General features: G+C 41.6%; 1 protein-coding gene across 2 annotated transcripts; it reads left to right on the top strand.

The window, feature by feature from the left end:
- The first annotated feature begins 17,390 nt into the window (after positions 1-17,390).
- Positions 17,391-78,416, top strand: SMAD4 (SMAD family member 4). 2 transcript variants are annotated; one of them, XR_007721245.1, is made up of 13 exons: positions 17,391-17,522; positions 34,769-35,144; positions 36,536-36,710; positions 37,143-37,172; positions 42,332-42,544; positions 45,519-45,638; positions 45,735-45,851; positions 47,275-47,325; positions 57,181-57,364; positions 58,757-58,925; positions 70,090-70,228; positions 70,759-70,871; positions 71,710-71,803. XR_007721245.1 is itself a non-coding variant. In XM_050767758.1 (12 exons), the coding sequence occupies exons 2-12, from the start codon at positions 34,896-34,898 to the stop codon at positions 71,919-71,921; spliced, it is 1,659 nt and encodes a 552-aa protein (XP_050623715.1). In that variant the 5' UTR covers positions 17,391-17,522; positions 34,769-34,895; the 3' UTR covers positions 71,922-78,416. The 2 variants fall into 2 exon arrangements, 1 of the variants encoding a protein (XP_050623715.1); XM_050767758.1 differs by lacking the exon at positions 70,759-70,871 and having other exon boundaries at positions 71,710-78,416.
- The last annotated feature ends 59,961 nt before the right edge of the window (positions 78,417-138,377 follow it).

Genomic DNA, 138,377 nt, shown 5'->3' with positions numbered 1-138,377 from the left:
TTTTAAGTAGTGATGAGGTCTTGCTATGTTGCCCGGGCTGGTCTTGAAATCCTGGGCTCAAGCTATCCTCCCACCTCAGCCTCCCAAAATGCTGGGATTATAGACATGAGTGAGTCACTGTGCCTGGCCCTATCTGTGGCTTTCTAAAGGAGCAGCTTAGCATATGGTTGGGAGTGTGAGCTTTGGAATCCCAATTGTGTCACTAGCCAGGTGATCTTGGGCAAAGTCACTATCTCTGTGAGACTCAGTATGTTCCTGTAGACTGGATAATGTAACTATTTATTTTACAGGGTTGTTAGGAAGATTAAATGGGTCCATTTGAGTAAAGCAGTTAGAATAGTGCCTGATACATAGTAAATCCTCAATAAATGTTAGCTAACAACACTATGGCTAAACCATATAAATTATAAATTCCTCAAAAGAAGGAGCCTTACATTATTTGTAGCTGTGCTAACATGTACAGACCACTCAAGATTTTTCTAGTTGCTTGGCTCAGCAGTATTAATATATTAGCAGATGTAGCATTGTCTTGCTTGCTGGTTTTTCCATCTGCTCTAAATTTAGTACTAAATAAAGCCAGTTGTAGGGGTGGAGGAGGTTTTAAAGATCTCTGGTCCAAATCCATTAGGTTTTTTGTTTTCTTTGAAAGCTGTCATCCAGAGAGAGTTTGGAAGCATATGCTAAAGACCATTTTTAGGCATGTTTTGCAGAAATTTATAGCATCTATTTACATTATTATGTGTTTCCATACTTTGAACTGTCAACCCTTTGCATATAGTAGTATCCTAACTGATGTTCCAAATTTGCTACTATGCTATACGTGGGCTTGCATAATTCCTAACTCATAACATATGGATATTAAATAAATTAGGTTATGAGAAGCAATTCACTTTTTTCCATCTTGGTAAGCAGAATAGTCACAATCCAATAAAGATAAATAAAGATGTCTAGGACTAAGGCATCATAATTACACCTTGTATTTGTATAGTGCATAATAATACCTTACATTTGTATACCTTATTTAATTCTTACAACCACTCAGTGAGGTAAGCAGGCATGGAAGTATCATGAATTCCATTTTACAGATGAAGATATTAGAACTTAGAGGTTTTAACTGACTTGCCTAAGTTTACTACATGGTAACAAATGGCAGAGCCAAGATCAACTTGGGTTTGTTGACTGGTAGCCCAATGCCCTTTTTACTTTACTGGTAGAGGAAAGTGTTAGGAATTCTCATTTTCTTCCACTGATATTTACAGCCTGACTCTACAAAGAACCTTGCCAATAGTGGTCTGTTGTGAGCCTTCGGCAAGGTATGGGTCTCGGATGCTTAATCCCAATTTGTAAATGTTATAGAACCATCCCCCTGGCAAGGAGGATTTATATCAGACAAATGTTGCAGATAACAGTATTTAGCTGCATGTGCTAGAGCTGACAAACTTTGGAATCAAAAGAAGAATCATCAGTGAAGTAACTCAAATAATGGGAGAGAATCTTCCAGTCAACACTCAATCTCCTTGGTCCTTAAATTTCAAGCTAAAGATGCCTATAAAACTCCATATAATATAATCACAGAAGATATTTTGTAGGTAGTACTTTGCACAAAAGCAATCATAGGAGTTTTACAGTTTGTTTTTATTGGAAGAGAGCCACCACTCCAGAATTTCTTGTCATTGAATAGATGGGAGGGAGCGGGAGTTAGAAGCAGAAAAGAGAATCAGCCTGAACGTACAGATGCTGGGGACTATGTGGTTGGGGCAGAAAATGTTTATGCTGTGAGGAATTGGTATGAGTGGTAGAGACAGAGTGACTAAAATTTCTACACAATTACTATATAAATTCTTTTTTTTAGTATGTAAATTCTGATCAGACTAGTGTAAACTGGCACAGACAAATATGAAGCAGTTGATGTTGGACATAGAAATGGCAGAAAAGAAAGCCAGACAATGTAAAAAATTCATTCCCCTCCCACTCCAGATAACACCCCATTGTGAGAGTTAGGAGCCCATATATTTCGAGAGACTGAAAACCAATTCAATGAGCTTGAAAAATAATAAGATGTATTGATTCTCATAGGTCAAAAAACAGGGATGGTACCAGCATCAAATGCAATTGTCTCAAAGGATCATAGGGTTTTCCCTCTCTCTCCTTCTGGCTTTCTACTCTGCTTTCTTGTTTATTATTTTCTTTCCTACTGCAAATGAGCTTCCTCGATGTAGTCAGAGAAGCTGGCTGCCAGCAGTGGCAGGCCGATACTCCATGCTAGGGTACCACTGTTAAACGAAATCCCAGCACAAAGAAAGAACACTTTTCTCTGATGGCTTCCATGTATAATGTCTTAGCGAAAGATTGTGATTGGTCAGTGTGGACCACATGTCTGCCTGTGAACCAGTCTCAAGCTCTTGAGCAATGGAGTGCTAGGACTGGCCAATCCTTGGTTATGTCTTCACACTTGTAGCCAAAGCAGATGGAGTCCATCACCAGAAAAGTGGTAAAGAATTCAGCTGAGCTATCCCACTTAACTACAGCAACAGTTCCCAAATTGACCTGAAGATAAACATCCCCTGGACCCTTGTTAAAAAACAGATTCTTTGGTTCCCAGCGTAGACCTCCATAATCAGAATTTATATAGGAGAAGGATGGTAATTTGTATATTTAGCAAGTACCCCAGGTGTATTAGTTTCCTATTGCCACTGTAACAAATTAACACAAATTTAGTGGCTTAAAACACCATGGATTTATTATCGTCTGGAGGTCAGAAACCCAAAATCGGTTTCACTGGGCTAAAGTTCAAGGTGTTGACAGGTTTCTTCTGGAGGCTCTGAGGGGAGAATCCATGTCTTTGCCTTTTTCAGCTTCTGGTGGCTGCCTGTGTGTCCCGTTCCACCATCTTGGAAGAGCATCACTCCAGTTACTGCTTCTATAATCACATCACCTTCTCCTCAAACTCTGACTCCTTCTGTGCCCCTTTTACAAGGACCATTGGACATGGGTCCACTTGGATAATCCAGCATAATCTCCAAGTTCAAGATCCTAACTCAGTCACATCTGCAAACTCCCTTTTGCCATATGCTATATGGTTTGGAAGTGTCCCTCAAATTTTGTGTGTTGAAAACTAAATCCCCAAATTCATATCTTGATGCTATTTGGAGGCAGAGATTTGGGGAGATAATTAGTATTAGATGAGGTCATCAGGATGGGGCTCCTATGATGGGACTGGTGGCTTTATAAGAAGAGGAAGAGAGACTTGAGCTTGCATGTCTGTGGTCGTTTGCCATATGATGCCCTTCACCATGAAAACCCTCACCAGAAGTTGAGTAGATGCTGGTGCCATGCTCTTGGACTTTCCAGACTCCAGAAGTGTGAGAAATAAATTTCTTTTATTTATAAATTACCCAGCCTTAGGTATTCTGTTATAGCAACAGAAAACAGTCAAAAACACTATTCATGAAAACCCTCACCAGAAGTTGAGCAGATGCTGGTGCCATGCTCTTGGACTTTCCAGACTCCAGAAGTGTGAGAAATAAATTTCTTTTATTTATCAATTACACAGCCTTAGATACTCTGTTATAGCAACAGAAAACAGTCAAAAACACTATTCAAGGTAACATTCACATGTTCCAAGGTTTAGGACATGGACATAGTGAGCCACTATTCAGCCTACCGCACCAGGTAATTATTATCAGGTAAATCTGAGAAATACTGATAAAGGAGTTAAAAAGAAATTACTTACGCAGGTTGTGAAGGTAAGGACGTCCTTGGTAAGGTTCTCCTTTTAATGAAAAGCAGCCCCCAAATCATTTTCTTTTCTAACAAAGAGCAGCCTGTAAAATCAAGCTGCAGGCATAGACAAGCAAGCTGGAAGCTTGCACGGGTGAATGCCGGCAGTTGTGCCCATAGGAAAAGGCTACCTGGGACTAGGCATGATTAAAATGGCAGCTCCATGTTTCCTTCTCTTTGCTAGCCATGTGTACAGTAAGGAGCAGACAAGACGGCACTGGCCAAGTGGAAACCATTTGCATAATAAGATTAGGGTGGGGCAACCAGCCATCTCCGTGTGCTATGTAAACATCACACCTGGTCAAACCAATCTGTGGGCCCTTCGTAAATCAGACACCACCTCCTTAAGCCTGCCGATAAAATCTGCTGCAGTTTGCAGGCCAGCTTTTCCCTTCAGACAATCTCTCTCTCTCTCTCTCTCTCTCTCTCTCTCTCTCTCTCTCTCTCATAAAAGAGAGCTGCTCTCCTTTCTCTTTCTTTTGCCTATTAAACCTTTGCTTCCAAACTCACTACTTGTGTGTCGGTGTCCTTAATCTTCTTAGCACGAGACAATGAACCCCAGGTGTTTACCCCAGACAATGATACCGCTTCAGCACCATAGGAATGGTTAACACCACAAGTGCAACATAAATATTCCAAACATAAAAATTCCCAATATTATATAAGCCTAACTAATCACTTAACTGTATATAATATATAGATGCCCCAATTGGGTGGCCCAACCACCATGTTTTTGAATGTGCCAGTAACTCATTTCATTTTTATTGTTTAGTGTTCCATTGCTATGGTTTTGAACATCCCCCCAAAACTCATGTTGAAATTTAATTGTCATTGTGATAGCATTAAGAGGTAAGGTTATGATGAAGCACAAAGGCCCTCACCAGATGCTGCTGCTATACTCTTAGTCTCCCCAGCATGCAGAACCATGAACCAAATAAATTTCTATTGTTTATAAAGTGCCCAGTCTCAGGTATTCTGTTTTAGCAACAAGATAGAGCCAGGATTTGAATGCTTGTCCATTTAACTTCAAAGCCCATCCATTATCTTAGCCTCTATGCTACTGTCTCATAATGAAGTGGAATGTATACACACAAGACTACAAAATCAAGTGCCAGTGGACTGGCTTGAGGTTGTTTGGATGAGATCAGCAGGGGAGATGGAGTCATCAGTAGGAGGGGAGTTGGCCTCATGCATGAGTGAGATTTGTAAAGATGGAGGCAGGAGGGAGGGCAAACCTTGGGCCTGGACCTGCGATTGTCCACCGTGGCTTTGTCCTTGGCTGAAGAAGCCAGTTCCCACCTTCTCCTGGGAGAGCAGTGAGGATGGAGGGCCAGCTGTAGAGTCAGGACTGTGTAAGCCACATTCCTGGGCCTTTGTGTCATACCTACCAACAAAGGACACTTTCTGAAGAGCTTTTGTGGACTGTGGTTAGGCCTGCAGTCAGGACCCGCATTCTAACTAAAAAGTATAGCCTCCGGCAAGTTCAGAGCCACTTTGCAGCTCCCTGACAATGGGGATGATCTGTGTACTGGGGAAGGCAGCTGGGCCCAGAGGGGCTTTTGAACCACAGCATTTTTCTTAAACATGAGGGATGTTATTTTTGAACCAGGTAGGGGGTGACCCGGGAACCAGCCTCCCTGAAGAGGAGGGAGGGAAACACCTATGGCCAGGGTTATGTGGTGCTCTTATTTCCTTCCTGATTAAAGATGTAGATGCGTTGGTACTTGAGCCCTGGAGGAGGCTCCTTCAACATGAGAAAGCACTGTGCCCCAGCTCATCCTGGGAGCTGGCACAGAGGGAAGGAAGGGGGTGGCAGTTCAAGGGCAGCAGCTGGGAGAAGCATGTCAGAAGTGCTGGGGAAGCGAAAGTTGCCTAGGGAAAGGAAAGGGGAAGAAGGAAAAGCAGAGAGGCAGCAGCAGCTCTGGGAGAAAGGGACAACAGACCCTTAAGAAGGGCAAGTGTTCTGGGAGCCTCAGAGCAGTGATGGATTTTCTATCTTGGAATCCCCTCCCTTCTCTGCCCCTTACACACAGCTTGTCCTGAGGAGCAGACATGTGGTCTGTGCTCACCCAGGAACTCACAGTCTCCTTCTCTCTTCAATACCCATTTGCTGGGCCTAATTCTTACCTCAAAAAGGTAACTCTTGATTATTCTTAAAAGTTTTAAAAAAAATAATAACTGTGATTTTGGTCTAAGCTAAAGTTAATCATTTTTCCTCAAGGTTGTCTCCCAAGAAAAATGCTTAAAGAGGCCGGGCGCAGTGGCTCATGCCTGTAATCCCAGCACTTTGGGAGGCCGAGGTGGGCGGATCACCTGAGGTCAGGAGTTCAAGACCAGCCTGGCCAACATGGTGAAACCCCCATCTCTACTAAAAAATACAAAAATTATCTGGGTGTGGTAGTGAGTACCTGTAATCCCAGGTACTCAAGAGGCTGAGGCAGGAGAACTGTTTGAACCTGGGAGGCGGAGGTTGCAGTGAGCCAAGATCGTGCCATTGCACTCCAGCCTGAGTGACAGTGAGACTCGCTCTCAAAAATAAATGAATAAATAAATAAATAAATAAGAAAAATGTTTAAAGAATATGAAAATAATTTGGTGGTGTTTAGGTAGATTGTTTTCCTCCTCAGAGTTGAAAGCTAAAAAAAGTAACACAGATATTCACTAGATTTTATCACTGGAATGACACCATAGCACTGTTGCCCAGGCTAGAGTGCAGTGGTGCAATCTCAGCTCAGTGCAACCTCTGCCTCCCTGGCGCAAGTGATTCTCCTGCCTCTGCCTTCTGAGCAGCTGGGATTATCGGCACATACCACCATGCCTGGCTAATTTTTGTATTTTAGCAGAGATGGGGTTTTGCCATGTTGACCAGGCTAGTCTCAAACTCTTGACTTCAAATGGTCTGCCTTGGCCTCCCAAAGTGCTAGGATTACAGGCGTGAGCCACTGTGCTTGGCAGGTTTTTTGTTTTTGATGAACTTGTCATTTCCAGCACTCCCTGCTTGCGATGTTCTCTCTTGTACCTGTGACACTGAGGGAAACTGTTAGATGCCAAATTCACCTGAGGGACTAAAATCTGTCTAGATGTAAGTCTGATCTGGCGTCTACTGGGGGAAGGGAAAGACTGAGTAAACTCTGTTTTAGTTCATATCCATTGCCATTCAATTCTGAATTCTAAGATATGGCACCCAGTAGGGTCACTCCACATGTTTATTCAATGGAAATGATGTCTGAAAATTCAACTTTTATCAAAAAGCATTTTAGGTGGGTAGAATCATGACTGTGAACTGTCTCCTAAATAATTTAGTGTTCCATTATTCCCCTTCCCAATACATTTTGGATTTTAGGCCCTACATAGGTCTAGACCCTGGAGTCTAGGACTCTGCCTCTGGAACCAGCAGTATTGGCCTCACTTGAGAGCTTATTAAAAATGGAACCCTCAGATCCAAGGAATCAGGATGGACTTTTTAACATGCTCCCCAAGTGATCTGTGTGCATGTTAAAGTAGGAGAAACGCTGCTCTGAGCATCTGATCAGGAGGCCCTCCCAGCCCTGGCTTCAGGGTAGAGCTATCTGGGTTGCAGGGTGGCACCATGCCACCCATTGTGGGCAGAGAGTTCAAATTCCAGCTCTGCTGTGAACTTCATCACAGGGACAAGTGACCTAAAATTAAAAAAAAAAAAAAAAAAATTCAAACTCACAGAAAAGTCGCAATAATAGTACAAAGAACTTCTGTAAATACTTTACCTAGATTCACCAACTATTAACATTTTGCAATGTACACTTTATCTTTTTTTTCTTTCTACCTATGTATGATGATTATTCCTGAATTATTAGAGAGTTAATTGTATATACTGGCATGTCTTTACCCTCAAGACTTCAGTGTGTAGCTCCGATAACAAGGACATTTCCCTACACGACAACACCAGGGCTAGAACTAGAGGGAGGCTAACAAGGCCTGAGCCTGGGTGGCCCTTCAAGAAGGCTTCCTTCAACTTTGTACCCTAGGAACCTCTGTTGTCTCGCCCTAGTTCTGGCCTGCATGCTACAGGTATCAAAATCAGGAAACCTAACGCTGACTCAATACTATTATCTAATCTACAGTCTATTATATTTAATCTATAATCTATTATATATCTATAGTCTAATCTTTAAGCTATTTTCCAATCATGTCTATTGTCCCAATAAGGTCCTTTGTAGCAAAAATTTTCCCCAGATTCAATTCAGGATCATGTATGACATTTAATTATCCTGTGTATTTAGTCTCCTTTAATCTGGAACAGTTCCTCAGGCTTTGTCTTTTATGATATTGATATTTTTGAAAATTATAGACTAGTTATGTTACAGAATGTCCCTCAATATGGGAAGAAGTTACTTTTTAATCTCTTAATGGTTCAGTTTCATCACTATTAAATTGGGAATAGTCCCTCCTTGTTGTTGAATCAAATAGATGAAGACACGTAATGGGCTTGACACATGGCAGGTGCAGGTGGATTAAACAAGAAGCTGCCACTGATCGGGCACTTGTCAGCGCCATGCCAAGTGCTTCACACGCATTGTCTCATTTTGTTTTTACTGCAGCTCTGTGAGATGGGCTGTATTTTTACCCCTACTTCACAGAAGAAGAATCTGAGACTTAGAATCATTTGTCCAAGGTCTCATAGCTAGTAAGGAGTGACATGGGGACTTGAATCAAGTCAGTGAGACTGCAAAGATTATTCACTTGTAACATGCTTGTGGTGCTTGCTAAAATCTAGCTTTTAAGCATAAAATTTTCCTAACGTTCACCATTTTAACCATTTCAAAGTGTATAATTCAGTGTCTCTCAGTATATTTAAAAGGTTGTACAACTCTCAGCACTATCCAATTCCAGAACATTTCCATCGCCTCATGAAGAAACCCTATACTTCCCAATTCCCCTGATAACCACTAATCTGTTAATCTACCTCTGTTTCTGTGGATTTGCAGATACATAAAATGAAATACTACTAAGCAATAAAAAGGAACTAACTACTGATACACAGTAACATTCTGGATCTCAAAAACACACTGAGTGAATGAACCCAAATACAAAAGACTGCATATGGAAATATTCCATTTATGTGAAATTCTAGAAAAAACAAAGCCTTAGGAACAGACAGCATGGCAGTGGTTGCCTGGGGACAGGAACATATGGTTGGGAGGTGGCACTGACTGCAAAGGGGCATAAGGGAACTTTTTGGAGGGACAGAGGTGTTCTAATATTTGATTGGTAGTGGTGGTTGCACATTGGATATATTTGCCCAAATGCATCAAATTGTCCACTGTGTCAAGTTTATAATATGTAAATTATACCTCAATAAGATTATAAAAAAAGAAGAAAAAAATCTAAGCATATCTGATCCTGAATGGAGTTCAATTCATCAGCACAGCTTCCTTTGTTGCCTGGGCCCAGATCCATCTTCCCAGCCTCATCTCTCACTTCTCTGACATTTGCCATGGGCAAGCCCAGTGTTGGGCACTCAGAGAATGTGGGGGAAGGAGAACCTCTATCTTCAGGGAACTCACAGCCTAGTCTGGGAGCAGAAAGAAAGGGCAGCCAACTCTGACATAGCAGGGTACCCTTCCTAGAGGACCACTGAATCCTAAGGACAGGAACAAAGATATTCCAGACACAGCCTGGATTCCAGTCATTTTGAATCTCAAGTTTGAATCAAGTTTCAACCTAATATTTTGAATAGGTAATACATTTCTATGGCTGTATACTTTAAGCCAAAGAGATGACAGAGTTTAGTTTAGTGCTTTTAGGAATGTGGGAATCACTTGTAATGTTTAGGTTAATCGATGTTAAGTAATTTTCGGGAGTAACTGGAATTATTTTAAAAATCACTGGGTTAAACTGGGTGCAGTGGTGCGTGCCTGTAGTCCCCAGCTACTCAGGAGGCTGAGGCAGGAGGATCACTTGAACATAGGAGTTTGAGTCCAGCCAAGGCAACACAGCAAGACCCCATCTCTATAAAACAAAACAAAACCAAACCCAAAACATTGGGTTGACACTAAAATATCATGATGCTAACCTGTGCCAGGAGGTCCTTTGCTTGAGGGAGGAGCACTGTCTCCATCCCTAGGATGAAAAGATTAAACTTCTATATTCTCTTCACCCTTAGAAAGCTCCTATTCATAAGAGGTGAAACCATTAAATAAAACAAAAGGAATATAAACCTTTCAAGCCTTTGCCTGCCCCATCAGAGATCTATGTGGAACTGGCAGTAGCTTGGCTCCCTTTGAGTGCTTTGGAACTATGGTCTTCAAGATTTCTTGCTTGCTTTTTTCCTATAAGAAATTTGAAAAACTGTGTTTTGTTCTTTCTTCCTTCTTTTCTTTCCTTTTTCTTTCTCTCTCCTTCCTTCCTTTTTTTTTTTTTAAATAAGAGATAGGGTCTCATTCTGTCACTTATGCTGGAGTGTAGTGGCATGATCACAGCCCACTGCAGCCTCAAACTCCTGGGCTCAAGCAATCCTCTCGCCTCAGCCTCCTGAGTAGCTGGGATTACAGGCATGAGCCATCATGCTTGGCTAAAACTGTTTCTTCTTGTACTTTTAAAGGTCATATCTAAAATGTTTCATCACAAGTTTAAATTATTATTTAATTTAAATTATAAATTATTATTTAACAAACCTATTATTTAATAAGGTTTGTTATTTCTGGCTTAAGTATTGGCATTTTAAAATAAGATTGCTACATCATTCTTTAAATGTATCCAAGGAAATTTAAAGATCATAATGCATCTATCATCCATTTAAAAAATACATGAACAAGCTTTTCTTTAAAGTAAATTTTACATCAGTCTTTATTTTTCTTATCTTGTACTTCCATTCCACTTACCTCTGAACATTTTAATATAATATTTTAAGCTGGAGAGTCTTTTATTGATCAACCTACCGCATTTCCCTACAATTTTTTTTTTTAAAGAAAATTCTTGACTGACTCTGATAAGCTTAAAAAGCTCATTTTGATTGCATAATTTTAATACCTAATTGATCTAAATGACACAAAGTATTACATATTTTGGTATCTATTAAAATTAAAGGATATTTTTGCTGAATGAAATAGAATTGGGTCAAACCTAGTCCTAGTTTTCACTTCTATGGATAGAAACACAAAATACCTTGTTCATTCATTCAACAAATATTTATTGAGCATCTCCTACGTGTCAATAGCTACTTTAGGCACTTGTGATACACTGGTAAATACTACAGATAAATCCTTGCCCTCATGGAGCTTACATTCTAGTCGGGGGTAATAGGCAATAAACAATAAACACAACACATGAGTAAATCATACAGTATGTCAGAAGTGCTATAGCAAAAGAGAAAGCAGGGTAAAGGGGCTTTAGGTGTACTGTGAAAGTTAAGAATGGGTTGTGATTTTTAAAAGGTCAGGGTAGGCTTCAATGAGGTAACTTTCGACCAAAGGAGGTGAGAGAGTTGGCAATGCAGATATCAGGGGGAAACATGTACAAGGCAGAGGGCACAGCCAGTGCAGAGGCCCTAACTTGGGAGCATGGCTGACATCTTCTAGGGACTAGAAAAGACATCGGGAAGGCTAGAACATATTGGAGAATGACTGATAGGAGATGAGATTAGAGAAGTAATGCTCAGGGGTGGAGTGGTGGTACTGATCTTATAGAACCCTTTAGACTATTGTAAGGATGTAGATTTTTACTCTAAATGAAATGAGGATCATTTAATGTAGGGATTTAAGCAGAGAGAAGATATCTGACTTATTTATTTTTTTGAGATGGAGTCTCGCTCTGTCGCCCAGGCTGGAGTGCAGTGGCGCAATCTCCACTCACTGCAAGCTCCACCTCCCAGGTTCACGCCATTCTCCTGCCTCAGCCTCCCGAGTAGCTGGGACTACAGGCGCCCACCACCACACCCGGCTAATTTTTTTGTATTTTTTAGTAGACCCAGGTTTCACCGTGTTAGCCAGGATGGTCTCGATCTCCTGACCTCGTGATCCACCCGCCTCGGCCTCCCAAAGTGCTGGGATTACAGGCATGAGGCACCGTGCCCAGCCCTGACTTACGTTTTAAAACGATCACTCTAGCTATTATATTGGGAAGAGGCAAGCATGAGAACAGGGAGAGCTTTTAGAAGACGAATCCAAAGATGAGATGATGGTGGCTCAGACCAGGGAGTAGCAGTGGAGGTGGTTAGGGATGCTCTGTGGATTAGACATGCGTGTGAGAAAACGAGGGGAATCCAGAATTGCTGGACGGCACTAAGGATTTACTTGAGGTTCATGGTGATGAAATTAAAGTGAAACTACTCAGGGTTTTTGGTCTGAACAACTTGCACAATAGAGTTATCAAAAGAGATCGGAAAGCTAGTAGGCTCAACAGGTTTGAGGGAGAATATTGTTCAGTTTGTGACGTGTTTGAGGATATCAGAATCTGGAGTTCAGGTAAGAGGTCTGAGCTGGAGATATAAATTTAGGAGTTGTCATCATATATGATGATATCATATATCTTAGATAGTACTGAAAGTCAGGAGACTGGATGAGATCAAGGAAATGTATATAGATTAAAAAGAGTTCAAGGGGCCAGGCACAGTGGCTCACTAGGAGCTGACGCAGGCAGATCACCTGAGGTCAGGAGTTCAAGACCAGCCTGGCCAACAAGGCCAAACCCTGTCTCTACTAAAAATACAAAAATTAGCCGGGTGTGGTGGCGGGTGCCTGTGATCCCAATTACTTGGGAGGCTGAAGCAGGGAGAATTGCTTGAATCTGGGAGACAGAGGTTGCAGTGAGCTGCGATCATGCCACTGCACTACAGCCTGGGTGACAGAGAGAGACTCTGTTTCAAAAAAAAAAAAAAAAAAAAGAAAAAGAGTTCAAGGAATGAGCCCCAGTTAAGGGGTTTGAGAGAAGAGATGGAATCCAGCAAAGATGACAGGGAAGGAGGAACCATGAATGAAGGAGAAAAACCAAGAGGATGTGGTTAAAAAAAATAAGAGAATCAAGTGATTAGCTGTGTCAGCTGTTACAGATAAGTCAATCAAGATGAGAACTGAGACTAGATCATTGGGTTTAGCCAGCGTGAAGTTCTTTGTTGGCCTTCACAAGAGTAGTTTTGATAGTGTGGTAAGGATGAAAGCATGAATGGAGTTTAAGAGAGGATGGGAGACCTAACACTCAGCTGATGACCTAAAATACACCACATGTGTACCTCACATGTAATGATTCTACTACGTATGTATGGAGTCTTAACATACATATCATGCTTGACATGTTTTTGAACTTTATATAAATGGTATTGTATGGGATGTATTCTGCTGTTGTAGAATGGGAGAAGAACTGCAGATAAAGTATAGAAAACTCTTTTAGAAGTTTTCTTGTAAAGGGAGTAGAGAAATGGGTGATAGCTGACAGTAGAAATAGGTCCAAGAGAAAAATCTGTAGGATTGGAAAAATCACAGCTGCTGGTAAACTTACCAGAATGACACAGTAGAGAAATATTGATAATACAGAATAGGGGGATAATTGCTGGAGTGACAGTGAGGATACTGATTAGGCAAGATAGGACTGGAATCTATGTGTTGGTGACAATGCTCCTTTAGCTAGGAGCATGGCAATTCAACCATGTGAGGGTGGGGAAGGCAAAGTAGAGGCTGGCATGTGGGTGTGGGTGATGCTGAGATTCTGTGGAATTTTTTCTCTTATTGCTTCAATTTTCTCAAACAAGGCTGTTAATTGAGAATGACGGAGGGGAGGATGTGCAACTTAAGAGGACAGAGAAAGTACAAACTCCAGAAGAATGGAGGAGGGAAGGAGAATTGCTGGACAGCACTAAGGGGTCTGCCTGAGGTTCCTGGTGATGAAATTAAAGTGAAAGTAGTCAGTGTGATTGCGTTCTTCTCTCGCCACATTCAGGGCGCTAGCTTGAATCAGGGTTGTGGCTTTGCCAGGCAAGCACAACAAAGGGAGAGAAAGGCAAGGGGGCTGAGGGCATGTGTAAGAGTGATTGTGATTGGCCAGGGGTTGAGGCTGGGTTAGAGCAGATATGAGGGGTTAAAGAATTGTCGCATTTAAGAGTACTACAGGGAGTGACCTGGAAAACCGAGGTGGTGATCAGGGTATGAGATGTTTGAAACTGAGATAATGAAGAAGTTGGAGTTCGATAAGGCTACTGTGATTATGACCATGGGAGGAAGTGGCTTAGTTAGGGTATGTGCAAGTTAGAAGTTAGAGAAGGTACAAAATCCAGAATGATCAAGGGGAGGATGTGTAAGTTAGAGGACAGAGAAGGTACAAAATCCAGAAGAGTGGAGCAGAGAAGTGTAAGAGAATTGCTGGACAGCACTAACGGTCTACCTGAAGTTAATGGTGAACAGTGGGGGTCTCCAGCCAACAGCCAGCAAGGGACTGAGGCCATCAGTCCTGAGGCCTGCAAGGAACTGAATGCTGCCAACAACCACATGAGCTTGGAAGCAGATCCTCGTCCCAGCCTCACGTTGTAGAGGACCCAGCCAAGTGATGCCTGGACTCTTGACCCAGAGAAACTGTAAGATCATAAAATTGAAGCAATGAGAGAAAATCCTTGAAGAATAAAAGGAACTGAGAGGCCAGAGTACTGGGAAGATCTTATAACCACCTAGCACTAGGACAGAAGTGGCACTGGAGTGACTGACAGGAGCAAATTGTGCAGAGATGAAGTGGGGTAAGGTCAGCGATAGAGGTATTGGATAGCAAGATTTAAAGTTGCTGGTTTAGAGGAGGAGGGGGACGGCCTGGAAGCAATGTTGAGAAGCAAGAAGGAAACCTACCTCACCTCTAGGCACTAAGAGGCTGAAGGTCGAAAACACCGTTGCCACTACTTGATAGGTGGAAGAAAGAGCAGTGTCCCAGGGCAAAGTTGGGTTTCCCTTAAGTAAAAAGGTGAAGGGAACCTGCAGGGAAATTCTGAGAAGAGGTTGAGCTTATAGGGAATATCATTTGCATAAATAAATAGATGGTGTGGTAGATTCTAAACAGGCCCCAAATGATCCCCGCCTCCTAGTGTTCAAGCTTTTGTGTTTCCTTCCCCTTCAGTGTAGGTGGCGCCTGTGATTTGCTTCTGGCCAGCAATGTATGGCAAAGGTGACAGAGTATGAGTGACACTGTGTATGTGATGATGTTACATAAGATTGAAACCAGTGTCGGCCGGGCGCGGTGGCTCAAGCCTGTAATCCCAGCACTTTGGGAGGCCGAGACGGGCAGATCACGAGGTCAGGAGATCAAGACCATCCTGGCTAACACTGTGAAACCCCGTCTCTACTAAAAAAAAATACAAAAAACTAGCCGGGCGAGGTGGCGGGCGCCTGTAGTCCCAGCTACTCGGGAGGCTGAGGCAGGAGAATGGCGTAAACCCGGGAGGCGGAGCTTGCAGTGAGCTGAGATCCGGCCACTATGCTCCAGCATGGGGGAGAGAGCGAGACTCCGTCTCAAAAAAAAAAAAAAAAAAAAAAAAAAAAAAAAGAAAAAAAGAAACCAGTGTCTTGCTGAGACTCTCCCCGTTGCTGGCTTTGAAGAAGCAAGGTGCCATATTGTTAGCTTCCCTATGGAGAGGACCACATGGCAAGGAACAGAGGGGGTCTCCAGCCAACAGCCTGCAAGGGACCGAGGCCCTCAGTCCTGCAGCATGCAAGGAACTGAATGGTGCCAACAACCACATGAGCTTGGAAGCAGATCCTTTGTTCCAGCCTCACTTTGTAGAGGACCCAGCCGAGCCATGCCTGGACTCCTGACCCAGAGAAACTGTAATATCATAAATGTTTGTTGTTTCAAGCTTCTATATTTGTGGTGATATTGTTATACAGCAATAGGTAACTAATACAGACGGAATGGAAGAAGTTTAGTTATAACTGTGTCAATTTTTAAAAAACTTCTTCTGAGGTATATTACCTAAGAATCACATATTGATCTATTACCAAATCATGTTTTGTAATCTATCAGCTGACAGATCTTCCTTCAGTTTCGTTGACAGAAAAGATCTGAAAACTATCTGACTTGAAAAATAATTTAATATCCATTCACTAAAGTCATTTACTTTCTCAGCATAGATACCGATTTTTGAATTGTCCCTTTTGGATTGCTGGGGAAGTACTGCATTGATCCAATGCACATTAGTAATGGGTGAGAATTTTGACTTTCTTTTGTAAGGTGGGAGGACAGTTTTGAAAGGGGATGCTGTGTCCTCAGCTCCTTTCTTAAGCTGGGCAATTTTCGAAAATAGAACATACAGCAGTGGAAGATGTGGAAATGAATTCCCTTAAAACTGGTCTTCATAAATCCCAGGAGTAAGAGAACACCAGTTTGGAGGTTAAGGAGCTTTCTGGTAAAAGAGGGAATGGCCCAGGCAGTGATGTGGAGGATAGAATGAAGCACTGAGTATGAGTGATGAAGGCGTGCGGTGGGTGTAGAGAGTTTCTGGGCGACGTGACTTAAGAAATGACTTTAGAACTGGCTAATCATGAGTTTTGGAGGGACTAAAAGTAGTTCCAAAGTAGTTCCTGGTTGGTGAAAATAAATCATTAATGTGTTTTAAATGAAAAAGAAATGCATACGTCTTGTAAAAAATATGAAATAAAAGAAGCATAAAGTCAAAAGCAGAGCCTGTGCCTTCCCCCACCAAACAGGTAACCTAGTTAACTGGTGTGTCGTAGGATTCGAAGTTCCCCTCCAGCAGAGAGTGCGCCTACATCGCTTCCAACAAAATCCACTCACACTTGCAATGCCTGGCAAGGCTCTTCAATATGTGATTCCTTGACTGTTCTGTGCGTCTCTCGAGTTCAAACACCTCTGGGGCTCGTGATTTGGGGCTGCCAGACAGGGAAGGAAGGTGCGGCCAGCGTCTGTTTCTTCCCTAAGTGAACTCCTACAACCTAGCCACCTTCTCCCTAGAGCTGTCGACCGGTGGTTGAAGGCCAATTTTTGTGCCTACGCAGGTCCTCCACACAGAACAAAACAAATACACAACAAAAGCCGGGCTAATAGCTATTTATAAACACTTACTGGACGCCCACTCTACGCCGAGCTCTCCCGCGCTCCTTGGGAACTTTTTTGCCAAGAGATGCCAATTTTCCCGGCGACCACTCCCTCAAGCAGGCCTTCGCCTCTGCCCGCGCGGAGGCCCAGGCCCAGGCCCAGGCCGGGATTCAGAGCCGCCCCTCGGCTGGCGCTGCCCTGCAGGCGCCTGCGCAGAGCGACTCTCGCCGTCACTTGGGGCGGGAGGCGGCGACAGCCGGGAGAAAGGAAAGCTGCGGGGAAAAAGGGCCAAACCCTGAAATTACCCGGATGTGGTCCCCGCGCGCGCATGCTCAGTGTGTTCTCGACAAGTTGGCAGCAACAACACGGCCCTGGTCGTCGTCGCTGCTGCGGTAACGGAGCGGCTCGGGTGGCGGAGCCTGCGTTCGCGCCCTCCTGCTCTCCTCGGGAGGCCCTTCCCGCCCTCCCCTCGGCTCCGCGGCCGCCCAGGGGGTGGGAGCGGGTGAGGGGAGCCAGGCGCCCAGCGAGAGAGGCCCCCCGCCGCGGGGCGGCCCGGGAGCTCGAGGCGGTCCGGCCCGCGCGGGCAGCGGCGCGGCACTGAGGAGGGGCGGCCTGGCCGGGACGCCTCGGGGCGGGGGCCGAGGAGCTCTCCGGGCCGCCGGGGAAAGCGACGGGCCCGGCGCGTCCGCGGACCAGCAGCGGCGGGAGAGCGGACTCCCCTCGCCACCGCCCGATCCCAGGTAACCGCGCCATGTCCCCTCCCCTTCCCCCGGCCGGGCCCGCGCACCCCGCCCGCGGCTTCCCCGCCCCGGGGCGGGCTCCCGACTGCTGCGGCGGCGGCGGGGAGCGCGCGGAATCCGCTGGGAGGGCGACCGCGGCCGCCTGACGAGCCGGGCCGGGCGGCGGTGCCTGGCCTCCGTCCGGCCCCCAGCTTCGTTTGCAGCTCGTGGGAGAATCAAGTTAAAGTCAGACGGGACTCCTGCCGCGGCCGCCGCTCCTCTTTGTTGTTCTCGAGTAGTTTCACGGTCGCCCCGGCTGAGCGCGTTGGGTCGGTTGGAATGTGTTGCCTTAGGGTCTAAATGAAAGTTGTAAATTGTCTTAATTTATTTTCTCCAGCCAATTTCGGTTTTCTCTTTGTCCCCTACTTTCTCTTCCTAGTCTTGTCATGCCAGTTTACGCTTCTGGCTTTGATATGTTTACTTTTTGAGTATTGAGAGTGACGGCGGTATGCAGGACACATTCTTAGCACCTAACTGAACCCCTCCTTGCCCCCAATAAAACATGCTTCCTATTAAAAGACATAGTTGATCTTACTGTTAGCACTACATGTACTGAGAGTGAAATTGGTGTAGGGTGGAGGGCGGTGGCTCCATCACTTGTCCCAAACTGCTGTTAGGATTTCTCAAACTGGATTTTCAAAGGGACAAGTGTGTAGTTAACGTGAAAAGTTTATTTGCTGGTGCAGAGGCTTTAAAAAGCCCTATTGAAGATTGATAGCTGTTTCCTCTCAAAAACCTAAGTACGTTTGTTTTTATTTAAAAAACCATTTTATTATGCATTATAATTTGGAAACTATTATTTCCAAATTAGTTTCTTAATGCATTTAGTTTTTGCACCGTAGTTTAAGATGGAATTGCCAGTTATTTAGGAATAATAAATACAACAGGATAATAGGGGAATTATCCTGAAATTGCCTTTCTGCAAACATATGGTCTTAGCTAATTTTTGTTAATAACCTTTGACTTTTGCCAGAATTAGCATCCTTTTAGTCTTAGTAGCAGCTTGGTTACTCGGGTGTTTAAGAAGTAGGTTCACTACTTTCTGCTGGCAAAAACCATTTAGTCTCTAAAAAAAAAAAAAAAATGAAATGCATAATTTCGTAATTAGATTTAGAACATGGCATTTGAATAGTTTTTATGATGGATTTCATAAATTGCTTTTGCCATACCCTGCGGAGACTAAATATATACATTTCAGTTGAAATATAGGAAGTTCTAAAATGTACCTTTTTTTTTTTGATGCTGAGGACTTTATATTGGAAAGTTCTGATATGATTAATACATAATATTCCAAACTGTAAAATGATTAACATTTAAAAATACAGTTTTTTAAATTAGTGTTTCTTCCATAATGCTGTCATGATTTTGTTTACTTAAATGGGTTTGTTACAGAACAAATGTAATAGAGATAGATAGGCCAAGCATTTATAATTTGGAGTAGCTTTAGATCTAAAGATAGTGGTGAATTATGTAGGTTTTAAGTTGTTGGAATTAAAACTAAAAGCTTCTTTAGATAAAAATTGTTGTAACATTTTGTGACTATTAATAGAAGTGGCTTTTTCTTTGCTTTCCAGGTTTTTGGGTGAGTTTTAAAGAATTATTGCATCTTAGATTTTTATTTTTGAGGTGAGAGTGTATGTCTGTTTAGGTAACTGCCTTCAGTGTAAATCTTGAGTTTAGAAAAAACCAAACTGCAAATGTTTTTCAGACTTAATGAAAATTTGTACTGAGAAAGTCACTTTGAAATATTTTGGAGTAAGTTGGCTGGGCGGGGTGGCTCACGCCTGTAATCACAGCACTTTGGGAGGCCGAGGCTGGCGGATCACGAGGTCAGGAGATCGAGACCATACTGGCTAACACGGCGAAATTCAGTCTCTACTAAAAATGCAAAAAATTAGTCGGGCCTGGTGGCGGGCGCCTGTGGTCCCAGCCGCTTGGGAGGCAGAGGCAGGAGAATGGCGTGAACCCGGGAGGCGGAGCTTACAGTGAGCAGAGGTCGCGCCACTGCACTCCAGCCCTGGCGACAGAGTGAGACTCCGTTTAAAAAAAAAAAAAAAAATTGGAATAAGTTTTACGTGAATGATTTTTAAAAGCCTGTGCTTCACTTTCTTAAGCTACATTTTAGTCGAGTGATTGTGTGTGAATTCTTTTTCTGTATTCCCCTTCAGTTTTTCTTTCCCCCCCAAATTAAGGAGCAAGAATTAACCTAATTTACGCTGCCCAGTTACACTCCAGCTCTCTCACTTGGAAGCAGTTTTTTTCTGATTGAGCCAGTGTTATAGTAACATCATTAGGCACTATTCTAATTGAGGTGTGAATTACTGAGGCCTCTACTAGGGAGGTTAACCCTACAGAATCTGCAGGGTTCATTATATTTAAATTGCATATTTAGGCTTGTCTAAATTTTTGCCTGTTTTGGTGAAAACATGTTGTTCTGCCGATGTTTAAACTTGCTTCATTTTATCCCTCTCTAGTTCATGACTAACCATTTTTTTCATTTTTAATTCAGTGATTTTTTTTTAGAGTGACTGGTTCTTTAAGCATCTTGTATTAGCCATTTCAATGCTCATTATGTATGTTTGGATTTCTCTTATTTTGTTGGTCTAGAAGACAGTGTAGTTATGCCAAAAAAATTTTTTTTTCTTAAAGCGATGATGAATGGTGACTCCGAGTTGACCATTAATTGTGTATAAAAGTAACCTGACTAAAATGTTTCATTGTTTTCTACAGTTAAAAGACTTAGACCAGCATAACACAGCATTTTTTTTTTCTTTGACATGGAGGCTTGCTCTGTTGTCCAGGCTGGAGTGCAGAGGCATGATCTCCACTCACTGCAAACCTCGCCTCCCAGGTTCAAGCGATTCTCCTGCATCAGCCTCCCGAGTAGCTGGGATTACAGGCGTGTGCCACCACACCTGGCTAATTTTTGTATTTTTAGTAGAGATGAGGTTTCGCCATGTTGGCCAGGCTGGTCTTGAACAACTGACCTCAGGTGATCCGCCTGCCGTGGCCCCCCAAAGTGCTAGGATTACAGGCGTGAGCCACTGTGCCTGTCCTATAATACAGCATTTAATACAGTTTTGTAAAATTATCACATTTTGTAAAATCACATATGCCAAGCATATGCTTGATCGTAAGTCAGATTTAGAATTTTTGGATTTTGTTTTCTCTTTCTAAAATGTTTAATTTTGGTAATGGGAAATTTGACTGAATTCCAGTTTCTCAGGAACAAGGTATTTTAGGTTGTGTCACCTTGACACTATTGCATGGTGTAATTGGCATCCTGGAATATTTGTGTTTAATTATGAGAGTGAATGAAAACTAGGGTAGTGCTTACATACGTAAAACTAAGATCATGCATAGTCGGATTCTTACAGTTTATAAGGTTCTTATAATCTAAGCCTTGATAAGTTGCTACTGCAAATGATATCATAGATCAGATAAGTACCAAAGACCAATTGTAGAGAGGGTCTGTTAACATTTTAATCAGTTTAAAATTGGTGGTAACAGTAAAGACCATTCGGCTCAAAGAATGTATTTCATTATTTATATTTCAAATGAGAATTTTTTGCAGTTTGGAAAACTTGTAAATGTGTTGAATTCATCTTTTTATTGCTTTTTTACTCCCAACGTTTAGGGCAATGGTCTTCTCTTCTCTCCTGTCTTTGTTTCTCTCTCCCTTTCTCCCTCCCTCCTTTCTTCTTTTCTTTTCTTTTTTTTTTTTTTTTTTTTTTTTTCCCTGAGACGGAGTTTCGCTCTTGTCGCCCAGGCTGGAGTGCAGTGCAATGGTGCGATTTTGGCTCACTGCAACCTCCACCTCTTGGGTTCAAGCTGTTCTCCTGCTTCAGCCTCCTGAGTAGCTGAGATTACAGGCGTGCGCCACCATGCCAAGCTAATTTTTTTGTATTATTAGTAGAGGATGGGGTTTCACCATTTTGGCCAGGCTAGTCTTGAACTCCTGACCTCAGGTGATCCACCTGCCTCAGCCTCCCAAAGTGCTGGGATTATAGGCATGAGCCACTGCGCCCAGCCTTCTTTTTTTTTCTTTTTCTTTCCATCTTGCTCAGTGCCCCAGCCTGGAGTGCAGTGCTGCAATCATAGCTCACTGCTGCCTCTACCTCCCAGGCTCAAGCAATCCCACCTCAGCTGCCCCAGTAGCTGGGACTACAGGCACACACCATCACACCTGTCTAATTTTTTGAAAATTTTTTGTAGACACAGGGTCTCCCTCTGTTGCCCAGGCTGGTCTTGAACTCTTGGGTTCAAGTGATCCTCCCACCTCAGCCTTCCAAAGTGCTGGCATTACAAGCATGAGCCACCATGCCTGGCAAGTAGTTTTCAATCTTGGTTGTACTTTTAGATCCCTTGAGGAGCTTTACGAAATACTGATGCCTGAATTCTAGCCCCGGAAATTATGATTTGGTTGGTCTGGGGTGCAGCCAGGTTAGCCCTCCACAGTGATTGAGCCGTTAGGGTCCTCTGACTTTTTCTTTTGAGCTGTTTCACTTGTGTTAGCTTTACATTCTTTAATGCAGTGATATACGCATGTACAGTGTAGTCATCTCATACATCTATGTTAACATGTTTTTTGAAAGTATTGCCACATTTGCTTTGCTTCTGTGTCTGTCTCCTTTCTTTCTTTCTCTCTCCCTTCCTGTCACCTATTCCTTTCTCTGTTTCTTTCTTTGCATTCAGTTTATTTGAACTGTCTGGTAGTAAGTTTTAGGAAGCTGTATTTCCCATGATGAGAAGTTAATATATCATCACTATTTTAAATAGGAAGTTGGTCTTCTTTTAAAGTATATTCTCAAATGCTTACTTGTACTCCTTTTGGAGACTAATTACTTTAAGTCCCCAAGTTAGCATCTAAACTCCCTGTGGACTTGGTCTAGTGGCTCACATCTATAATCTCAACGCTTCTGGAGGCTGAGGCAGGAGGATCACTTGAGCCCAGGATTTCAAGGCCAGCCTGGGCAACAAAGTGAGACCTTGTCTCTAAAATAAATAAATAAATAAAACAAACTCTCAGTGCAAATTGTCTTCTTAGGGGGTTAATCTGCTTGGTAAACCATACATTTTTGCGCCTCCAATTAACTAGTCACTTAACTGGTTTCTGAGAGGCAGGTTGCGTTGGGCCTTTTCCGTCAAGGCTTGTCTTATACACTGCGAGACCGTTGCTCAGCTAGGCTAGCTAGCTATTTTCTTTGGAGATCATCTAGGGCATGTTCAGCTCTTCATTTACGTCACCTGAAGTAGTTCCCAAGTGCTGGGCTATGGAGTAGTTTCATCTCTGTCTCTGGAAGAGCTATTTAAAAAAATAAAAAAATTTTTCCCACCTGATTTCAACACACATTTTGCTTCAGAATGGGAATGGAATGGAGGAGGCATGGGAATCTGTGTTATTTTTAAAAAGTGCCTCTTGATTCTAAAGGTTTTGTTTATTTTAGTATGCTTATCCTTATTGCTTTATTTATCTATTTTTTAGAGACAGGTTGCCCAGGATGGAGTGCAGTAACACCATCATAGCCCACTGTAACCTTCAACTTCTGGGTTCAAGAGATCTTACCTCAACCTCCAGAGTAGCTAGGACTACAGGCATGCACCGCCACACCTGGCTGATTTTTTAAAATTGTTTTGTAGAGATGGGAGTCTTGCTTTGTTGCCTAGGCTAGCCAAATCTTATTTATGATTTAAAACTAGGACTGCTACTGAATATTTATTTTTATAGGAAGGTATTATTTCTGTATCTTAATATGGATGAAGGTATGCTATTTAGGTCTTTTCAAGTAAAAATGTATCTCTAAATATAAACTGAATTAAGGATATTTGTCAGTGATATTCACTAGTGAATTCTAGAGCATATGTTATCAGTAGATGGCCAGTCATTGTAAAAATTGAATAATCTAGTGAAAGGATGACTAGAAATAATGGGGTAAGCTAAGCCAGGAATCATTGTACATAAACACATTAGGTGTGTCTTATGTCATAAGTATGCCTACTAAAACTAGTTGAAGGAAGAACGTGTATAGATGTTGCAATAATGAAGGGCTGGCTAATTGTAAGGAAAAATGATACAACTTCTATGTAATTAGTATTTTAAATCAGTTGTGTATATTCATGGTATTTAATTTGTGAAGTAAAGATTGTAGACTAGATCAATGCTTTGTAAAACTAACAGTACCTCAGACTTCCAGAGTGCTTTTTATTTTTTTTATTTTTATTTTTTGAGACGGAGTCTCGCTGTGTCGCCCAGGCTGGAGTGCAGTGGCGCAATCTCGGCTCACTGCAATCTCCGCCTCCCAGGTTCACACCATTCTCCTGCCTCAGCCTCCCCAGTAGCTGGGACTACAGGTGCCCACCAACACGCCCGGCTAATTTTTTTGTATTTTTAGTAGAGATGGGGTTTCACTGTGGTCTGGATCTCCTGACCTCGTGATCCACCCGCCTCTGCCTCCCAAAGTGCTGGGATTACAGGCGTGAGCCACCGCGCCTGGCCTTCCAGGGTACTTTTTAAAGGTACAGCCCCACCCTTGATTCTAGTTAGTGGAGCTGGCCTAACCTGCAGGGGATTTTGATACATCCCCCTTTGAAGGAATAAGCTAGATGACTTGAAAGTCTCATTCATTTAAAAGTTTTATGAAATGAGGCCGAGTGTAGTGACTCATGCCTGTAATCTCAGCACTTTGGGAAGCCGAGGTGGGGGGATTACCTGAGGTCAGGAGTTCAAGACCAGCCTGGCCAACATGGTGAAAGCCTGTCTCTACTAAAAATATAAAAATTAGTCGGATACGGTGGCACACGCCTGTAATCCCAGCTACTCACATGCCTGTAATCTCAGCTACTTGGGAGACTGAGACAAGAGAATTGCTTGAGCCGGTGGACGGAGGTGCAGTGAGCCGAGATCGTGCCACTGCACTCCAGCCTGACCGACAGAGCGAGACTGTCTCCAAAAAAAAGAAAAAAAAGCAAGAAAAATTTTATGAAATGTATTTTTCAATTATCAGTTATTGAAATTCAGTTTGGTTTCCACCATCTTTTGAAATGGTGGTTCCCAAAGGGTGGTCCACAGACTCCTGGAGATCCCTAAGATCCTCATATTTAAGGGGTTCACAAAATCAAAATTATTTTCATAATGAAACTGAGATGTTATTTGCCCTTTCAGTGTGAGGACATTTGTATGAATGGTGAAGAAACAGTGGTGGGTAAATTGCTGGCACTTTAAAATGACTCTAGGCAGTTGTGCCAAACGTATGAGTCTTTATAGTCAAACACACATTAAGCATTTGAAAAAAATGCCGGTTTCACTTAATAATCCCCTTGCTGCAGCAGTAAAAAGGTGTAATTTTAAAAATCTCTACCCTGGAGTACTTGTCTTTTTAATATTCAGTGTGATTAAATGGGAAGTATGCATAAAGCATTTCTTTACATTGAAGTACAGTGTTCTTTTCTAGGAAAGGCACGTGTGTGATTGAGCTGCAAGCTGAACTAGCTGCTTTTTAGTGGGACACCATTTTTATTTAACAGGACGACAGATAAGCTCAGATAGCTATTTAGATTTGAGTATTTGGCAGGTAATTCTTTGGAAATGAATAAAGTGAGCCGGCCACTTTGAGGAAAACATTTATAGCCAGTGCTAAAATCTAATGTTTCAAGTGAAAATTAGATTTTTGGGAAACTCCTGTCACTATGACTTGCCAGTTTCTTAATACTTAAAGACTTTTCTGATGAGATGGGTGGTGATATTAAGGAATGGGATTAAAAATAATGTTGGGCCAGGCCCAATGGTGCACACCCGTATTTCTAGCACTGTGGGAGGCGGAGGTGGGAGAATTGCTTTTGGCCAAGAGTTCGAGACCCTGTTTCTACAAAAACGTATAAAAAATTAGGTGTAGTGGCATGTGCCTGTAGGTCTAGCTGCTCAGGAGGGTCAGGTGAGAGGATTGCTTGAGCCAGGGAGTTCAAGGCTGGAGTAAGCTAGGATCGCACCACTGCACTCCAGCCTGGGCTACAGAGTGAGACTGTGTGTGTATGTGTGTGGGGGGTTGGGGTTGGGGGGGCAGTATGAGGAAGTGTGTCAACACTGGGAAGATCTGTGTAACTCATTGGACCAATATTTTCCCAAATGACCAATTCATGTTATAAAATCGTGCATGGGTAGGCGATCCATTCAAAGTACAACATAGACAAATGGATTTTTATATACCAGAGCCAAAAAGTTCATTGATACAGTGAATTCTACATTGCAACTAACTTTTCAGAATTGCCACTTGAGTTTTGGTGTTGAATAAAAGATGAATATCCATTGCTTTCTGAAAAGGCTATTAAAATACTCCTCTCTTCCAATTAGCTGTCCATGTGAGGCACATTTTCTTCATGTACTTTAACCAAAACAACATATCAGAACAGATTTAGTGCAGAAGCACATAGGAGAATCCAGCTGTCTCCTATTAAGCTAGGCATTAAGAGAAATTTGCGAAGATGTAAAACAGTGTTACTCTGATTCCTGACTTTTTTGTTTTAGAAAATTCTGTTTTTCATGAACTTATTATTTATATTAACATGTAATGGGTTTATTTTTTTAAGTGAATTAATAAAGCAAATACCAAAAATTTTAGTAGTTGTATTTATTTGTAATATGATAAATATCGATGTATATAGCCCACATAAAAGCTATTTGATGTCTTTAATAATTAAGAATATAAATAAAGGTCCAGCTTGGCCAACATGGCAAAACCCTGTCTCTACTAAAAATACAAAAAATAGCTGGGCGTGGTGGTACATATCTGTAATCCCAGCCACTTGGGAGGCTGAGGCACGAGAATCACTTGAACTTGGGAGGTGGAGGTTGCAGAGAGCTGAGAACATGCCTCTGCAGTCCAGCCTGGGCAACAGACTGAGACTCTGTCTCAGAAAAATAATATGAATAAAGGGATCCTGAGATCAGAGAGTTTGACAGTTGCTATTTTAAAGTAACTATTTCTATGTATTCTTGACTAAATTAATGATTGGTTTGTTTATGTGGTTTATACTATATTGCTGTTATTTCTAAGGATGTTAGTCATTCAGTTTCTGTTATCAGGGAACGTGTAGTAGACTTAAGTAAAAAGTGGAATTCATTGGCTTGATCTGGAGATTGCTATATCCAGGGTTTCAAGCAATATCACCAGGGCTCTTCACTTTGCTTCCTTTCAGGTAGTTTGCAGGCTAGCTACTCCCAGCTTCAAGGAAGCATGAAGAGGGCTTTTTTTTTTTTTTTTTTTTTTTTCTCTGTAGTTCCATCGGAAGTGCTGGCGCTATGTCACTGGCCTGCCTTGGGTTCTTTTTCATCAGAAACAACACTGTGGCCAGGGGGTGGCTCTGGTTAGTCTGGGAATTGTCCCACCTGGCCAGATTGGGAGATTCTCCTTGGAAAATCAGACAGCTGTGTTACAAATGGGGAAATATACGCTGGTACACAGAAACTGATGTCCACCTATAGTACTTTGTTATTTCTTCTTTTAACAGCCTTTATTAATCCAAAAAAGGTAATTTTTAAATAAGATCATTTAAACTGAAGGTGGCATACCAAAATGACATTTAAACTTAAGACTCATGGCTAAACAAGAAGCATACCTCTCAATTTGTCCTTTGTAATTCATCGTAAAAGTTAAAAAAAAATCTTTTTGTTGCTTTTATTGCTTTATAAATCCTTTGTGCTCTTGGAAGTTTGCCAACTGCCCTCAGTTTGAAGAACCTCAACTTGCTGTCTAGTGTTTAGTCTTTAGCTTGTGCTGCAGACAGTTGCACTAACCGTGAACACCTTTTTTTCCTGTTGGTAAACCTAAGTTTAGAGTTTCTTCCTAGTAATATATTACCAGGCCCAGCTTTTTTCTCCCTCCCCTAGTTGAATTTAAGCACTTTTCCGCCGGGCATGGTGGCTCATGCCTGTAATCCCAGCACTTTGGGAGGCCAGGGTGGGCGCATCGTAAAGTCAGGAGATCGAGACCGTCTTAGCCAACATGGTGAAACTTGTCTCTATTAAAAATACAAAAATTAGCCAGGCGTGATGGTGTGCCCCTGTAGTCCCAGCTCGGGGGGAGGCTGAGGCAGGAGAATCGCTTGAACCCAGGAGGCAGAAGTTGCAGTGAGCCAAGATCACACCACTGCACTCTAGCCTGGGTGACAGTGAAACTTTGTCTCAAAAAAAAGAAAAATTTAAGCACTTTTCGCAAATATTCCCGTAGTAAGTAGTTTATTGATCACTGATCAAAAAAAGACACTTATAACTTCTAGAAAATATATGTTTGACACATATAATACAGTCAATTCAAAAATAAACTAACATCTGAGAAAAAATGTCAGCATTCCTTACCTAAAATGTATGAATTTACATGAGAGCCTCTCTCAGGCCAATATTTAGCCTGTTTAATTTTAGAGAGTATCTTAATTTGGTTATTTGGCTTTCTAGTCCATTGATTATTATACCTGTGGTCAACATCAGGTGACAGCTTATAATTAATAGCAAGGCTAGAGGAAAAACACAGCAGGCAGGTACAAGAATCAGCTGTCTCTTCCTGCTGACTCTTTGCCTCTCATTACAATTTACTTGACTGATTGTAATACCTGTATATGTTAGTGCCTTTCAGATAGGCCTAACTTCTCTACTCATCTCTTCAAACTCAGGATATCTAAAACTGAATTTGTTACATACCTCCTTTGAATTTTTTTTTTTTTTTTTTTTTGAGACGGAGTCTCGCTCTTTGGTCCAGGCTGGAGTACAGTGGCGCGATCTCGGCTCATTGCCAGCTCCGCCTCCTGGGTTCACGCCATTCTCCTGCCTCAGCCTCCCAAGTAGCTGGGACTACAGGTGCCTGCCACTAATTTTTGTTTTTAGTAGAGATGGGGTTTCACCGTGTTAGCCAGGATGGTCTCGATCTCCTGACCTCGTGATCCGCCCGCCTTGGCCTCCCAAAGTGCTGGGATTACAGGCATGAGCCACCGTGCCTGGCCCTTTTAAAATTTTTTTATCATTGAGTTATCTAGAAATGGGTCATCTTTTAATTGTCCCCTCTTTTTCACTTTTCATGCTTCAGTTGGTTAAAGACTCCAATCTTTTCTACCTAGAAATAGCTCACTGATTTCCCCCTCCCCTCTTTGGCCCATTGCCCATGGCCCTAGTCTAGGATCTTACCACATTTCTGATAATTGTTTCCTAACTGGTTTTCTATTTCCTTTTCCAAAGCTGTTCTCCAGGCTCTCACTGAAGTTTTCTTTCTAATACAAATCTAATGCTGTTTTTTCTCCTCTTTTTCTACCATGAACCTACTCTAGACAAAGCTCTTATCTGTCTCTGCTTTTCTTCATCATTTTCCTTCAGCCTGGCAAATTCTTATTCATGTGTGGTAATCCATTAATACTACTGTACCAGTATTCTGATGGCTCTCCCCTGGCACATGGTAGTATTGTGCTTCTTTGTCTCCCTTATCCCTACCTTGAAATTAGGCATGGCTCAGTGTTTCTTGCATTGGCACTGTTGACATTTTAGGCTGGATAATTTGTTTTGGGGGTTGTCCTGTACTTTGCAGGGTCTTTAGCAGCAACCATGGCCTTTAGCCACTAGATGCCCGGTAGTATCCAGTTGTGACCATATATTGCCTCCACATACTGCCAAGTGTCCCCTGAGGGACAAAGTTGCCCCTGGTTGAGAACTCTTGGCATGGCCGTATGACTTTAGCCAGTCAAACATGAGCAGAAGAAGTAGCCTTTAAAAGAAGATACGTAAGCTGTCCTATCCCTTTTCCTGCCATTTAAGGACATATGTAGAAATGGAGCCTTTGTCAGTCTAATTTCTGAGCGATACAATGAGCAGTGCCCGCAGTTGATGAATGTGTGTTATATCTTAAGCAGAAAATAAGCTTTTGTTTTAAGCTACTGATCTTTTGGGGGTTGGTTGTCACTGCAGCATAGACTTGCCAGTCCTTACTGATGCATTGTGCCAAGACCTAGGTTACCTATGAACTTTCCATGCTCCCTCATTTATAGTCCCAAATCACTTTATACCTACTTCTTTTTTTTTTTTTTGAGACGGAGCCTTGCTCTGTTGCCCAGGCTGCAGTGCAGTGGCTCGATCTTGGCTCACTGCAAGCTCCGCCTCCTGGGTTCACGCCATTCTCCTGCCTCGGCCTCCTGAGTAGCTGGAACTACAGGCACATGCTGCCACGCCCAGCTAATTTTTTGTATTTTTAGTAGAGATGGGGTTTCACTGTGTTGGCCAGGATGGTCTCAATCTCCTGACCTTGTGATCCGCCCGCCTCAGCCTCCCATAGTGCTGAGATTACAGGCGTGAGCCACCGCACCTGGCCCTGATACCTACTTCTTTTAGCATTTATTACTTATGTAATAATATGTTTGGGTCTTCCAGATTAGTAGTTCTCAGTGGAGTAAGTACTGCTCTTTAAGGGATGTTGTGGAAATTTGTGGATGGGTTTGGTGGGTTGGGGGCCAGGGATGCCATCCTGCAATGTGAGAGTGAGTAATTATCTTGCATCCCACAAGACTTTCAGATGCCCCAGAAATTCATGTAGGAGGAAAACATAATTAGCCCAGAACCTAACTCTATAATGTATATTCACTTTGCCAGGAGTTAAATTTCTTTTAATTCATTTTTTTTTCTTGCCTGCCTCCCTCTCTCCCTCCCTCTTTCTCTGTTTTCTGTCTTTTTCCTTTCTCCCTCCCTCCCTCCCTTCAGGCTCTGTCACCCAGGCTGGAGTGCAGTGGTATGATCTTGGCTCACTGCAACCTCTGCCTCCCAGGCTCTAACCATCCTCCCATCTCAGCCTCCTGAATGGCTGGGACTGTGCAGTGGCGTGATCTTGGCTCACTGCAACCTCTGCCTCCCAGACTCAAGCCATCCTCCCACCTCAGCCTCCTGAGTAGCTGGGAGTACAGGCATGTGCCACCATGCCCCACTAGTTCTTTGTATTTTTTGTAGAGAGGAGGTCTCACTTTGTTGCCAGGCTGGTCCTGAGCATAAGTGATCCAATCATGTTGGCCTCTTAAAAGTGCTGGGATTACAGGCATGAGCCACCCTGCCTTTGTTTTTTTGTTTTTTGTTTTTGAGACCAAGTCTTACTCTGTCACTTGGGCTGGAGTGCAGTGACTCAGTCATAGCTCACTGCAGCCTCGGTCTCCTGGGCTCAAGTAGTCCTCTTGCCTCAGCCTCTTGTTAATTCATTTTCTTAGTTCAGGTTGTTTAAGAGTTCACCATTTGGGAAAATCCATGTTACTGACTGCAGTGCCATTGTGCTATTTGAGTTGCCAGTATAACACATTTGTCTTGGAAGGTCTGAATTTGTAGCTGTCATATTTGTGATGATTCTGTACATAAGTGCTGGCATCTAACTTCTTCGTTATACATTCTAACTTAGTTGGCATGCCTGAGTATAGGTGAAAGTACACATTATATATTAAGCTTTTCCTCCTTTTTGTTATAGTTAGGGCATTGTTGAATTTTCAAAATATGTGTAAGTAGTTTAGAATTTTGTTTCAGTAAAGCTAAGGTGGTAATATAAATTATTTGTTAGAAAAAAATGGATGTTGCTCTGAGAGAGTCCAGACCCACTTTCTTACTGTGGGCTACCTGTTTTTGTATCTGTAGTGCTTTGTATGTACAGTGTTTGTTGAATTGGTCAATTTATGTTTCCCAGATTTCTTTTATGTACATTGTTGCATCTAATTACCACAGTAAATTTGTAAAGTTGGCAGGGCAGGTGTTTTCATTTTATAGATGAGAGAATTGAAAGAGATGTTAACATTCAGTCATGCTGCTAGACCTTTACTTAGAATATATAATTTTATTTATATTGATATTATGCCTTTGCCTACCATACTTCCATAATCTAGAACCATTTAATGTAGGAATACATCTCTATATTCCTGCTGGGATTATTTTTTATATGCATAACTTCTAATTATGTTTCAGGCACTTGTGATCATAGGAATACAATAAAGAGAAAGATGAGAAAGCTGTGTTTGTTTAAGAAAGCAAGGTCATTATCATTTGTATTCAAAGCAACTTGATATTAAAACAACTTTGAGATACCATTAAGGCCCCAGAATAGCATACATTTTAGAAATGATGACATGTGATGGTGAGATTGTGGTGAAATAATTACACTTAAACATTTTAATTACATTGTGGATTCATGCACATCTTTTGGAATATAATATCAGAAAATGACTTCAAAAGTATATGCAGTCTTCTTATTTGTTGTAAGACAATTCCACAGATAAAAAGCTATGGTCAGTCCAGAAATACTTGCCTGGTATTTGTCAGGAACTGTGCATGGTGCTGGGAATTTCTAAAATGAGAGTGTTGTTGCTGTTTCCTTGGATTTCTAATTAGTGGCAAAAATGTGAGACAGGTATGTAATCAAATAACTAATGTGTTAAATTGTAATTTAACATATCTTTCCTTTTTCCTATTCCCCAATTCCTTTCCTTTCTACTGAGTCTCACTCTGTTGCCCAGGCTGGGGCGAAGTGGCACAGTCATAACTCACAGCAGCCTTCAACTCCTGAGCTCAAGCAATCCTCCTGCCTCAGCCTCCTGAGGAGCTGGGACTACAAGCCCACACTACCATGCCTGGCAAACCTACATTTTTGAGACAGATTTTAATAGAAAATGCAGAAAAATGCGTAATGCATTTTAGGAAAAAATATCCTTGTAAAACTACTACTATTTTTTTGAGATAGAGTCTCACTCTATCTCAAAGTGAGAGTGGCTCTATCTCAAAGTGCAGTGGCACAATCACGGCTCACCACGGCCTTGACCTCCCAAGGCTCCAGTGATCTTCAAGCCTCAGCTACCCCGCGTAGCTAGGACAACAGGCGTGTGCCACCACACCCAGTTAATTTTTTTATTTTGAGTAAAGATTGGGTTTCGCCATGTTCCCCAGGCTGGTCTCAAACTCCTGGGCTCAAGCGGTCCACCTACCTTGGCCTCCCAAAGTGCTGGGATTACAGGTGTGAGCCACCATGTCTGGCCACAATTAAGCATTTTAATATTTCAACGGTAGCTTTTTCACTGAACACTATGTATCAGACACGTTATGTAGAATTTTTCCTTTGAGCTTCTGTATACCCTCCTTTTAACCCAGATTCAGAGTAACTTCATTTTCTGACTACCGTGAAAACTGGAATTTTAATCCAGATCTCTGACTCCAAAATCTCCATGCAGGTTATCTTTGGTTATCTGGAAGGTGTACCTTCAGTGTGTGTATTGAATGTGGGCAAGTGCTATAAGACATGTGAAAAACTGCTTCTCTGCATGGGGTTTATGAGTTGAGACAGACATTTATGTAAAAGGGATAACAACAGAGGGAGAAGCAAGTCTTAAATATCAAGTGATGTACATTCTGAAGAGGCTCCAAACTACAACAGCGGCAGGGAGAATGGAAGGAGAGATAGAAATGACTGAGGTAAAGAGTCTTGTAACTGTGAGGGAATGTAGGGATAGTGAAAGAAAGAGACAGGTCAAAGATCTTTTGCAAAGCTTTCCAAGGCTGGGTAATTGAGTGGAATCGATACTTTAACAAAGGTCTTCAGAAGAGGAAGAGATTTTGGTAGTATGATGAGTTTTATTAATCTTGTGGGAGGATGCTTTTATACAGCAAAAGAAAATGAAAGCAAAGTGAGTCTGGAATGCAACTTCAGTGAACAAATAAAATACAACCAAGCACACACAGTACACGCTCCAGTCCTGCTTTGCCTTCTTCTTAGGCTAATGGCCTTTTCCTGTTCTCTGTGGGGTCTTGGCATCAGATAAGTTACTTTAGTTTTCTACCTGTTGAATGGATTATTTATTAATCTTCACTTTTTGTTATTTTTAAGTTTTTTGAAAATAATTTACCGTGATGCTTTTACAGGTAAAATCTTTTGAGGAATTTAGTGATCTCTTTAAAGAATAGCTGTATTGAGATATAATTTCCGTACCATAAAATTCACTGTTAGAAAGTGTACAATTCAGTGGTTTTTACTATAGTCAGAGTTGTGCAACCATTATCAGTATCAATTTTTAGGAGTTTTTCATTACAACAAAGAAACACCGTACCCATTAGCAGTCATTCCTCATTCCCCTTCTCCCAGGCCCTGGCAACCACAGATTTACTTTCTGTCTCTGTGGATTTGCCTATTCTGTATATTTCATATAAATGGGATTATATAACGTGTGACCTTTTGTCAGGGACTTTTCACTTAACATGTGTTTTCAAGGCTTATCCATGTTGTAATGTGTTAGTACTTTATTCTTTTTATGGTTGAATAATATTTCGTTGTATGGAATTTTATTTATGCATTCATCAGTTGATGGACATTTGAGTTGTATCCATTATGAACAACGCTGCTGTGAACATTCATGTACAGGTTTGTGTGGTCATAGGTTTTCATTTCCCTCAAGTAGAAGTATGAAGAGTGGAATTGCTGGGTCATATTTACTCTGTTTAACATTTTGTATTAATACCAGACTGTTTTCCAAAGTACCTGTGCCATTTTGTAATCCCAGCAGCAATGAATGAGGGTCCAGTTTCTCTGCTTCTTCAGTACTTATTGTCTTTTTGATTTATCCATCTCAGTAGGTATGAAGTGGTAGCTCATTGTGGTTTTGATTTTCATTTCCATGATGTCTAATGTTGAGCATCTTTCATGTGCTTACTGGCCACCATCTTTGGAGAAGTATCTTTTAGAATCCTTTTGTTCATTTCTAAAAATTTTTTTTTTTTATCAGTCTCTTTTAACAAAGGTGAGTGTTAACTGCTAGGTAGCATTTAATATCAGGGGATGGTAAATTTTTCATAAATATTAGTAATAGACTTTTAGGTTTAACTAGTGCTGTTCCTCATAAGTAATCCTTTAAAAAAGTGCTGGTGAGATTTCCTTTAGGGTGACTAGTAAAGTCAGTAAGACTTGATTGAGTGTGCCACTATCATAATGAGGAGACCTAACTTTAATAGTTTTGGAATGTCAAAAACAGTGACAATAAAGTAATTTTATTTTTTAAAATTATTTTTAATGGTTAATATTTTATAAGAATTTTAAGTAATTTTCAACTCTGAGCATCAAATTTTAATTATGTGCATTGAATCTCTGACTTAACCAGAGCAATTTCATTTTTTCCCTCTACTTCGTGAAATGTGTTCTCATGTGTGTCTTTTTTTTTTTTTTCTTTTTTAGGTTATCCTGAATACATGACTAACAATTTTCCTTGCAACCTTAGCTGTTGTTTTTCACTGTTTCCAAAAGATCAAAATTGCTCCAGAAATTGGAGACATATTTGATTTAAAAGGAAAAACTTGAACAAATGGACAATATGTCTATTACGAATACACCAACAAGTAATGATGCCTGTCTGAGCATTGTGCATAGTTTGATGTGCCATAGACAAGGTGGAGAGAGTGAAACATTTGCAAAAAGAGCAATTGAAAGTTTGGTAAAGAAGCTGAAGGAGAAAAAAGATGAATTGGATTCTTTAATAACAGCTATAACTACAAATGGAGCTCATCCTAGTAAATGTGTTACCATACAGAGAACATTGGATGGGAGGCTTCAGGTTAGTCTTACAAGAGTTTTTCTATACCCTCTGTGTTGGCAGATTTAAAAACTTGCTAAGTTTCCTTTCAAGCTCTACTACAGGGTAATTTAATGCATGCTCCATCTCTTCAGATACTGTGCATCCTGTACAAATACGCGTTATGGGAATTTGTGGAAGAATATGCAAAAGATAAAATTTTAAAGTTTTTTAATGTTCTATCAGAAAAAAGTTCAATGGAGAAAATTTGGAAAATAAAAATAAAAAGCAGAAGAAAACCCACACTTTGCAAGAACTACCTTTAGCACTTTGGTTTTCATTTTTGTAGCCTGTTGTTTTCTTTTTTTTTCCCCTAGATGGAGTCTTGCTCTGTCACCCAGGCTGGAGTACAGTGGTGCGATCTTGGCCCACTGCAACCTCCACCTCCCAGATTCAAGCAATCCTCCTGCCTCAGCCTCCTAAGTAGCTGGGACTACAGGCGAGTGCAACCACGCCCGGCTAATTTTTGTATTTTTAGTAGAGACGGGGTTTCACCATGGTGGTCAGGCTGGTCTCAAACCGCTGACCTCAGGTGATCCACCCGCCTTGGCCCCCCAAAATTCTGGGATTACAGGCGTGAGCCACCGTGCCCAGCCATGTTGCTTTCTTTTTTGATATCGTATGTACATTTAAACAATTGGATTACACTTAGTCTTTTTATAATTTAGAAATCTGATATGTTTCACTGTTACCAAATGTTTCATTGATCACATTTTTCAGGTAGAACTTCATAATCTCCCTTGCTGAAATAAATCTTACAGACATTTTATGTCTTAGATTTTAAAGTTTTATTTCAAGACTTTATACATGGTTTCTACAACACAGTCTTTTTAAATATTTATTTATTTCATTTTTTTTTCTTTGAGACATGGTCTCACTCTTGCCCAGTCTGGAGTGCAGTGGTGCAAACATGGCTCACTGCAGCCTTTACCTACTGGGCTTATGCAATCCTTCTGCCTTAGCCTCCTGAGTAGCTAGGACTACAGGCACATATGACTATACCTGGGTAATTTTTTATTATTTGTGGAGACAAGGGCCTTGCCATGTTGTCCAGGCTGGTAATGAACTCCTGGGCTCAAGCGATCCTCCTGCCTTGGCCTGCCAAAGTGATATGCTTACAGGTGTGAGCCACCATGCCCAGCCACTTTTTGCATTTTTAAAACCTGAACACAGGCCTTGAAATTATACCAAGGTTTAAATTACAGGTCTGATGCATGACATGGCCAAGTTAGTTATTTTGAATTTTAGTTTTCTCATTTATGAAGTGGGGATTGTAATACTGACTTGGTAGGATTGTGAGGATTAAATCAGGATATATATAAAAGTGTCTTGCATAATGTGACAGATGAATAAATGGTCGTTTATTTTTCTAGGTGGCTGGCCGGAAAGGATTTCCTCATGTGATCTATGCCCGTCTCTGGAGGTGGCCTGATCTTCACAAAAATGAACTAAAACATGTTAAATATTGTCAGTATGCATTTGACTTAAAATGTGATAGTGTCTGTGTGAATCCATATCACTATGAACGAGTTGTATCACCTGGAATTGGTAAGTAGACTTTGCTTTTATCCTAAGAAACATAAAGGGAAAAGGATCTCAATAGTGTTTTAATTTTTGTAAGTTAAATTATAAATTTGGAAGATAGCCCACGACTTTAAATAAGGTTAAAGAATCAGACATTTTTAATATACGTGTTTTAATTTGAACTTAGGAACAAACTTATATTTTGACTGCTAAAACCAAGTATTACAGTTCATATTTTGCCCATTTAGAACATTGTTTTTGAGAAATAAGATGGAAAGCATTATAAATTTGAATACCTAGTGTGTGTATTGTTAGATAGTGTTTATGCTACTTCTGAATTGAAATAGTTCATGAACTTTTGTAATCTCTGGTTTAACTTGACATTCTCTGTTAAATGGAAAATATTTTCATTGTAATGATTAATGTTTCATTTGTTTTCCCTTTTAAACAATTAAGATCTCTCAGGATTAACACTGCAGAGTAATGGTAGGTAATCTGTTTCTTATTACTTTCTTTTGTCCTATCCTCTCTGTTTTTTCGTTGACCTAGAATTAGTTTGTGTGGGCGGCAGTAACATTAACAAGAAAATAACTTACTGATTTGGAAATTTAGATTTTGGGGTTATGGGGCACGTCAGCATTTAAAACTGGATTTAAATTGGCTATTTGCTCTTTGTATATGAACTGCAATTTATGAACTAAAGTACTGTAAAAAACATGATAGAGGAATGTACCAAAAACAAATACAAAGAATATTTTTTGAGTTAAGACCCATTTTTGAAGAAAATCTCACAGAACCAGTTTTAATGGGTGTTAAGTACCCAGAATGTTTGGTAATATGGAATCGCGTATAACATATCCTTTAAAAATGCCAGTATTCTAATTTTCCTTCATTTCAGCCTAACATTTTTATGAATGATAATGTTGAGAATGGTTTAAAATCGTGCTCATTTGTATTTTTTCAGTCTTGTTACATTTTGAGTAAATAAATCAAGGCTACTTAAAAGCATATGCCCATCACAGCTTACCTAATTGTATTCTTAAAAAGAAAAACTGTTTTAAGGTGATTGAGAAAATGAAATGCGAATGGGGGTGTGTGTTTTTGTTATTATAATATTTGAGAATGGAGTTTTATTAAATCTTTAGCTCTGTTACTTAGAACTTAATAAACTCAAATTTCTGTAAGAACTAATTATTTGCGGAGAAACTCTTATAAGGAACCACTGTCAGCCAGGCATGGTGGTTCACGCCTGCAATCCCAGTACTTTGGGAAGCTGAGGCAGGTGGATCACCTGAGGTCAGGAGTTTGAGACCAGCCTGGCCAACATGGTGAAACCCTGTCTCTACTAAAAATATAAAAAATTAACCAGGTGTGGTGGTGGGCGCCTGTAATTCCAGCTACTCAGGAGGCTGAGGCAGGAGAATCACTTGAACCCTGGAAGTGGAGGTTGCAGTGAGTTGAGATCACGCTGTTGCACTCCAGCCTGGGCAACAAGAGTGAAACTCTGTCTCAAAAAAAAAAAAAAAAAGGAACCATTGTCGTCTTAGAAAAGGTGTGCTGTTGCTCTGGAGGGAAATTAGTAGTAGTTTAGCACCTTTTTTGTTTGCAGAATTTTATAGGTGAGTCAGAAATACTAGGTGACCTTAACCAAAATTTAGGAAGAGTATGCAGTTCTACTTGATTTTATTTTCCACCTTTCTCCCATATCACTAGTAATGGAGGAAGACTCAGTGCCTTGTTGTGCTCGTTAGTGACTAGTAGGTTTCTGACAAGTGTGGGTTTATTGTTATGAGCTGTTGTGGTGGTCTGGGAAGGGTTGCTTTAAGATTGGTTAAAACTCTGCCTCTTTGCTATGCAGACATTGATATTATATCACTTCTTTTTTTTGAAAGTAAACACGCTTCATATCTTCACCGTTTTCCATCCATGTTTTTGGAGAAAACATTTGGCTCAGTGGGTGTTAAAAGTTGGGAGACTGCAATGATAAGTGTATCTGAATCTCTCTATGGGGCTGTTTGTGAGGGGATTCAAATTCTGAATGCTCATCACACACCTCCCCATTCTAAAATTATTGATGCACCGTTACTGATGGGATTGTATGGGTTTTTTAGCCTTTCTTTAGTGACTGTAGGACTGTATTCAGCCTTGTAGGTCCCCCTAGTGGTGGTTTTGTAAAGGCTGTCTTCAGTGCCTTATTTCCTCAGAAAACAACTGGTATTTCTCACAGCTCCTTCTAGATTTGGACAAAGGAATAATATAAGACCAGGTAACTAAAAGTTAAGAAAATAGGACGGTTCCTTCATTTTTGAGTTAATGTCTTATGGTAGTCATTTCCAGCCTTTTATCTTTCATGAAACTTTCTGTGACCACGTCGACCTGTGTATTCATTTTAACAAATATGTAATGAGCATGTATTGCCTGGTACTGTGTTAGTTTCCAGGGATGCTAAGATAATAAGGTATGTTTTGTCTGCTCAAGTGAGCTTATAGTCTAGTGGAGGAGAGAAAAAGTAAATAAGAGAGTGATAATACCATCAGATAGGTGCTATGTCCTGGCTGCTGGTGATGATAAAAAATACAGACCTAGGGTGGGCCCAGTGGTTTCAGCTTTTTTGTCACCTATAGAAAATATATTCTTTGACCCTCTTAGAACATTTTCTTTTTCTTTTTTGAGACAGAGTTTCGCTCTTGTTGCCCAGACTGGAGTACAATGGTGGGATCTCGGCTCACTGCAACCTCCGCCTCCTGAGTTCAAGCGATTCTCCTGCCTCAGCCTCCTGAGCAGCTGGGATTACAGGCGCCAGCCACCATGCCCAGCATTTATTATTATTATTATTATTTTTGTATTTTTAGTGGAGATGGGGTTTCACCATGTTGGCCAGCTGGTCTCGAACTCCTGACCTCAGGCGATCCACTGTCTCAGCCTCCCAAAGTGCTGGGATTACAGGCATGAGCCACTGCACCCAGCCCTCTTAGAACATTTTATAATCACTATATATATGTAAAACTACTCTAAAAATATGGTTAAATAATAATAGCTAACACTTACTGGGTACTCATTGTGTGTCAGGTCAGACTGAGCTAAATGATTTCTGAGTATTATGTCATCATTCTCATGATACTTCTACATGGGAGGTGGGATTATTTATACTTTAACAGATGAAGGGACTGCTACCTGGAGAGGTGAAGGAACTTGCCCAAGAATAGACAACTAGGAGGAGCTGGAGTAATGTGTGTTTGCTATTAGATATTTAAACAATGGGAAAATATTACAAAAGACTGCAAACTCCATGACAGCAGGGATATTTGTTTTGTTTATGGCTATATCCCAAGTACTAGAACAGTACCTGGAACATAGGTGCTCAAGAAATATTTTTTCAGTGAATGAATTTGTTGAATGCTAGCCCATAAAGAGAAATATTTAACAGTTTGGTGTCTGTTTTTCTGGACTTTAAAAAATATATACTATATGTTTTTTTAATTTTATTTTTTTGAATAGGCAATACATGGTCCATAAATCAAAATACTATAAAAAGGTATACAGTGAAAAGAAGTGCTCCCACCCCTGCCCCCATTCCCCCCTAATTCAGGTAATCACTTTTTTTAGTTTCTGGTGTTTCCTTCCAGGGTTTCTATATGCAAAAAATACATACCTCCTTCCTTACACAAAATGTATACTGTGCATACTGTTCTGGACCTTGCTTTTTTACTTAGAGTATATGATTTTTTAAACATGCATATGATCATAGTGTACAATAGTGTTTTGTAACTTGCTTTTTTTCTCTTGGCAAAAATATATTGCAGATTTCTATACTTGTTGATACCTTCAGTTTTACCTGAGAAACATTATGGATTATCTGGGGTTAAAGAAATCTGTAGACCAGTAGAGGTTTCAAACTTACATTTGGGAAGTTTAGCCAGCATATTTAAGGCAAGAAAGATTTATGAGTCATAACTGTTTAAAAGCAGAATGCAGTAGGTACTTAAAGATATTATGATTGCTGATTACACTGAAGAGTCACCTGAAAAGCAAAAGCAGTGAGTACCAAATTGACCAGTTGTATCCTCAAATCAGCTAGCAAAACCAGTAAGTCGGTAAAAAGATCCTGGCCGTTATAACAACAGAAAACCTAAAATGTCCAGGAATTATTTAGAGATGTCAGGATTTATATGAAGAAAATCATTGAACTTTGTTGAAGGGTATAATACAAGGCTGAATAAGTGTAGACATACCAATTTTATGCCCCATTGTTTTTCTTTTTATTATTTTTATAATTTGGCCAATGTTAGTGATGAGTGATTGTGTTCAGTTTTTTTATCGATACATAATTTGTTAAACATCCTTTTGATTATCTTTTTGTTTCTGTAAAATTTCTAAAGAGGAACTTTGGAATGGGATTTATGGGGTCTTCAGAATATCATCGTCATGACTTTTGATGCATGAACGTACTTCTTAAGAGGTTTTTAAGAGGTTGCACATAGAAACTTGCACAATGGATGATTATTACTGCCTTGAAATAGTCTCAATTTAATAAAAAATACCCATGTAACTTAACTGATATTTACATGTAGATTTTTTTCAAAGGTTGACATAGGGAAAGATAAGGGACATGATATGCTGGTTCTTAATGAAAAAGGAAATGTCTTTTTCATTAAGAAAAAGACATTAGTCTTAAGACATTAAGACTAATTTACTGCTTTAAGAAGAGAACCTACTATTAGTTCAGTGGATTGTTAAGTTCTGGAGTAGTGTTAGTTCAGAAGCAATAAAGGATTGGTTGTTAAACATAAAAAGCAAACCTTAAAACAATAACCTAGAACCAAAAGGAAGGTTCCAGGCAGAGAATTAACATTTATGCAGTTCAGTTTCAGTTTTCTTTTTCTCATACAACAGAGCAAACTATTTCCTGGTTTGTTAATGGAAAGGTGTTATGCTATATCAGCTGGAATCTAGCTTTACTTATGAAGGTGTAACCACATAGGTGAAAGATTGATTACTGAGTTTTCTCACACCATATGTTTATCAAATATTCTTATTTGGGTTGGGTTTCTAGAGGGAAATTTCTGCTTGACTTTTCATTTAGAATTTTTCTGTTTGGTTCTAAATCTATAGGGGACATTCAGTACACTTCATTTTTAAAGAATATGTTACTTAACAATAATTCTAGATCCTGGAATTGGATATCTGTCAGATCCCACTGATATCTCCACAGTGTGAAATTAGCAAAAGGATGTAGTTAAATACTCAATCTCGATTTAGACTGAATAATTGTTTTTCTCAGCTGGATACACATTTTCCAGCCTTTTGGTTTTTGCCTGCCTTATGTATTTAGGTGATTATTATTCTACGTTTCTCAAGAAACTGAGGAGTACCTTTTTAGGATTGTTGCTGGAGGCTGTTGGAACGTAGACTAGCTTCGAATTTGAGAGTCAGATTGATGGATAAAATATATCTGATGCTGTTACCATTAAATAAATGACTTGCTGGTAAAGTAGTATGCTTTTAAAATAATATGAAAAAATTCTGATTTAAAGTTATTTACACTGTAATTGATTTTAGATGTTATATTACTTGCTAATAAGATTTTTTTTTTTCTGGGGATAGAAGCTTATAAAAATTTAAAATACGTTTAATTTTCTACATAGCTCCTTCAAGTATGATGGTGAAGGATGAATATGTTCATGACTTTGAGGGACAGCCATCGTTGTCCACTGAAGGACATTCGATTCAAACCATCCAGCATCCACCAAGTAATCGTGCGTCAACAGAGACATACAGCACCCCAGCTCTGTTAGCCCCATCTGAGTCTAATGCTACCAGCACTGCCAACTTTCCCAACATTCCCGTGGCTTCCACAAGTGAGTTCTAGAATCAGATGTAGTCAGCAAGTTGAGTTTTCCTAATCATTGCTTATTTATGTGTAGTCATTTGGGGGGAAACTCCAAGTAAGTAAACATTAAAAGTAACTGTGGTATCTTTCATAGGTAAACAGGTGTTAGACAGGTATGTACAGTCGCTTGGAATTTAATGGCTTTGATTAGAATATTGATTCAAATTAGTGATCTGATTTGAACTTTACTATTACATGTAGAAGTAAGTAGCCTCTTAAGCTCTCAGATAGATTTTGGAGAAATATTTAAATAATAAGTAGTTTTGATCCAAGATGTTTATGAAGGTCTGTGTTAATGGAATTGCAACCTTTCTTTTAATCCAGTGTTCTTATTTTGGTTTATCTGGGAGAATATTACCTTATAGTAGTTGTCTTATTTTCTCACTGTGCAAAGGGATCTTGACAAATTTGTTATGTATTGCTCAAGATAGACATTAAGTAATTAAGTCAATTTTGATGTAAGCTAACTTCTATATCTCTTTTAAAAATATTTGTCTATATTTTTAAAAAATTAGTCTGTTTCAGAAGGATCCTTCTTTTCTGCCATGTCATAGGAGGCAAAGGGGCTGCTAGGTTTAGGTTTTTTGGGGCCTGATGATATGACCTGGTTCTGTTACTTATTTTCACAGTAACCAAAGGTTTGATAGTTTGCTGCCTTGCAAATGAAGTAGCTTTTTTTGCTTTTGTTTTTTTTTTTTCCAGTTAATCATAGTGCATTGTCTTGGCATGTGTATGGTGTTAGTTGCATGCAATTGCTAAAGGAATTATATGTAAACCTACATCAGAATAGATTTTTGACAGCTCTGGTTTAATACTGTGTTAGTTGCTGCCAAAAGTACCATTATTCTATTTGCTTTACTATCAGATTAGATTCAACATAGAAATTTTGATCTTTGGAATAAATGGGGGACTGATTTCTGTAATTGTGAGTTTTCAAGTGAAGTATACAAAAATTTCCCCTCTTTAATTCATTACACCACTTCAAAGCAATATGTTTTTGGTTTGCTATATAAGAGATGACGGTCTCACTATAGGCAGCATATACTAAATGGGTCATATAGGTTAAGCACTTGAGAACCCAGATCCTTAATCACTTGGTTCTTCTGTTATCTGTCTACTTTTTATTTACCAAATTAGGAATATGGTTGATAAACAGTGGGTAGTGATAGAAAATGAAAGAAGGTACATTATAGCCACTTGAACGTAGATTAGTGCTAGAGCACAGCTACCTACTTCTGTTTATATTATCTGGAGATTGAATTTCTGTACCTTTGTTAATGCTTGCTAAAGTGACTTCATTTTGACTGTTTTATTCCCTAAGGTTGAGTCCTATGCAAAGATTAGAAAAAGTGATATAAATGAAATGCAGCTAATTTTATCCTGGTATTTATTGGGTAGATTTTAATAATCAAATACTGTAAATACTGTAAGTTTTAGAACTTGTGTCAAAATGTTCCCTTAGATCTCAAAAAGTATATTGATAAAATTAAATGAACAAAAAGAAGTTGAACTAGAATAGAAGATTTGAAAGGCTATTTTACATGAGCTGATATAGTCGTGTTGTTTAACTATTTTACATACTTAGAATTGCATAAAGGAAGTATTCAGTATGGATAACTACAATGGGTCACTTTACAATTTATGTTCGTTTGACACCTGAATATTTTAAGGATTTCCTTTTAAATATCTGTAAATTAAAATAATTTATCCTGTGTAGTTAATGACAATTTTGGTAAGTTAGCTAAGAGTATTGCATGTATAATTATTAAAAACACGAACAAAACCATAATTAACCTTTAAAGATAAATTGCAGAATCTGGGGGATGAGTAGGAAGGGAGGTTGCTAAAATGCCATTTTTACAGATAAATAATTTGGGGAGTATTGAAATATTCTCTTTAGGTTTTGGTTTTGTAATTCTTAGCTTTAAGGAAATGTGGTATGTAGAGAAAAAAAAATATTCCTTTTCTTTGGTAGTTTGAGCAATGGTGACATTTACTGTCTTCCAGATATCTGATTATACTCCCATTTAGAAAAGAATGAGGTGATGCCAGTTATAAATAATTATAAATTTAGTGCTTTCCAAATGGGGTAAACAATTGACTTAATTAATGCTCTTTAAGAAATCAAATTTCCACTTTTAAAAAAAAAGCCTTAAAAATGTAGGACAGTAAGCAATATCATAGGATGGTTTTTGAATAGAATAGAAGCCAGGAGAAGTTGGCTTCTCTTGGTATATTGCATATAGAGAGGGCAACTAATTTTGTGTAAATCTGGGAATATGATGGTGTTGTTGAAAAGAAATGACCCTTGGTTTATAAAAGCTCTTGAAAAAATTGGAAAGTAGAGTGAGAGTTTTTTTGTTTGTTTTTAACCAGTAAATGGTATATTGATTGGACAGCAGAGCTAGATCTTTTTAACTTCCTCCTCTTCACCATCACATCGTGTTTAAAATAATTTTCTGCTCTGCTTTTCTCTGTCAAACCCTAGCATTCTGCCATTACTAGTACCAGTGCTGACAATGATTTTCAGTTTTCAACATTTTCTTGAGCCTGGATTTTTGGGATCCTAATCAGAAAGGTCCAGAGAGAGAAGTGGTTGGAGTGGCCAGGATGAACTGATACACTTCTGAAGAAGTTAATATGATAGGCCAGACATACAGTGGTGTTTTGCTGGCATTTGAAATACGTTTGTGAAGAAATAAGCCACTAAAATTAGCAAGACATTACCTAAAATGGAATAATTTTGAGCTTCTTCAAGTTAAGGTTTGTCTTTATAGATGACTTTAGGTTTTTTTTTAACCTGATAGGCCATGGGTGAGTTACACTTTTTGCCCATCTTTGTAGTTGTGCATTATCAGATAAAATTAGTCCTTCATTTAGTATATGAAATCATAAGATGACATCTATGAATGTACCATGTTAATGTCTTCTTGTTCCTCTAGGTCAGCCTGCCAGTATACTGGGGGGCAGCCATAGTGAAGGACTGTTGCAGATAGCATCAGGGCCTCAGCCAGGACAGCAGCAGAATGGATTTACTGGTCAGCCAGCTACTTACCATCATAGTATGTACATACTTTAAAAAAATCTTTTAAATAGTTGAGAAAAAAGTAGGCAGCCTTTATAAAAGCAAATTAACCCATGTGGGCCTTAATTTTTAGACAGCACTACCACCTGGACTGGAAGTAGGACTGCACCATACACACCTAATTTGCCTCACCACCAAAACGGCCATCTTCAGCACCACCCGCCTATGCCGCCCCATCCCGGACATTACTGTAAGCTCTTGTTTTTGTTGTAAGGGCTCTTTTTTTTTTCCTTTTTTTTTTTTTTTTTTTGGTAGGGCTTTGTTTTCTATTTTTTAAAAATGTTTTTACATCTTTTATTCATCCTGTGATTTTGTTTCATTAAATAGTGCTTTTCAGTAGTTTTTGTAAACAGTAGTATTTTTCATAGTTATTATACCTTTTTATTTTAGAGGAGTGATGTTTGCTAAATACATTTATTTCTCTGTTGCTAATGTTTCATTAACATCACATTGATTTCCATTCATTTGTTTGTTTACTTTGTATATGTTCTTAGATCTCATCTGTGTCTTGTATATCCACCCATAATGGATTAAAATCCTTTGAGCACTGAGTTCTCAAGGTTTTCCTCAGCATAGTATTCAGTGTACTTTGGATAATGTTGAATCTATAGATAACTTTGTGCCGGCATGGTTGGGAGGAATACCCTACAGATAGCCTGTAGTTTCAGGTAGAATAGGAGCACTGTTCATATGGCTTAGTAAAATCAAGAGTATAACTTTTATATACATTAAATTCCTTCTCGTTATAATATTAATAGTACCAAAGAAAACTTAGAAAATACAGAAAAGTGTAAATAAGAAAAGCAAAATTACCCTGAATCCTGCTACTCAAAAATAGCCACTTCTAATATTTTGTCATTTTCCTTCCAGTCATATAAACAGGTATATGTAAATTGACAGGGGGCTCCTACTCTATGTGTATTGTATATGTCTTGCTTCTTTTCAGTTATGTTACTATTTTTTCCATTTCTTAAGAGAATGTAATTTTTAATGGCTGCCTAGGCATAGTGTTTAAGGGTGCTGGGTTTGGACCTTTAACAGGCTTATGTGACCATTGGCAAGTTATTTCACCTCATTAAGCCTCAGGAGCAGTAATACTAGTATCTACCTCAAGGGGTGTTTGTAAGAAGTAAATGTAATAATTTATGTGAGGTGTTTAGCATTGTGTCTTAACACATTACAAGTTTCCAGTTATGTTAGCTACGATTCCATTAAATAAACATCCTTAATTAACGTAAGCACTTGTTTTTAGAATAGACCTAATAGTTTGTTATTATACATTGCATTATAAATTGTACTATATTGGATGTTACATAAATAATTCATTTATGATCTGTATTAAATATTGGATGGAAAATTATGTGTAAATTGTGTAATAATAACACTTGGCAGATAGCACTAAAATGTTAGTTATTAAATATCCACAAAAGTGTTAATAGTTTAAGACTATTTGCTTATTGTAAAGTAAACTTTTAAGTTCTTAGACATTGCATAAGCTTGTTTTCAACAATTCCTAACTGATAATAGTTATATTTAAGTAAGATTTACTAAAAGTTTTAGCATTAGACAACTTTTAATAAATAAAAATGGAATTTTTGTTGTCTTTTCTTTAGGGCCTGTTCACAATGAGCTTGCATTCCAGCCTCCCATTTCCAATCATCCTGGTAAGTGTATTTCAAAATTGATTTCCTGTATTTAGATTTAGTGGTGATTGAAACGTGCAAACACAGGCTTTAATAGAATTATAGGGTCACTTCTCAGATAAGTACAATACTCATCATGACATGAGTTAATCAACAGTATGAATAGCCGATATAGTCACACATAGACTGTCTATATTTTATTCAGTTTAACTGTCCCCGAAAGAAAAGAACTGTCTTTTCAGCTAAAATGAGAATTACAGAAATGCTGGCTTCAGCATTGAATACATACATATGCAGCAGAATAAAACTAGGTTTCAAAATAGAACAGCTGTAAAACTATAGCTTAAAAAGCCAGGAAAGAATCTTAAGTACATGCTGAAAAGAAAAATAATTCACTCTATTATTCAGGATCTCTGGTTAACTGGAATTTAGAAACTATTTGATTAAATTGTATACAAAAGAGTAAATAGCTAAATAGCTTTCCTCAGTTCAAAGTTTGTGTATAATTTTTGAAGTTATAGAGATAATAAAACAGAAAACACTTGAAAATGAAATACTGAAAGTCCCTTGTAACACAAACATAGATTTTGAATTTTTTTCTCATCCCTTCATATCTGTTTTTCTTAGCATAAAAGGATGCAAATATATTACTTCAACTAATCACCTTAATTTTTTGGAAACTATAAACTCAATTTTCCTCCTAATTAAAGTAACATTATTATGAAGAATTATGTTTTTATTTTTACTTGTTTATTTTTGAGACTGGGCCTGGCTCTGTCACCCAAACTGGAGTGCAGTGGCATGATCTCAGCTTACTGAAGCCTTGACCTGCTGGTCTCCAGCAATCCTCTTGCCTCAGCTTCTAGAGTAGCTGGGACTATAGGCAGGCGCCACCATGCCTGGCTAATCTTTGTATTTTAGTAGATACAGGGTCTCACCATGTTGCCCAGGCTGGTCTCGAACTCCTGGCCTAAAGCAATCCTTCTGCTAATAATTTTATTTATTTTTAAATTTTTTGCCGAGATGGGATCTCGCTATGTTGTCCAGGCTGGTTTTGAACTCCTGGCCTCAAGTGATCCTCCTGCCTTAGCCTCCCAGAGTGCTGGGATTATAGACGTGAGCCACCACACCAAGCTTGAAGAATTAAAAAAATTTTTTTAATGATTTTATTTTTCATCTTTGTGGGTACGTAGGAGATGTATATATTTATGGGGCATATGAGATGTTTTGATACAGGCATGTAATGCATGATAAGCACAACATGGAAGATGGGGTATCCATCCCCCTCAAGCATTTATCTTTTGTGTTATAGTCTATACTCTGTTAGTTATTTTAAAGTGTACAGTTAAATTATTGACTACAGTCACCCTGTTGTGCTCTAAAATATTAGACCTTATTCATTCTAACTACCTTTTGTACTATTAACCATCCACACCTTCCCCCAACTCCCTACTACCTTTCCCAGCCTCTGGTAACCATCCTTCTACTCTCTGTCTCCATGGGTTCAATTATTTTGATTTTTAGATCTCACAAATAAAAACATGTGATGTTTGTCTTTCTTTGCCTGGCTTATTTCACTGAACGTAGTGCCTCCAGTTCCATCCATATTGTCGCAAGTGACTGAATCTCATTGTTTTTTATGGCTGAACAGTACTCCACTTTTTATATAAAAAGTTTATATAAAAAGTTTTTATATAAAAACTCCATTCTTTATATAAGTCAAGCATAAAGAATTTTAAGCATACCAGAATAGTACAGGAAGTTCCCCTGTTGTACTCATTCCTCAGTTTCAGCTATTATCAACTAATGACCAAACTTATTTCATTCATACTCTCTTTCTTCATTCTATATTATTTTGAAGCAAATCCTGTATCATAGTTTTATGTGTATCTTAGTATATACTTCCAAAAAAGGTTTTTTAAAAACATAAACACAGTGCCCATAATGATTAATTTAAAGGGTAACATACAATTCTTAAATAGGCCCACATAATTTTCTCTGTGTAAATAATGTTCTGTTATTGATTGTGTTGGTTTCAGTTTTTCTTCTAGCTGTTTAAAAAAATAGAAGGGAACATCTTTGTGTTTGTAACTTTTCTCATATTTTAGTTCAAGAGATTTATAGAATTTCTAGATCGAAAGGCCATATTACAGTGACATCAGAGTGTGAGAACCAGTGTTACTGTGCTGGCTAGCAGTAGATGTGATAGTTTAATAAACTTTCTGCTGCTTTAAGAGGCAAATATTTGTTCTGGTTACGAGAAAAGTGATGCTAGTGGGGCAGAAGCATTCTTTTAACTATATATTTATTATCTTCTTTAACGGATTTTCTGTGTTATATTGTGTGTTGTGATTTTAAACATTTTTGTAGGTCAAGGGGTCTAGCCTTTTCATAAAACACTTTTTTTGAGAAATGTAATATACAGAAAAGTATATAACACAAATAAGTATATAGTCTAACATCACTGAAACCAGTACTCATGTAACCACTACCCAGATCTAGAACTAAAACATTACAGCATCCCAGAAACCTTCCTACCCCATGAATTTTGTCTCTGTCAAAACCTTCTCTTTCCTTCTCCCCAGAGGTAGCCACTGTCCTGCTTTTTATGGATAAAAAGCACTTTTTTTTCTCTTTCATTTATTTTTTATTTTTAAAATTTTTAAAATTTATTTTGAGATGAACTCTCGTTCTGTCGCCCAGGCTAGAGTGCAGTGGCGCAATTTGGCTCACTGCAACCTCCACCTCTGGGTTCAAGCCATTCTCCTGCCTCAGCCTCCCGAGTAGCTGGGATTATAGGCACCCGCCACCTTGCCTGGCTAATTTTTGTATTTTTAGTAGAGATAGGGTTTCACCATGTTGTCCAGGCTGGTCTCGAACTCTTGGCCTCAAGTGATCTGCACCATCGGCCTCCCAAAATGCTGGGATTACAGGCATGAGCCACTGCACCCGGCCCTTTTATGCTCTTTTAAAGTGATGAAGACATCCCTAAACAGTCTAGTAATCTGGCTTTACTTGTTTTTTAAATTATATAAATGGAATTACTGTATCAGGATCTTGATTCGTGTGTGTGAATATATTGTGACAAGAGGGGAAAATCTAGAGTCTGAAGAATGAGAATTTTTGCTGGCTGTCCTTGAGAGTCATTAGTGGCTCCTGGCAATTTAGGGATCTCAGTGTTCATATAGCTTAGTGGGAGGTAGTCTGCAGTAGTGAGGGTAATCAAGGCTCTGAAGAAAGACCTACCCTGGATAGAGTCATAGGTGGGTATAGCGGCGGTGACATTTAGCTAGTCATTTAGACCTCTTCAGTACTTGCCTTTGGCCTCTTGGTAGATTTAATTCATTCTTCTCATGGTAGAACTGGTGTTTAGGCCCGACATCTGGTTAGAAAATAGCATTAATCAGCTGAGGCTATGCTTTTATAGTAGTGTGCATTGACATTAAAGCCTCTGTCTTTTTTTTTAAGAAACCGGGTCTCACTATGGGCCTCTGTCTTTGAGTAGAATAAGGAAGTGATTTATTGGTGAGGCTGGTCCTGAAAAGGTCTCTGTCGAGGTAGTTGCCGCAGAGGATTTGCTCTGCATGCACACCTTTAATGGAGTCAGCAGGTAGAACCCAAATGGTCTTTGGCTGTGGATACTAATGGGCCCTTGAGGAGTTCTATCTCACAACTGTTCCTCTTCATTTCTCCTTTTGTACTGTTTCAAGAATATTGTAACTGATTTCCCTGTTAGGAGAGCTTCCAGTTCTAGTACCCTCCTTCTCAACTGTATCTCTACTGCTACTCAATATTTATTTTAAAATTTGAATCTAGTTATTTCTTTGCTAAAGAACTTATTCCCCTACTCAATGCTTGGCCATAGGATAAAGTCCAAATTCCTTAGCTAGGCAGAAAAGAATCTCTGGTCCTCGTCCTTGTGTGCTTCTCTAGCCTCATCTCTTGAAGCTTTAACCTAGGTATATCATCCCTCTGCTTTTTTCTCGTACTCTATATTAGTTATCTATTCCACAACAAATTACTCCAAAACTTAGCAAATTGAAACAATAACAATTTGTCATATCACTTAGTTTCTATAGGTAGGGATCTACACAAGGCTTAGCTGGGTGGTTTCGGCTCAGGATCTTATGAGGTTGCACTGAAGTTGTCAGCTGGGGCTGCCATCATCTGAAGGCATTTTCAGAGGCTAAAGGATTCACTTTCAGGGTCGTTTACTGACATACCTGACAAGTTAGTGGTCTCGGCGGTCTCGTTGGCAGGAGGCTCCAGTTTCTCTTCTTGTGGATTTCTCTTATAATGTGACAGCTAACGAGTGATCAGGAGAGAGTAAGACAGAGTCTCGGTGTCTTTAAATACTTAGCCTCAGAAGTCACATCATCTTATCTGTAAGAGTCCATGTCCTGTGGGAGGGGCCTACACAAGGATGTGAATATCAGGAGGTGAGAATCATTGGGGGTCATCGTGAATGTTGGCTCCCGTGCTCTCCTATCCTCCCAAATGTGGTGAGCTCTTTGAAAATCCAGCGTAAGTGCACTACTGATGGGAAGCCTTTCCTAATCCTTTTTCCCTGCTACCTAGTACTTTATAATTGTATTAAATTATAATTACTAGTTTACATGTCCGCTATCCTTGCTTAATGTAGAAAAGAAGCCAAAGTTTAAAACTTTGTGTAGGTATATGGTTAGTGTAGACTCTTATGGTCTGATGAAGCAGTGCTAAAATATTCTACCATAGATTTAGAACTATTTAAACAGGAAATATACATATACCTTTGAATCTTTTATATGTGTAAAAATCAATAATATATAGTAAATTTATTTTGAGAAATTATTATTTTTTTTTATTATTATTATTTTTTGAGACGGAGTCTTGCTCTGTCACCCAGGCTGGAGTGCAGTGGCCGGATCTCAGCTCACTGCAAGCTCCTCCTCTCGGGTTCACGCCATTCTCCTGCCTCAGCCTCCCGAGTAGCTGGGACTACAGGCACCCGCCACTTCGCCCGGCTAGTTTTTTGTATTTTTTAGTAGAGACGGGGTTTCACCGTATTAGCCAGGATGGTCTCGATCTCCTGACCTCATGATCCCCCGTCTCGGCCTCCCAAAGTGCTGGGATTACAGGCTTGAGCCACCGCGCCCGGCCGAGAAATTATTTTTGAAGATAGTTACATAAATGTTTTAGGAAATAGATGATATAATTGTAGAAAATGAAAATAAAGATTGGTCATAATTACCTTGGTGTTAAAAGATTTCAGATAGGCAGCATACTTGGTGGTTCCATGTGTTGACTTTGGAAAAGTTTAATCACCTCATTTCTTTTTTACCGACTTCTTGTTTTTGCTTTTTCTTAAAACTGAGGTGTATTCATCAAATGAATACTGATTGCAAATTAAAGTGAAAGATTTCTTCAGTGTCTGAGGTTATTTTGTTCAGATTCACAAATGGATTCGAAACCCACAAATTTCCAACTTCAGGTGTGTTCTAGACTTTGGAGAGTACCTTTTTGTATTAATAAAAGATTCTCACAGGGCATCTCATCCGTATCTAAATAATAAAGGTAATAATTCATAGTGAGTCACTTAGGTGCTTTAAGCAAATCTTTACACTTTATTGGAATGACTTTATTTTTATTTAAAATATTGAAGATAGGCAGAGCACTTTGGCTTACTCCTATAATCCCAGCACTCTCAGAGGCCCAGGCCAGGGGATCGCTTGAGCCCAGGAGTTTGAGACCAGCCTGGGCAACATAATGAGACCCCGTCTCTACACAAAAGTACCAACAAATTAGCCAGACATGGTGGTGTGCACCTGTAGTCCCGGCTACTCTAGAGGCTGAGGTGAGAGAAGCACTTGAGTTGGGGAGATCAAGGTTGCGTGAGCCATGATTGCACCATTGCATTCCAGCCTGCATCTCAAAAACAAATACGTAAAAATTCCGAAAACAAAAAATTGAAGACAATACCTTGGAGACCTAAATCTTTCATTATAATTTAACAGCATTTATTTGATAAGACGGTACTTTATAATTTCCCCGTTACAAAAAGTATTTAGATAAGTTTTTTCATTGTAAACAATTTTTTTGTTAACTCAGTCTTTTAAAACCTTTTCTTTGGCCAGTGATGAACAGTTTTGGGCTTCATGAGACTGGCTTAACTTCACTAATTTAGGAGCAAAAAAATAAAAATATCAAAGTTAGCTCATAACTGTCCTACTCCCTTTCAAATGAGTTGGGGCATTCAGAAAGCCCATTCTGTGCTGAATAATTCCAGCCTTCTGTTGATGCTAGTTTTGAGAACTGCGGAGTTGTCATTATATGGCATTAGTCCTTGCGGGCAAAAGCTTAAAGAGATTCTAGAAAAGTTTAATAGTTGTTTCCTATTACTTTCCCCTGTTTTTAAAATAAGAATGATCCCTTCTGACTGATTAGCAAATTGAGAGTGGAGTAAAAAAGTTTTTCACATAGTGCTTTGTATCTCAGTACTGTCAGATTTGCTGGGGCTCATTTAGATGAGCTCTAGCCTTCTCTGTCCTCCTAAGTGGTAGCCCACTTACCTTTGCATTCCTAGGCCTTTTTAAGTCACTGATCGGTAGTGCAACTCTCCTATGCTGGTTTCTTTTTATTCTCAAGTCTCTTAAAACGTGTCTTCCCAGTACTAGCATGTCAACTCAAACTAAACAACCTGTTCAGAGTGCAGCTTTAGATAACCATTGTTGTTTTATGGTGTCTGAACTATTAAGACAAACAAAAACAGTTACTTTAGTGAGTAGGAAATAATAGAGTAAGGTTTAGGTGCAGTTGCAAATGTTGTCAATAATGATGATAAGAGTACATTTTTCAGGCCCGGTGTGGTGGCTCACACCTGTAATCCCAACACATAGGGAGGGCAAGGCAGGAGGATCACTTGAGCCCAGAAATTCAAGACCAGCTTGGGTATCATAGGGAGACCCAACCCCATGTCTACAAAAAATTTAAAAAATTAGCCAGGCATGGTGGCCTGCACGTGTATCCCCAGCTACTTGGAAGGCTGAGGTGAGAGGATAGCTTGGGCCCGGGATAGCTTAGGATAGCTTGGACTGCAATGAGCTGTAATCGTGCCATTGTACTCTAGCTTGGGCAAGAGAGTGAGACTCCCATCTCCCCCCTCCTCCCAAAAAACATATTTTTCTTAACCATGGAGGCTATAAAACTCCCATTTACCCCCCATCCCCCGAATTGACTCTCACAGAAAAAACGTTGCTTACCATGGAACTTTGCTTCTGGTTAGTATCTTTCGGTATAAACCAGGAAATGTATGTACTTGGACCTCATTTTTTTTTTTTTTTAAGACAGAGTCTCACTCTGTTGCCAGACTAGAGTGCAGTGGCACCATCTTGGCTCACTGCAAACTCCACCTCCCAGGTTCAGGTGATTCTCCTGCCTCAGCCTCCCGAGTAGCTGGGACCACAGGTGTATGCCACCATGCCCAGCTAATTTTTATATTTTTAGTAGAGATGGGGTTTCGCCATGTTGGCCAGGATGATCACCATCTCTTGACCTCGTGATTGGCCCGCCTTGGCCTCCCAAAGTGCTGGGATTACAGGCGTGATCCACCACGCCTGGCCCTCATTTTCTTCTTACCTAGTATTATAAATATTTGTTTATAACTAAATTTAACATTTGGACTGATTGTGTAAAGACAACTTTTAAGTGCTGTTACTGTTTTTTTGCTGTGGTTTTTTTTTTGGCCACCAAGACATTGGGTGATTGATGTCTTAGACAATCTCTGTAGTTTTGGTTTAACCAGTATACCTATCAGTTGTTCGCTGAAGCTTCTTGTCCATAGCGTAATGTGATATCTTCACATTACATTTTCTATAGACAATAATTTTTTTTTTTTTTTTAAATTTTTGAGATGGGGTCTCTGTGGCCTGGGCTGGAGTGCGGTGGCACTCTCATGGCTCACTGCCATCCCGACCTCCCAGACTTAGGTGATTCTCCTATCTCAGCCTCCTGTAGCTAGGACTACAGATGTACACAACCATGCCCAGCCAATTTTTCTATTTTTCGTAGAGACGAGGTTTCACTATGTTGCCCAGGCTGGCCTTCCTCCTGGGCTCTAGTGATCTGCCCATTTTGCCTCCCAAAGTGCTGGGATTATAGGCATGAGCCACCATGCCCGGCTGAAAATAATTTCATAAATACTTCAAAACTGGCTTTTTAAGAAGACACTCAGTGAAGACACTTAGTGTATCACTGGTTTTTGTGTTCTAATCATAATGAAATATATTTAAACAAATGCTTATCTTTGTGACGAGTTCATTAGCGTGACATGGCAAAACATTTGAGTTTTTAAGTTTTCGAATTATCCAATCTTCATGTGATCTGTTTTGGTAACTCCTCATTGGAAAGTACTTTATTGCTTGGCAGCATTTCGAAAAGTAATTAGGGTACATAGCTTTTACAAGCTGTTTTCTTTTTAAAAAATTTTAAGCATCAATCATACTTCATTTTAGGTTACTTTTTTTTTCCCCCATAAGATCTGGGTTTCTTTTTTGTCATTCTAAGTAACTTTGTCGAAAGAAAGATTGTTGAAAGTTTTGTTGCTTCAAATTCTAGTTTAAAGTTCATAAATAGCATATTGAGATACAGATAAAGCTTTCTTTTAAATATGTCGAACCCATTTCCACCCTAGGGTCTTTGCTTTTGCTTCCTCTCTGAAATCTGTTTACAGTCTTCACATAGATAAAAGGTTATTCAGATCTCATCTTTTCAGATAGGATGTCCCCTACCATCCAGTCTGAAGTGTTTTTTCCAGTCATCTGCTGTTCCATGCCCTGTTTTATTTTCTTCACAGTGTTCATCGTTACCTGAGTTATTTTATTTGTTAGCTTATTTGTCTGCCCCTGCACCTCTGTGAGAACGGGGACTGTAGCTGTTTTGTTTCCTACTGTGTATGCAGTGCCCAGAAAGATCCCTAGGTACTCTGTAGATGTCTGTTAAATGAGTTAAAACAGGAAAGCCAAATAATTTTTATGTATTTGGGCTTGATGTAATAATTATTGTATACAAATAAAAATTAGAAATACTTGATCAGTTGTCTTTGCAAACCAAAGTAGCACCTCTTTTTTTCCCCAATTATTTAAAATTGTATATTGCTGTTCAAATGGATACACTAAATACGTCTTCAAAGTTAAAATTATGGTAGTTAACATGACCTGACTTCACTAAAAATGTCTTTTCCTCTGGCATAGATGGGACAAATGACCTACTATCCAAGAGACAATTGAGAATCTGTGTGTACAACAACTGTGAGATTAGAGTATAATTAACCTTAACTCAGGGATGGGATAGCTGATTTGCTTGTGCACTTTCTCTCAATTAGGGAATCTATAAAAACATGTCATGAATCGATGTTATTCAAGGACAGTTCCCTGGAATACATCTTAGAGTCAGTGTGTTTTTAAAAAATGAAAGTTGAGGCTACATAGAGAATATGAGTAGTCAAATGAAACATCATGGTAAAATAATTTATTTTAGATTCTGATTATTTCTGTTTCTTTAAATTCTCAGTTGACCTGGTCCTTTGAGGTAAGAACCAAATTCCAGATTTTAAAAAATGACTTTTAGAACTTGAGGATAAGTGGTAATTAGAAATTAAAAAAAAAATGACTTTAGGGTTTTAAGAACAGTGCTAGGTACTCAGCTAGAAAATAGAAGACATAGAAATTCCTGCTTTTTAATGCATTATGTTATTTTAATCCAGTTGTTTTGGGGGCATTACATTTCCTCTCCCCTTCCTTCACCCTTTCTTTTAGGAAAAGCTTTGTGTTGTGGAGTGCAAGTGAAAGCCTTATACCTTTCTCTCATGGGAGGATGTTCTTTCCCATTTATTTCCTATAGCTCCTGAGTATTGGTGTTCCATTGCTTACTTTGAAATGGATGTTCAGGTAGGAGAGACATTTAAGGTTCCTTCAAGCTGCCCTATTGTTACTGTTGATGGATACGTGGACCCTTCTGGAGGAGATCGCTTTTGTTTGGGTCAACTCTCCAATGTCCACAGGACAGAAGCCATTGAGAGAGCAAGGTATTGATTGTATAGTCAGATAGTTACTTTAAAAATTTAGCATAATACATTGTCTTTTATTCAAAGTTATGTTTCCCCGTTTACATTGTATGTGTTCTTAAATATAAATAAAGGAATAAAGGTCATGTTGAAAATTCAGAATTTGTAAGCACTTCATCTTCATTGTCGATGTTTTTGTTGTGTAACATACAGTGATAAAAGATAGCCTTTTTTATGTTAGTAGATTTCTGTTTCAAATAGTAAGTATACCTTTTGGAATTCAATTTGAAAATTTTGTTTTCTTGATCATACATTTCTACAAATTACTGAAAGGAAGTAATATTAAATGAGAACATGTTTCTGAAAGTTTTAGTTACAATGTTAAAAGCATTGGTAATAAAAGGGAAATGGTTAAGTAAATTATGATAAATTTTTCATTTTTTATATAGTCATTAAAATGTTTAAAAGTTTGTATAATGAAGCTGGGTGCGGTGGCTCACGCCTGTAATCCCAGCACTTTGGGAAGCGCACTTGAGGTCAGGAGTTGGAGACCAGCCTGGCCAACATGGTGAAACCTTATCTCTATTAAAAATAGAAAAATTAGCCATATGTGGTGGTGCATACCTGTAATCCCAGCTACTCAGGAGGCTGAGACAGGAGAATTGCTTGAACCCGGGAAGCGGAGGTTGCAGTGACCTGAGATCATGCCACTGCACCCCAGCCTGGGTGACAGAGTGAGACTCCGTTTCAAAAAAAAAAAAGTTTATATAATGAAATGGAAATGCTTACAATGAAATACTACAGGAACATACCATTTTAGCTACTGTATGATCTCAGCTTTTTAAGGATGTGTGTGCTAAAGAACATAATCTTGGCCCTATCACTTGCTGTGTGACTTTGGCAAATTACCTAACCACTAAGCCACTTCTGGCTAATAGAGTTTTCTGTGATGAAGAAAATGATTTATATTTGCACTGCCCAGTTCAGTAGCCACTAGCCACATGTAGCTATTGAGCACTTAAATTATAGCTCACTTGATTGACTAATAGGATTTCTAATTAGTTTTAATTTAATTTAAATAGTCACATGTGGCTAGTGGCTATCAATTTGGACAGTATGCCTTAGTTTCCTTATCTAAAAAAATAGTAATAGTACTTATTGAGTTGTAAGGGTTTAATGAGAATTCATACTACATGCTTCTGACACATAGTAAGCGTTGTATATATGTGCGTCATTATTAGATATGAACAGGAAAAGAAAGAAGGAAATATACAAAAATGTTATTAATAGCTATCTTTTGGTTTTGTATGATCATTTTTAATTTTTCAATATTAAGCATGCTATACAGTCTGAACTAAAATTTAATTTTAAATATTTATCAAGATAAAATGTAATTTCTTTTTTCTTCCTAAGGTTGCACATAGGCAAAGGTGTGCAGTTGGAATGTAAAGGTGAAGGTGATGTTTGGGTCAGGTGCCTTAGCGACCACGCGGTCTTTGTACAGAGTTACTACTTAGACAGAGAAGCTGGGCGTGCACCTGGAGATGCTGTTCATAAGATCTACCCAAGTGCATATATAAAGGTTAGTTACAATTTTATTTGAATAGTTTAGACTTAAAGCTCTATTTGTTGTCAAAAGAATTGAAATCCAGGTGGAAGGAATGGAAAAATGTTTGTTTTAAGTATAAAGCACATTTTCGGAGGGCATTTATTGACATGTTCAGTAATCTAGTTTGGTGGTTGCCAGTTTGTTACATGTTTTATTTTTTATTTTATTTATTTATTTATTTTTGAGACAGTCTTGCTGTCATCGCCCAGGCTGGAGTGCAGTGGTGTGATCTCGGCTCACTGCAACCTGCGCCTCCCAGGTTCAAGCAATTCTTGTGCTTCAGCCTCCCAAGTAGCTGGGATCACAGGCACATGCCACTGTGCCTGGCTAATTTTTGTATTTTTAGTAGAGACGGGGTTTCACCATGTTGGCCAGGCTGGTCTCAAATGCCTGACCTCAAGTGATCCTCCTGACTTGGCCTCCCAAAGTGCTGGGATTACAGGCGTGAGCCACTGCGCCAGGCCTGTTACATGTTTTATAGTAATACAAAGGCTCTTGAAAATACTGAGTGAAATTTCCAAAGTTGTATTCCTTTAACTTGAAATTTGTAAGAATCAGACTCTGGACTTTCATCTTAGCCAGTCTTCAGGATTTTATGGAAGGGAATTCTAAAATTAATAGCTTTTCAAATTAAGAACCTGATAAGCCTGAAATATTTTTCACTAGTTATTATATGTTCAACCTATTTGAATTTTACTTTATAATATAACCTGTTTTTGAAAGAGAAAGATAGTTGTAATTAGATAGCTTAAATATATTTTTAATTTTGCATCATCCTCAGCGTTTTCATTGTCAGTGATTGTAAATTGGTGGAATTAACTGTATCTCATAACTTATTCCCAGGAGGTTGCTTAGGGTAAAAATAATATAGCCCCATAGCATCTATAAAAATGGAATTGCCTGATTGCCTTGCAACAGCAAACCCAGTTTCTCATTTCCAGTTATAGTTCAGTTAAAGAATATTGGAATTTTTTTATATGACACTTTAAAACATACCAAGTATAGAGAAAATAATAAACCACCTGTACGTATCATCTAGCTTCAACGATTATCAGCATTTTACCAATCTTTAATGTGTTTCTCCCCCAACTTTTTTTTCCTGGCATCGTTGAAAGCCAATTTCAAACAGCATAGTCACTCATAAAATATTTCTGTGTGAGTAACTCATAAAATACGCCTGTGTGACTCACAAATCTATCCAGACTTCTGAAAAACATAATCTCTGTGCTGTTTATTAAACTTAATAAAATTAGCATCAATTCCCTGTTAAAATTTTCAACAATAGAGCATTAGTTATAGTTTTAGTCTGTTAGAACAATAGAGTAAAACAACAAAATATTATATTTATTGATAAGATATCCATGGTATAGAAAAGTTAGTTATTAAACAATACATAAGGCCTGATTCAGTGGCTCATGCCTGTAATCTTAGTACTTTGGGAGGCCGAGGTTGGAGGATTGCTTGAGGCCAGGAGTTTAAGACCAACGTGAGCCCCAAAGTGATACCCCCCATCTTTACAAAAAAAATTAAAAAATCAGCTGGGTGTGGTGGTGCATGCCTGTAGTTTTAGCTACTTGGGAGACTGAGATGGGGGTATTGCTTGAGCCCAGGAGTTCAAGACGGCGGAGAGCCATGATCATGCCACTGTTCTCCAGACTAGGTGATAGAGTGAGACCCTTTCTCAAAAATAAATAAATAAGTAAATAGACAATACATAGACTATGATCCCATTTTTGTTAAATGATGTCATGGTATTTGTATTTGTTTATACGTACCCATAAGTCTAGAGTGGTATGTATAATGCAGTTGTCTCTGGGAGGTAGAAATTATTTGTATTTTGCAGTTTTTTTCCACAAGGAATTTTTATATTGATTATTTATGCTTTATTATTATTATTATTTTTGAGACAGAATCTTGCTCTGTCACCCAGGCTGGTGTGCAGTGTTGCCATCTTGGCTCACTGCAACCTCTGCTTCCAGGGTTTAAGGGATTCTCGTGCCTTAGCCTCTCTGATTGCTGGGATTACAGGTGTGCACTACCACGCCTGGCTAATTTTTGTATTTTTAGTAGAGACGGGGTTTCACCATGTTGGCCAGGCTAGTCTCGAACTCCTGATCTCAAGTGATCCGCCCAACTCGGCTCCAAAAGTGCAAGGATTAGAGGTGTGAGCCATTATGCCTAACCTGTTGTTATTATTTTTTAATGGCTTTGGATTTCCTTATATGTTTTGTAGTCCATTTTGTATTTGTTGGCCAAGGTTGTTTTGAGAGAATTCACTCATTTTATTTTTTATTTTTTCTTCCTGTCATTGCTTCACCCCATGTGGCAATTTTGCCTTACCCTGGCATCTGGGATTCACATCTCAGAACCAAATCTTACGAATTTAGGAAGTAAATTAGGGGGATTTTGTCTCCTGAGGAAATTGGGTTCCATTCTGTAGGTATGCTTGGGGCCTAATTCCCGATTGCCTAGATTTCTCTGAAACTTATTCCTGCCATGGGCAAGTATTTTATTCCTAGGTGTACTTCTGAATTGGCTGTATTTTGCCAGCACTTGATTTATGGACAGGTGCCCAGTTGTAGCCCCCAGAGAGTTTGACTATTGTCTCTCTCCATATTATTCCAAGAAGTCAAATTCCTGTCCCCTGCCCTTTGTTTATGGTCTTGGTACCCCTAGTACCTTCTATCTTTAGTCTCTGCTCTCCACTGTGGGTTTTATTTATCATCAGTTTGGATGTATGGATTGTTTCTGTATGAATTCCATGATCAGTTTGGAGAGGATAACTATTTTAAATAGTTTTTCTGTTATTTGTATGTGGTTGGAGCAGAGAGAGAAGGTGATTACGTATACCCACTTACCCATCTTGACTGAGAAGACTGTTATGTTACTTATGTAATTTAAAATGACTGGATAGAGAACTACAGTGTTGAATATATACTGTGTGCCAGATAGTATTTATAAACTTAATCAGATATGGAGTAGTAGTTAAAACAATTGGGCTTAGGCCGGGCGCGGTGGCTCAAGCCTGTAATCCCAGCACGTTGGGAGGTCGAGATGGGCAGATCACGAGGTCAGGAGATCGAGACCATCCTGGCTAACACGGTAAAACCCCGACTCTACTAAAAATACAAAAAAAAAAAATTAGCCGGGTGTGGTGGCGGGCGCCTGTAGTCCTAGCTACTTGGGAGGCTGAGGCAGGAGAATGGCATGAACCCGGGAGGCGGAGCTTGCAGTGAGCTGAGATCCGGCCACTGCACTCCAGCCTGGGTGACAGAGCGAGACTCCGTCTCAAAAAAAAACAAAAAACAAAAAAACAATTGGGCTTAAAATGTGGAGTCTTGCAAGTGTAATTTCTTGGATTGTCAAATAAATATATTGTGACTTATTTATATTTTGGTACAGATGGCCTTTGAAAAGCCCCCAAGGTGTGAGACAAGTCATCACTTTGATAAACCACTGTCTTGGACAGATCTTAATAGTGATCTCATACTTTTACCATGAACAGTAGATAAATATCTTGTTGGACAAGATATTTGAAGTTAAAAAAATTCTCATTTGGTTATATTAACTAAGATTTTAAAATAATTATTTCTGTTTGCCAAGTATATTACTGTCACCCAGTCTGGAGTGCAGTGGCCGGATCTCAGCTCACTGCAAGCTCCGCCTCCCGGGTTTACGCCATTCTCCTGCCTCAGCCTCCCGAGTAGCTGGGACTACAGGCGCCTGCCACCTCGCCCGGCTAAGTTTTTGTATTTTTAGTAGAGACGGGGTTTCACTGTGTTAGCCAGGATGGTCTCGATCTCCTGACCTCGTGATCCGCCCGTCTCGGCCTCCCAAAGTGCTGGGATTACAGGCTTGAGCCACCGCGCCCGGCTATATTACTGTTCTTTAGGAGAGTCTTACTAGTCAGAAAGAGACAGTTACAGGTACAACCCCTATCCACAATTTTACTTTCCATGGCTTCGAGTGTTTATGGTCAACCAAAGTCCAAAAATATTAAATGAAAAATTCCAGAAACAATTCGTAAGTTTGTTTTTTTTTTTTTTAATACTTTAAGTTCTAGGGTACATGTGCACAACGTGCAGGTTTGTTACATATGTATACATGTGCCATGTTGTTGTGCTGCACCCATTAACTCGTCATTTACATTAGGTATATCTCCTAATGCTATCCCTCCCCCCTCCCCCCTCCACACAATAGGACCCGGTGTATGATGTTCCCCTTCCTGTGTCCAAGTGAGCTCATTGTTCAGTTCCCACCTATGAGTGAGAACATGCGGTATTTGGTTTTCTGTTCCTGCGATAGTTTGCTGAGAATGATGGTTTCCAGCTGCATCCATGTCCCTACAAAGGACACGAACTCATCCTTTTTTATGGCTGCATAGTATTCCATGGTGTATATGTGCCACATTTTCTTAATCCAGTCTGTCACTGATGGACATTTGGGTTGATTCCAAGTCTTTGCTATTGTGAATAGTGCTGCAATAAACATGCGTGTGCATGTGTCTTTATAGCAGCATGACTTATACTCCTTTGGGTATATCCCCAGTAATGGGATGGCTGGGTCAAATGGTATTTCTAGTTCTAGATCCTTGAGGAATCGCCACACTGTTTTCCACAATGGTTGAACTAGTTTACAGTCCCACCAACAGTGTGAAAATGTTCCTATTTCTCCACATCCTCTCCAGCACCTGTTGTTTCTTGATTTTTTAATGATTGCCATTCTAACTGGTGTGAGATGGTATCTCATTGTGGTTTTGATTTCCATTTCTCTGATGGCAAGTGATGATGAGCATTTTTTCATGTGTCTGTTGGCTGTATGAATGTCTTCTTTTGAGAAATGTCTATTCATATCCTTTGCCCACTTTTTGATGGGGTTGTTTGTTTTTTTTCTTGTAAATTTGATTGAGTTCTTTGTAGGTTCTGGATATTAGCCCCATAAGTTTTAAAATGTGCACTGTTCTGAGTAGATGATGAAATCTCACTCCATTCTACTTGGGATGTAAAACCTTTTGTCCAGCAAATCCATGCTGCCTACACTACCCACCCGTTAGTCACTGAGTAGCGAGCTCAGTTATCAGATTGACTGTCGTGGTCTCACAGTGCTTGTCGTCCAGTAGCCTTTATTTAGTTTATAATGGTCCCAGAGTGCAAGGGTAATGATGCTGGGATATTTTTTAAATTGTTCTGTTTTATTATTACCTATTATTAATCTCTTACTATGTCTAATTTGTAAGTTAAACTTTATTATGAGGTTTATGAGGTATGTATGTATAGGAAAAAACATAGTATATGCACAGTACTATCTAAAGTTTCATGCATCCGCTGGAGGTCTTGGAACATATCCCCCATGCATAAGGGAGGACTACTATATACCTTAAAATTTAACCATTGGCATTTTCTTCACTTGTTTTTTGGGTAACAGTAACTAAGGGATTTGTAGGTTGTCACATTTTCATGGAAGATGATATAATTGGGGTAAATTGTATGTAGATAACATGCACTCCTGGAAGGAGTGTCCACCGCCGCGCGCGCGCGCGCACACACACACACACACACACACACACACACACACACACACACACACACACACACACACACACACACACACACACACGCTTTTCCCTTTTTAATTAAAATGAGGAAAACAGACTTGGAGAGCCATAATTTCATTTTATAAGCCAAGAAGCTAGTACTCAGTTGTGGTTTTTTTTCCCCTTCTAAGTTGACTTTTTTTCCTGATTCTCTCATGACATAGTAGTCATTTTATACTTGTGAAAATCTGATGTAATGAAATGACATTTTACAAGCTTTAAATGAAGCACATGTTTGAATTCTCTTTAAGTGGCTTTGTTCTTTTGCTTTCAAAAGTAAATCTGTTTTGTGTTGTTTAGCACTGGGTGTTCCAGGTTTTTAATAGCTTTATTGAGATTTTGAGAGATAATTCACACGACATACAAGTCACCCTTTTAAATTGTACAATTCAATGATTTTTAGTATATTCACAACATTGTGCAGTTATTACTGCTCTTAATTTTGGAGCGTTTTCATGACTGTGGAAAGAAACTCCATACCCTTTTAACTATCACCCCCAAATCTCCATGCCCATTAGCTCTATTCAACCACTATTCTACTCTCAGTCTCTATAGATTTGCCTACTCAGGACATTTTATATAGAAGAGAATTATGTAATGTCGTCTTTTATGACTTGTTTCTTTTCACTAAGCATAATGTTTCAAGCTTCATCCATGTAGCACATACCAATACTTCTCTCCTTTTTATGGCTGGATAGTACTCCACACACATTTTGTTCATCAGTTTATCCGCTGATGGACATGATTTCCACTTTTTGGCTATATTCTGAAGGATACTACTGTGAACATTTGTGTATAAGTGTTTGTGTGTTTTCATTTCTCCTGGGTACATACCTAAGAGTAGAATTGCTGGATTGTAAGGTAACACTATGTATAACTTTTTGAGAAACCGCTAGACTGTTTTACAAAATGGCTGCACCATTTTACATTCTCACTAGCAGGGTGCGAGGGTTCTAATTTCTCTATATTCTCATCAATACTTGTTAACTGTCTTATTTATTTTAGCCGTTGTAGTAGGTGTGAAGTATAATCTTACTATGGTAGTTTTGATTTGCAAACTTTCTCTGATAATACTGAGTTGGGTTTGTTTTTTTGAACACATTTATTTTAAAGGAAGGGACAGCAGATGCTTCTAAACCACTGGTGGGCTAGGTCAGAGGGTATTATGAACCTCATTTAAATGTATTCCCAGTTACCACATACTGTGATTCCCTAAGTCAAGTAGAACTTAGAATGTCCTTAGTGCAATCTTATTTATGTTCAGATGCATTTTTCATTCTGGATTATTGTTTCCTAATGTTAATTTAAGATTATATAGTATTGCAGTTAAGCCTTGTCAAAGGAAAATGGCAAAATTTGACTCCTGGTTGTAAAAGACAATGACCTAAAGCTGTTGATAGTGATCTTTATGAGGCATGTGTCTTTGTTAAGTGATGGGTTTGTAATAAATTCACAAAACATGGTTAAGTAAATTAAAGCAGAAATTAGCTCAGGAATGGTGGTCAGAAATATTTTTTGGATCTGAGCCAAAAAGAATGTTTTAAGCCTTTGGTTACTTTGAATTGCCTTTGTCAACAATTTAGTCAAATTATGAAAGGAAGATGGTAGCATTTCAATAATAGCTGTAATTTTTATCATCTAGTGTAACAAATGGAATCTGTTATGGTATCAGTTATCAATGGATTAGTTACAGTGTGGAGTCAGGAGGCAACGCAGGTTTTAGTTAGTAGTGAGCCTAACTGAATAATTTTAGGTCTTCTGATTTGAGTGCTACAATTAGGTAAATAATCTGTGGAAGGGAGGCTTGCTGAGGTGCCTGATGAATCATTTTTACTACATCTGCAGATGCAAGTCATAAAGTTTAATCCGTGTGGGTAACCTGTAATATGTACTGCTGACGTTCGCATAGATTCAGGCTGAAACAATCCTAATCGCGATTATGTGCAACACATTGGAGAGAGCCTATGTGTGACATATTACTTGGTTATTTTTTTAAATGACTCATGGTGGGGGTGGGGGAGTGTTAATGTTAAAGGCACACTTGAATCTTGGATATTATAATTAAGTTTTATTCCCCACTCCCAAATAACATTATATATAGATACCATACTTGGTTAGTGATGATTAAAAAAAAGTGGTTGTAGAGACCTAAATGTAAAACACAAAACTATAAAACCTCTAGAAGATAATATGAGAGAAAAGTGAGAACTTTTTTTTTTTTTTTTTTGAGACGAAGTCTCGCTCTGTTGCCCAGGTTGGAGTGCAGTGGCGCCATCTCAGCTCACTGCAACCTCTGCCTCTCGGGTTCAAGGGATTCTCCTGTCTCAGCCTCCCAAGTAGTTGGGATTACAAGCTTGCGCCACCACGCCTGGCTAATTTTTGCATTTTTGGTAGAGACAGGGTTTCACCATGTTGGCCAGGCTGGTCAGGAACTCCTGACCTCAAGTGATCCGCCTGCCATGGCCTCCCAAAGTGCTGGGATTACAGGCGTGAGCCACTGTGCCCAGCCAAGAGAAAAAGCGAGAACTTTTAACATACAGCATCAAAGGCGTGATCCATGAAGGAAGGAATTGATAGGCCTGACTTCATTGAAATGAAACACTTCTGCTCTGTGAAAGACAGGGCCAGAGAACAAGAAGACAAGGCACAGACTGGGTGAAAATATTTGCAAAAGACACATCTAATAAAGGTCTGTTATCCAAAAATTACAAAGAACTCTTTTTTTTTTTTTTGAGACGGAGTCTCTCTCTGTCGCCCAGGCTGGAATGCAGTGGCCGGATCTCAGCTCACTGCAAGCTCCGCCTCCCGGGTTCAGGCCATTCTCCTGCCTCAGCCTCCCGAGTAGCTGGGACTACAGGCGCCCGCCACTATGCCCGGCTAGTTTTTTTGTATTTTTAGTAGAGATGGAGTTTCACCGTGTTAGCCAGGATGGTCTCGATCTCCTGACCTCGTGATCCTCCTGTCTCGGCCTCCCAAAGTGCTGGGATTACAGGCTTGAGCCACTGCGCCCGGCCCAAAGAACTCTTAAAACTCAACAATAAAATAAACAATGCAGTTAAAAAATGGGCAGAATAGCCTGGGCATAGTGATTAACTCCTGTAATCCCAGCACTTTGGGAGGTCAAGGCAGGAGGATTGCTTGAGCCCGGGAGTTCAAGACCAGCCTGGGCAACAGAGCAAGACCTCATCTTTACAAAAAAAAAAAAAAAAATTAGCCAGGCATGGTGGCATGTGCCTGTAGTCCTAGCTAGTTAGGAGGCTGATGTGGGAGGACCCTTGAGCCCAGGTGTTCAAGACCAGCTTGGGTAACATAGCAAGACCCCATTTTAACAACCAAAAAAAAAGGGCAAAAGACGTGAACAAACACCTCACCAAAAACGATACACATATGGCAAACAAGCATATGAAAAGATATTCAGCATCATAAATGTGTACAAACCCACAGAATGTATAACACCAAGAGTGAACCCTTATGTAAACTGGATTTTGGGTGATGATGATGTGTCAGCATAAATTCGTTGATTATAACAATTGTGCCACTGTAGTGGGAATGTTGATAGTGGGGGAAGGTTGTATGTAGGGACAGGGACACTGTACTTTTTGCTCAATTGTGCTGTGAACCTAAAACTGCTTTAAAAAGTAAAGTTCATTAATTTACTTCTTTAAAAAAGTGGTTGTAGAGCTATTTACCTTTTCAAATGTTTGAGTCCCTGTTTTGTTCTGTACTGGGTAATGCCGAGAAAGCAGTGATTTCACTTCTGGGTATTGTAGGCTTTCTGGTTTCTGGAACCTGACTTTGTCATGCTTTCTTTCTTTTAAATTTTAATTTTTTGTGTGGAGATGGGGTCTTGACTGGTCTTGAACTCCTGGGCTCAAGTGATCCTCCCATCTGGACCTCCCAAAGTGCTGGGATTACAGGCATCTGCCACAATGCCCCTGTCATTGCTTTCTTTACTAAAGTATTTTAGGACCTAATAGTCCAGGAAATACATACATGTATATTTGACACATTCGTATCCAAAGAATGGGGTAGTCTGACTGTTGTCCTTCACTGGTGCTAATTGGGAAAGGTTTTTTGAGGAGGTGGACACTGAGTAGAGAAATAGGAGTAAGTAGGAATGCGATTTGTTATTTGGAGAGAGCATATTATTGTATGTTTTTGTGGTTCATGTAAATACCACGGTTGAAGATAGAATTTTTTCAAGCATCTGAAAATTATGGTTTAAGTTCTAAAACTATTGTTTATCAACTAATAAATTATGCATTCTCAGATTTCTCTTATTTTCAAGATTAATTATGCTTGCTTATATTGGGCCCCTTATGTACATAATAGGACTTTAAAAAATATTCATGTCCTTTTAGAATAGGGAGTATAGCCACATGGTTCAGAAATTAAAGTGATTTAAAAACAGTGGACATTGAGCAACCTTGCTTCTACCCTGTCCTTGTCCTCCTTTCCTACAAATTCTTTTTGTGTAATCTTCCAGTGCTTTTTAAAAATGCAAATAAGCAAATATTTTAGGAAGATTTTTTCCCCAGAAAGAAAGATGTGATTTATTATCTGTAATTTGTTCCATATTAAAAAAACATTCCAGTACTTTTCATGAATATAAGGGTAGGTATGGCAACCCCTTCCTTACTTTGCCAGTTCTTCACTTGGTTGATAAAAGTAAAATTATTTATTAACTCCTTAACTCATCCTGAAAGATAAATGATTACAGGGGAGGCTAAAAACAAAATAAGTAACTGTATACTATGCCAAGTTTGCAACAACCTCATGAAAGTATGTACACTTAGCATTCCAATTTTATAGATAAAAGAAACTCAACCCATATATTTAGTAGATATCAGTGATGGGATTTAAAACTGGACTTTTTTTTCTTTAAAAATTATGAACGTTTTCAAACAAATATAAAGAGAAACTAATGAAATTCCATATACCCATCCTGCGGATTAAGTAGTTATGATTTTGTATTTTTGTTTGATCTAGTCTTTTTTTTTTTTTTTCGTTTCTTCTCAAGTATTTTAAAGCAAGTCCTGGATATTATTTTGCTTCTATTTGCTAAAGCACACATCTCTGAAAAATGTTGATGTCTCTTATATAGTGACAGTGCCATTTTGTTAAACTCCTCCAAATAAAAATAAGACCAAAAGTTGGCCAGGCGACCAAAGCTATCAACTCCAGCCTAAGGAAAATTCAGCAATTTGGTTATGAAACGGGGAGGGGGACTTCTTAGTTGTTCATTTTACACAGATTTTCACAAGGACAGTAACAGCTGACCCACATTGCACATCTTAGATAAAAGATACAGAGGCGTGTGGCAGCCAAAGCCATCATGGTGTTGACATGGTCTTCTTGGTCAGCTCCAAGCCACCTTTCCTAACTAGTTTTAGACCAATCACAATGTACATAAAAGTTTACATGTTTTAATTAATTATCTTCGTGTGAGAGGTAAAATGAAACTGAGTCTTAAATAAGTCAGGCATTGGTTTTTGATGTATGGAATTTTTCTTTATGGACTCATGAAATGTTTTTTCTTAAAAGGTCTTTGATTTGCGTCAGTGTCATCGACAGATGCAGCAGCAGGCAGCCACTGCACAAGCTGCAGCAGCTGCCCAGGCAGCAGCCGTGGCAGGAAACATCCCTGGCCCGGGATCAGTAGGTGGAATAGCTCCAGCTATCAGTAAGTATGCTTTTGATTTTTTTTTAAAGGTGTAATAGTTGAAATTTTTATCTTGATTTACTCAGTTGATTAGTTTCTTTGAGCAATAATAGAAATTAAAGTTCTTTTTACTGGGACGATAACATTTTTGAATTGGTGAAATCTATTCTTCTGTAATAGTTGCTTTTTGCCTGTGACCCTGTTTGCATTCTTTTTGTATCAAAAATGGAGTATGGGATAAAGGAGAAAGGGGATGATTATATTATATTATACTGTTCCATCTCCTCCTTTTTTGTTGATGCTTATTATAATTCCTGTCTCACCAGCCAGGGTGGGTTGTAATCACCGAAGTGCTTGGCTTTATTCTAGTAAGGAAAGCATATTTCAATTTCAGAATTGGACACCTTTCCAATTTTTTTTAAAGTGTGCTAAACGTGGAGAGAAAACTAAGTGAGGGTGGTATTTTGATAACTTGTAGACTTTTTTTTAATTTTAGGGTAAAATTGAACTGTGTGCCAGGTTTCACACTGATGGGGAATTTTTTACTGCAGAGTTAAACTCCTGACTATAGACTTTTATGATGGAAACACGTGGCACCCATCTTCCACGTCTGAAGGCATAACTAGTGATTCATTCAACCCCTGTTCTTAACCTCTTCAGTGTGGTAAGCAAATCACACTGGCTAAGAAAACTGCAGTGGCCCTGCAGGTTTCTCTACAGTACATGCAAATTCCTCCCATTAGTTTCGTTGTAATATTGATGAATGCAGATGGCCTATATGACTGTATGTTCTGACTGGAAAATTAGATGCAGTCTCCATTGTGACTTATGTTCAGGAGTTTACAATTTACAGGTAGATTAGGCATATTCATTGAGATAATTTGATTTTTTAAAATTTGGGGATCTAAACCATTAATTTGCTAGTTTCAGTGTTATAAACATGCTTTTACTGAAGAATCCAGAACTATTATTAAATTTCATATTCTCATCAGTTGCCACCACTGAGTAATAGTGTATTACTCTGTTACACTTTGAAATTGAGAGAGAGACTTCATCTCGGTCATCTAAGAGGTCCTAGTGGAACTAAGAATATTAACTGCTTCATTATTAGTTATATCTTATTCTGAATTAGGCTGTTCAGACAGTAAGGTTTTTAGAAGCAACCTGTGGACATGCACTACCTCTTAAAAACAAGTTGTTTCTTATCCCTTCACCTCCACTTCTAAAGAGAAAAATAGGTGAGGTGTTGGTGGATTGTGGTAATTTACTTTATAATTGGTCGTAGCTAGAAGACACATGTGGAATGTAAAGTTCCTTAACCAAAAGTGTTCAACTTGTTGATAACGTTTAGATCTATTGTTACTTCTTGGCACTTTAGCAGAGAAAGTTATATGCTGAGGAGAATGAAATACAGAAAGCTGGTCACTTGATTAATTTAGAATGTAGGGAGGATGGAAGAGATCACCCTGTCCTTCTAATGTCTTCCAAATCTTTTCTGTTAGGTCTGTCAGCTGCTGCTGGAATCGGTGTTGATGACCTTCGTCGCTTATGCATACTCAGGATGAGTTTTGTGAAAGGCTGGGGACCAGATTACCCAAGACAGAGCATCAAAGAAACACCTTGCTGGATTGAAATTCACTTACACCGGGCCCTCCAGCTCCTAGACGAAGTACTTCACACCATGCCGATTGCAGACCCACAACCTTTAGACTGAGGTCTTTTACCGTTGGGGCCCTTAACCTTATCAGGATGGTGGACTACAAAATACAATCCTGTTTATAATCTGAAGATATATTTCACTTTTGTTCTGCTTTATCTTTTCATAAAGGGTTGAAAATGTGTTTGCTGCCTTGCTCCTAGCAGACAGAAACTGGATTAAAACAATTTTTTTTTTTTTTCCTATTTAGAACTTTTCAGGCATGGCTCAGAGCTTGAAGATTAGGAGAAACACATTCTTATTAATTCTTCACCTGTTATGTATGAAGGAATCATTCCAGTGCTAAAAAATTTAGCCCTTTAAAACCTCTTAGAGCCTTTTATCTGCAGAACATCGATATGTATATCATTCTACAGAATAAATCCAGTATTGCTGATTTTAAAGGCAGAGAAGTTCTCAAAGTTAATTCACCTATGTTATTTTGTGTACAAGTTGTTATTGTTGAACATACTTCAAAAATAATGTGCCATGTGGGTGAGTTAATTTTACCAAGAGTAACTTTACTCTGTGTTTAAAAAGTAAGTTAATAATGTATTGTAATCTTTCATCCAAAATATTTTTTGCAAGTTATATTAGTGAAGATGATTTCAATTCAGATTGTCTTGCAACCTCAGTTTTATTTTTGCTAAGGCAAAAAACTCTATAATCTGTGTGTATATCGAGAATCCCTTAAAATTACCAGACAAAAAAAGTCATTTAAAATTACATTTGTTATTCCTAATGGATGACTGTTTATCAAGAAGTATACTTTCCCCTGTGAAACAGTAGTTGTATTCTTCTGTATTTCTAGGCACAAGGTTGGTTGCTAAGAAGCCTATAAGAGGAATTTCTTTTCCTTCATTCATAGGGAAAGATTTTGTATTTTTTAAAACACTAAAAGCAGCGTCACTCTACCTAATATCTCACTGTTCTGCAAAGGTGGCAATGCTTAAACTAAATAATGAATATTTTGGAAACTGCTAAATTCTATGTTAAATACTGTGCAGAATAATGGAAACATTACAGTTCATAATAGGTAGTTTGGATATTTTTGTACTTGATTTGATGTGACTTTTTTTGGTATAATGTTTAAATCATGTATGTTATGATATTGTTTAAAATTCAGTTTTTGTATCTTGGGGCAAGACTGCAAACTTTTTTATATCTTTTGGTTATTCTAAGCCCTTTGCCATCAATGATCATATCAATTGGCAGTGACTTTGTATAGAGAATTTAAGTAGAAAAGTTGCAGATGTATTGACTGTACCACAGACACAATATGTATGCTTTTTACCTAGCTGGTAGCATAAATAAAACTGAATCTCAACATACAAAGTTGAATTCTAGGTTTGATTTTTAAGATTTTTTTCTTTTGCACTTTTGAGTCCAATCTCAGTGGTGAGGTACCTTCTACTAAATGACAGGCAACAGCCAGTTCTATTGGGCAGCTTTGTTTTTTTCCCTCACACTCTACCAGGACTTCCCCATGGACATTGTGTATCATGTGTAGAGTTGGTTATTTTTTGAATTTTTATTTTACTATAGCAGAAATAGGCCTGATTGTCTACAAGATGATAAATAGATTGTCTACAGGATAAATAGTGTGAAATAAAATCAAGGATTATCTTTCAGATGCTTCTACTTTTGCCTGGAGGACTTGTAGCTATAGAAACACTTGTGTCATGATAGTCCTCCTTATATCATCTGGAATGAACACAGCTTCTACTGCCTTGCTCAGAAGGTCTTTTAAATAGACCATCCTGGAAACCACTGAGTTTGCTTATTTCTGTGATTTAAACATAGATCTTGATCCAAGTTACATGACCTTTGGTTTTAAATAACTTATCTACCAACTCATTTGTACTCTTGAGTACTACAGATTCTTTCAGTAAAAGCCTAATTTTCTTCTGTAAAAGTTTGGTGATTAACTTTTATTGGCAGTTTTATAAAAAGACATCTTCTCTAGAAATTGCTAACTTTAGGTCCATTTTACTGTGAATGAGGAATAGGAGTGAGTTTTAGAATAACAGATTTTTAAAAATCCAGATGATTTGATTAAAACCTTAATCATACATTGATATAATTCATTGCATCTTTTTTGTTTGTTTTTTTTGAGATGGAGTCTTGCTGTGTTGCCCAGGCGGGAGTGCAGTGGTATGATTTCAGCTCACTGCAACTTCCACTTCCCAGGTTCAACTGATTCTCCTGCCTCAGCTTCCCTGGTAGCTGGGATTACAGGTGCCCACCACTATGCCTGGCCAATTTTTGTAGTTTTAGTAGAGACGGGGTTTTGCCATGTTGGCCAGGCTGGTCTCAAACTCCTGACCTCAAGTGATCTGCCCACCTTGGCCTCCCAAAGTGCTGGGATTACATGCGTGAGCCACCACCGTACCTGTGGTAGTGGTGGCCTCATTGCTCCCTTTTCTACTTTAAGGAAAGTTTTCATGTTTAATCATCTGGGGAAAGTATGTGGAAAATATTTGTTAAGAAGTATCTCTTTGGAGCCAAGCCACCTGTCTTGGTTTCTTTCTACTAAGAGCCATAAAGTATGGAAATACTTCTAGTTGTTAAGTGCTTATATTTGTACGAGATTTACTCACATGCTTTTGAGAAAACATCTAATATGTTATGATCAGCTATTCCTGAGAGCTTGGTTGTTAATCTATATTTCTATTTCTTAGTGGTAGTCATCTTTGATGAATAAGACTAAAGATTCTCACAGGTTTAAAATTTTATGTCTACTTTAAGGGTAAAATTATGAGGATATGGTTCTGGGTGGGTTTTCTCTAGCTAATTCATATCTCAAAGACTCAAAATGTTGAATTTCAGTGCAAGCTGAATGAGAGATGAGCCATGTTCACCCACCGTAAGACCTCGTTCCACGTTTGTCCAGTGCCTTTCAGTTCATTATCAAAGGAAATCCTTCATGGTGTTGCCTTTGTTTTCCAGGGAGTAGATCCTTTTTGTGGGATATGGTCTATCTCATTTTTAATAGTTTACTGCCCCTGGTATACAAAGATAATGACAATAAATCACTGCCATATAACCTTGCTTTTTCCAGAAACATGGCTCATTTGTGTTGCTGTAACCACTAAATAGGTTGCCTATCCCATTCCTCCTGTGAACAGTGCAGATTTGCAGGTTGCATGGTCTGGCTTAAGGAGAGCCATACTTGAGACATCCAAGTAAATGGAACTCATATTAGCTGTGCTGCATTTCAGACTTAAAATCCATTTTTGTGGGGCCGGGTGTGGTGTGTAAAGGGGGGTGTTTGTAATACAAGTTTTGAAGGCAGAATAAAATGTCCTGTCTCCCAGATAATATGTATCTTATTATTTTTAAAGTTTATTGCTAATTGTAGGAAGGTGAGTTGCAGGTATCTTTGACTGTGGTCATCTGGGGAAGGAAAATTTTACATTTTACTATAATGCTCCTTAAGTGTCTATGGAGGTTAAAGAATAAAATGGTAAAGAAATATTTCTGTGCCTGGTTTGATGGTAACTAGTTAATAGTTACTATTTTATGCAGAGTCATATTAGTTCACACCCTTTCTGAGCCTTTTGGGAGAAGCAGTTTTATTCTCTGAGTGGAACAGAATTCTTTTTGTTGACAATTTCTAGTTTGCTCCCTTCATTATTGCCAATTTTATTGGCATTTTATTTAATGATAGCAGATTGGGAAAATGGTAAATTTAGGTTACTGAGGTAAATGAGTATATGAAAGCAATTACCTCTAAAGCCAGTTAACAATTATTTTGTAGGTGGGGTACACTCATTTTAAAGAAATGCTTTTTTTTTTTCCTTAAAGGCAGAATCCATCTTGTTGCAGATAGCTATCTAAATAATCTTTTGCAAAGACTATAGAGAATAGGCTATGAGAATCTTGTGCAAGCCTTTCCATTTTTTTTCCGTGATAACTAAGTAATTTCTTTGAATATACCAAGAAGTATGTAAAAAGTCCATGGCCTCATTCATCTGCAAAGTGGCATCCTAGGCCCAGCCTTATCCCTAGCAGTTGTCCCAGTGCTGCTAGGTTGCTTATCTTGTTTATCTGGAATCACTGTGGAATGAAATTTTCCACATAATCCAGAATTGCCTTATTTAAGCAGTAAAATGTTTTAATTTTTAGCCTTTTTTTGGTGGAGTTATTTAATATGCATATCAGAGGATATACTACATGTAACATTTCTTTTTGTGTTTGGCTATCTTCGTGGACTTCAGGGGCTTCTAAAACAGGCAGGACTGTGTTGCCTTTACTAAATGGTCTCAGACAGCTATGGTTTTGAATTTTTAGTTTTTTTTAACCCGCTTCTCCCCTCCTGGTCTCTTCCCTCTCTGATAGGTACCATTCATATGTGGGTGTTAAGTGTGTCTCCTTTTAGCATTTTCTTCTTCTCTTTCTGATTCTTCATTTCTGACTGCTTAGGCAAGGAAACCAGATAACCAAACTTAGTAGAACTTTCTTTTAAAACACAAGTACAAACTCTGGGACAGGACCCAAGACACTTGTGAAGTGCTGAAAAGGACCTCATTGCATTGGCATTTGATACCAGTTTGATGTAGCTTAGAGTGCTTCCTGATTCTTGCTTAGTTTCAGGTAGTTGAGATAGAGAGAAGTGAGTCATATTCATATTTTCCCCCTTAGAATTATATTTTGAAAGGTTTCATTGCTTCCACTTGAATGCTGCTCTTACAAAAACTGGGGTTACAAGGGTTACTAAATTAGCATCAGTAGCCAGAGGCAATACCATTGCCTGGAGGACACCAGCAAACAACACACAACAAAACAAAACAAACCTTGGGAAACTAAGGCCATTTGTTTTGTTTTGGTGTCCCCTTTTAAGCCCTGCCTTCTGGCCTTACTCCTGTACAGATATTTTTGACCTGTAGGTGCCTTTTTGAGAATTGAGGGTCTGACATCCTGCCCCAAGGAGTAGCTAAAGTAATTGCTAGTGTTTTCAGGGATTTTTAACATCAGACTTGAATGAATGAATGAATGAAACTTCTTTTCCTTTTTTTTTTTTTTTTTTTTAATAAGGACTAAGGAAAACCTTTGGTGAAGACAATCATTTCTCTCTGTTGATGTGGATACTTTTTACACCGTTTATTTAAATGCTTTCTCAATAGGTCCAGAGCCAGTGTTCTTGTTCAACCTGAAAATAATGGCTCTGGGTTGGGCCAGACAGTTGCACTCTCTAGTTTGCCCTCTGCCACGAATTTGATGTGTGACCTTTGAGCAAGTCATTTATCTTCTCTGGGCCTTAGTTGCCTCATCTGTAAAATGAGGGAGTTGGAATAGATTGATTATTCCAGCTCTGAAATTTAAGTGACCTTGGCTACCTTGCAGCAGTTTTGGATTTCTCCTTATCTTTGTTCTGCTGTTTGAGGGGGCTTTTTACTTATTTCCATGTTATTCAAAGGAGACTGGGCTTGATATTTTATTACTGTTCTTTTATGGACAAAAAGTTACCTAGTATGCCCTTAAGACTTAATTTTAACCAAAGGCCTAGCACCACCTTAGCAGCTGCAATAAACACTTTACAAACACACACACACACCCCTGAGAGGGAAAAGCTTTCATTTTTCTGTCATCTCTGGTCAGAGTTTATTAAGGCTTTCTTTGAGTCATGACATTCTAGCTTTCGAATTGGTGTGTGTGACACCACCCTCCTAAGTGATGTGTGCTGGTAATTTTTTTTTTCAGTGAAAATGGATTTAAAACCTCTTGTTAATGCCTAGTGATATTATGCTCAAAACAAGGAAATTCCCCTGAACCACATCAATTAAACTGGTTTATATGACTCAAGAAAACAATACCAGTAGATGATTATTAACTTTATTCTTGGCTCTTTTTAGGTCCATTTTGATTAAGTGACTTTTGGCTGGATCATTCAGAGCTCTCTTCTAGTCTACCTTGGATGAGTACAGTTAATGAACTTGGTATTTTCAAGGACCTGGGAGCCTTCCTTGGGGCTGGGTTGAGGGTGGGGGGTTGGGGAGTCCTGGTAGAGGCCAGCTTTGTGGTAGCTGGAGAGGAAGGGATGAAACCAGCTGCTGTTGCAAAGGCTGCTTGTCATTGATAGAAGGACTCATGGGCTTGGATTGATTAAGACTAAACATGGAGTTGGCAAACTTCAAGTATTGAGTTCTGTTCAATGCATTGGACATGTGATTTAAGGGAAAAGTGTGAATGCTTATAGATGATGAAAACCTGGTGGGCTGCAGAGCCCAGTTTAGAAGAAGTGAGTTGGGGGTTGGGGACAGATTTGGTGGTGGTATTTCCCAACTGTTTCCTCCCCTAAATTCAGAGGAATGCAGCTATGCCAGAAGCCAGAGAAGAGCCACTCTTAGCTTCTGCTTTTGGGACAACTGGTCAGTTGAAAGTCCCAGGAGTTCGTTTGTGGCTTTCTGTATACTTTTGCCTGGTTAAAGTCTGTGGCTAAAAAATAGTTGAACCTTTCTTGAGAACTCTGTAACAAAGTATGTTTTTGATTAAAAGAGAAAGCCAACTAAATCATTATGTGCTCATTCTTTTTCTTAAGCTTGTGGATGTCTTGGATCTGGAAAGGGTTTCTGATCACTTAGAGAATTTTCAAACTTTAGGTCAGCATTTTCCTTTATTGCCTTGTGGCCATTGAAATGGGAAATGTGACATTTAAAATATGACCCTGGAATAACAATCCCCATCCTTTTTTCATTTTTAAAAGGAGAAGGTGGAGTGATGGTGATCAGAGAGATGGGTGCTAGGGGATTATGAGAACCAGGATGCTTAAAGGAGAGGTACAAATTGGAAATTGGAGACCCTTTCATTGCCCAGCTAAGGGATAAGGAAAGCTGTTTCTCTTCCATCTGCCTTCTCTGTGAAATGGGGGTCAATGGGAGGGGAGTGGTGGTCAGGTAAGTTGCCTCTATGGCAATGGCTTGTATATAACATGACCACATCAACATTTGATTTCTAAGCTTGCTGACATGAGTTTCAGAGAGTTTATCGGGCTGAGAGATTTCTTCTCACCTGTTTGCTAACCTGAAATTTAGAGTATTTTAGGCCAGAACTTGAAGAGGATAGTAGGTTAGCATGAAGTTGAGAAAAAGGAAAAACATTCCTTTGTGGAGCACTTCAGGAGAAAGGGCAGTTGTGTGTTTCTCTGCCTTCTGCTCTTGACCCTTAATTCTTTGTGCTTAATTCCATCTCCTCCCACATCACAACTCTCCCACAAATGGCAGTCTCAAAGCTGAGGACGTCTCCATCACTTCTTCAAACCTTTCCCACCCCTGTTGTCTCACTGATAAATTGTAATGCCCTTTCTCCTCAGCCCTTTGTATTCTAAAAGAATAATTCCATTAGTTCTGACCTACTTTTGGAGTGGCATCCACATCTATATTTTGATAGTTTTTTGGGCCACCACTGGATCTCAGACAGATGGACAGGAGGGGTTTAGGGAGAGCAGAGAATTCATTGTCAGCACACCTACCTTAATCGAATGGTAGTAAAGGAAGTTCCCTAAGTGGAAAGGAAATAATGATAGAAGGAAAGTTGGAACATCAGGAAGGAAAAAACAAAACCACCCAAAAAACATGGTAAGCAAAAATATGGGTAAGTAGGATTTCCTTCTCATCTTGAGTTTTCTAAATTATATTTGATAGTTGAAACAAAAATTATAACACTGCCTGAGGTGGTTCAAAATGTATACAGAGGAAATATTTAAAACAATTATAAACAGGTAAGAGTAAAAGAACCTATAGGAATATAGGTTTTCTACATTTCACTCAAACTGGCAAAATGACAATAGTAGACTGTGATATTATGAATATATAATGAAATTCCTAGTACAACTACTGAAAAAAGTATACAAAGATGTATACACAAAATCATTACAGATAAATCAAAATGAAATTCTCAAAAATGTTGAGAATTCTCAAAAAGTAACTTAGGATAAGGCAGGAAAAAGAACACAGAAACAACAGAACAAAGGTAAATGGAAAATTGGAGACTTAGATGCTAACATATCAATAATTACATTAATAGAAATGGTCTATATTAATTAAAAGAAATGCTGGCAGAATGGATCAAGAAACACGACCCAACTGTATACTGTCTACAAGAAACTCACTTAACAATAAATGCAAGCTGAAAGAAGTATGGTAAGATACCTATCAGGTAAACATTAAAAGAAAACAGTAATGGGGCTATACTAATATCAAAATAGGTTTCAGAGCAAAGAAAATACCAAAGAGGAACATATAATGATGAAAGGGTCAGTCCATGAGGAAGACATAGGAATCCTAAATGTGTATGCACCAAACAACAGAGCAGCAAAATATGTGGAGAAAAAAAACTGATAAATCCGTAACTATATTTGAGGACTATAATACTTCTCTTTCAGCAATCAATAGAATTAAACATAAAATCAAGAATATAGAAGAACTCACTACTATCGGCCAATAAGATCTAACTTACATTTATAGGATAAGCCATCCAATAACAGCAACATTCATATATCTTTCAAATGCTAACAACATAAACCAAGATAGGTCATATCATGGGCCATAAAACAAAACTCAAAAAGTGTAAAAGAAGACAAAGTTTTCTCTGACCACAATATAATCAAACTAGGAATCATCAACAGAAAGATAACAGGAAAATCTCCAAACACTTAAAACAATGTAAGTAATCCATGGGTCAAAGAAGTCTCAAGGAAAATTAACAAAACCATGAACTGAATGAAAATGAAAATAAAACACCAATGTTTGTGGAATATGGCAAAAGCAGTTTGAAAGATAACTTTATAGCACTAAATGCAAACCTTAGGGAAAAAAGGGAAAATTTCAATACTCTAAGCTCCCACTTCAAGCACCTAGAAAAAGGAGAGCAAGGCCGGATGCAGTGGCTCATGCCCGTAATCCCAGCATTTTGGGAGGCTGAGGCAGGCAGATCACCTGAAATGGGGAGTTTGAGACCAGCCTGTCCAACATGGTGAAAACCCATCTCTACTAAAAATACAAAAATTAGCTAGGCGTGGTTACGCATGCCTGTAATCCCAGCTACTTGGGAAGCTGAGGCAGGAGAATTGCTTGAACCTGGGAGATGGAGGTCGCGGTGAGCTGAGATTGTGCCATTGCACTCCAGCCTGGGTGACAGAGTGAAACTATCTCAAAAAAAAAAAAAAAAAAAAATTAACTGTAAACAGGCCAAAAGACGGAAATAAAGATAGGAGCAGAAACTAAAATTGAAGCAAAAACATTAGAGAAAACCAATGAAATAGCTTGTTATTTGGAAAAATTAAAATCGGAAAAACCTTTAGTAAGACTCACAAAGAAGACAAATTACCAATATGAGGAATGAAACAGGAGATCACTAGATTCTGCAGACATCAAAAGGATAATAAGAGAATGCTACAAACAACTCTACACACATAAGTTGACAAACTAGTGGAAACACCAATTTCTTGAAAACCTACCATAGCTCATCCAATATGAAATAGATCATTTGAGTGTCTATAACTATTAAGGAAATTAGGTTCTTAATTTTAAAATCCCAAAAATATCAGGCCTAGATGGTTTTACTGGAGAATTCTTACCAAATAACACCAATTTTGTAGTCTTCCAGGAAACAGAAGAAAAGGAAACACTTTCCAAATCGTTTTATGATACTTGTATTACCTTAATACAAACTCAATACAAAAAAAAGAAAATCACAGATCAATATCCCTTGTGAATATTCACACAAAAATCCCTCACAAAACATTAGCAACTGGAATTCAGCAACCTATAAAAAAACAATACATCATGAGCAAGTGGGGTTTATTCTAGGAATCCCAGACTTCATGTTTGAAAATCAGTCTAACCCACCACATTGTCAGACTAAAGGAGAAAAATGTTGTCATATCAATTGATGCAGGTAAAGCACGTGACAAAATCCAACAACCATTCATGATAAAAACTCAGAAAAATAGGAATGGGAGAGACTGCCTCAACTTGATAAAGAGCATCTAGCAAACACCTGCACCTAACATTTTATGCCTAATGGTGAAAACTGAATGCTTTCTGCCTAAGATTGAGAACAAGTCAAGGATGTCTGATTTTACCACTCTTTTCAAAATAATGCTGAAAGTTCTAGCCAGTGTAATAAGGCATGAAAAGGAAATACAGATTGGAAAGGAAGAAACAAAATGGTTCCTATTTGCAGATGATATGATTATCAATGTAGAAAATTCCAAAGAATGTATTTTTAAACAAGTAACTAATAAATGAGTTCAGCAAGGACACAAGATACAAGCTCTACAGACAAAAATTATATTATTAGCAATGAATGTGTGAACACAAATTAGAAATACAATACCAATTACACCACTTAAAAAAAGAAATAGGTGTCAGTCTAAAAACCATGTATAGGACTTACATGCTGAGAACTATGCAATGCTGGTAAAGATCTAAATAAATGGAGAAACCATGTTCATAGATTGAAACACTCAACATGGTAAAGATGTTGATTCTCCCTCAATTTTATTAAAATTTTCAGGCTTAATGCAATTTCTACCAAAATCTCAACAAGATATTTTTGCATACAAACAAGATTATTCTGAAGTTTATGTGTAAAGAAAAACTAGAATAGTTAAAACAATGTTGAAAAAAGAGTAAAGTGGGAGGGATCAGTCTACCTGATGTTAAGGTATTATACTACAGTAATCAAGACTGCGTGTTATTGGTAGAGGGATAGACACATAGACCAGTGGAACAAAAGAGAACCCAGAAACTGATCCACACAAATACAACTGATTTTTGACAAAGATGCAAAAGCGATTCAATGGAGGAAAGCTAGCCTTTTCACCAAATGGTGATGGAGAAAGTGGACACACATAAAAATGAATGTTGACCCAAGTCTTATACCTTGTACAAAAATGAACTAAAAATGGACTACATACTTAAAATGTAAAACTATAAAACTTTTAGAAAATAACCAAAATCTTTGGGATCTAGAATTAATCAAGAAGTTCTTAGACTTGACACCAAAAGCTCAATTCAGAAATGGGAAAACTGATCAATTGAATTTCATCAAAATGGAAAACTTTTGCTCTGTGAATGACCCTGTTAAGAGGATAAAAAGACAAGTTTTGGACGGGGAAAAAATATTTACAAGCCACATATCCAATTAAGGCCTTGTGTCTAGAATGTATAAAGAATTCTCAAAACTCGACAATAAAAAAAATCCAATTAGAAAATGGACAAAAGGCATTTCACCAAAAAGGACGTACAAATGGCAAATAAGCACATGAAAAGATGTTCAACATCACTAGCTATTAGAAAAATGCAAATTAAAACCACAGTGATGTATCACCACACATAAATCAGGGAGGCTAAAATAAAAAATAGTGACAACTGCTAGTGGGGATGCAGAGAAAATGGACCACATATACACATTGCTAGTGGGCATGTAAAATGGTACATCCACCCTGAAAAACCGTTTGGCAGTTCCTTTTAAAGAAACTAAACATGTACCTACCATTTAACCCACCAATTGTAATCCTGGGCATTTATCCCAGAGAAATACGAAAATGTACCTGAATGTTTATAGCAGCTTTATTTATACCAACCAGAAACTAGAAACAGCACAGATGTCCTTCACAGATGAATGGTTGAATAAACTGTAATACACGCATGGAATACTACTCAGCAATAAAAAGGATCAAATTATTCATACATGCAGTAACCTTGATGAACATTTAGAGAATTATGTTGAGTGAAAAAAACCATTCCCAAAAGATGGATTATTCTATTTACAAAATGTTCTTGAAATAACAAAATTACAAAAATGGAGAACAGATCAGTAGTTGCCAAGGGATGGCATAGGATGGGAGGTAAGTGGGTGTGAATCTAAAAGGGTAACAGATTATTCTAGGGATGGAAATGTTGTCTATCTTGACTATTAATATGGATACCCTGGTGTGATATTGTACTAGCATTTAGCAAGATGTTACTGTTGGGGTAAACTGTGTTAAGGGTACCTGGGATTTTTCTGTCATTTCTTAGAACTGCATGTGAATCTATAATTATCTCAAAGTTTTAATTTTAAAAAGTCGTTACTATGAGGCTTATGATGAAAGACAACAGTCTCTTACCTCCCCATTTTCCACTCCCATTCCTGTTTCTTAGCTGTTTTTTCTGGGTTAACTCACATCTTCATCTTTGTAAATAGCATACTCATATTGCCATATCTTTCTCCCGTTCTTTTATTATTAAATGTAGACATCTACTGACTTCTTACTCTGGAAAATGATGAGTTAGCTCTCTCGTATCACTACTACCACCATTATTACCCATTCACTGAAGAAAGTAAATCATAACTTTTGATTAATTCGTTATTCACAGCTGGGCCACTCTGTAAATTTTATATCTTACACAACTTTTTTGCCTTTTCCTGGAGGTTAATTGCCTCAATATGTTCATTTGCTTGTTTTTCTGTGTAGCTCTTATTTGAGCCCCCAACTTTGCAACAGAATAATAAAATTTCTTCGTTACGGTCAGTCACATCCGACAACCTTTCAGTTCCATTCATTAATTGACTCTTCTGGAGGTGGCCCTCCATCTTAGAGCTTCAGTTAGGACTAGCATTTCTCTAGGGCTGCCTCATAGTTGTCATCTATGGACATCTCTTCACCATCAGTGACAGCATTCTTGAGGTTTCCTTCTTTGGGACCAAAAAGGTGAAAGCAAGAGTTGGAGGATGTGACCTTAGTGAGTTGCCAGTGAAAACACATAGAAATGGGCAAATCTAAAACATCCCTGAAACAGAAATGTAACAGCAGGTATAGTAAGAGTAGGGGATTTCAATTAGGGAAGGCAGCCAAGCCTCTCCACAAGTATCTACTGATAGGCCCAGGAAGCAGGACTTCAGCAGGGACAGAATCTGTCTCACTCGTCCTTGCGGCAGGGACAGCTGACATCACCATCATCTGACGCAGGCTACAAGCAGGAGTCGATTGACAGGCAGGAGGATCAGCCATGAGAGCTCCAGTGCCAACAGTATCCTTTGCAAAATTCCTTAGAACTTTGCAGACAACCCCTTTGGCTATAGTTATTGGCATTTAAAACAATTAAAACGATGCTGGGATAGGTGTGGTGGTGGCTCATGCCTGTAATCCCAGCACTTTGGGAGGCCAAGGTGGATCGATTGCTTGGGACCAGGAGTTTGAGACCAGCCTGGCCAACATAGTGAAACCCCGTCTCTACAAAAAATACAAAAATATTAGCTGGGTGTGGTGGTGTGCTCCTGTAATCCCAGCTACTTTAGAGGCTGAAGTAGCCTCTAATGGCTACTTTAGAGGAGAATTGCTTGAACCTGAGAGGTGGAGGTTGCAATGAGCTGAGATCACGCTACTGCACTCCAGCCTGGGCAACAGAGACTCCATCCCAAAATACATACATACATACATATTTACATACATATATACATACATACATACATACTGTGTAATGATAAAGAAAAACATAATATATAAGATATGCAGTGTAATAGTAAAATGAGCACCCACAAACCCACTCTCTACCTTCAGAACTAGAATGGTTGTGACAGTAACAACCTTTTACAAATCTCCTGTGGGTTTGGGGACCTAGGGCTGCTGGACCACTGGGGAAGCATTTACTTGAAGAAAACCTGCAGAGCTACCATGGTCCACATCAGCTGCCACAGTTGCTGCTTCAGGCAGAAATCAGGGGCAGTGCAGGTTATGGAAGCATAGGAAGAGGGCAGGGCTGGGGACATCTGTGACTGCTGCCGTGCCCGTGGTGTTCCTGTAGAACTCTGAGAAAGTCCACGTCGACCATGAAGTAGCCTGCAGGGCTCTTCAGAGCCTCCTTTAACTCCTGTTTTGTATAGTGGGCTTGTTAGGTAAACCACCTCTCTCTGCCACCCATGAGTTCTCAGAGAGCAGAGTGTACTTTACACTTCATGTTAAAATAAAAAACATTTTTTTTTTCTTTGAGACAAGGGCTCACACTGTTGCCCAGGCTGGAGTGTAGTGAGCAATCACAGCTCACTGCAGCCTTGACTTCCCAGGCTCAAGTGATCCTACTTACCTCACCCTCCCAGGTAGTTGAGATTACAGGTTTGCACCACCTTGCCTGGCTAATATTTTGTATTTTTTGTGGGGACAAGGTTTTGCCATGTTGCCCAGGCTAGGTTTTTTTTTGTTTTTTTGTTTTGAGACAGTCTTGCTCTGTCACCAAGGCTGGAGTGCAATGTTGCAACTTCTGCCTCCCGGGTTCAAGCGATTCTCCTACCTCAGCCTCCTGAGTAGCTGGGATGACAGGTGTGCACCACCACGCCTGGCTAATTTTTTTTTTTTTTAATACTTTAAGTTCTGGGATACATGTGAAGAACGTGCAAGTCTGTTACATAGGTATACACGTGTCATGGTGGTTTGCAGCACCCATCAATCTGTCATCTACGTTAGGTATTGCTCCTAATTCTATCCCTTCCCCAGGCCCTCACCCCCTACAGGCCCAGTGTGTGATGTTCCTCTCTCCCTGTGTCCATGTGTTCTCATTGTTCAACTCCCACTTATGAGTGAGAATATGCAGTGTTACTTTGCTGAGAATGATGGTTCCCATCATCATCCATGTCCCTGCAAAGAACATGAACTCATCCTTTCTTTATGGCTGCATAGTATTCCATGGTGGATATGTGCCACATTTTCTTTATCCAGTCTATCATGGATGGGCATTCGGGTTGGTTCCAAGTCTTTGCTATTGTGAACAGTGCCGCAATAAACACATGTGTGCATGTGTCTTTATAGTAGAATGATTTATAATCCTTTGGGTATATACCCAGTAATGGGATTGCTGGGTCAAATGGTATTTCTGGTTCTAGATCCTTGAGGAATTGCCACACTGTCTTCCACAATGGTTGAAGTAATTTATACTCCTACCAACAGTGTAAAAGCATTCCTATTTCTCCACATCCTCTCCAGCATCTGTTGTTTCCAGGCTTTTTAATGATCGCCATTCTAACTGGCATGAGATGGTATGTCATTGTGGTTTTGATTTGCATTTCTCTAATGACCAGTGATAATCAGCTTTTTTTCATGTTTTTTGGTTGCATAAATGTCTTCTTTTGAGAAATGTCTGTTCATATCCTTTGCCCACTTTTTGATGGTAGTTTTTTTTTGTAAATTTGTTTAAGTTCCTTGTAGATTCTGGATATTAGCCCTTTGTCAGATGGATAGATTGCAAAAATTTTCTTTGTAGGTTGCCTGTTACTCTGATGATAGTTTCTTTTGCTGTGCAGAAACTCTTTGGTTTAATTAGATCCCTTTGTCTATTTTGGCTTTTGTTGCCATTGCTACGTCCTGAATGGTATTGCCGAAGTTTTATTCTAGGGTTTTTATGGTTTTAGGTCTTACATTTAAGTCTTCAATCCATCTTAAGTTAATTTTTGTATAAGGTGTAAGGAAGGGAACCAGTTTCAGTTTTCTGCATGTGGCTAGCCAGTTTTCCCAACACCATTTATTAAGTAGCAAATCCTTTCCTCATTGCTTGTTTTTGTCAAGTTTGTCAAAGATCAGATGGTTGTAGGTATGTGGTGTTATTTCTGAGGCCTCTGTTCTGTTCCATTGGTCTATATATCTGCTTCAGTACCAGTACCATGCTGTTTTGGTTACTGTAGCCTTGTAGTATAGTTTGAGGTCAGGTAGCATGATGCCTCCAGATTTGTTCTTTTTGCTTAGGATTATCTTGACTCTGCAGGCTCTTTAGTTCCATATGAAATTTAAAGTAGTTTTTTCTGATTCTGTGAAGAAAGTCAACGGTAACTTTATGGGGATAGCATTGAATCTATAAATTACTTTGGGCAGTATGGCCATTTTCATGACATTGATTCTTCCTATCCGTGAGCATGGAATGTTTTTCTATTTGTTTGTGTCCCCTCTTATTTCCTTGAGCAGTGGTTTGTAGTTCTCCTTGAAGAGGTCCCTCACATCCCTTGTAAGTTGTATTCCTAGGCATTTTATTCTCTTGGTAGCAACTGTGAATGGGAGTTGACTCATGATTTGGCTCTCTATTATTGGTGTATAGGAATGCTTGTGATTTTTGCACTTTGATTTTGTATCATGAGACTTTGCTAAAGTTGCTTATCAGCCTAAGGAGATTTTGAGCTGAGACAATGGGGTTTTCTAAATATACAATCATGTCATCTGCAAACAGAGACAAATTTGACTTCCTCTCTTCCTGTTTGAATACCCTTTATTTCTTTTTCTTGCCTGATTGCCCTGGCCAGAACTTCCAATACTATGTTGAATAGCAGTGGTGAGAGAGGGCATCCTTGTCTTGTGCCGGTTTTCAAAGGGAATGCTTCCAGTTTTTGCGCATTCAGTATGATATTGGCTGTGGAGTTGTCATAAATAGCTCTTATTATTTTGAGATACGTTCCATCAATACCTAGTTTATTGAGAATTTTTAGCATGAAGGGGTGTTGAATTTTGTCAAAGGCCTTTTCTGCATCTATTGAGATAATCATGTGGTTTTTGTCACTGGTTCAGTTTATGTGATGGATTTTTACATTTATTGATTTCGTATGTTAAACCAGCCTTGCATCCCAGGGATGAAGCCTACTTGATTGTGGCAGATAGGCTTTTCGATGTGCTGCTGGATTCAGTTTGCCAGTATTTTATTGAGGATTTTCGCATCCATGTTCATCAGGGATGTTGGCCTGAAAGTTTCTTTTTTTGTTGTGTCTCTGCCAGGTTTTGGTATCAGGATGATGCTGGCTTCATAAAATGAGTTAGGGAGGATTCCCTCTTTTTCTGTTGTTTGGAATAGTTCAGAAGGAATGGTACCAGCTCCTTTGTATCGCTGGTGGAATTTGGCTGTGAATCCATCTGGTCCTGGACTTTTTTAAATTGGTAGGCTATTAATTATTGCCTCAATTTCAGAACTTGTTATTGGTTTATTCAGGGATTCTACTTCTTCCTGGTTAAGACTTGGGAGGGTGTATGTGTCCAGGAATTTATCCATTTCTTCTAGATTTTCTAGTTTATTTGCATGGAGGTGTTTATAGTATTCTCTGATGGTAGTTTGTATTTCTGTGGTATCAGTGCTGATATCCCCTTTATCATTTTTTATTGCATCTATTTGATTCTTCTCTCTTTTCTTCTTTATTAGTCTGGCTAGCAGTCTATCAATTTTGTTGATCTTTTCAAAAAACCAGCTCCTGGATTCATTGATTTTTTTTGAAGGGTTTGCCAAGGTTGGAGTGCAGTGGCATGATCTTGGCTCACTGCAGCCTCCGCCTCCTGGGTTCAAGCGATTCTTCTGCCTCAGCCTCCCAAGTAGCTGGGACTACAGGCACGCGCCACCATGCCTGGCTCTATTTTGTATTTTTAGTAGAGACACGGTTTCACCATGTTGGCAAGGCTGGCCTCGAACTCCTTACCTCGTGATCCACCCGCCTCAGACTCCCAAAGTGCTGGAATTACAGGTGTGAGCCACTGTGCCCAGCCTGAAGGGTTTTTTTTTGTCTCTATCTCCTTCAGTTCTGCTCTAATCTTAGTTATTTCTTGTCTTCTGCTAGCTTTTGAATTTGTTTGCTCTTGCTTCTCTAGTTCTTTTAATTGTGATGTTAGGGTGTCGATTTTAGATCTTTCTTGCTTTCTCTTGTGGGCATTTAGTGCTATAAACTTCCCTGTAAACACTGCTTTAGCTGTGTTCCAGAGATTCTGGTACATTGTGTCTTTGTTCTCATTGGTTTGAAATAACTTATTTATTTCTGCCTTAATTTTGTTATTTACCCAGTAGTCATTCAGGAGCAGGTTGTTCAGTTTCCATGTAGTTGTGCGGTTTTGAGTGAGTTTCTTAATCCTAAGTTCTAACTTGATGGCATTGTGGTCTGGGAGACTGTTCGTTATGATTTCCGTTCTTTTGCATTTGCTGAGGAATGTTTTACTTCCAATTATGTGGTCAGTTTTAGAATAAGTGCGATGTGGTCCTGAAAAGAATGTATATTCTGTTGATTTGGGGTGGAGAGTTCTGTAGATGTCTATTAGGTCCGCTTGGTTCAGAGCTGAGTTCAAGTCCTAAATATTTTTAAAAAATTAACGTTTGTTAATTTTCTGTCTCAATTGATCTGTCTAATATTGACAGTGGGATGTTAAAGTCTCCTACTATTATTGTGTGGGAGTCTAAGTCTCTTTGTAGATCTCTAAGAACTTACTTTATGAATCTGGGTGCTCCTGTATTGAGTGCATATATATTTAGGATAGTTAGCTCTTCTTGTTGCATTGATCTCTTTACTATTATGTAATGATGCCTGGCTAACTTTTGTATATTTTGATAGAGACAGGGTTTCACCATGTTGGCCAGGCTGGTCTCGAACCCCTGACCTCAAGTGATCCACCCTCCTTGGCCTCCCAAAGTGCTGGAATTATAGGCATTAGCCACTGCACTCAGCTGGAGACTGGTCTTGAGCTCTTGAGCACAAGCAATCCTCCCTCCTCCTGCCTTTCCCTCCCAAAGTGCTGGGATTATAGGCTAAAATTTAAGAAAAACAAAAAAAAGTTTATCTTTACCTACTCACACAACTGTCCTGGCATTAAACCCCGTTGTTCAGGGTTTACACCAAGGCTTCGTTACAAAGGTGTGATTGACAAAATCATTGACCATGGGTAATTAAGTAAATCTCCAGCCCTGGAGGTGGAGGGGAAAACTAAATCTAGTCCTCTAATCATGTGGGTGGTTCCCCTGGCAACCAGCTCCCCCATCCTTAGGGGCTTCCCAAAAATCATTTCATTAATGTAAACTCAGCTGTGGTTGAAAATAACAAGACACTCTTCTCACGTTTATCACCCTGGAGCTATTTCAGGAACTGGGGACAAAACTGAATATAACAAAAGATGCTCCTTCCACTTTCGGCACTTAGAAAATTATAAGGGTTCTAGAAACTCTGACCAGGAGCTGGAGAGGAAGATCTAATATCTATTTCTAATTATTTCACATCATCACAGTGTTCCACACATGGAATCTAGCATGTGCTTCCTTGCTGTATGTCCTCCAAGAGATGTGTTGATGGGTGGACTGGAAACTTTCTCTTCAAGGAGCTTGTGTCCCTCTCAGTGCTGTGCTACTTTCATACCAGGGTGACCTCTAGGAAACAGAGACATCTGGGAAGAACTTGCTCTGGGGAGGGGGCTGTGCTCCCTCGAATGATGAAATTAGCAGGTTCTCCAGATCACAGCAGCACTGCTCAGTGAATGAGCCCTAAGAAGCTGCCTGGAGTGAACCCCAGCTCATCCCAGGACTGCCAAGGAAGCTCTGGCTCTGAAGAGCAATGGATGCTCTGATATTGTTCTTCTGGACCCTTGGGGAAAGGGTGGTCCTTGGGCCTGCAGGTCTCACAGCCATGTGGCCATGGGAAGGAGCCTAGCTCACTTCCTACTTTGATAATGGCTCATCCACACTAAGCCTTTGTCAAAATCCTTGGATCACCGCACGATCCCTCTTGCTTCCGGTTTATTCTGCCCAGTTTACTTGTGTAATTACTCTTTTTTGTTTCCTTTTGTTTCAGGGAGTCTGTGTTATGCTTCTTGTCTAGAATATGAATTCCTTAAGGGCATGATTTATCTAGTAAGCAAAGAAACCAATTTTAGCTAATTTAGGCAGATAAGAAATTTATGTCAAGGATACAGCTTAGTAATCAGAATATTCTCTAGAGTAGGACACCCAGGCTTAGCGTCCACAAAGTCAGGAAGGAACTGCCCCTCATCCCATTGCAGATTTGGTCTGGTGGAGTCCTCACTGCTGTTGCTGGGCTTGAACTCAGACTCACAGTGAGCTTTTCCCGCACTGCACACACTGGGGCCTGGATGCTATTGCTAGATCACTGTCCTTGCTACCTCTGGAGCCTGGAGGCAACTGCCCTGCCACAGGCCCAGATTCTTTACAGTCCCCACTTCTTTCTGTTGACTACGAAGTGAAGTGCATCAGGTACACGTGGTTGCAGAGCAAAGATCATGTGTGCCTGTCTTGGCCTCAAGAGAGGTTGGGAAAGCAGAGATTTGGCACATTTAGGTTCTGTAGCAGGAGCTGGGCTCTGCTTAGGAAGGTGGGGATTCTGTAAGAGGGAACTTAGGCTACAGCAAGAATACTCTGTATTTTCTGTAGCACCTAAACAATACTTAGCATAGGTAGTAAGCGGGTTATTTCCAATTTGTGTTTGGGGCATGACTCAGCTAAAATCTTGCTGATTAAGGATCCACAAAATAACAGATGTCCACGTATTCGTCACTATTTCTGGTTTTCAACTTAATTTGTTCTTTTTTTTTTGAGACCGAATTTTGCTCTTGTTGCCCAGGCTGGAGTGCAGTGGCATGGTCTTGGCTCACTGCAACCTCTGCCTCCTGGGTTCAAGTGATTCTCCTGTCTCAGCCTCCGAGTAGCTGGGATTACAGGTATGCACCACCATGCCCAGCATTTTTGTATTTTTAGTAGAGATGGGTTTCACCATGTTGGCCAGGCTGGTCTTAAACTCCTGACCTCAGGTGATCCACCCACCTCGGCCTCCCAAAGTGCTGGGGTTACGGGCTTAAGCCACCTCAGCCAGCCAACTTAATTGGTTCTTACTGAACCAGCCTACCTGGACACAATTAAGAATGTCAGAAACCTAATATTTCAGTAAAATGTTTATCCCAATGAAATATATCAATATATTTTATTCATTTCTTTGTAACTCATTTATTCAACCAATATTACGGAGTTTCCCTACTCCATACGTCTTCTCACCTTTTTCAATTGCGACAGAACTCCAATCTTTTTCTGGGTAGAAAAAGATCCAGTTAAAAGATGACATTTGCTAGCCTTTTTTTGCAGCTAGGATACCAACTCAGGATTTTTTTCCTTACTTGGTTTTATAAAAGTTACTTGGCTCTCTGGATCTGTGTTGAGCAGTCCAGGGCTCTGGTGCCCATGCAATGCCAATGGGAGGGCTGCCATAATCTCAGGACTAAAGACCCTTTCATAGTCCTCAGGTTCTCATCACTGCTTCCCATTATGCTGCCATTTGAGATTTATAGATTTGTGATCCAGGTCTTATTTGACTTCACTTCTATTTTTCATTGATACCCCCGTTTAAGGTAGTAGCATCCTGCACTGCATGAGAGGGGCCAGGTGTGAATTGGATCAGAGGATGCAGTGGTTTCCAGACAGTGGATGTGGGGGTTGGCAGCAGTGCTGGTGCAGGGTTGGTGACACTCGAATGTCCCAGGAGTTCCGGGAGCTTTATACAAATGCAGATTTCCTGGTATCCCAACAGACTTACTGAATCAGACTCTGGGGCCTAATAGTATGTATGATTCTAAGTTCCCTGGGGGATTATGTTGCACAGCCTGGTTACAAACAACTAGGTGACCTATTTATAAGATTTGTTCAAACTCTATATTTGGCTGATGCCATCTTAATTTTATTTATCCAAAACTTACCTCACTGCAAATAATAAACAGAATCTTGGGTACACTCCTATTTTAGGATTTGGTGAATGTGGTTGATTTTATTGTTGTTTAAAAAAATCCACTACCCGTCCATGGGGGGAATGATATGGGAAGGGGACAGGGAAGTGAAGGGTATAGAAGTGCAGGGTCCCTAGTGAGGGCTCCACCCTCGGGACTGTGTCCATGGACCTGAGTGAGAACAGGCACTCCTCTTTTTGCGCCCAAATGTTGCATTTTCCAAGACCACTCTGACCTGCCATGCCACCCTTCCTGTGCCCATATAAACCCAACAGCTCAGTGGGCACACACGCAAGTGGCTGAATGTCAAGACCAGCAGACCAGTGATGGTAGAACGACAAAGGAAGAGAAAGAAAAGAGGAGGGATGTTTGGACGCCAGGGGAGTTTGGCAGAGGGCGGTTGGGGAAGAGTCCAGCTGCTGGGTGTCCTGACTCCAGGGGAAGACCACCTTCCCACTCCATCCTCCCTTCTGGCTCTGCACCCATCTTGCTGAGAGCCCTCTCTACCACCAGTTAAACCTTGCACTCATCCTTTCAGCCTGCATATGACCGGATTCTTTCAGGACACTGGACAAGAGCTCGGGATGCAGAAGGCTGTCATACTGGCCCTCTGCCCTTGCGATAAGGCAGAGGGTCTATTGAGCTGACTAACACACAAGCCATCTGCAGACCACAAAGCTGGAAGAGGTTGGTAACACTGGGGTTGCAGGCACCCACCCCTAGACACTACTGCGGGGCTGAGAGCCCAAAGCACTCACCCCAGCCTCTGCACCTGCCCATCTGCATGCTCCCCCTGGGGGTCTGAGCTGCAGGGTGACCAAACAGGTGAGCCACATCCCTGTCACATGTCCTGCAAAGGGAATCAGGGAACTCTCCTGTTTCAGGAAGATTATACTCTCTTTCCCCCAAGTTGATACCATGTGACCTGCTCTGACCTTTGAAATGCAGCAGAAGTAATGTGTCACTTTCAAGAAGACAAAACAGAAGAAGGAAGAAGTGTCCTGAGGAAGAAAGGCTGGTTCAATCTCTTTGAGGTGGTAAGTACCAAATCAAGGGGCTGGTGATCACACCCACTGCTGCAGCTCCAACCGAAATAAAAGATGCCTTTGGTTGAATGTTTTGAGAGTCCTGTTGCTACCAGAGACTGACTGCACTAGACCTAAAACAACAGTGGAGGCCCTTGTCTTCTGCTGAGCCCCTAAGGAGGTCGTATTTTCAAACGTTCTCTTCAGATGCAGCCAAAGAGGATGATAATGGAGAAAGAATGACCTCCTGGGGTGGAGCCAAGGGTCACAGAAAACTATGGACTGCCGTCAACTCCTGGGAGCAGAGCTTCTTGACTTCTGATACTGCATTGTATCAACTTAATTGAGGAAGACAATAAAGCACGTCAATTTAAAGTTTACCATTCAATGAGTTTTGAAGCACCACCAACGTCGAGATAAAGAACATTTCTATCACCCCAAAGTGTTCCCTCTTGTATGTCAACTCCCTTGGCCCTGGGCCACCATTGCTTCCTGTCCATATAGAGTGACCTTTTCTAGAAATGGAATCATACAGTCTGTACACTCTCGTGTTTGGTGCATCTTTCTCAGCATAATGCTTTTGAGACTCATCCAAACTGTTGTATGTACTGGAAGTTCATATCATTTTGTGCTGTGTGCTACTCCATTTTATGAATGTATCACAATTTGTTCATTCACCTGTTAAAAGACGCTTGAATTGTTTTTAGTTTTTTGCTATTATGCATAAAGTTGCTATGCACATTTGTGTGCAAGTCTTTAGATGGACGTTTGTTTTTATTTTTCTGGGGTAAACCCCATGAGTAATATTGATTGGTTGTATAGTGAATGTATGTTTAACATTTTTCAAGCTCTTTTCCAAAGTGGTTGCATCATTTTATTAATTTTTTTCTTTTTTAAGACAAGGTCTCACTGTCACCCAGGCTGGAGTGCAGTGGCACAGTCGTAGCTCACTGCAGCCTTGAAATCCTGGGCTCAAGAAATCCTCATGCCTTGGCCTCCTGAGTAGCTGGGACTACAGGTGCATACCACTACACCCAGATAATTGTTTTATTTTTTGTAGACACAGAGTCTCACTATGTTGCCCAGGCTGGTATGGAACTCCTGGCCTCAAATGGTCCTTCCATCTTGGCCTCCCAAAGTGCTGGGATTACAGGTATGAGCCACTGCATCCACTGCTTCATTTTACTTTTCCACCAGAGAAAAATGAAAGTTTTCATCACTCTACATTCTCACCAACACTCGATATGGTGAGTCTTTTCAATTTTACCCATGCTAATGAGTATGTAACGGGATCTTATTGCAGTTTTAGTTTACATTTCCTTGATGACTAATGATATGAGCATCTTTTCATGTGTTTTTTGGCCATTTGCATATCTTTTTTGGTGAAGTATTTATTCAAATTTTTGCCACTTAAAAATTGGATTGTTTGCCTTATTAATGAATTGTAAGAGTTAAAACAATTATTCTGGATAAAGACCTGTATCAAGGAGAAAGATATATTTTCTTCCAATCTGTAGTTTGCCTTTTCATGTTCTTAGCAACTTTCAAAGAGTTGTTTTAAAATTTTGATGAAGTCAACTTTATGAATTTTAACATTTATTTTTTGTGCTGTTTGTGTTCTAAGAAATCTGCCTACCTCAGGATCACAAAGATTTTCTTCTAGAAGTTTTATACTTTTAGGTTTCATGTTTAGGTCTATGATACATTTCAAGTTAATTTTTACATGTGCTATAAGGTGTCAAGGTTCATTTTCTCCCATAAGTATATCCAATTGTTCAAGCACCTTTTATTGAAAAGTCTTTCTGTCTCCTCCATTAAGTCACCTTAGCACCTTTGTGAAAAGTAATTGCCCAAGTAACTTCACACTGAAGAAACCCAACAAACACTGCCTCAGCCAAGGCAGTCAAGGTTCACATCAACAGTTATGTTGATACTCTGTGCCCTTGATATGATGTGATAAAAATGTGACTTTACCTCTTTGGTCTTTTTTCCAGTCTAATCATAAGAAAAATATCAGACAAATTACAGGTGAAGGGCATTTTATAAAATGCCAGTACTCCTGAAAACTGCCAAGGTCATTCAGAATAAGAAAAGTCTGAGAAACTGTCACAGCCAAGAAGAACCTAAGGATACTTGAGAATTAAATGGAATGTGGTATTGTGGATATAGGATCCAGGAATAGAAGAAGGACATTAGGTAAAAATGAAGGAAATCTGAATAAATTATGGACCCTGGTTAACAGTAATGTATCAATATTGTTTCATTAATTATGCCAAATGTACCATTTCAGTGGAAGATGTTAATAATAGGGGAAACTGCATGCAAAATATATGGAATCTTTTTGAATTATCTTCAAAAATTTTCTGTAAATCTAAAACTTCATAAAATAACAAGTTTAACAAAATCAAACAAAAAGTCAATTAACCACATGTGCTTTGAAGCTCTGTTATTGATTGTGGTTACATTTAGGATTTGTACATCCTTTTATGAGTTAGCAATTAAATGGTGAAATGTCTCTCTTTATCCTGATAATTTCTTTTTGTTTTTTTTGAAACAAGATCTCACTTTGTCACATAGGCTGGAGTGCAGTGGCACGAACATGGCTCACTGCAACCTCAACCTCCCAGGCTCAAGTGATCCTCACACCTCAGCCTCCTAAGTAGCTGGGAACATAGGCACATGCTACCATACCCAACTAATTTTTCAATTTTTTTGTAGAGGTAGGGTTTCTGTGTGTTACTTAGGCTAGTCTCAAACTCCTGAGCTCAAGCAATCAGCCCACCTTGGCCTCCCAAAGTGCTGGGATTACAAGTGTGAGCCACCACACCCGGCCCCTGATCATATTCTTTGCTCTGATTGTACTTTGTCAGATGTTATTGTAACAACTCCATTTCTTTTGATTCATATGCATGGTATATGTTTTCACCATCCTTCTACTTATAGTTGGGTCTTGTTTTTTTCATCCAGCATGACCAGCTTACTTTCAAAAAAATCTCTCTATATGGGTTATTTAGACCATTTATAGTTCATGTAACTATTGATATAGTTGGATTTAAAACTCCCATCTTGCTATTTGTTTTCTATTTATTCTACGTTTTCTTTGTTCTTTTTCCCTCTATTCCTGATTTCTTTTGGAGTGATGTAGAATTTTGTATGATGCCATTTTATCTTCTCTACTGGCTTATTAGCACTACCTTTTTGTTGTATTTTTAGTGGCTTTTTTAAGGCTTACAATATGTACTTTTAACAGAATCTACCTTTAAATAGAATTCTATTTCTTTACTTACGATATGTGAACCTTATTTCCATTTCCCTTCTTCTATTATTTGTGTTACTGTGGTTGTACATTTTTTTTCTATATATGTTATAGACCCTGCATTACATTGTTACTATTTTTGTTTAAACAGGCAATTATCTTCTAAAATATTAAAAAGTGGCTAGGTGCACTGGCTCACACCTGTAATCCCAGGACTTTGGGAGGCCGAGATTGGAGAATTGCTTGAGCCTAGGAGTCCAAGACCAGCCTAGGCAACAAAAAGAAGAAAAGACTGCCTCACTACTATCCCAGGGATTGTCTTCCCGGCTGCCAACACTCATTCTGCAATTTTTTTTTTGAAACAGGGTCTTCATCTGTCACCCGGCCTGGAGTGCAGTGGCATGATCATAGCTCACTACAGCCTCAACTTCATGGGTTCAAGCAATCCTTCTGCCTCAGCCTCCCGAGTAGCTGGGACTGTAGGTATGCACCACCATGCCCAGCTATTTATTTATTTATTTATTTATTTATTTATTGAGACAGGATCTTGTTCTGTTGCCCTGGCTAGAGCGCAGTGGTGTGCACAATCTTGGCTCACTGCAACCTGTGCCTACCAGGCTCAGATGATCCTCCACCTTGGCCTCCCAAGTAGCTGGGACTACGGGCGCATGCCACTGTACCCAGCTAATCTTTGTATTTTTTGTAGAGACAGGGTTTTGCCATGTTGCCCAGGGTAGTCTCGAACTCCTGAACTCAAGCTATCTGCCTGCCTTGGCCTCCCACAGTGCGGGGATCCCATTGTGCCTGGCCTAATTTTTTTTTTTTTTTGTGATGGAGTTTCTCTCTTGTTGCCAAGGCTGGAGTGCAGTGGCACTATCTCAGTTCACTGCAACCTCTGCCTCCTGGGTTCAAGCATTTCTCCTGCCTCAGCCTCCTGAGTAGCTGGGATTACAGATGCCTGCCACCACACCCAGCTAATTTTTTGTATTTTTGGTAGAGATGGGGTTTTGCCATGTTAGGCAGAGGCTGGTCTTGAACTTCTGACCTCAGGTGATCTGCCCGCCTTGGCCTCCCAAAGTGCTGGGATTACAGGCGTGAGCCACTGCGCCTGACCTAATTTTTTATTTTTTGTAGAGACAGGGTCTTATTATGTTGCCCAGGCTGGCCCTGAACTTCTAGGCTCAAGTGATCCTCCCATCTTGGCATCCCAAAATGCTGGGATTACAGGCATGAGCCACTGCACCTGGCCTACATTTTTTTTTTTTTTTTTTTTTGAGACAGAGCTCACTCTGTCACCCAGGCTGGAGTGCAGTGGCTCGATCTTGGCTCACTGCAGCCTCTGCCTCCCTGGTTCAAGCAATTCTCCTGCCTCAGTCTCCCAAGTAGCTGGGACTACAGGTGCGCGCCACCATGCCTGGCTAATTTTTGTATTTTTAGTAGAGACAGGGCTTCGCCATGTTGGCCAGGCTGGTCCTGAACTCCTGACCTCAGGTGATCCATCCTCCTTGGCCTCCTGAAGTGCTGGGATTACAGGCGTGAGCCACTGTGCCTGGCCTGGCCTACAATTTTTGATGCTGGTACTTTCTTGATCTCACAAAAAGCTTTCAGAAACAGACAGGACTCCTTGTTCCTTCCTCAAATGGTCCTTATGTGGTTTGTTAACTGAAATTTCAAGTGTTCACATATGTTCGGGATATGTAGCTTGACTGGCACTGGGCCACCCTCGATTGTAAGGTGCCTTCTGAGCTGTTGAAAAGTAGTTAAGTGTGTGTCTCCAAATCAGTTGCTAAAATGTGGGCTATAAGTATTGTCCTGCAATTCCTTTTCTCACCTACTGATATATGCTCAAGATCTTTTCACGTTAGTCCATTTAGAGCTGCTACCTTGTTTTAAAACACTGTTTGAAACTTGCAGTATTCCCGGTATGGTTCTACCACAACTCGTCTAACCACTGTTCTATTGGTAGGTCTCTAACTTGTTTCTAAATAGTATCGAATGGTACAATATATGTATCTCACATGCCTCTGAGTGTATTTCTCTAGGACGGATATTGAGAAGGGGAGTTCTTGGATTGAAGGGTACGCCCATTTAAAATTTTTAATTGTCTCCCAGAAGCCCTTATCATTTTGCAGTCCCACCAAATGTGTATTCAAGTGTTTATATATTCCATTGCCCTTGCTCACATTGGATATTATATATTTAGGAATCTGTGTCAATCACATTGGGTTAAGAGCGATGCTATAATGTCATTTTACTTTGCATTTTCCTTACTAGTATTAAGGTAAGATGATTTTAACATGCAGAGCAGATGAAAATAACTCCTCCCCACCAACTTATTGGCTTACTGTTCTACAGGTCAGGAGTGCAGCCTTTTTTTGTTTTGTTTTGTTTTGTTTTATTTTAATAGAGATGAGGCCTTGCCATGTTGCCCAGGCTGGAGTGCAGTGGCTACTCACAGGTGAAGTCCCACTACCGATCAGCATGAGAATTTTAACTTGCTCTGTTTCCAACTTGGGCCAATTCACCCTCCTTGAGCAACCCGGTGGTCCCCACTCCCAGGAGGTCACCTTATTGATGCCAAAGTTAGTCCAGATACCTGATGGGCATAGTGTACTACAGCCTCAAGTAGTTGTGATTACAAGGCTGAACTTCCACATCCAGCAGGAGGCCAGCACATTGTAGCTGAGTCATCCATTCAGCATCTCATAAGGCTGAAACCAAGGTGCTGGCCAGGTGCGTCCTCATCTGGAGGCTTGATGCGCTTCCAAGCTTCCTCAGGCGGTTGGCAGAATTCACTTCCTTACAGTTGGAGGACTGAGATCCCTTTGTCTTGCTGGCTGTTGGTGGGGAACTGTTCTCAAATCCTAGAGGCCACTCTCAGGGCTTGCCACGTGACTTCCTCCAGCTCAGCCATGGGACCCACCCACCGTCAAGTCCCTCTCATGCTTTGAAGCTCTCAGACTTCCCCTTCTGTGACCCACGGAAGAAAACAGTCTGCTTTCAAAAGGCTCACATGATGAGGTCAGGGCCACCCAGGTCATCTCCCTATTTTAAGGTCAACTTTGCCATTTGACATAACTGAATCACAGGAGTAAAATCCATGATATTCACAGTCTCAGGGATCTTTCAGGTCAGGGCACAGGCACTCAGGGGACAGGAAGCTTTGGAAATCGTCTTAGAATACTGCCCACCATACCACCAAAGAGGGCGCAAAAGAGAGACCTTTCCCATCAGACAGGAGGTTGTATGTGGGCACTGCTTGTGCTAGGAAGAGGGGTGTGTGTGTGTGTGCATGTATGTATGCATGTGTGCATGCATGTGTGCATGCATTTGTGTGTGCACACGTGCGCGCGCATGTGTGTGTGTGTATGTGTGTAAAGGACCTTCAAAGAAGCCCAGGTAGAGTTTCCATGAGGAGCTCAAAGTCTGATAGATGATTAGCAGTTGAAGGAAGCTTGGGGCACATGACTCATGACTCTGGGAATTGTTCTCTTTTTCAATGAAACCCTCCCAGCAGCCCCAGCGATGTCGTCTATGCGTGGTCTCCAGATGCTCTCCATTACTTCTGCGTAGGAGAAGGGAGAAGGGTGAGAGACATACCTTTACTTCAGATTAAAGCAGCACGTGGTTGGTGTCTGCACTGAAGGTCAACTTTCTGAGGAGGAAGGTGGAGGATCAGGGAAGGCTTCCTGGAGGAGATGGCTTTTAAACCTGGCCTTGAAGATTGGGGAGAATTCCAACAGGATGAGCTGGATGTGGAAAGGGGCTTCCAGGAAAGACACAGCCAAGTGTGGAAACCCGAGGAGCATTTCAGGAAGGGCAAGCAGCCAGTGTGTAGAGCTGAGAATGGAGGATCAGCAGCAGGAAAGAGTTGGGGCTGGGCCAGGATGAGGGGTAAGGACCAGGCAGAGAAGCATGGGTTTCAGTAAAAATGCAAGGTCAGCTTGACTTATCTTGACATTAGAATATTCTTGCCACTTTCCAGGAAGAAGAGACTATATTCCAAGTTAATAGTCCATTTTAACACCTAACACGAAAGAGAGAGAGAGAGAGAGAAACACGAGCACTTAAGCCTGGAGTAAATACAGTCGTTACAGTGACCACAAAAGCATCACTGATGGATCAATAAGAAGTGAAAGGAGTCATGGGGGAAACCAGTACATCTCTGCAGTGTGTAAAGCAACCCAATCTCATAAACGCCGCTGACCTTTCCTCTGACAAAGCAAGCCCTGAGAGCTTTCCTTTCAATGGACAGTGAGACCACAGGCACATTGCCCTTCACTGCTGTTACGGGTTGAATTGTGTCCTCCTAAAAGAGATGTTATTCTAACCCTCAGTACCTGTGAATGTGACATTATTTGGGAACAGGGTGTTTGGAGAAGTAATCGAGTTAAGATGAGGTCATTAGGGTGGGGCTCAGTTCACTATGACTGGTGTCCTTAGAAAAAGAAAAGACACAGACTGACACCAGGGAGAGCACCATGGGAAGATGGAGGCAGGGACTGGAGTGATGCACCTGCAAGTTAAGGAATGTCCAGGATTCCAGCCACCTCCAGAAGCATGGAGAGAGGCCAGGAAGGACCTTCCCTCCCAGTGCCAGAGGGCACGTGGCCCTGCTGACACCGTGATTTTGGACTTCTGGTCTCCAGAACTTTGAGAAGATAAATTTCCATGGTTTACGGCACCTGGTTTGTGTTACTTTGTTATGGCAACCCTAGAAAATGGGTATAGCATTCATTCATTTGTTCATTCATTCATTCATCCATTCATTTTTTTCTCTGTCACCCAGGCTGGAGTGCAGTGGCACGACCTCAGCTCACTGCAACCTCCACCTCCTGGGTTCAAGCAATTCTTGTGCCTCAGCCTCCCAAGTAGCTGGGATTACAGGTGCCTGCCACCACGCCTGGCTAATTTTTTGTATTTTCAGTAGAGATGGGTTTCACTATGTTGGCCAGGCTGGTTTCAAACTCCTGGTCTCAAGTGATCCACCCGCCTTGGCCTCCCAAAGCGCTAGGATTACAGGCATGAGCCATCGAGCCTGGGGTCATTCATCCTTCAAATGTGTAGCGTGTGCCCACTGTGAACCAGGCTTTTTGCTGGGGGCTGAAGGTGGACTCTCTGCTGAGCAAAATGGTGGCTGACTTCACGCCCTGGCAGGCTGCTTTCTTTAAGGAGAAATTATTATAGCCTTGGGCCAGGCCAGGCCATGTTGCAATGTCCTTAAGGGACCCCGCTGGAAATGCAGTCTTGGCCTGGAGAGGCCAAAGCTGAGAGGCACATGCGGTGGGATCAGAGCAAGTCGGAGGAACACCCAGGGCAGAGCTGGGGCAGGAGGACTTAGCTGTCACCTCTGGTGAGCTGGAAGTACCTGTCCTTGGTCCCCTGAAAACGGACCAAAGGACTACTCAGGAGGAAGAATAAAGGTACAAAATATTCCGCCGCAGGTGACCACACTACCACAATAATACATCTTCCTACAGGTTTACAGGAATCAGTAACCGAACGTTCAGGTGTCAGATTAAGAGACTCTGGCCTCCATCCCTCCCGAGGTCAAATCTTAGCTCTGTTATTGCGTGTTGGAGCTTCACAACGTTTTTAACTTTGAAAGTCTCTGTATCTTTATTTGTAAAACACTGACGGAAACACCTCACATCTTAGGTTTGGCGTGAGCATAAAGTGAGAAGAGTGTACGATATGACTGGAGCCTGGGAAGGTATTCCTGAGGCCTCGCTAGCGGAAGTGAAAGGGAGGCATAATGGAAAAACGTTAAGTCCGCGGCCTTTGAAGTGGACAAGCCGGTCATAAACTTGGCCCAGAGGGACTGTTCAGCGTCCTCTGGGAATGGTGGCCTCCTCTAAGGCTCACCACCGCGCCAGGTGTGGTCCTGGCTCTGCGGGTGGAGGGAGCTCCAGATTTCAGGTGTGGAGCGAGCCCTTTGCGAGGTGACAGCGCGAGGTCCCCCCAATGCCCTGGGGTGGCGGATTTTCCCAGCGAGAAGGGGCTGGCAGGAGCGGCGTAGATTGCGAAGGCCCACAGGTAACGGGGCCACGCACCCCGGGGCGAGACTGGAGTTAAAGGTGGGCGGCAGTCCCTGGTATTCAGGGCCTCCTGAGACCTGGACGATGGACCCTGGGAAAGAGCCGGGGTGCCCCCGTCCTGGCCGGGGTTTGCCAGTTGTGGGGCGGAGGGAGCCGGGGCGGGCAGCGCTGACGGTAGCCTGTACCTGGGCCAGGGTCTGCGAGGCGGGCGGGGGACTGGCGGCCGGGCAGGAGGGAGGAGAAGGAAGAGGGCAGTAGGGTCGGAGGGCCCAGCTGCCTGCCCCGCGCTGGGGACGCCGCGCACCCGGGTTCCCGCGGCCACCACTGGGTGTCGCCCTTGCCCCGCGAAGAGGGGCGGGCGCGCATTTCCCGAGGCGCCTCCGTCCTCCCAGCGCTTTCGGGTTAGACAGACAATGTCCCGGGACCCAGGTGGGCGTAGTGGTCCCAGCCCGGAGTCGCCCACCGCGGTCCCCGAGGGGCCGGCCCTGTGCAGAGCCCGAGGCCAGGTGGGCCCGGGCCGCTGCCTTCAGAGAGCCCGCCAGGCCCAGCCTCGCGCGGACGCTCCCAGCACCTGGATTCTGCGGAGTCCGGATCGTCGCTGCCACGCTGCTGGGCCCTCCGGGAGACGTCCTGCGACCGCTGTCGATTTAGGGCCTCAAGAGCCTCGGTCTTGCAGAGGGACCACGCCAGGGCCTCACCCGCCCAGAATCCGCAGGCGGCGGAGTCCGCCTCCCCAGGACAGAGGCCCCGCCCGACCCTGCGGGCCTCAAGCCTCCTGGACCCCGTCCCCTCCAGGGGCCTAGGGGACAGCGGCCCCCAGTGCTCAGGGAGCAGCTCCCAGAGCATCGCTGGGAAGGTTGTTCCTCGGTCCTCACCCCGCACCCGGACTCAGCTCCCTGACAGACCCTGTTACTGAAAGGCTGGGGGAGCCCCCAGCATCAGGAGCCAAAGGGGAAATTCTAGAGCCATGCCCAGGAGGGACAAAAATAATTAAAAGCAGCAACAGCTCACACTTAGCACTAACCTTGCCGGGCACTGTTCTAAGTACTTTACATGTCATTACTCATTTCATTCTCAGAGTCTTTGGGGGATACTATCACTGTTTTACAACTGAGGAAAGTGAGGCACACAGATCTGAAGTCTCTCTGGGTCTCAGTTTCCTGAAAATCAACAGTTTTGAAAGGGAAGTGCCCTAGAAGTCTGCCTGTGAATGGGCTCAGAGGACCTGTGACTCGGGAGGGAGGCTTTCAACCCCTCAACACGTCAGGGATACATCGTTACGGAAATGGGAAGAAATTTCATAGTGAGAGTCAAAGTGCAGGGGGCTGAGGAGGATGTATTTCTGGACATGATGGGGACAAGAACATTAGAAAAATGGCATTTAATGGGTTGGAGTGCAGCGGTGCAATCACAGCTCACTGCAGCCTCAACCTCCCGGCCTCGCGCAAGCCTCCCGCCTCGGCCTGCTGGTGGTTGGTCTTGATGGTGGGGAAGGAAAGCTACATGCGATTGAGGGGAGGATGAAAAGAACACCCATCACGGGACTATTCACAAACGGGAGACAGACGCAACCCCGACGCGTGGGTCTTCAGTCGCTCTGCCCCAGCATCATTCCAGAGTCTAGCCCCGCCCTCCCGGCGCCATCTTGTCCCAAGGCCCTGCTGCCTGGCCTTTGGGAACACTGTAAGGTGCCACTGCCGTGGTCCTCTGCCTGACCTGTTCCCCAGCGTGAACGTCCCCCGCCATATGCCCAGTTTGGAATTACATGAGGGGGAATGTGGGGAGGAACTTAGAGAAACTGTTTTAAATAACAGAAGCTAACACTCTTGAGGACAGTCCAAAGAGGCTTTCTTTGATGATTAAGCCTGGGAGAGTTAAGACTGAAGGAAGGACTGGAAGAAGGAAAACGACGATTTGGATGAGACTACAGGTGAATTTACCGCAGATGGAAGCGCTGGAGAGGGACGCCGAGCAGCTCTGCAGCGCCCATCAGCAGGAACACCAGGCAAGCTGGGCCTCCGTCCATCGGTGCTTCGGGCTCCCCATCTGTGCAACCGGACGACCATCACCCCTCACAGAGTTGTTATGAGGCTCCAAGGAATCACTGTGTATGAATCACTCAGCACAGTGCCTGACTTGTAGTAAGTGCTCTATTTTAGTATTATTTTTCCTTTGAAATAAAAACTTGCAGAAAATTAGGGAAGCGAACAGGGAGAGCCCATGGGAACATTCAGCCTGACTGCTTCCCTTTAAGGTGAGGAGACAGCGCAGAGAGCTACTCTCCCAACCCACACCTGAGAAGACGCTCCCGCCAGGGCCTCCTGTCCCCAGCTGCCCACTCCTTTCTTTGCTGGTGAGGCAGAGTCAGGACGGTTCCACAGCACTGCTGGGGGCTGAGTCTGACCACAGCGCAGCGCCTGGGTAGTCTGCACAGGCTGTCTGCACGTCAGTCAGGGTGCTAGGGATAGACAATCCAACTCAAAATAGTTTAAGCCAACTTCCCCGCCCAAAAAATGTACTTGTTCTGGGCCGGGCGCGGTGGCTCAAGCCTGTAATCCCAGCACTTTGGGAGGCCGAGACGGGTGGATCACAAGGTCAGGAGATCGAGACCATCCTGGCTAACACGGTGAAACCCCGTCTCTACTAAAAAATACAAAAAACTAGCCGGGCGAGCTGGCGGGCGCCTGTGGTCCCAGTTACTCGGGAGGCTGAGGCAGGAGAATGGCGTGAACCCGGGAGGCGGACCTTGCAGTGAGCTGAGATCAGGCCACTGCACTCCAGCCTGGGCGACAGAGCGAGACTCCGTCTCAAAAAAAAAAAAAAAAAATGTACTTGTTCCTTAACTAAGACGTCTGGGACTGGCAGAACCTGAAATGACTCCATCAGGACACTGTCTCTTTTGTGTTTCCTTTCTCCCCTTCATTTCTTTCCTTCCTTTCCCTCCATCTCTCCCTCCCTCCCTCCCTTTCCTTCTCTTTTCTTTCTTGACACGGTCTCATTGTCACCCAGGCTGGAGTGCAGTGGCACAGTCATGGCTCACTGCAGCCCTGAAGTCCTGGGCTCAAGTGATCCTCCCGAAACGGGAAAGGTTCCCCTGTGCCCCTGGCAGGGTGTGCGACATGGGGAGTGGCTCGCTTCTTCAGTGTCTCGCTGTTCAAACCTTTAGGGGGGCATACAGACGGGCAGGCTGTGGGGCTCCAACCCCACTGCAGTGTCTAGGGGTGAATGTTTACAGCTCCTGAAGTCCCAGTGGGTGTGCGTTACAGGGTCTTTTAGTTTGCCCTCTATAGGCGGTTTGTGTTAACCAGCTCAATTAGACTCTCTACCTTGTCCCAAGGACAGAAGGCTTTCTGTATCCCGGGTTCTCACCTCGGTGTACTGGAAGATTCAGATCACACATGAGCTTGGAGAATGACTGCAAAGTTTTACTGAGTGGAAGTAGCTCTCAGCCATTGGGGGAGCCAGAAGGGAGATGATTTTCACCTGGAGTCTGGCTGCTCAGCGGCCCCATCTCCTCTCCAACTGCCTCGGCCAAACTCCACATCCTTCCACTGGTTAATGGCCGGTCTGCCAGGCGGTGGGCTCTCAACCACCAGCTGCTTGTCTTCTTCCTTCAATGTGTTCCCCATGACTTACAGCCGCTTCTGTGTCTGCCCTCTAGGGGGTCACAGGTTTTTATAGGCCCAGGATGGGGGCGTGGCAGGCCAGGGTGGTCTTGGGGAATGCAACATTTGGGCAGAAAATGCCTGTCCTCACCTAGGTCCCTGGGGGTGGAGCCCTAGCCAGGGACCACACCCTCCTCTACCCAGCACTTCCTTTCCCCTTTTCTGTATCATTTAAAGAGACCACACTCTTCCCTTCCCAGCATTTCAGTGTCACTCCCACCTCAGCCTCTTGAGTAGCTGGGACCACAGGCATGCACACCACACTCGGCTAAATTTATTTATTTTTTTGTAGAGATGGGGTCTCACCATGTTGTCCAGGCTGGTCTTGAACTCATAGGCTCAAGGGATCCTCCCACCTCAGCCTCCCAAAGTGCTGAGCTCCTCTAGGTTTCTTTGGGTTCATTCTCAGCATTCTTTGGGTTCATTCTCTTCATGTGGGGTAAGGTGGCCACCAGCAACTACAGGCTTACATGGTCCTCGTGTTTTAAAATGCAGGTTTTCTGGCTGGGCATGGTGGCTCACGCCTGTAATCGCAGCACTTTGGGAAGCCAAGGCTGGTGGATCACAAGGTCAAGAGATGGAAACCATCCTGGCCAACATGGTGAAACCCTGTCTCTACTAAAAATACGAAAATTAGCTGGGCGTATTGGCGCATACCTGTAGCCCGTAGTGGCAACTACTTGGGAGGCTGAGGCAGGAGAATCACTTGAACCCGAGAGGCAGGGTTTGCAGGGTTCAGTGGAGCTCCACAGAGCTTGGAGTGTGGAGATGGCGCCACTGCACTTCCGCCTGGAGACAGAAGGAGGCTCCATCTCAAAAATAAATAAATAAATAAATAAATAAATAAAATAAAATGCCGGTTTTATCATTAGTATTTAGGTATGGTGAGGCCGACGGATCAGGAGACAGTTGCCGTTGAAGAGACTGTTACCCACAGTTCCCAAGAGGAGGGGGCACACTGCATCACACAGGGCCACCCAGGGAAGCAGGAGTTGGTCAGGAGGCAGAGGATATGAGGGGAAAATGTGGGCAAGAGCCATCATTGTGTTTTCATGGGAAGGAAGGGTCAAGGTAGGTAAGCAGGTTTAGCAGGTGTAGGATTGGCCAGCTTGAATAATTTCAGCAGGGTCTGGGATGTAGAGGCTGCCCTAATTGTCTGATGTCTGTGAAATGGAAAAGTTCCCTGACCCCTCTTGAGGATGTGTGACAGGGGTGTGGTTCGTGTGTTTGGCCACCGTACACTGAAACCCCTATGGGAGGGGGAGCATGCAGACAGGCAGGCTCAGGAACATGTGTTACAGTGTGCTCTTTTAGCTTTGCCCTCCATAGATGGCTTAAGTGTTAACCAGTTCAGTGGACCCTCTGCCTTTCTACAAGGGCGGAGGGCCAGTGTAACAGGTGTCTATATCCCAAGCTCTTGTCCAGCGTCCTGGAAGAATCAGGTCACACATGAACTTGAAGGGTGGTGAATGCAGGGGTTTTATTGGGTGGTAGAGGTGGCTCTAAGCAGAATGGATGGGGAGCTAGAAAGGGGATGGAGTCAGAAAATGATCTTCTGGATTTTGGTCATCCAGTGGCTAAACTCCTCTCTAACTGCTCCCAGCCAAACTCCTCTTGGTGTTCAGACGCTCCTTCTCTCCTCTCTGTCACACCATTCTGCCATTCTTCTGTTTGTCTTCTCATCTCCTTTTGGAGCCTGGGGTCTGGGGTTTATATGGGTACAGGATAGTGAGGTATGGTGGGCCAAAAGACAACTTTTGGGGCATGAAAACAGGAATATCTGTTTCCATTTAGGGCCACGGTTATCCAGGCTTAATGATGGGGCCTTCACTGGGGAACTGCCCTCTTCTACCCAATATTTCCCTGTCTCCTGTTTGTACCATCAGGGCCTGGATGAGCAGGGCAGGTCGACAGTGTACTGAGTGTGAAAGCCCAATAAAGGGGGCTGCTGGGGAGTACGGCGTCTGGACTGGTTCATGTGCATGTGAAAGGCACACCAGCAGGAGAATCTTTTGCTATTTCTAGGAATTAGCTATCCCTGGGAGGGCAGTCTCTTCAAGGTCAAAGTATCAAAAATATACAAAACAAAAAGTCATACTTAACACACTTCACAATTAGCCACCTCAGTAAAGAACTTGCCTCTCTTGGCTGGTGGCTCACGCTTATAATCTCAGTGAGAGGTGACAGCGTGCTGGCAGCCCTCGCTCTCTCTCGGAGCCTGCTCGGCCTCAGTGCCCACTCTGGCGGCACTTGAGGAGCACTTCAGCCCGCCCGCTGCACTGTGGGAGCCCCTCTCTGAGCTGACTGAGGCCGGAGCCGGCTCCCTCTGCTTGTGGGGAGGTGTGGAGGGAGCGACAAGGGTGGGAACCGGGGCTGCACAGGGCACTCCTGGGCCAGTGCGAGTTCCGGGTGGGCGTGGGCTGGGTGGGCCCCCACACTGGGAGCCCAGCCAGCACTGCCGCCCGGGCAGTGAGGGACTTAGAACCCGGGCCAGAGGCTGCGGAGGGTGTGCCGGGTCCCCCAGCACTGCAGGCCCGCCTGCGCTGTGCTTGAATTCTTGCGGGGCCTCAGCTGCCTCCCCGTGGGGCAGGGCTGGGGACCTGCAGCCTACCATGCCCGGGCCTCCCCACCTCACCGCCATGGGCTCCTGCGCCGCCAGAGCCTCCCCGAGGAGCGCTGCCCCCTGCTCCGCAGAGCCTGGTCCCATCGACTGCCCAAGGGCTGAGGAGTGTGTGTGTGGGGGGGGGCGGGTGGGGGGGGTGGGCTGAGGAGTGCAGTGGCACGGCATGGGAGTGGCTGGCAGCTCTGCCTGCGGCCCAAGTGTGGGATCCACTAGGTCAAGCCAGCTGGGTTCCTGAGTCTTGGAGAACATTTATGTCTAGCTGAGGGATTGTAAATGCACCAATCAGCACTCTGTGTCTAGCTCAAGGTTTGTAAACACACCTATCAGCACCCTGTGTCTAGCTCAAGGTTTGTAAATGCACCAATCAGTGCTCTGTATCTAGCTAATCTAGTGGGGACTTGGAGAACTCTTCTGTCTAGCACTCTGTGTCTAGCTAAAGGATTGTAAACGCACCAATCAGCACACTGTGTCTAGCTCAGGGATTGTAAACGCACCAATCAGCACTCTGTCAAAACGGACCAATCAGCTCTCTGTAAAATGGACCAATCAGCAGGATGTGGGTGGGGTCAGATAAGGGAATAAAAGCAGCCTGCCAGAGTCAGCAGTGGCAACTCCGTTTGGTTCCTTTCCACTGTGGCAGCTTTGTTCATTTGTTCTTTACAATAACTTGCTGTTGTTTGGGTCCATGCTGCATTTTTGAACTGTAACACTCACTGTGAAGGTCTGCAGCTTCACTCCTGAAGCCAGCAAGACCACAACCCACCAGAAGGAAGAAACTGTGTTCACATCCGAACATCCGAAGGAACAAACTCCGGACATAGCATTTTTAAGAACTATAACACTCAACGTGAGGGTCTGTGGTTTCACTCTTGAAGTCAGCGAGACCAAGAACACACCAATTCCTGACACACCAGCACTTTGGGAGGCTGAGGCAGGAGGATTGCTTGAGGCCAGGAGTTCAAGATCAGCGTGGGCAACATAGCAAGGAGATATCCCGGCTCTACAAAATTTTTTTTAAAAATTAGCCTGAGGTCTGCAATAGGCTACTTGGGCAAGCCCTGCATAAAAATCAGAGGAGAGTTCAGTACAGAGCTAAGAGTGACACCGAATGAGGACTGTGGAAGCCAGATTTGAAGACCCAATAAAAATACTCAACTTTTTAACAAAGATAGTGAAGTGGTCTTCATTGATTTTGATTTTCACTGCCAAGCTAATCATGTGAAGGACAGAAACTTTTGCCATGAGCCCTGCACATCAGGGAAAATGACCTTCACTGCTGTTAACAGTAATGTGTCCCTTTCATTTTCTGGGTCAAGCCTTCTCAGCAGTGGATCTCGATGTGGGTAAAGTAAGGTAAAGGGGATGATATTCCACAAACTATGCACACAGAAGATCCATGGAGCCCATCAGACCCCAAGTGTCTTGAAGTGTTTGTAGAAACCCACTAAAATGCCCACTTCTCTGGGTGTGGGCCTTTATTTCTGCTGTCTCACATCCTGAGCTGGGGTACGCAGAAATGGGGGTTCTCCCTTTATTTTCATTTTCTCCCCAATGGCAGTTTTTCTCCCATTGTTTTACCTTCCTTCTTCCCAAACAATTCCTCTTTGTCTTTTGCACCAGTTGCTGGAGGCCCTTGTCATTTCAAAAAGAATAGTCTCTTTCCTTACTCTGGCAAACCTGTGAGTGATTCCACAAAGATATGGTATTACTTAGCTATCTGAATTATGGTAGAAAAGGTCCTAGTAGGTTCCTATACAAAACATGTGGAAGATAACCTTGTCGCCTTATGAAACTTGAAAATAGGGATTCTGGGGTGAGGATACAAAGATATTGTCTTGCATATCCATAAGCAGGTCTTATGGCATTATTCCAAACTCTAGCTGTTTCAGTAGTTCTATGAGGATTGCAAGTCATAGGTGTGTGTGGCATATCAGTCCATCTCCCTCATCTCCATTTTCAGTTTCTTCCCCACAAAATTTTGAATCGAAGCTTTTATATGACATTTGCCAATTGCAGAACTTCTTTAGCTAAGATTAATTTGATGCTATGATAAAATTGAGAGATGTCAAAAAGCCTCTTAGAATATTTAAATCTTTAAAGACATTTCAGGATATCTCATTTTTTAGGTGAGGGTGACAGATGTATTTCTTTTTTAACAAATAAAAGGCATTTAAGTAAAATTAAAATGAAAAAGTAGGCCTTTTGACATTCTGTACCTGATGGTTCTGTCCCTCTGTAGGTTACAAATCTCATTTTTATTACCAAGAACTGTATGAAAGAAGTAAATGTGCCCTGATTCTGTATGATTAATTCCATCTGTGTTTGTCATTTCTGACTGGAAAACTTCTTACTTCCATACCTTGTTTGATATGGAGGACAAATAATTGGATTGCCTGATAAGTCTGCCAATAGACTATCCAGAAACAGCAGGTGTAATAGTCCCCACTATACAAATCTTATGGTTTGTATAAACACTAACATTTTCCCCTTCTGTAGTGGTATGAAAAAACAAATATTGTTAGCATAGTAGATAAATTGTTATGAAATATCAGAAAGAAAAAAAAATTGTATCTTTTAACTGAGAACAACCAATACCCAGATAAATGACTATCAGGATTTCATTTGCATGTTAGTCCACAGAATTGCCCAGAACCCTAAGTTTATTCATAAGAGAAAATATTGATAATTATTGGTCATTTCTTATAAGTGTAGTTGTTGATGTGTGCGTCCAATTATTGCTTTTTTAATTTAACGAAAATTGTGTAAAATTACATTTTTTTCCCCCACGGGAGAAAAAACATCAAACAAACAAAAAGAGAAACATCTAAATCATCCTTTCTCTTATTTTTTGTTTTTTAACCACTTTTAGGTTTTCCCCTTGCAGAAACCACAGAAATATTCCCTTAGAATAAAATAGTATAATTGTGAAAATTAGCCCGACGTGGTGGTGCATCCCTGTAGTCCTAGCTGTTTGGAAGACTGAGGCAGGAGGATTGCTGAGCCCAGGAGTTTGAGGCTGCAATGAGTTACGATCATTTCGCCGCACTCCAGCCTGGGTGAAAGAGTGAGATCCTGTCCCCCCCCCAAAAAAAAAGGTCCAGGGGAGGCTCTGATTGGCTCATGTGTGTCATATGCTCAATACCAAATGCTGGCAAGGATGTGGAAAGGCTGGATCTCTCATCCGTTATTGGTAGGAATATAGAATGGTACTGACACTCAGGAAAACAGTTTGGCAGTTTCTTAAAAAACTAAGCAGACACTTCTTGTATGACTCAACAATGCCATTCCTGGGTATTTATCTCAGAGAAATGGAAGCTTACATCCACACAAAAACCTAAACACAAACGTTCATAATAGTTTCATTTGTAATAGTCCCCAAAAAGCCAATCTCAAAATGTCACCTATTGTATGATTCCATTTATATAACATTCTTGAAATGAGAAAATTAGAGAGGGCAGAAGAGATTACGAATTGCTAGGGGTTAGGGATGGTAGGGGTGGGCAGGGTAGCGTGAGCTGGAATAGTTCTTTATCTTCATGGGTGGTGGGTACAGGAAGCTGCACACTGAGGAAATGGCACAGCATTATACACACATTGTATCAATATCAATTTCCTAGTATGCTGTTTTACCATACTTATGTAAGACATAACCATTGGGCATAGAGGGGGGTGAAGGTTACATGGAACCTCTCTATACCATTTTTGTAACTTGCAATCTATATTTATTTCAAACTAAAAAGTAAACAAATACTGGAGAACACTTAGCCCTCGGGGGAAATTACCATTCTGTGGGGGCTCAGGCAGTGCTAGGTGAATGACCAAATCCCAGTTGCCCTGGGGGAAGGGTGGGACAGCTGGCTCTATTTCTGCCTGTGCACTGAGAGAAGAGGGTCTTTTCTGTTCTCCCATTAATTCCAGTTGCAACCATAACTGTGCTGAGTGATAACCTTCAGACTCATCCACCTAGGTCTCCCTGCTCACTCTGAGCTCAGGTTGGAAAGAGAGGCCCATACTCCCACCTCCAGGTGCATGTGTAATCCCTTGCATAGGGGAGGAGTCTTAAAGGCACTATTGGCCTTTGAAATGAGAAAGTTCACCCGGCGTAGTGGCTCATGCCTATGGTCCTAGCTACTCAGGAGGCTGAGGCAGAAGGATTGCTTAAGGCCAGGAATTCGAGGGTGCAGTGAGCTATGATTGTGCCACTGCATTCCAGCCTAGGAAACAGAGGGAGACCTGATGCAAAAAAAAAAAAAAAAAAAAAGTCGATGGAATTTTATTCAGACAGCCAAAATGAATCCAGTATAACGTAGGAAATACTTAGGATGGTCAGTGAAACAATTAGGAGACAGTTTTATGTGCTCCATGTCTGTACCTATATATAAAATACGAGTATCTGGATAAAAACAGGAAGAGAATATGTCAAAATGAACACACTGTATCATGCTTTTATGGCAGTAGGATTAAGGGTAGATTTTCCTCTTTTGCTTTTCAAACTATTCATGAAGTTGCTTGTGGTACTTTTTATTTTAGTTTTTAAATGTATAACTTGAGACATTCTTTCTAACTGCCCCCCTTTTCCTGGTTCCCAACAACCACTTTAGTTTCTTGTATATCCTTCTGAGATGTGACAATGTGCTAGCAGCCCTCACTCTCTATGCCTCCTCAGCCTCAGTGTCCCCTCTGGTGGTGCTTGAGGAGCCCTTCAGCCCCACAGCCACTGCACTGTGGGAGCCCCTCTCTGGGCTGGCCGAGGCCGGAGTCGGCTCCCTTGCTTGCCAGGAGGTGTGAAGGGAGAGGTGCGAGCGGAAACCAGCACTCACAGGCCGGCCAGCGCAAGTTCCGGTGGGTGCGGGCGTGGGCTCGGTGGTCTTGCACTCTGAGTGGCTGGCAGGCGCCACCAGCCCCGGGCAGTGAGGGGCTTAGCACCCGTGCCACCAGCTGCAGAGGGCGGGTGTGCCTAGTCCCCCAGCACTGCTGGCCGGTGGGTGCTGCGCTGGAGTTCTCGCTGGGCCTCAGCTGCCTCCCAGTGGGGCAGGGCTCGGGACCTGCTCAGCGTCGCCCAGTCCCATCAACCGCCCAGGAGCTGAGGAGTGCAGGTGCACCGCACAGGACTGGCAGGCAGCTCTGCCCGTGGCCCTGGCACAGGATCCACTAGGTGAAGCCAGCTGGGCTCCTGAGTCTAGTGGGGACTTGGAGAACCTTTATGTCTAGCTAAGGGATTGTAAACACACCAATTAGCACTCTGTGTCTAGCTCAGGATTTGTAAATACCAATCAGTACTCTGTCTAGCTCAAGGTTTGTAAGTACACCAATCGGTACTCTGTATCTAGCTAACCTAGTGGGGACTTGGAGAACTTTTCTGTCTAGCACTCTGTGTCTAGCTCAGGGATTGTAAACACACCAATCAGCACTCTGTCAAAACGGACCAATCAGCTCTCTGTAAAATGGACCAATCAGCAGGATGTGGGTGGGGCCAGATAAGGGAATAAAAGCAGGCTGCCCAAGCCAGCCTGCAACAAGCTGCTTTAGTCCCTTTCCACACTGTGGAAGCGTTATTCTTTCACTCTTTACAATAAATCTTCCTGCTACTCACTGTTTGGATTCATGCTGCCTTTATGAGCTGTAACACTCACCATGAAGGTCTGCAGTTTCACTCCTGAAGCCAGCAAGACCATGAAGCCACGGGGAAGAGCAAACAACTCCAGACGTGCTGCTTTTAAGAACTGTAACACTCACTGCAAGGTTCCCCGGTTTCATTCTTGAAGTCAGCGAGACCAAGAACCCACCAATTCTGGACACGCTTTCACATTTTTCTTCCTTTTTTTTTTTTTTTTTTTTGAGACTGAGTCTCACTCTGTCACCCAGGCTGGAGTGCAGTGGCGTGATCTCGGCTCTCTGCAACCTCCGCCTCCCAGGTTCAAGCAATTCTCCTGTCTCAGCCTCCCGAGTAGCTGGGATTACAGGCGCAAGCCACCACAGCTGGCTAATTTTTGTATTTTTTGTAGAGACAGAGTTTCACCATGTTGGCCAGGCTGGTCTCAAACTCCTGAGCTCAGGTGATCTACCCACCTCGGCCTCCCAAAGTGCTGGGATTACAGGTATGAGCCACTATACCCAGCCATCCTTCTGCATTTTCTTGATGCAAATATAAGCAACCCTGAACTATATATATATATATATATATATATTTTTTTTTTTTTTTTTGAGGCAAGGTCTCACTTTGTTGCCCAGTCTGGAGTGCAGTAGTGCTACCACAGCTTCATGCAGCCTCAGCCTCCCGAGCTCAAGTGATAGTTCTGCCTCAGCCTCCAGAGTAGCTGGGACTACAGGCACGTGCAGCCTGAGTTTTTTTAAACAAGTAGATACGGGGGTCTCACTACATTTCCCAGGCTGGTTTCAAACTACTAGGCTCAAGCAATCCTCCCCGCTCAGCCACCTGAAGTGCTGGGATTACAGATATGAGCTACTGCACCCGGCCCCTGAACAATATTATTTCTCCTCATTGGAACATAAACGCTGCATACCCAAGGCAGTTTTTGCCCATCCCCCCCTTTTTATTACTTTTTCTTTTTGTATCGGTACATAATACTTTTAAAAAAAAGGCAAAAATCCCAAACAAATAAGCAAATGTGTGAGTGCTGTGATTGCCAAACAACAGGCAAATGAGAATCCTGCAGGCAGAGGCTCACCTGGTCCAGGCCACCCCTTCAACCTAAATCTGTCTTCCCATTCACCTCCTAGTAAAATGAAAGGCTCGTGTCCCTTGCCATTTACCAAGCATTGATCTGCAGTCCAGGCTAGTAGGCAAGTATCTGTTCCATGTTGGTTAGTTTTGGGAACAGATCTCAATGGGTTTCTGTCAGCAGCTAGGGGCATCTCCTGCTCTGTTCTTGTCACTTACTGGCCTGTTTCCTCCCAATAAAGAAGACTGTTTCTTTTCTTATAGCTTTAAACTTTTTAGTCCACATGTAATAATTGCACGTGTTTACGGGGTACTGAGTGATACTTCCATACATGTCTAAAATGTGTAATGAACAAATGAGGGTACTTAGCACAACCATCACCTCAAACACCCATTATTTCTTTGTGTTGGAAACATTCAAAATCCTCTCTTCTAGCTATTTGAAAACATAAATTATTGTTAATTCTAGTCGTCCTGCAGTGCTATAGAACATTAGAACTTGTTCTTATCTCACTGCAACTTTGTATTCATTAACCAATCTCTCTCCACCCTCCCCTCTGCCTTACCCTTCCCACACTCTTGTAACCACAATTCTTGAAGTGGACTAATTTTTAACAATATAGGCAGCCTTAGTTATAACTAAAGCCGAATTCCCTCTCCTGCAGAGGTAGCCTGCCCTGTCCAGCCTGCCCTGTCCAGCCTGCCCTGTCCTGCCTGCCCATTTGCAAATAAGATAAAATACCTGAGTCTCTTAGGACAATTAAGAGCTTCCAAGGCCTTCAGCGGAAAGCTGAGACGCCTCTGGCTGTGAGGGCTGCTCGGTTCCAATCTGGGTCCCACCCTTGCGTGGCACCCTGCCTTCCCTGTTCTGAGAGCTGGAAGCATCTGGGTGTGGCTGGCCCCAGACACCCTGGGAGACAAAACTGCACTCCAGAACCCCAAAGGTAGGATGCCATCAGGGACAGAGGATGTCACAGCAGCGGGAAAAGGAGCAGGCGAACATTTGTCAGAGGCCACTGCTCTCTCAAATGTCTCCTGTCATTGGTTTAGCTTAAACTGTGTCCCTTTCTTTTCTGGGCCTGGTTGTGGCTCCTGGAAACAGCCATGGGGTGGCTGACTGGACTGGATTCTGCTCCCTAGGCTGGGCAGACCCTGGTTACTTGGCCCTGAAATATTAGAAAGCTGGGAAGAAGCCCCAGATCTCAGGACACCCCCACCCCGGGTACCACACTAGAGCCAGGTCCTTGTGTTTGGTGGATGGCAACTTCTCAGTGCCTCAGGTTTCCCATGGGAGATGGGTACAAGAACCACCTTCCCTTTCATCATGGGATGCAACAAAAAAGTCAGAGCAGGATGGCAAACTCAGGTGCCTCCAATGAGCAAATGGGGAAGGCAGCTGGGTTAAAAAGAGAATAGATTTCTTTTTTCTTTTATTTTTCTGAGGCGGAGTCTTGCTCTGTCACCCAGGCTGGAGTGCAGTGGCACGATCTCGGCTCACTGCAACCTCTGCCTCCCGGGTTCAAGTGATTCTCCTGTCTCAGCCTCCCCAGTAGCTGAGATTACAGGTGCGCGCCGTCATGCCTGGCTAATTTTTTACTATTTTTAGTAGAGATGGAGTTTCGCCATGTTGGCCAGGCTAGTCTTGAATTCCTAGATTTATTTTCTTGAAACGTGAAGCTCTTTTGGCTTCGCTTAGATTTCCTAGCCATTTGGTAGAGACATAGGAATGAAAAACACCACTTGCCTTCTCAATCCTGCTCTAAGGAAAACTAGAGAGTGTAGTTGACTGTAGCTGCCAACTGCTTCGGGCCTCGGTGCGGGCAGGGGATGGGCAGTGGGGACGGAGGGGGCGATGCCACTTCCGGGGGCAGCAGCAGGCCATGGCCAGGCAGGAAAGCAAGACTTTCGCTGCCAGGGCAAACTTTTCAAGAGAAGTCAGAAACCTATATTTATTTATTTATTTTTTTACATTTCTCAATGTTTAAATGCTGGCACATGATTCAAGAAAGTTTCAAACACTTTGGGCCAATCAAAACAGGTCTGAGGGCCAGATTTCAGCCTCAGGCTGCCAGTTCACTGACCTCAGACCCAGACCTCTTTGGAGCCACGTGCCGGCTGGCACTGGGCCTGCTGTTTCCACAGGCCGTGGGGAAGGTCCACAGACCAGCCGTCCCGCCCCACAGCTGTCATTCTCTGGGAGACATTGAAAGATTTCATTTTGAAATATAAATGTACTAAGGATTTTCCGCAAGTTTGTCACCCACCTTTTTCACTGTTTCTCAGCAACAGCTTGACATAGCTTAAGTGCCTGCACATGGGTGATTGCAAGCTGGGCAAGTCATTCCTCTCTAGTCCTCAGTTCCATCATCTGTAACATGAAGGGGTCCAACTAGACACTCATCCAGCTCAACCTTCACTGGCTCCAAGACCAATTTTGGGGGGTGGGGAAGGAGTTTTTCTAAAGGTAACAACTTCACTCATGGTTTTAGCTGAGTCTCTAAGAGTGCACTGCAGAGGTAATTTTAAATCTTCTAGTAGTCACATTAAAAAATTAAAAATTAGCTGGGCGTGGTGGTGGGTGCCTGTAGTCCCAGCTACTCAGGAGGCTGAGATGGGAGGACTGCTTGAAGCTGGGAGACAGAGGTGGCAGTGAGTTAGATCACGCCACAGAACGCCAGCCTGGGTGACCGAGAGAGATCCTGTCTCAAAAAAATATAAAAAAATTTAAAAAATAAAAAATAAAAAATAAATAAAGTTAATGTTAATGCATTTTATTTAATGCAACATAGAAACATATCAGTTCAATATGTGATCAATATAAACATATTAATGGGATATCTGACATTACTTTTTCACCCCAAGTTTTGGAACTCCAGTGTGTGTCTTACACTCACAGAACATTTCAGGCGCTCTGTGGCCACCTGTGGCTAGTGGCTACCATATCAGAAAGTGCAGTTCCAAGGCAAGAAGTGCCAGCAATTGCCACATTCCCAAGAGAGACACTAGATTATCTAGGCGGGAAGAGAATCCTGCATCTCCCGGAGTAGGTAAAGCAGTTCGTATTCTCCCCACCTGCCCCTCAGCCACATTTTTCTTTCGACTGAGAACATGTCTTCATGGGCCCCATGTGGTGGCTCACGCCTGTAATCCCAACACTTTGGGAGGCCGAGGTGGATCATTTGAGGTCAGGAGTTTGAGACCCCATCTCTACTAGAAATACAAAAATTAGCCTGGCGTGGTGGTGCATGTCTGTAGTCCCAGATACTCGGGAGGCTGAGGCATAAGAGTCACTTGAACCCAGGAGACAGAGGTTGCAGTGAGCCGAGACTGCGTCACTGCACTCCAGCCTGGGTGATAAAGCGAGACGCTGTCTCCAAAAAAAAAAAAAAAAAAATCTTCATAGTGAAGGAAGACCACAGCATGCTCAGCTTACCTGGCACAAACTGCTGTCCAGGCCAGCAATCAGTAGTCCCCCTTATCCACACACGGTTTCAGTTACCTGAGGTTAGCCTCAGTCCGAAAACACCAAATGGAAATTCCACTAATAAACAATTCGTAAGTTTTAAATCATGGCTGTTCTGAGTAGCGTGATGAGCGTGATGAAATACTGTGCCATCTTGCTGTGTCCTGCCCGGGATGTGAATCATCCCTTTTCCAGCATGTCCATGCTGCAGACACTCCCCACCAAGTTAGTCACTTAGAGACACTTCAGTTATCAGATCCACTGTCACAGAATCGCAGTGCTTGTGTCCCAGTAACTCTTCTTTGACTTAATAATGCCCCCAAAAGTGCAAAAGTAGTGACATTGGCATACTGTTATAAATGTTCTATTTTATTATTGTTATTGTTAATCTGTTACTGTGGCTAATTTATAAATTAACATTCACCATAGGTATGTATGTATAGGAAAAAACAAACCTTATAGGATAGCAGGGTAGTAACCCTACCCTATAGGATTGTAGGGTTTCATACTATCTGTGGTTTCAAGCATCCGCTAGGGGGCTTGGAACATATCCCCTGCAGGTAAGGGGGGACTCCAGTATCTGTTTCCACCATCAGCTATCAGAGTACCCCCTTATTCGGGGCTCAGCTTACCAGGTATGTACTGTTGTCCAGCCCAGCAGTCAGCCCTGGTGCCAGCTCTGAGTAGTTAAGACCCAGGGAGCAGAGAGTAAGAGCCCACTCTGGGACTTGTAGCTGACACTGCCTCCAGCCGGTCAGGGCCACTATCCCACCGCTGTTGACCCTGAAGTAGCCATAGGCAGCTGTGAGGGTGAGGAAGAGAAACTTGAGGTGCGGAATGCAGGCAACACCCACCCAGGCCCCCTGGAGAAAGGCAGGCTCCCAGGCTGCAGCAGCCTTGCCCTGGGTGGGAGAATAAGCTTTAGCTGAAAATGAAGTTTGAGAGTCCTGGATCATTCTGTGGGGTGGATTTACTCATTACTGAACTAAGGCAGTTTGAGTTTCTAAAATTAATCAGAGGGCTTGCTTTAAAACATTCCAGAGTCTGGGTGTGGTGACTCACACCTGTAATCCTGGCGCTTTGGGAGGCTGAGGTGGGCGGATCATGAGGTCAGCAGATCAAGACCATCCTGGCCAAGATGGTAAAACCCTACCTCCACTAAAATACCAAAAATTAGCCAGGTATGGTGGCGCGTGCCTGTAGTTCCAGCTACTCAGCAGGGTAATCGCTCGAACCCGGGAGGCAGAGGTTGCAGTGAGCCGAGATCGTGCCACCGCACCCCAGCCTGGTTACAGCACAAGACTCCATCTCAATTAAAAAAAGTTCCATAAAAAAATTTATTGGGGTGAGGTGGGAATTCGTGTAACAACATGGCTGTGAATGGTTACATGGCAATCCACCATACCATTGTCTTTTTTTCTGGTGATGTGTGAAAATTTCCATAATGAAAAATTTTAAACAGTGGCTACAGGGCTTTTTAAAATTGTGAGTAAGCAGGAGAGGTACAGAACCTGCTGGAAATTCACGCATGGGTGGGATCAGAGCTATCTTCAGAGTAGGTTTCAATGGGCAAACTATAGGGGGAAATGATAAAATAATCCAGTTGTTTTCTGAGTACACTCTGTGAGATCACTTGTCCAATGTTCTGCTTATTTTTTCTAGGTGGTTGAATTTATGTGTTCCCATTCTCCATTCCTAGAGAATGCCTTCTGGCCAAGACTTCCCCAGTGCTCACCCCAGCAGGATCTGGGCAGTTCTGTGGCTCCCTGGCTTTTTTGGGCAATCTGACGGCATGGCAGCTCCTTGCCACAGATACCAAGATAGATGTTCCCAGAGTACAGAGCCCTGGGGGTGCGGAAGGACAGCCTCTGTGAAGATATTCAGCACAGCAGGGGCCATTAGTCACCAAGGATCATTTGACATTTTGAAATGAACTCCTGGGCTCTCCTAAGTAAGCTGGAACACTGAATCATGCCTAGGCCGGTGGCTGTGTCTGGGGCTGAGGGTCCCCGTCAGGAGGGGAGGCTGGGTGCAGCGCCTCAACGCGGGGAAGTGAGCAGCACAGCGCATGCGCAGGAACCTCCTGGGTCCGCCTGTGGTTCCTCCGCTAGGGTCACAGCCCATGGCAGCTTCAGCGGTGTGGGTAGGTGACCTCGCTTACCATTGACCTTTGTGACAAGCCTTACTGGCTCTTCTTCAGGAAGCTGCCACCGAATGTCAGCCGAAACCTGAGTCGGCTGAGGCCTAGGCCAAAGGTCCCTCTAGCTGTCCTTTCTCAGGCCCAGAGGATGCTCACGGAGAAAAGCCACCACTCAGCTGAGTCCATCTCTGGCACCAAAGCTCACAATGAGGCTATGCCGAGGAAACTGGCTTTTCATAGTTAGATTTGGTTTTCTTCCCTGAGCGTGACAGCCAAAACTTTATGAAGACTCCCTGAATGCTGGGCATTGTTCAATGCTTGGAATCATGTAATCCTCACAGCAACCCTGGGAGGAGGGGCTTTCCGCTCCCTGTTGTATGGATGAGAAACGGAAGGCTTGCAGAGGCTGCCATGAAGTGACTTGCCCAAGGGCACGTAGCAGGCGAGTTGTGTCTAGGACTCAAGGCGGCAACAAAAGCCTGGCTCTCAACCACTGATCCTGCCTCCCCGGGAGCTTTAGGAAATCAGGTTTATTACAAGTTCCATTCAAGGCAGGGATGGGCGGGGATCCCAGCTGAGGCCCTGGAGCAGTCCTGCAGCCTTACGTTTCTTCAGAGCCCGGTACGTGTGGGACATTCCAATCCAGGTGTGGTCAAGTGAGGCCCTGTCATGCAGGGGTTCCTGGGTGACCTAGGGGAAGAATGATTTTTTTTTTTTTTTTTTTGAGACAGGGTCTTGCTTGGTGGCCCAGGCTGGAGTGCAGTAGCTCAATCATGGCTCACTGCAGCCTCAACCTCCCGAGTTCAAGCTCCCACCTCAGCCTCCAGAGTAGCTGGAACTACAGGCACATGCCACCAGACCCAGCTAATTTTTGTATTTTTTTGTAGAGAGGGGATTTCACCATGTTGTCCAGGCTGGTCTCGGACTCCTGGGCTCAAGCCATCTGCCCACTTCAGCCTCCCGAAGTGCTGGGATCACAGGCATGAACTATCGCATCCGCCCTGTGCTGTCTTTTAAGGTTCATTGGTGAGGCCGGGCGCGGTGGCTCACATCTGTAATTCCAGCACTTTGGGAGGCCGAGGCAGGTGGATCACAAGGTCAGGAGATTGAGACCATCCTGGCTAACATGGTGAAATCCTGTCTCTACCAAAAAATACAACAAATTAGCCAGGCATGGTGGCACCCACCTGTAGTCCCAGGTACTCGGGAGACTGAGGCAGGAGAATGGCTTGAACCCGGGAGGTGGAGCTTGCAGTGAGCCAAGATCGCACCACTGCACTCCAGCCTGGGCAACAGAGCAAGACTCCGTCTCAAAAAGAAAAATACAAACAAACATTGGTGAATGAGTTCATTCATTTACTAGGAATTCTTGGATGTTTGTTTATAAATGCCTATCTCCCCAACCAGACTCTGAGCCCTTTTAATCAACTCAATGCATTATGAAACAAACCAACAATGCAAGCCGACTAAAAAAAAAATGTGCATCTTGTCCCCAAGTAGGAACTTCCCCACAAATCTCCTGATCTTCCAAGAGCCCCTTCTCCCCTGCACAGCTAGCATGGGTTCTGGGGTAGGGTTTCTGTCTCCAAAAGTGCCTAATAGGAACTTATCATTAGTTCTCCAAATCTGGGGAATGCTCATTTGTTTGCTTGTGCGAAAATGAATGTATAGTTTACCCAATACACACACAGACACCTACAGACGTGCACACACACACACACATATGTTAGTCGAGCACAGAGAACAAAGTTTGGAAAAGTGCCAGATCATGAAGAGTGTTTAATGCTGGGGTTGGGCCAAAATGTCATTATAGGCAATTTTTACCTTTTGTGAATGCTTACAGCTTATTCAAAAAATATTTTCAAAATAAAATATTGAGTATGTATAAAAGAATAGCAATAAAATGTAAGTAAGGTATGAAGAGTTATGATACAATAGACACTCATATACTCACCACCTGGGCAAAGAAATAGAACATAGTACTATTTCCTCTGAAGTCCCCTGTTAGCCCTCTCCAGTGCCATCCCTGCCCCTTATCCTTCAGAGGTAACCATGTCCCTGAATTCTGTATTTATCAGTCTACTTTTCTTTTAGTTTTACCATATATGTTTGCAGCCTGGACAAGCTTATTTTTCATTTTGCATTTTTACATTTTCAATAAATGGAAATATAAGTACTTTTCTGCAACTTGGGAGATTAATCCACGTTGTTGCACATAGTTCATTCATTTTCAGTGAGTACAGTTTATTCGTTTTCAGTGCTATATAGTATTCCATTGTATGAATATATTATAATGTATTTAACTATTTTCTCATTGTTGGACAGCTGCATTGTTTACAGTTTTTTAAAAAAATATTATAAGTGAGGCTATTATGAACATTTTTGCACAAGTCTCATGGTGTTACACATTGCCATTGAGAAAAATATCTGAGAGAGGAATTTCTGGTCATAAGAATGTACATATTTAACTTTACTAGATGATGTCAGTCATTCAAAGTGGTTGTACAAATGTATACTCCCACCACAGTCTTTGGAAGCTTCCATTGATACTCTTCCTTATCAATACTCAGCAATTCTTGTTAGACTTCTTAATTTTAGCTGCTGGGTGGGTGAGTAATAGTGTCTCATTGTAGTTGTAATTTGCATTTTGCTGATTACTGATGAGGTTTAGCACATTTTCATGTTTATTGGCCATTTGGAAATCTTTTCTGAAGTGCCCGTTCGATTTAAATTTTTTTTCTCTTTGTCCTCTGGTGCTAAAACTGAAAACCTGTTCAATACTTTAGTCTGTTTTTCTACTGGGTTTTTGATGTCAGTTTTTGGTAATGCTTTCTATATCCTAGAGATGGGGGTCTTTAATATGTGCAGCAATGATTACCGCCAGTTCCTCGGCTCGCCTTTTCATTCTCTTCGTGGTGTCTTCTGATGAACAGGAGTTCCTAAATGTAATGCACTCAAACTTAGCAACCATTTTCTTTATGTTCAGCACTTTTTGTGTTCTGTTTAAGTTTTCCTATCCTGACAGCATGAAGATATTTTCCTATATTAGTTTCTGGAAGCCATCTTGTTTTGCCTTTCATCTTTAGATCTACCATCTACACTGATTGCTGTGTATGTTGTGCAGTAGGGCCACATTTCTTTTCCTTTTTCATGTGGATATCCATGGAGCTATTGAATAGAAATGGGTGCCCTTTTCCCACTGCCCTGCAGAACTGCCTTTTCCATAAGTGTGCATGTGCCATAGATCCGTCTCTATCCTATTGGTGTATGAGTCCATTCTCACACTGCTATAAAGAACTACCTGAGACTGGGTAGTTTACAAAGAAAAGAGGTTTAATTGACTCACAGCTCCACAGGCTGTGCAAGAAGCATGGTTGGGGAGGCCTCAGAAAACTTAAAATCATGGCAGAAGGTGAAGGGGAAGCAAGCACATCTTACCACAGTAGAGCAGGAAAGAGAGAGCAAAGGCGGATATGCCACACACTTTTCAACAACCAGATCTTGTGAGAACTCACTCACTATCACGAGAATAGCAACGGGGAAATCTGCCTCCATGATCCAATCACCTCCCACCAGGTCCCTCCCCCACATTGGGAATTACAATTTGATATGAGATTTGGGTGGGAACACAGAGCCAAACCATATCAATTGGTCTCTCTATGTTTGTTATACAATATAACAGTATAATGTCTTATTTTAGCTTTCTAATGAATCTTGCTTCCTGACAGAGGAGATCTTCAAGATGATGTCAGCTACCCTTGACCTTTTGCATTTCCTTATTAATTTTTTGTTTTGTTTTGTTTTTGTTTTTGAGATGGAGTCTTGCTCTGTCGCCTGGGCTGGAGTGCAGTGGCGTGATCTTGGCTCACCACAACCTCCTGACCTTGTGATCCGCCTGCCTTAGCCTCCCAAAGTGCTGGGATTACAGGTGTGAGCCACCAAGCCCGACCTTCTTTTGAATTTTAAAATCACCTTGTCTGGGCCAGGTGTGGTGGCTCACGCCTGTAATCCCAGCACTTTGGGAGGCAGAGGTGGGTAGATCGCCTGAGGTCAGGAGTTCAAGACCAGCCTGGCCAATGTGGTGAAACCCTGTCTCTACTACAAATACCAAAAGTAGCCAGGCATGGTGACAGGAGGCTGTAATCCCAGCTACTCGGGAGGCTGAGGCAGGAGAATCGCTTGAACCCTGGAGGCGGAGGTTGCAGTGAGCCGAGATCGCACCACTGGCCTCCAGCCTGGGCTACAAGAGCGAGACGCTGCTTCGAAAAAGAAAAAATCAACTTGCCTGTTACCACAAGAAGGAAACTTTGATTGGGCTTGCACTGAATCTATAGATTGGTTTTGGAAGAATTTATATCTTTACAATATTGAGTCTTCCAATTTCTGAGCATGATATCATTCTTTATTTAGTTAGATCTTTTTTTCAGTACTGTTTTATAGTTTTAAACATATGAGTCTTGAACATCTTTTGTTAGAATTATTCCTAGGTATTTATTTTGATGCTGTTTTAAAATTTAATTTCCAAACTACTGCTGGACCCTAGAGATGCAACCGATTTTTATACTGATCTTGTATTTCAAAACTTTGCTATACTGGCCCTTTCTGCATTTATTGAGATAATATGATTTTTCACTTTCATTATGAAAGTGTGTCAAATTATAATGATTGATTTTCCAAAGCTGTCACTCTTGCAGTCTAGAAATAAACTCCACTTAGCCATGATACATTATCCTTTTTATATTATATATCATTGGATTTGGTTTGCTAATTTTTCAAAGGATTTCAAAAATTGATATTAATGACACTTGACTTCCATTTTCCCTTTTTGTAATTTTGCTGTCAGGTTTGGTATCAAGGCTATGTTTTAAAAAATAAGTTTGGCGTGGTGGCTCATGCCTGTAATCCCAGTACTTTGGGAGGCTAAAGCTGGCGGATCACCTGAGGTCAGGAGTTTGAGAACAGGCTGGCCAACTTGGCGAAACCCCATCTCTACTAAAAGTACAAAAATTAGCCGGGCGTGGTGGCAAACGCTGGTAATCCCAGCTACTCAGGAGGCTGAGGCACAAGAATCGCTTGAACCCGGGAGGCTGAGGTTGCAGTGAGCAGAGATCATGCCACTGCATTCCAGCCTGAGAGATAGAGTATCCATCTCAATAAATACATAAATAAAAATAAAAAATAAGTTTGGGATTATTTCTCTTTTTCTGTTCTCTGGAAAAGTTGTGTAAGATTAGTGTAAGGGTTTCCCTAAAAGTAAAAACTTACCACTGAAGCCGTCTGGAAGTGAAGGGTTCTTTGTGGGGAAGGATTTAGTAACAAATTTAATTTCCTTGATAGATACGGACTATTTAGATTTTCTATTCTTGTGTCAGTTTTGATTAAGTAGTATTTTTGTTAAGAAGTTGTTCATTGTCAGTTTTCCAATGTAACGCCCAAAGTTGTCATAATATCCTCTTATCATCTTTTTTCTTTTCTTTCTTTTTTTCTTTTCTTTTTTTTTTTTTAGAGATGGAACCTCGCTCTGTTGCCAGGCAGGAGTGCAGTGGCGCGATCTTGGCTCACTGCAACCTCCGCCTCCTTGGTTCAAGCGATTCGCCTGCCTAGCTGGGACTACAGGCACAAGCCACCACACCCAGCTAATTTTTGTATTTTTAATAGAGATAGGATTTCACCATGTTGACCAGAATGGTCTTGATCTCTTGACTTTGTGATCCACCTGCCTCGGCCTCCCAAAGTGTCTTTTCTTTTTTCTGTGAGACAGAGTCGCTTTCTGTCACCCAGGCTAGAGTGCAGTGACAGGATCTTGACTCACTGCAATCTCTGCCTCCATGGTTCAAGTGATTCTTGTTCCTCAGCCTCCCCAGTAGCTGGGATTACAGGTGTGCACCACCACATCTGGCTACTTTTTGTATTTTTAGTAGAAATGAGGTTTCACCATGTTGGCCAAGCTGGTCTGGAACTTCTGGCCTCAAGTGATCCACCCACTTTGGCCTCCCAAAGTACTGGGATAACAGGCATGAGCCACCACGCCCAGCTCCCTTATTATCTTTTGAATGTGTGTGGGATCTGTAGTGATGGCTTCTATTTCATTCCTCATGTTGGTTGTTTGGATTTCACTCTTTCTAGTCAGCAGCTTATTGATTGATTTCTTTCTTTCTTCTTCTTGTTTTTTTGAGGTGGAGTCTCATTCTGTTACCCAGGCTGGAGTACAGTGGCGTGATCCCAGCTCACGGTAACTTCTGCCTCCGCCTCTGCCTCCTAGGTTCAAACTATTCTCCTGCCTCAGCCTTCTGAGTAGTTGGAATTACAGGTGCGTGCCACCATGCCCAGCTAATTTTGTATTTTTAGTAGAGATGGGGGTTTCACCATGTTAGCCAGGCTGGTCTCGAACTCCCAACCTCAGGCCTCCCAAAGTGCTGCAATTACAGGCGTGAGCCACTGTGCCTGGCCATTGATTGATTTTTTTTGAACAAAGAACCAATGTTCAGCATTGTTGAATTCTCTATTTTATTTGTTTTGTATTTTATTAGTTTTGTTCTTATCATTACTATTTCTCACCTTCTACTTTTTTGGGGGGCTAATTTGCCTTCTTTGAAAAAAAGGTTTTTTAGAAGAATGCTTAGATCATCAACTTTTAGTATTTCTCCTTTTCAGTTGTGCAATTAAAGGTATATATGTCTCTCTAGGCATAGTTTTGGATGCATGCCACAGGTTTAGAGATTTTTATTACATATTATTATTTGGTTCAGAAATATTTGGTTCTGGCGGAGCATGGTGGCTCACTCCTGTAATCCCAGCACTTTGGGAGGCCGAGACATGCAGATTACCTGAGGTCGGGAGTTGGAGATCAGCCTGACCAACATGGAGAAACCCTGTCTCTACTACAAATACAAAATTAGCCAAGCGTGGTGGCACATGCCTATAATCCTAGCTACTTGGGAGGCTGAGGCAGGAGAATTGCTTGAACCTGAGAGGCGGAGGTTGTAGTGAGCTGAGATTGTGCCATTGCACTCCAGCCCGGGCAACAGAGAGAAACTCCATGTCAAAAAAAAAAAAAAAAAAAAAAAAAAGAAAGAAAAGAAATATTTGGTTCTAAGTTACTTTTTGATACTGTCTTTGATCTAAGTGTTACTTAGAAGTTTATGAATTTCCAAACATATGGAGATTTTATAGGATTTTTTAATTGATTAAAATTTCATTTCTACAGTGGTCAAAGAATATATTCTGTGACTTCATTTTTTTTGGTATTTGTTGCAAATCAATGGCCCAGAACATGATATATATTTGTAAATTGTCTGTGTCCTTAAAACAAATGTGTGTTCTGCAGTTGTTGGGTTCAGTGTTATATATATATCGGTTAGGTCAAATTTGTGAATCATGTTTTTACAATTTTGACTTTCAAAAAACTTTTTATTTTTAAATATAATACACCTTCAGAAAATCACATAAAACAACGTACTGCTTAATGAATTTTTATAAGGTGAATATTTTTGCAACCACTACTCATGTAAGAAGATAGAAGCTTGCAAGCAAGTGCCCTCTGCTAATCATAGCCATTCTCTTACCCCACACAAATGTCTACTATTCTGACTTTTATAGTAATGACCTTCTTGTCTTCATGACTTTGTCATCCAAGTATAAATACCTAAACACTACAGTTTAATTTTGACTTTTTAAAAACTGTTTTTATATGTTTCTTAATTTGTAGTTTTCCTCTTCTTCTGTCTCATAATTTGTTTTAAAAAACCAGGTCATTGGTAGAGTTTCTCTTATTCTGGACTTTTCTTTTCTCTTTTTTCTTTTTCTTTCTTTCTTTTTTTTTTTTTGAGACAGGCTCTGTCACCCAGGCTGGAATGCCCTGATCTTGGCTCACTGCAGCCGCAACCTCCTGGGCTCAGGTGATCCCCCTCAGCCTCCTGAGTAGCTGGGACTACAGGTGCACCACCATGCCCAGCTAATTTTTGTATTTTGTTTGTTTGTTTGTTTTGAGACACAGCTTCACCATGTTGCCCAGGCTAGTCTTGAAGTCCCGGGCTGAAGCAATCTGCCTGCCTCAGTCTCCAAGGGTGCTAGGATTATAGGCGTGAGCCACTGCACCCGGTCATATTCTGAATTTTGCTGGTTACATTTCCATGGCATAATTTAACATACTCCTCTATCCTTTGTATCTCTTGTAGATTGGTAATTGATGCTAGAGGACTAATGAGAATTATGTTAGTTTTGTTGTTTTTTGACAAGAGTCTTCATGAATAGTTGCTTGTTTTTTGTTTTTTTCTATCAGGAGGCACAAAATGTCTAGAATTCCCTCTTTATGAGATTTAGAAGGTATTGGTGTTCCATGTCTAGGTGCATTAATTCATTCAACGTTGCAAAATAGTGATATTATAGTTCTATCATTCCTCTTTCATTCATTTGCTGGAATACTTCCAGAAAGAGAAAGTTTACCTCATCTACTATTTAATTCCCAATTGTACAATTCAATAGAAAAGGCAAGATAAATGCTTAATCATTTCCCTTTTCCTACCAGTTTTCCAAATAAAGAGTTGGTTTCTCAGCAATCCTCCAAGGGTAACCAATTTGTATTTTTTTTGTGTGTGTGTTATAATGAACCAATGGATTTAAACATATTTGATGTGTTTCATACATTGCAGTAATTACCCTGGATGTTCAAATTGTCCCATATTTGGGCAGTTGGAGAGCTAGTTGGCTCCTGTGTTTCTGAAAGCTTCTTTTCCATCTGGTAAAATGAGATCCTCCAGGCTTGTCTTGTACAATTCTTGTCCCAGACATTTTTCCCTGAAGCAGTGGTTTCTTTTAGTGGAAAATGATACACTACTATCCAAATATGGTTACTGAAAACAGTTGGAAAGATTATTTTGTGTGTGACTTCTCACCCCATTCTACTTCGCCCTGCTCTTGCGCTTCCTCTTCCAGGGAGCATACAGTTAGTTTCATATGTGCACTTTTTCTTTTGTATCCCTCATGCAGTCTCAGTTTTACACACACACACACACACACACACACACACACACACCAAAATGCCATTCCTTAGCAGTTTCCTAAGAAAAGGGTATAGAATTAACATCCCCTGATTTTTTAATGTTTTGCATGTAATTCTTCTGCAATATTCATATTAAAAGTTAATTTGGGCTGGGTGTGGTGGCTCACACCTGTAATCCCAACACTTTGGGAGGCTGAGGCAGGCGGATTACTTGAGGTCAGGAGTTCGAGACCAGTCTGGCTAACATGATGAAACCCTGTCTCTACTAAAAATACAAAAAATTGGCTGGGTGCGGTGGCTTACGCTTGTAATCCCAGCACTTTGGGAGGCTGAAGCGGGTGGATCACCTGAGGTCAGGAGTTTGAGACCAGCGTGTCCAACATGGTGAAACCCCGTCTCTACTAAAAATATAAAAAAGTAGCCAGGCATGGTGGCGGACACCTGTAATCCCAGCTACTCGAAAGTCTGAGGCAGGAGAATTGCTTGAACTTGGGAGGCGGAGGTTGCAGTGAGCTGAGATTGAGTCACTGCGCTCCAGCCTGGGTGACAGAGAGAGACTCCGTCTCAAACAAACAAATAAAATGTTAATTTGACTAGATAAACAAAAAATCTTGGCCTTTATCCTCTTTCCTTGAGTATCTTAAATATCTTACTCATTTTCTTCTGACATAAAATGTTGCTATCAAAGTGTTTTTTGACAAGCACATTTTCTTTTTCCTGTAAGTTACTTGGTCTTTTTGCCTATATATCCAAAAGATTTTTCTCCTTTTTTTCTAAAGTATAATATTTAGTTTCTCCAGTTATGGTGTGCCCTTTAGATTCCTTTCAGATTTTTTGTGTGTTTTCCTCAAAGTTTTGGGAAAAAAATGCATTACTCTTTCCTAACTATAATTTTGGATTTGCCGATTTTTTATTTTAGTTCTAGTTGCTTTCTACATTTTTGAGTCAATGCTATTATGTACATGCAAATTTAGATTTGCTAGATCTTTCTGGTAAATTAAAACTGTTATTATAATAAAAGACCTCTTTACCTCTAGTAATGCTTCTTGCCTTTAAATCTATTTTTTTCTGATATTAATACCCCAACTTTCTTTAGGTTTTTGATTGCTGTATCTTTTTTCATACTTTAACTTTTACCATTCTGTGTTTCTTAAGCATGCTTCCTGCAAGCACCTTATAATTGGGTTTTGTTTTTGTTAATTAAGCCAGACAATTTTTATATTTTAATTAGAGCATTTAGCCCATTTATATTTAATATAATTACTGATTCACTTGAGTGTAAATGTTATTATTTACTCTCTCCTTGCCCCAATTAGTCTGTGTTCCCTTTTCTTTGTTGCCTTTTAAAAAATTATTCAATTTTCTCATCTCTTAACTTGATAATTACTTTTTTTTTTTTTTTTTTTGAGACAGAGTTTCGCTCTTGTTGCCCAGGCTGGAGTGCAATGGCACGATCTTGGCTCACTGCCACCAATCGCCTCCCGGGTTCAAGTGATTCTCCTGCCTCAGCCTCCCAAGTAGCTGGGATTACAGGCATGTGCCACCATGCCTGGCTAATTTTGTATTTTTAGTAGAGACGGGGTTTTTTCATGTTGGTCAGGCTGGTCTCTAACTTCTGACCTCAGGTGATCCACCTGCCTCGGCCCCCCAAAGTGCTGAGATTACAGGCATGTGCCACCATGCCCCGCCAGTAGTTACATATTTTTAAAAAGAAGCTCTTTAGTGGTCAGATATTGCAACATATTTGAGTTACCAAATTCTAAAAGGAATTAGTACATTTACCTCTTCTCAGACAATATGAGTGCCTTAGAAAGACATTAATTCCATTCACTCCGCTTCTGACTTATATGCTATTATTGTTGTTGCACACCCCCACCCAGCAGCCTATCAAGCTTTCAAAAGCCATATTCAGTCTTATCAGCTGTCTGTACAATCAGTAAATGCATCTAGGCCCCAGAAACCTGCCTTATCTGCTTGAGTTTCTGCTCTCCAGAGATCTTGGCTCAGTAATTTTTCACTGTCATCTGGGCTCTTTGATGCTTTCAATAATTTCCATATTTAGTCCAGCTTTTCTAGTTGTTCTTGGTGGGACAATTGTTCTGGTTTACCTATTCTGACATTAGTGGAAGAAGAAGCTCGATGCTACTAACTATACTTGATGAAGACCCATTGAGCAGGCACAGAGTATGGCTGCCAGCAAAGCAGTCTAAGCCCCATAGCTCCTCAGAATCTGCAATGTCTGGGAGAGGTGACTCATGGCCCAGCATGCGATGTTGCATCTGGAGTCAGAGGTGTGTGCTAGCCAGGCCTGGGAACTGTATGTATTGCTTAGCTGTCTCAGTAATGGTGTCTCTTCATCCACAAGGGCACCTGAGGCAGCCCGTGCTGTGCTGAGATTTTGGATCTGTGCCCAGGGCCCAGTGCCATGGAGGTCTACCTAGAAAATAGTCTCTGTTCTACCTTCACCAAGATAGATACAGTGAGCGCTCGGTGCAGGTTCAATGCCCTGTAGCTCAAAGACAGGAGTCTGGGCCAAAGGTTGGTGTTATACCTCATCCTTGCCAGGGGCTGAGGAAGGGTGAGAGATGGGCCACTCCTGGAGCTACTGCTTCATCTTCTCATGAAGGTGAATGATGCTGCCACTGCAGGTAGGGGCTCAGTAAGGACAGAGCTCCAGCCTAGGACCTTCACACCTTGCACAACGCCATTTTATCGGTGTTATGGACTGAATTGTCTCCCCCCAAAATTCCTGTATTGAAATCCTAACCCCCAACACCTCAGCATGTGACTGTATTTGGAAATCGGACCTTTATTTATTTATTTATTTATTTATTTTGAGACAGCGTCTCACTCTGTCGCCCAGGCTAGCATGCAGTGGCATGCTCTTGGCTCACTGCAACCTTCGCCTCCCAGGTTCAAGCGATTCTCCTGCCTCAGCCTCCCGAGTAGCTAGGATTACAGGCATGCGCCACAATTTGCCTGGCTAATTTGTGTATTTTTAGTAGAGATGGGGTTTTGCCAGGTTGGCCAGGCTGGTCCCAAACCCCTGACCTCAGTTGATCTACCCGTCTCTGCCTCCCAAAGTGTTGGGATTACAGGTGTCAGCCACCTCGCCTGGCCTGGAAATCAGAGCTTTAAAGAGGTAATTAAGGTTAAGTGAGGTCATGAAGGTCTGGCCCCCACAGTGTCCTTACAATAAGAGGAGGAGGAGACGCCATGTATACACAGGCACAGAGCAAAGCCCATGTGAAGGCACCATAGAAGGTGAGCACTGCTGAAGACGGGCACTGTAGAAGGCGGGCACTGCAGAAGGCGGGCACTGGGCACTGGAGAAGGCAGGTACTGCAGAAGGTGAGCACTGCAGAAGGTGGGCACCAGGTGAAGGCACTGCAGAAGGCAGCCAGCTGCGAGCCGAGGAGAGCAGCAGCAGGAGAAACCAACCCTGCAACACCTCCGTCTTGGACTTCCAGCCTCTAGAACTGAGAAAATGAGTGTCTGTTGTTGACACTGCCCAGTGTGGTATTTTGTTATGGTGGTCCTAGTACACAAATACATTTGGGGTGGGGTCAGACACTCAGTTGACAGGAAGGTGATGGTGAAAGTTTCCGTCCTCCCTGGAAACACCCCACCCATGTGGTCCTGAGGTGTCTGGCTTTCAGAAAGTGACTCTCCCCAGTACCTCATTTGCTCCGTTTGTTTCTAAGTGTGTCTGGGTCTGTTTCCAGCCTTATTTTGTCTTCCTTTACCAACCACCTCCTTCTAAATAAGAAGATTCTAGCAGGTCCATTCTCAGAGGGCAGAAAACCCAGATCTCTGGAGTTTCTGTCTTGAGGGGACCTGGCACCTAACTTCCTGACTCGACTGCTGGAGGGACCTGGAGGACTGTTAATTGGACTTGCTCCTTCGTCGGGTCCCCACACCGTGAGTGGCAGGACTAGAGCCTTGCTGCATTATGGGCTTCTCTACTGGCTGGCATACATTTGGCCACTTCTGGCTGTAAACCTCTTGCACAGCTGCGCTTCTTGTTCTGATTCTGTGGTCACTGTGGTTTCTGAGATGTCTGAGGAACAACCTGAACAAAGCTGTGGCCCTTGCCCTCCTGACCATGACAGCCCAGACCTAATCCCTGGGACCCCCAATCCACTGGCGAGGGAAAGCCAGTGAGTGCTTGAAGTGTCACACACTCCCCTGCCCCCAGGGCAGTGGAGCAAGTGAGGAGCCACTTTGTCACTCCCAGGGCGATGGCCCTACCTGTCTCCTGTGGCCTCCGGGGCTGTGTGCGCATGTGTGGGTGTGTGTGTGCACCTGTGTGTGTTGCTGGTAGTGAACATGCCCTCTGGTGGCCCCCGCAGACAGGCTTGCTGTTTTTTCTCTAGATGTTAGCCTCGCCTCTTTTTTTTTTTTTTTTTAACCTCTTCCGCATCTGCTTAACCTCAGTTCCCAGTAAACATGCAAGGGACAACAGGCTTCCCTAGGGCCCCCTCTCTTTGCTAGTCCTAAGCCCTAAAAGACCTCGCTTTAATTCTTCCAGCCTGAGCCTTTGTTGTAGGTAATTCTAGCTATCTGATTCAAACATGAGAATAATGGTTTTTGCACCTGAGTCATGTACAAACCTCTGTTACACAAAGGAAACCAGAAGTCGTATGATTCCCTAGGGATGACTGAAATTATTTTGTTTATCATATTACTTAAATAGGTACAAACTTTCTTTTTTTTTGAGACGGAATCTCGCTTTGTTGCCCAGGCTGGAGTGCAGTGGCGTGATCTTGGCTCACTGCAAACTGTGCCTCCCAGGTTCAAGGGATTCTCCTGCCTCAGCCTCCGCAGTAGCTGGGATTACAGGCATGCGCCCCAATGCCTGGCTACTTTTTTGTATTTTTAGTAGAGATGGGGTTTCACCGTACTAGCCAGGATGGTCTCGATTTCCTGACCTTGTGATCCTCCCGCCTTGGCCTCCCAAAGTGCTGGGATTACAGGCGTGAGCCACCGTGCCCAGCCATAAAATTACTTAAATTCTGAATATTTTAATGACTCTTAAATAATTCTAAAACCAAAATCAGTGTACAAAGAAAACACCAAAAGTCCCTGAAAAACCACCCAAACTCGTTAGCACATTAATGTGACTTGCTGTGTTGTCTTTCTGAACTCAAACACCATGACTGCCGTGCTCAGTGATACCCCGGCTGTGTGGTGTAATCATGGGGCTCTTCAAATCTTGCCTGTATTGGAAAAATTGCCACATTTCACTCATATAGAACGCTATCGTGGTATTTACAAATGACATCATCTACTCCGTCCTATTAAATTACTACTATTTGGCTCTGAGATCTCTAGAAGTACTTAGTTGTGAGATGATCTGTCATCTGATGTCAGATGTGTTTACATTAATTTTTAAGACCTTCATTCAAATGAAAACTAAAAGTCTCGTAGAGGGGTCACGAACCTCCTGAATGTGTCTGGTATGAGTCTCAGGGTGTTTGGAGACTCCAGATCTAAAATTCTTGGATTTGAGATCCTGGTATTTCACTTAAGAAGCTCTTTACCTGCCTCTCCCTAGGCCTGGGTTTGACTCCAGCCACTCCCAATGCCCTGTGGGGCTGAGGTCCCTCAAGCAGGCACTGGGGGCGTGGCTTGTTTTTGTTTTGCTTCTCCTGGGCAGGGCAGGTGCACACTACATGCTCGATGCGAACTGAAACACAAAGTGCTGGGTGGCCGCTCAGCAGACAGAGCTGCCTGCTCCCCTGTGGCTCCTCAGCTCAGTCTGTGAAGGGTCCCCACGCCCCCAGGCTGGGGCTGGCCGAGGGGGGCCTGCTACCCAACTGATGCTGGTGGGGGACCAGCTGCTCATCGTGCCTCCACTAGAGGAAAAAATAGCAGTTCAGTCTTTGGAAAAAACTAGCGACTCACACGACCAGAATAGCAACTGAAGACGCTCTAAAAAACAGAAACACCTGCTTCAGAATTATGGCAGGAAATGAGATTTCAGAAATGCCACAAGAAGCTGGTGTCGCAGCTGCCCCTCCCTCGTGTTCCCCCAGCCTTCGCCCGCCAGCTGGGGCTGCCCACAGGGAAAGCCCCTTGGCCCACTGCCTGTGGTGGCCGCTGGACAGGGCCTGGCATGTGGGGTCAGGGCCCAGTGCCGCCTGCCTGGGGCTGTCTAGCAGCTGCCCCTGCCATGCTGGCTGCGGGCAAGACTCCATACTCCTGTGTCTGAGCCTCTGGAGTGGTAACAGAAACTCAGGGTGGACTGGTCATGCAGGAAAGAGGGATATGTGGTCTCCTGTGAGCCCCCTGGACTGAGCCTTTCTTAGGCAAACTGTGCAGCTGTTGGTTGAGCCTCTGGATTGATGACATCTCTTGAGGGACTCCACAAGGCTTTCAAGGGAAGTGGAGGGGTGATGTGTGAGCAGGGTTCTCCAAAGTGGGGTGCATACAAAGGGCTCAAGGAAAGAAAAACAACAGTGCATCTACTTAGATGAGTGTTTTGCTTCCAACATGAAAGAAAAAGCTCTGTGATGTTGGTAATTTTGAATGTGGAGGGACTCACGTGCCTTAGACGGCTGTGTGGGAGGAGTACTTTGTGGGAGGAAGAGCGGGGATTTCATCAAATTGCAACTTACATAGTGCCCACCAAAGGGAATTTAGATATTCTATTATCTATTTTTAAGTCAACTAAGGCTCCCAAAAAGGATAAGTGGCTTTAAAACAATGTTGAAAATAAATCTTGGACTGAAGACAACACTAATATGGAAATCACACTGCACAGCCCCCACACGGCAGAGCTGACCCTCCCTCCTCTGCCCCCAGCCACATTATGAAATGAAAACAGCAGCGCTTTCCTCAGACCTTGCAGAGTTGGCTGCAATTGCAATCATCCAGAAGACTATTTGAAATACGACTTTACATCCATAATCATTCTAGTTGGATGTTGTCTGAAATTGCGTATTGTGCCAAGAGAGGGTAATAAGACATTTAAAATATTGTTAATTTCATCTTTATCTCATCCTTTTTACTCTTCTTTTTTGGATGTTAAAAAATAATAGTATGATAGTGCAATGTATGATAGTGCAGGGACTCCTGATCCAGCCCAGTGG

This window comes from Macaca thibetana, chromosome 18, assembly GCF_024542745.1.
Source record: "Macaca thibetana thibetana isolate TM-01 chromosome 18, ASM2454274v1, whole genome shotgun sequence".
Lineage (NCBI taxonomy): Eukaryota > Metazoa > Chordata > Mammalia > Primates > Cercopithecidae > Macaca > Macaca thibetana.
The sequence above is the reverse complement of the archived record's forward strand: the minus strand, read 5'-3'. Positions and strand labels throughout refer to the sequence as shown.

Excerpts from the sequence above, each read along its gene's own strand:
- SMAD4 (XM_050767758.1), top strand. The coding sequence starts at position 34,896 with ATGGACAATATGTCTATTACGAATACACCAACAAGTAATGATGCCTGT. Across the intron at positions 42,545-45,518 it reads CATTCCCGTGGCTTCCACAA|GTCAGCCTGCCAGTATACTG; the intron begins GTGAGTTCTAGA and ends TTGTTCCTCTAG. Across the intron at positions 57,365-58,756 it reads GAAGCCATTGAGAGAGCAAG|GTTGCACATAGGCAAAGGTG; the intron begins GTATTGATTGTA and ends TTTCTTCCTAAG.